The sequence below is a fragment of the Amblyomma maculatum genome, chromosome 4 (genome assembly GCF_055883805.1).
Source record: "Amblyomma maculatum isolate TAMU_Amacu chromosome 4, ASM5588380v1, whole genome shotgun sequence".
Taxonomy (NCBI): Eukaryota; Metazoa; Arthropoda; class Arachnida; order Ixodida; family Ixodidae; genus Amblyomma; species Amblyomma maculatum.
This window is the reverse complement of record NC_139347.1, coordinates 73222832-73366489: the sequence shown is the minus strand read 5'-3', so window position 1 is coordinate 73366489 and position 143658 is coordinate 73222832. Positions and strand designations below refer to the sequence as shown.

Sequence of the window (143658 nt, the reverse complement as noted above, 5' to 3'; positions counted from 1 at the left end):
AGCGATTTCGTTTTTTATTGCGAAAGCAATACTACTTTCACTTTCAAGCCTTTGCGGTGCGACGGCGGTGCACATGAAATGACCTTTCGCATGACCTCTGTATGACGTCACGCCTCAAAGCTGGGCGACCAACTCGCGCCGTCCGTGAGAGACGGCGGTGCGCATGAACGGCGGCCTAACTCCCGCTCTCTCCACCAGGAGCGCCACAGGTGTTATGACGTCACGCCTCAAAGCTGGGCGACCAACTTGCGCCGTCCGTGAGAGACGGCGATGCGCATGAACGGCGGCCTAACTCCCGCTCTCTCCGCCAGGAGCGCCACAGGTGTTATGACGTTCTGTATAAAGCGGCGACCGACACGCGCGAGACGGCGGTGCGCATGACTACGATGCCGCCTACTGCTAAGGATGCTTTCGCAACCTACCGGGCTTAACCAAGCTAAGCCTCTGCCAACTTTTTTTTCTTATCGACAGAATTCAGAAAAAGTTAACATACCTGATTAACACAACCCCTTCTTTCCAGCCATCGAATTTTTCGCAATTTGAAAATTGTTTCAGCTTCCCTTTAGACCTTGGCATGAGCTCAGTAAATGGTTTCCAAGCAAGTGAGATTTTGGAAACTTGCATCTTCATTTTTTTTTTGTAATACGCTGCACATAGACGTATTTCAGAGCCGCGAGCACGGGTAGTTTGTTCATGCTTTCCAGAACTTCACCTGCTTTGCAGTTGGTGGAATGCTGTAGCAGCTTAAGCTTATCGTAAATATTTCGCAAGCGCTTTCGTCTGCATTTCTACACAGACAGAGCGGGTTGGGCCACTTGACCTCGGACGAACTTTGCCGCGAGCAGCAATGGCTATCTCCCAGCCAGCTTAGTTCTACCAAACGATTCGCATTCAAGCATGTCGTGCTCTGTTCGCAAAAAGCTTCAATTAATCCCTGATCCTGTTGTTTATATTAAGTATTATACGGATGCCACGTGATAAGTACGCTCTGAATCACACCGAAAGAACGGCGTCGTATTGACCGATGTCCGCAACGTCTGCTAGCAGACGACAGTGGACAGGTACGATATCGAGAGGCTAGCCCACGAGAAGACTTGGAAGGGGGTGAGGTCATGTGGCCATCGAGCTGTTTCTTTCCAGAGCGGAAGCCTGGAACTATTAGCAAGTAATCCGCAGGACTAGAAAATCGAATAGGCTCACTGGGTAAGTTCAGAGTACCGCGAACCTCCTCTACTCGCAACCGGATTTCGAAGCTTCATGGCTGCCCTTGACTGACGTTTAGAGCACTAAAATCACATCCGTGGTTCCCTGTGTAGGCCTCCGCGCCGTCGTTATAATAAACGCTAAAGTGAACTTCTGCGTGGTTGAAATAGCTAGGTTCAAAAATAATATTCGAATGGGCCGTTGCATAAAAGGAAAACAATGCTTTTCGTACCGCGTTGTGCATGAATGTGGGTAATAAAAGGCCGGAGTATTTGGAAGCGCGTCACTCCATATAAAGTCCCTGCAAATTATGGCGTTTGCCGTTCTGGCAAAATTGAGTAGCGACACTAACGTTTCCTTCAAGCCGAGCGGCGCCGAAAAAGGAACGCGTGCGGTACACTGAAAATTAATCTAGTGACTCTACATTCACCGACCTTAGGCTCTTCTTGAAGATTATCGCGAAATTCCAGGTTTGTGACAAGCAAGCGAAAACAAATAGTCATAGACTTCCGATCCCTCCCGGGTATGGTCACGAGGGCTAAGATGTGTGTATGGCACTCCCGTTGCTAGTGGCAGGATCGCGTGCACTGAGAAGCACCACGAATATGGCTCCGAAAAACTCTCGCAGGCATTGACTATTATCTGATTCACTCTAAAGCGGGAAACGCATGTGAGCGAAAAAGTGAGCGAAGCGACAAGGCGGCGCGGCGAAAGCGATCATGGTTCGCTCCGTCGCCTACTGGGGAATACGCATGCACGCGACAGCGCGAACCGAGCGAAACGGCGACAACGCTCTGAGTAGGTTGTGTGGCTTGCATTTGGCTGGCATAGTGGCTTAGTACACCGCAAAACTATTGGCAAATCCAACAACAGTCATAACTATTGCAAGAATTATTGTTATTTTTCGACAACACGGCAAAGTGAAATGTATTTACTACAAACAGTATCGAATGTGTGTGAACTAGCACTGTAGTCGGCACGAATAGTCACGTGACCCCTTGTTTTTATTGCTGTTTCGGTTGCGATTAGACGTTCTTTGAATCCTTGGCTATCCACCATTGTTCGTACAAAGCGAAATCATTGCGCGGTAATGCACAATCACAATGCAACACAGCAAAATAAAGAAAACATGCGAAATGAGCGGCAGTGACGTACGGCTACTTCCGGGCGAACGAGCGAAATTTTCTATTTCGGCAGATCCGAGCGACGAGCCCAGCGACACAGGCATTTCTGTTCGCGCGAAGGCTTCGCGCGACGCGTGCCGCCGTCGCGTTCGCGTTCGCGTGAGTTTTCGCGTGCATGCGATTCAGCCTTAACTCACTGTCGCCAGTGATGACCTTGTTTTGAATTAAGGGAATCAACTAAAATAGTCCTAGATGAATGTAATTTTATGCCTGCCCTGTCAAGGCCTTCTCAAACATTAATGTCTAAGCGTCGATGTGCTGCTCGCAAGAATGCAATACTGTGCTTGCGCCATGGTACACATTGTATACAGCAGCACAGAGAAGAAACTGACGAATCACAATTAAGAATGGCCCATCGCTCATCTACGAAGTAGATCAAGACAAATAAATTTTGTGGAGAGGGTACGAGCTCGTCACTTTCTGCCTCTGCGCTCTGCACTACCATACCAACAGGCTTAGCCTTCGTATCGCCATGAGGGATCACTTTTCCCCTTCCCTTATCGCCGCAGCTACGGCACCGAAATGCTGGACCTGTGCTACACGACGCCACCGCCGGCGAGTATGACGCTAGCCACGTGCAGTTCGGGGACCAGCATGCGCAACTACCGCTTCCTGCTCATCATCGGCAGCATGTTGCAGGGTGCGGGCGCCACGCCGCTCCACACGCTCGGCATGTCTTTCCTGGACGAAAACCTGCCCGTCCGCTTCACGTCCTGCTTCCTCGGTGAGCGGTATAGTCCCACCCCTTGTCCTTCTCTGACGCGCTGCATATAAAATTTACAAATTGTAAATTGGTGAAAGAAGAGAGCTGTACCTGTGGCACTCCTCTGTGTAATATAATGTGGAGTGAGAAAATGAGGTACTGTAGTGGAGGCCTTCGGCATCGTTTCGACCTGGCAAAAAGCACTGACATCGCACAGCATGCGACTCTATTTTAACGCGAAATCATTTAACAGCTTATTAGTGGCCTCCGCAGAAACCGTGGACAGAGATAAAACTTCTGACTCCACATAGAATACAACCTCCATTCCTCGGATCTCCAGCCAAATGCTTGAAACAAATGCACCACGCCCGTGATCGTGAGAAGCATACCGTAATTTGCCATCTCTAGCGTGAGGATGATAGTAGCAATGACGATGACGCTGCATTTAGTGATAACAGTAATAACGGTAATAGCGATGATAATGAAGAGCATAATCTACACTGACTCACTAAGCTTAATCACAGCACTACACTCTAGAAATGCAACGCTACCCTTGAAAGGAAAAATAATACATAGCATAAAAACAGTAACAACACAAGGACGAGAAGTGAAGATCTGCTGGGTGCTCAGTCATGTAGGGATCAGTGGTAATAGCTGATGTATGCGCCTCAGCCCCTCGGAACGCTAACATAGAAAAAGTAAGCATACCGCATAAAGATGTTCTAAAATTCATACAATGAAAACTGAAAGAGAAATGGCAGGATTCATGGGACGAGGAAGTAAGCAACAAATTACACTTAGTGAAGCCAGTGATAGAGGAATGGAAATCATGTACTCACCAAGAGCGTTTCATCGAAGTAGTTTTATATCACCTCCGAATCGGTCACACTCATTTAACACACAACTTCATACTCACAAAACGACATGTACCTACATGCGAACTCAGCGGAGAAGTTTTCACAACAACCACATTTGAATTACGTGTACAAAACTTGAACTAAGTTGTTGTTGTTGTTGTGGCTGTTGGAAGAAGGAAAAGAAATGCACGGGCCTGCTACTGTCTCTGTAGCTGAGCCACCTCCACTGCCTCGTGCAGACTGAAAAGAATATAGAGAAGAAAGAAAAGGAAGAGGGAGAAAAAGACGCGCGCCGCAACAACAGCCGTCGTCCACCACCGAAACGGTGGCGGGTGCAATGACGGCCTACAACAGATAAATATTATGTGGCAGGCTAGCCCCCGCCGCAAGCTGCGGTGACCCACCTGTCCCAGCCCAATCAGGGGAGTGCTAATGGGGCTGGGACAGGTGGGTCACCGCCGCTTGCGGCGGGGGCTAAGGCAGAAACACTTCTTACTAATTTATAAAGAATACAACACACTCCACTGCACCCAAGCTTACTAACAGGAGAAAAGTCACTCATTGATATTTCCCACGTTTTTTTTTTCTTTCCTTAAAGAAGCAAAGCTTTTAAACCAACTGTAAAATCTCTTATCTGTTTGATTTCAAGCCTTGCTCTTGGCGCATGACGGCCTGAGTCGCCTATGTGCCATAAAACTCATCACTTCATATCACATCACATCGCATTTAGTTGATACTGAAATGATAGCAAGCGCAATGCGCTGTGCGCAGCAAGGCTCAGGTTTCCACATTTATGTAGCATATATGTTTTACAGTGCTGTCGGAATTTTCGCCATTCGCCTCCACAGAAACGCGAGCACCGTGGTTGGGCTCGGACCCGGGCCAGATTCGTCCGCGAAATTTCGCTACACCACCTTGTTCTCTTCCTTCTTTCATTCCCTAATAATAATTGGGGCATAGGAAAAGTAAGGTACATTATATCTGTCGCACTTGTTCCGTGAACACCTGACCGCGCAGCAAGAAAAGGGAGGAAGGTGGGATGGAAAGTGGAAAGAGAAAGAGGTGCCACTGTGGAGGGCTGCGGAGTATACTTTTGACCACCTGGGAACCTGGGGACCTTTAACGAGCGCTGTTGTTGCTGACATCGCACAGCACATGGACGAGCCGTTTCTCCTCCATCGAAATGCAACCACCGGCGGTCGATCGGGTTCGAAATCGCGGCGGCAACTCCGGTACAGTTGTCCGGCATCTTAACCCCTGCGCCACCGCCGGGGGGCTTATTTAATTCCCTCTTAACGGAGGGGGGAGCAAGGGCAGTGAGACAATTACAGCGCCTTCCCTGTCCTCAAAAAACTGTTTTAATAATAATAATAATAATAATTGGTTCACAGAAAAGGAAAGGCGCGGTATCTGTCATACTATTACACATGACCGCATGTGACGTCATGGTGACGTCACATCCGGTCATGTTGCTGTTGTTGTGCCTATAGGAAGGAAAAGAAAATGCACGGGCCTGCTACTGGCTCTGTATCTGAGCCACCTTCGCTGCCTGTTGCGGACGGAAGAGAAAATAGACAATAAAGAAAGAAAGAAAAGAAGAGGGAGAGAAAGACGTGCGCCGCAACAACAGCCGTCGTCCGTCCACCACCGAATCAGTGGCGGGTGCAATGACGGCCTACAACAGATAAAATCGGTGGCTGGCTAGCCCCAGCCGCAAGCGGCGTTAACCTACCATCCCAGCTCCGTAGGGCCAGGAACTGCCACCTTTCGCCACCTCCGTTTCACATCAAGAGGTTAGATGTTTGGAGAAATGAAGGCACAGTATATTAATAGCTACACTTAGTCCTGCTGCTACTTGAAGGTTGTTGTTGTTGTGGCTGTAGGAAGAAAAGAAAATGAACGGGCATGCTACTGGCTCTGTAGCTGAGCCACCTCCGCTGCCTCGTGAGGACAGAAGAGAAAATAGAGAAGAAAGGAAAAAGAAGAGAGAGAGAGAGAGAAAGACGCGCGCCGCAAAAACAGCCGTCATCCATCACCGAAGCAGTGGCGGGTACGATGAAGACCTACCACGGAAAAAATTCGGTGGCTGGCTAGCCCCCGCCGAAAGCAGCGTTGACCTTCCGTCCCAGCCTCGTAGGGCCAGGAACTGCCACCCTTCACCACCTCATGTGTAATAAAACATATCGTCACATCCGGTCATGACGTCATTCGTACCTATACAAAGCTGACGCCTGGTATCCGATTCAGGCATCCATGCTGAGTCTTTCATTTGGCGCTTCCTCGAAAGCCGTACCAAACAGAGTACAGAAGACGCAGTACAGCACGAATGAGCGGCGTTTCCTTTCCTGTGAATCAATTTTTAAAAAATGAAAAAAAAAAAAAACAGCGGCGTTTTAAAGGGAGGAAGGTGGGAGGGAATAGAAGAAAGGGAGATAGAAGTGCTTTACCCCGCAATGGTTTTCACCTCATCGCAGTTTAGTGGTCGAAAGTGTCCTCTAGAATTTTTTATATTTATTTAATAAATAACCACTTACTACAACTAACCGCCTCATTTCACGATAACCACCTTGCGGGTGCGTCACGTTGCATCCCCATTCGAGTTATGCATTCCTTGCTGAAAAACGTACATACAACCTGAGCATGGTGCTATGAAAAGAAGCCAAAGGGGAGTTCCGTGAAACCAGGAAGTTAGGACGAGCGCGCTGCACCCTACAAAAGGGCGATAAAGAATGGCGGTGTAGAGGAATGCGCCTGTGTGTTCAGTAGGGCAGCGCCGTAAGATGGCGAAGCGGAAATCAAGGTAGCAAGTGGAGGAGGTGGGTATGGCAATGGCGGTGCGCGCTCAGAGCGAAAAATCTCCAGCATGCCTGTCTCTGACATATGGGAGATGATAGGCCACGATGATTGCATACACGAAGCTGGTACAAACTGCTACCCGTGGTGGAATTTGCTAAATCGTCTGCTTGCAAACGGGAAAAAGTAATCGGGATCGAACCCAGGAATCTTGTATTCCCAGTCAATCTTGCAACCATTAGACCATGCAGGCACATTCAGACGGCTTTGTTAAAGTATGGCTTTAAACCTATGGCAGATGGTCTTTCATATAATGTGGTAGCTTACGACTGTATGACTGTATGCTAACAGAAGTAAAAAGTATGAATTAGCGAAGTCGACGTAACATAACTGCGCAGGAAGGTGTCATTCCGAAACCTGCTGTGTAAAAATCTAGCAATGTGAAAGTGTTTTGTGGTAGTTGAAGATTGATTAGAGACGAAAACATAGGTTAAGGTTTATCTTAGCACATATAGAAATAAGTCTGTCAAACTCTTCCCTTCATCTGATTGCAAAACTGATATTGCTGAAAAGTTGCTCTCGAATTTTGCATTACCGCGAGTATCGTAGCCATCAGTCCATGTTTTGTTCGTCGTATTGCTTTTTTTTTTCTAATCTCCCTCTCCCATCCCGAAGGAACGTACAGCGCCATGGCCGTCCTGGGACCTGCCTTCGGGTTCCTCGTGGCCGGATATTTCCTCTCGGTGTTCGTCGACTTGAAAGATGTCAGCTCGTAAGTGACGTCACTCCTCGCATTCGTGCACTTCACTTACATGAATAAACCATGCGTAGTTGGATTTATAATGCCACCTGGGCTTACCATCTGGCTGGTTGAAACGAGGAAGAAAGAAGACACAGATCTGTTTTTTGCTTAAAGCGACTGAATGTAGCCGTAATTATGTAACATGGCTTTCTCGGTTCTTTAAGCATCCTGCATCCAGTAGACTTTGAGAAAAGGGCCCTGAAGTGTAAGAAAAGTGCAATGGTAGGGAAACAAGTTTCCAGCTTTAATGCCTGTTTTATTCATTTAGAATATTGCTAGTATAGTTCATAGCCGTAGCTTTTATTCTACTGCCAACTTTTTAATTATTGATATCACCCCTCCTCACCTTACTCCACCTGTCGACAGCGTCCCAATCACTCTTACCTTGCAGCGGCCGCTTTTCGGTCGGTGCTCGTTAAAGTCCTCAACTGCGGCATAGCTCGAGTCGCTTTGGGGATTTAGACCACTATAAACAAAGCCACTGTTATAGCTAATTAGCGTGTAATGTGTGGTGTAAACGCCTGTTCTCTCACTTCCTGTTGCTTTCCATAGCATTGGCCTCACAAGTCAGAGCTCGATGTGGATCGGAGCATGGTGGGTCGGATTCTTGGTCGCTGCTGTGCTGGGCGCCATTGTCAGCCTACCGATGGCCGCTTTTCCCAAGCACCTACCGTGTAAGTTCGTCGTATATCGATTGCTTCCTAATAACGAAAACGTTTTCGAGATCAGAGCGCCGACTTCTCTCCTATATGGACAAGCGTTTCCACTGATTAGTGTCCATATTTTTTCTTTATAAAGCTATGTCATTATCTTTCTGGTGAGCATCTGCTTAATTACATTGGTATAGTAACGTGGTGCACATGCGCAACCACGTATTTTTGGCTGTAATTGAAAGCAGATCGTCGATGGCAATGCCTGTGTGAAGGTAGTGGCAAGAAATATTGATTGCTAGAGGGATACATGTGGCGGGACTGGAATTGGAACGTTAAGTTCCCGACCCCACCATCTCTTCGCGATTCCCCAGTCCGGCGAATAAGCAGATGCCGGTCTAGAGGCCGCTCACTGAGCACTATGTTCACTTCGGTCAGCATAGGTATGTGGGACCACTTAAATAGAATTGTATTTTCAGATTGTGTGACATGTATACGGTTGCTAGAGCTCTACTTTGTAATATCATGACATTATAACAGTGTCAAAAAGTTTGTAGTTCTGTCGCAATTTCAGATTTTTCTGCAGTACTTTCCTGTAGTCTGCACTTCTGCAGCACCTATCTGTTGCAACTGCACAAAATTATGTTATTGCAAAAATTTACTTTTGTCACAACAGGCTCAAGGCCGAAAACCGCGCAGAAAGTCTGTTGTGACAGAATAAACTTTATGTGCCTTTTTTCGACTGCGACATAATTACGTGATGTTATAACATACGGAGAATGAGCGATCACATCATCGCTCACGTGAAGGTTTAATGTGTCGGACGGAATCTAAAAACGTTGGTGTCGGACAGCATCGTGCATAAATATGAATCAGAAAAAATATTTGGATAAAAATAGTCGAACTGAGCCGGAGTACCCGATTTCGATTCCGGCCGCGGTTGCGCCGCGTCTCGATGGAAACGAAAAACAAGGCACCCGTGCACTGTGCAATGACAGCGCGCGTTAAAGAACCACAGGTGGTCGAAATTACCCGGAACCCTCCATAACGGCGTCCCTCATAGCCCGAGTCACATTGGGATGTTTAACGTTCAAACTAGAAACCAGGAAAGCGAGTTGGAATTAATTGCAATCAAACAAGAGCACACTGTCATGTTGTTGTTGTTGTGGCTGTACGAAGAAGGAAAAGAATATGCGCTGGCCTGCTACTGGCTCTGTAGCTGAGCCACCTCCGCTGCCTCGTGCGGACAGAAGAAAAAATAGAAAAGAAAGAAAAAGAAAAGGGAGAGAAAGACGCGCGTCGCAACAGCCGTCGTCCTCCCGCCACCGCTTAGGTGGCTTAGGTGGCGGGTGCAATGACGGCCTACAACAGATAAAAATTTGATGGCAGGCTAGCCCCTTTTAAGCGGCGTTGACATACCTGCCCCAGCCCCATCAGGGCAAGAAATAGCTACCCTTCACCACACTGTCATGAATTGCATCTCCTTATCCATTGCCTACGTCTCGTTGCTAGCCTTTCGTCTGCGTCACTCGGCAAAGTTTGTCAAACAGCGCTGTCTGGCTCCACAAGTTGTACCGACTAAACACAATCTTTGTTCTTCTGTCTGTCACGCGGAGCTCAACACAGTGTGTGTGCGCGTATACGTGCTAATCTCGTGCAGCATTCCACCAGTGCCAGATGGTGCGTCAGCTGCACGCATGCAACAAGCGTAGCGGGGAGGAAACCGTGTACGGGCAGTACATGAGCGACATCCCGCGCGCCATTCTGGCGCTCCTCAAGAACATCCCCTTCGTCATGCTCACCTTCGCCTGTGCCTCCGAATGTGAGTCGAAGTCGCGCGAAGAAGCGCCTCGGGCGAACGATGCTTGGGCAGGTTGTGCATCTGAGCGCTTGAACTACTCTCCTGAGACGCATCACTAATTCATTTCATATCTTGCCGTGGAGTGTATGCTACCGTGAGGTGGCAGCTCACAGAAATGTGCTCACGAGACGACCACGCAGTTTTGGAAGTCGCAGTATGTCTTGCTCTTCTAGCCTCTATTCAGACGCAAGAAATTGCGAAATGGTGTCATATATATTTGGCACAATTCGTACACATGTAGTTTTTGCGATGTTGCGAAAGCTTCTGTTTCTCCGAGGATACTATTTTTCTCACATGATTGAGAGCCCCGAGTTCCCGGGTTCCTACATTTGCTAACGACAGTATAAGGCATTAAATGATTTCGCCTTAAAACCGAAGCGTTTCTTGAGAAAGCCTTTCGGTGATTTCCTTACTTTTGGACTTCCGTCATGACTGCGTGACAACATGCGTTAAAGTATAAATTTAAATCATCTTGCCTTCTGGGTATGAACGATGCAAACAGTCATCGAAACAAGTAAAGCCTTAATGAATTATTGGTTTATAATGGTGGTGGTGTAACGTATGTTTCCCCGTTTTGACCATTATAGAGATCATTCACTATGCCTTACTGGATTGTTGGCGTTTTCGTTTGTATATTGTAACGAGCCTCTCACTTTCCTAATTTTATGTAATCAAGTCCGCAACATCATGATTTTAAGCAGCGCACGCATGAAGCCTTGATTGAAATCAGTGCTGCCGGTTCTTCAAAAGCAACGATAAAAGTATATTCGTATCTGCTTCTCTACTGTTTTTCAGGCATGGTCGGTACGGCCGTTGCTGCATTTTCAGTGAAGTTTTTCGAGGCCGAATTCTCAATGACCCCTTCAAGAACAGCTGCAGCTCTGGGTAAGGATTATCACCTTAGGCTCCACAGAAAAGTTGGCAGCAGCCAAGTATGAGCTGGCGGGGATAAGGTGATCGCAGCTGGTAGTGGTAAGGGTTAACTGGATGTATGTAGTTGATGTAGTTAGGTTGATGACTGTGTAGGAGTCCACTGCAGTGCTTCTGTCGATAGAATTTGTTAAAACGCAATTTTTCGTAGTAAATTTTTCGCTTGTGGGAGGGAGCGGATGGTCTTCATTTCGCTCCCTAAAGCCTGCCATGACTTAGTGTCTAAAATAATTTGGCAAGGCGAGAGGAAGCGCCTTCCACGAGCTCACTACAATAAGCGCGTTCCTGGGCCCGCCGAAGAGGCTCAAGGTGAAACGATACGTTCATGGCCCTTCAATGCATGGTGACTGGAATGTGCTCTAAGTATACGATGACCAGCAATGAGACCAGGGTGAATTCCGTCGCGTCAGATTCCGCCAGTGCATTTCTGAAAAGAAGCTATAGTTTCAGTCGGTGATAAGCGTTACATCTAGATGGATACAGATTATGATAATGTCAGATGATACGATACAGAACAGACGCCATGGTGAGAGGATGACATGACTCTGGCCTTCTCCATGTTGGGAGTGGCATTTATTGAGTAAAAACGAAGAGATTCGTAGAGGGCGCTACTGATTACATAACGATTACAGTATTCTAGAACAATGTAATAACAATATGTATGTCAGTCAAGTTGCACCCGGTGACGCCTACAGATATCAAGCGACGGAAAAAGGAGCATCTGTCGATTGTATTTGAGTATAAGTGTGTGATCGAAAGTGGGCTCTGCGTGTCTATTTATTTTGGGATCATAAAACTGCATTTGTGGTGCTTAAAGCTCAGTGTATATGTCAAAGTCAAAGGCAAGAACAGCAACGACATTAAGGCGTTTGAACTTCCGTTATCGAAAATATGCTTGTCACAAGCCAGCCTTGAGCATCTATACTATGCTTGCGTTCTGCATTTAAAAACAATAACCCCTTATTTTGTTGAACTAAACACTGTGTATGTGCGGTAGCACACTTAACGAGATTAAAGAAAATAGAGTTAAAGCCACTGTGCTAGCGGATCCCTACGTGACATTTAGTTTAACAAAGCATACCGTCCACCTTGATGAATGTAATGGCAACAGCACTGTAATCGCAGGCTGCATACTGATCCCGGCCGGCGTTGGGGGCACCTTGATGGGCGGCGCGCTGGTATCCAAGATGGAACTGCCTATCCGCACAATCTTGAAAATGTGCTGCGCGTTGAGCATCATCCCCTGGCTGTGCATGTGGATATTCGCACTGCACTGCCCAAACCCGACCTTCTTCCGTGGGGACGTCCGCAGCAGCAAGTGAGAGAGTTGCGCCTGGACGCTGTATCATCACTGTCGTCTTCATCATCATCATCATCATCGCCGTTGTTGCATTCATCAGCCGGACTAAACAAACTGCAGAACATACGCCTCTCCCGTATCTCTTTAATTAACCCGCTTATGTGCAAGCTACATCGACTCGAACCTTCACCATCCCGCCCACCCACCTAATTTTCTGCTGCCCTCTACCACGCTTTCCTTCCCTTGGAATCTAATTTGCTAACCTCTGCGACTATCGACTATCCTTTCTTCGCTTTACATGTTCTGCCCATGCCCATTTCTGTTCTTGATTTCAACTGTATAGTCGTGCGCGTTTTTTCCCTGTTCCACTCTGCACGCTTCCTGTCTCTTAACGTTACACCTGCCATTTTTCGTTCTACGTATAGCTCTCTGCGTTGTCCTTAGCTTAAGTAGAACCATTTCGTTAGCCTCCAAGTTTCAGCCTCATATAGTGGTAGGATACAGGTACTAATTTACTCTTGAAGGATTCGACCTGCTATTCGTGATCGAGAAAATAAGGGGGGGGGGGGGGGGGGGGTACAGCCATGCGAACATTATGCACTTAATATAACTTGATTATTACATGTTTAACCGCGCTCAGTGAACACTGTTTTTATTTTTATATTTTTAGGGTGAATTTAAAGTCTTCAACACCAGAGGTGCAAAGTTTTTCAATTTTCAAATTGGCAGTGTGGGTCGAAATATCGTATATAAAAAATATGCGGCTGAAAGCTCGCCGATTTGGCTTTCTCGAATCGTACATTAAGTGGTGTCGCTCGCACTTGTTATGCATCGAATACAGACAACCCCTTTTTGGTACTCCATGGTGAAGAAGTTAACAAAATGCAGCGGAGCTCCACCTTAAAAAATATAAATGCCTGACTCAACGAGCTTGACGTTATTTTTGACGTTTAGATACATTGGCCCAGATCGCCCATAAAGAAAATTTAAAAACATAGGCTCAGCAATGTTTACGGCTTCCGGTTTCGCAACATCTAATACGGTCTCCTGAAATAAGAAAAATAAAGAAAAAAACGGAAGAGTTACCATTTAATTAGCCTGCAAGTCGTTATGCTTTAACTAAAATTTGTCGCGGATGTAATATACACTTCAACCCACCGTGGTACCTCACTGTATGGTTAGGGCGCTTGATTGCTCGACTCGATCCCAGCCGCGGCGGCCGCTCTTGATGTAGCTGATATTGCACGTCAAGAGCCTTATAAACGAAGCCAACCAAGCCAATAATGTTCGCTTCGTTTTGAAATAAACCGCAAACGCTAAAAATAAAAACCACCCTGAATGGATCGAACGGATCTTGTAAGTGTTCTCAAATACAGTTCAGTTATTTTGGCAGTTTCTGAACAGTTCTCTTGCGAAAGACTAAGTACAAATTTCAATACTACGTCATGCTAATGCAGGTAATTGGATTTCGAAGAGGAAGGAAGAAGTGTTAGTCTCGATAGCTCAGCAACGACGTCCCTGAGTGACGATAAAATGGCTTGTAACTGCTTGCTGAGAGCAGGCGTTGAACCCCTTAGCCCCACGAAACCATGGCGGGGGTACTTTCTTAAGGCGTCGGCTCAGGGGGTACCTCATGCCGACTCGAATATGTGCTCGTGAGTGGAGCGCATTCTGAGCGATGCTCGGTGGTCGCGCAGCCGCACCGTGGACCTGACTAACGAATGCAACGAGAACTGCCGCTGCCGGGCGGAGCTGCTGGACCCCATATGCTCGGTGGAGAACGTGGTCTATGCGTCACCCTGCTTCGCCGGATGCACCGAGAGGGAGATCATCCCGAACCCCGAGGATGGCACCTGGGTACGAGCGCAAAGCGCTGCCACCGCGCGCTGATGCGCACTTTACCTAGCCTGCTGTCCGATACTAATAATTGGTTCAGAGAAAAGGAAAAGCGCAGTATCTGTCACACATGCGCTGACACCTGAACCGCGCCGTAAGAGAAGGGAGGAAGGTGGTAGTCAAAGTGGAAAGAGAGGAAGACGAGCCGTAGTGGAGGGCTACGCGTAGTAATTTCGACCACCTTAGGCTCTTTCCTAGTGCTCCCCGGTACTCCCCTGATATGGGGCTGGGGCAGATAGGTCACCGCCGCTTGCGGCGGGGGCTAGCCTGCCACAGAATTTTTATCTGTTGTAGGCCGTCATTGCACCCGCCACCGTTTCGGTGGTGGACGACGGTGTTGTTGTGGCGCGCGCGTCTTTCTCTCCTTCTTCCTTTTTTTCTTCTCTATTTTCTCTTCTGTCTGCACGAGGCAGCGCAGGTGGCTCAGCTACCGAGCCAGTAGTAGGCCCGTGCATTTTCTTTTCCTTCTTCCTACAGCCACAACAACAGCCTGCTACCTATCCCGAGTCGTTTTCAGATGGAGCGGCAAGAGGTTACCTATTCCAAAGCTGTACCACATAACAGGCGAGGAGGAGAAACCAGACTCCAAGCATGGAATTCAGGACAAAAAAAAAAGAATTGGGAGAGTTAAGCAATTTAGCACATAAATGCACTTAACAATTTGATTACCAAAAGTGCCACCGGTGGCGGCGCGGTGAACCCAGCTTTCTTCCTTTTGCTGGGAACCGGCTTTTCCTGCTAGTGATAGTAGTTTTGGCCATAGAAGTTAAAAGGCCCCATGCCACATATGTATCCCAGATGCGCTGCAAACATTAAGGGGCGCCTAATTATCACTGTCTGATAATAGTTAGTTAGCGTGAGGTCTTCTTATGGCTGTTTCTCTTATACTTCTTGTCTTTTTTTCTTCTTGCCATGCATTTCTTTGTTGAACTTTCCTGAGCAAACTGCTGAGCATCTTGCTTAGCTGCGTCATATTTATTCATTTGCGTTTGTCATTATTAGTCATTATCTATTTTACAAGGCCATATATTGGAATAAAATTCATTTTGGATTGTGTGTGTGTGCGTGTGTGTGTGTGTGTGTGTGTGTGTGTGTGTGTGTGTGTGTGTGTGTGTGTGTGTGTGTGTGTGTGTGTGTGTGTGTGTGTGTGTGTGTGTGTGTGTGTGTGTGTGTGTGTGTGTGTGTGTGTGTGTGTGTGTGTGTGTGTGTGTGTGTGTGTGTGTGTGTGTGAGAGAGAAAGAAAGAGAGGGGGGGGGGTCTTTCATGGCAGTCACTTTCCGTCCTCTCCCACCACTCCTCTATAAGTGGAGAGGAATACCTCCCTCACTCCATTCTTCGAGGTGCCATCTAACAGAACACCTCCAAAGCTAAAACCCTACCTCCCATTAACCCTGCTTAACCAGTTACCCTATTCGTACGATGAATGTACACCAACTAGCCCACCTTACTGCTTTATCCGGTTGGGCGGTCAATGCAATTGGGAAGTTCGAAGTCGTGGATAACGCAATGCCTTTTCATGCGAATAAAATGTCATTTTCTAAAGCCGTGGCGACAAATCCAGCGCTTTTTTCCGCACAAAACCGAGAAACCAAAGCACTTTTCACGTCCACAAGACGTGACAACGACCGTCTGCCTAAAACCTGATGAGCTATATAGAATTGCTGTCAGGCACCTTCATCCTGCATCAATCCTACACAAAAGCCGTTAGGTCACTCGGTAAAGCGCGTTTTCGAACTTTCAACGGTCAATGCAGGATATAGCTTTGCCATGGAGCTCAAAATAGAATATATGAGAGGTTTGTTAAGTACTAAATTAGCAGCTAGTGCTGTCAATTTTAATTTATATGGAAGCAGTTCCAATGCTCTGTAACCAGCATATGTTTTTCCCATATTTACTCTCGGTAATTCACTGGTCCCTTTATAAATCTGAGGAGATGCATTGCTTCTTATAAAAAAAATAGGCTGCATTTTCTGCGCTTTAGGTGAAATTTGCTTAGTTCACAGAGCCATATTCTATCGCTCTTTTTTGTTTTCTGCAAAAATTACTGTCACGCAAATAACTTACAATTTGTCCTTTAGAGTCTCACCTTTAAGGTTGCATTCGGGGGGGGGGGGGGGGGGGGGTCACAATACCGCCGTATAAGACGCATTCAGACGAGTCGGGACGTCCTCTATCCCACAAGCCACATACACGCGGCTTGTTGCTGTTGGTGTTGTTATTAGTTAGTACCTGCAATCATGCACATATAAGTACGTGTCTTGCCGTATATTCAGGTGGAGCGAGCTCACCCATGATCACGTAACCACCTCGCGCCTCGGGCAACCCTGTCTTCATCGGGTGGGATGCGCGCTAACAAGCCGCAAAACGTTTCTCGGACACTGCAACTAGCCGGCAGGGGGCGAGAGTCTGCAAGCTTACCTGAGGACTACACTAGGGGCACGCGGTAGAGACGCTATACGCGGGCATGCTCACAGAAAACATCTCTCACATTTCTTAGACAAAGATGGGCGATATTTCCACCATCCTACGTGGTTCAATAAACAAAGCGGCTTTGTTCTGCGAAAGTCACAGATGGTGAGCTTTTGCCGGCAGGCGTTACATCACAGTCCTTCAATACCACTAGTTATGTCAATTTACGTCAAACTCACAGGTCACTGACCACGGTCAAAAAAACGAAGCTTTTCTTTGGCTCTTTCGCGGGGAACTATCATGAATATATGATGCTAAGCGCTAAGTGTTAATAGCATTTGTGTGTGACACATTTGTCTGACACATCACGCGGACACTTCAACGCTCAGGCTTACACATTTCTCCAGTGAGGTCGCACAGCACACGGACGCCTCTTCGTTTCGATGGAGGCGAAAGAATGGGTGTCCGTGTGCTCTGCGACGTCAGTGCACGTTAAAGATTCCCAGGTGACCGAAATTACTCCGTAGCCTCACTATGACTCCTATTTCTCTCTTTCTATTTTCTCTTCCACCTTCCTCCTTTCCCTTACGGTGCGTTGTAGGTGTCCACAGAAACAAGTGTGACAAATACTGTGCCTTTTTCTTACTGTGAACCAATTGCTATTATTAAAATTCTGCAGTAATCTCGGATTTTTTTTTTCTTGACCATGGTCAGTGACGTTTTAATTTCATCAGCAAACCTTGTAATGCCCTTGTTCTAAGTAATAATTTGTGAGGAAAGGTGCAGTATGGGGACGTTTACGCTTGTTTTTTGTTTACTTTTCGCGGTTTACGCAACCAGCACATAAGTTCTGAATATATTTTCTTTTTATTTTTTATTCTGTACAGATTTTTGCGTGTTAATTTGCAGTTTTTTATTGAGGCCAACGTGTGAAACCTTGATAGTACTGCTGGTTGGGGCACGTCTAGATGAGCAACGCCTCTTCAGACTTCTAGAGGCAAGGGATAAGTTTCATCCTTGCAATTAATTCCTGATCATTCCGGGTGTTGAAGCTCCATTACACATCTCAACAGCAATCTAGTTAGCCTAAACCGTCTTAGGTAAGGCCGCACGCACAACCCGTGCGCATTTAGTGTATCGTGTGCGTGCGTGTGTGCGTGTGAAAGTCTTCCGTCCTGATTTGTCTCTGTTTTTTTGCAGGAGGTGCAAGTGTACAGGAACTGCTCGTGCGTTCCGTCCGCACAGGTCTCGTCTACCAGCAACGCTTCTGCATATGATTTTGAGGCGACACGATTGAAATGCCCGACCGACTGCAACTTGCTCGTCATCTACATGATCGCCATCTTCATCTGCGTCTTTTTCAGTTTCTTTAGCTCGGGCCCCATCATAACAGTGATGATGCGGTAAGCGTGAGTTTAGAGTGGTTCGGTGCTTGTAGAGTGTCCGCTGCAGAAAAACAGCTTTGCACCGTCGCTAACCTTGTCGAATAGTCTGACATATTAACGCATAATTTTCGACGAAACGTTAGGTCGATGCTGTTCAGTAGAATTGTCCTCCGTAATCCTGCAAGAGATAATTGATTCTATTCCCAATCGAAGGACGCCGAGTTAAATTTTACGCTTGCGCAGGTCGCTGTGGAGTGAGAAAAAGATTATTCGTACACTGTGAAGCACCTACCAAGTATAGTGTGATTTTTCACCACAACCTTCATCCTCAACCTTTTTCCCTTAACTGCAGTTGCGTGCAAGAGAAGGAGAGAGCGGTGGGCCTTGCAGTGAAGTGGGTCACCATTCGCTTAGTTGGTAGGTACCCGCAGTGTTGAGTTGTAATGCGTGTCGATTGTGTTAATACTTTAGTCTCGTTATGGGTGGAATATGCTTATGCCGTTTTTGTCGCTAGCTTTATCTTGCAGATTCAGGCGAGTGCTAGAACAGCAACTGCGTACCATTTTCCAGGATGCGGCGGAGAAAGAAGAAACGTTTTATTAAGACGCTTTGTTAGACGGAGGCGGAGACTACGAATACATACTCAGGATGCCAAGCCCCGTCTATCGAGTTGCGTTCATTCCTGACTTAAGCTAGTCCTTGGTTGGTCGACAAGACGGTCGTTCGGCCAGTCGTTCCGTTTTGTCGGTCCGGCTAGTAGGTCTTGACGTTTGCAGAGGTGTCAACCTCGTATCGCTATCCGGTCCGCATCGAGAAAGCTTCATCCCTCGCGGTCCATGATAGAGCTGAAAATACCAGTAAAATAATAAATAAATACCAATAAGAATAAGAAAATATCCACCAAGACGTCTCGTTCCTCGACTTCTTCATCTTCGAGGAAAGGCTGTGCAGTGAGTGCTCGCTTGTATATGTAAACGACGCGGGTGCATCGGAGAGTGTGCTGAAAAGGTGCGACAATTAAAGCCACAGTCACCTATCCTCAAGAGACAAAATGCATAGTTGATTTTAGTTAGATAGCTAGTCTAGTGGTATAAAGCTGATTCTTAAAGCTGGAACATGCTTTCGGAACAACTTGCCTGAATTTTGGGAGCCGGCGGACCGCATTACGCAGCTTCGTCGGTCGCGTGTGAGAAACGCATGGTTTATAGGATCCGACAAACATGTGGGTACGGGAAACTGTCAGATTGCCCCACCCTGTTCCCCTCCTCTTTATCTCGTGCAGGCAACATCCCGGCACCGTTGCTGCTGGGCTCCGTGATTGACGGCAGCTGCTTGCTGTGGCAGGAAGAGTGTAGCGAGAGGGGCGCCTGTCTCATTTACAACAACGAACTCCTGGCGCTCAGCATGCTACAGTTTTTGGTGCCAGCCAAGACGTTTTCCATCTTGCTCTACTACGCTGCCCTCACCGCGCTGGGCAAACACCAGGGCATCGAGTGACGTCGCTGTCACGTGACATCTTCGTGTTACTGTGCGTCGCCAGTTCTTGCGGACATCAAGATGTTTTGAACGCTGTTTTTATTGTAATTATAACGTGGATTTCTATTCGCAAAATTACTATTACAACCTGACCGCCCAAAGCAGTGCACAGTTATGCTATAGCGCTCAAGAAGCATTGCACTTAAGGCACCGGGTGGCTGCAGGGATAGTGCAATTGTGTAACGAGCTTGTATTTTGCAGTCTGTGTACAAAGTAATCCAACCGTGGTGCGCTGAGCGTCAGAACGTTGTGTGCATGCGTCAAAGTACCACACCCTCCCTACAGATGGCGACACCATCTTACCTCTTTCTAGCATTTCTAGGACAGCTTCTGTCGGCGTGCATCACCTTCGGCGCTGCGAGTCTGCTCGACAACCTATTATGTCTTAGGTATTTTTCCGGTGGTCAACTTTACCCAAACTAAAAGCCGTTGACACTGCTAATGCTGTCGTCTAACCATGCTTCTCCCCCCCCCCCTCCCCCTTGGAGATTAATCCGCGTCATCCGGTTGCAGTGCAACGCGGCTGTTGTGGCAGGATGGGCGCAGCCAGTGAAGGAGCTTTAACAGCTTTAACTGCTAGTGTCGTCTGCAGCGAACAGGCGCTAAATTAATTGTAGAAAGAAGCCAAGCCGACTCCTTGTGGCGACTCTTTCACGTATTTTGTTACGTACGAAACTAACTGCACTCGCGAGAGAAAACTGTCGGGACATTCCCTGGCAGACAGTATGAATTCGGGAGAATTAGATCAGAGAATCCGCGTCACTTAATCGCTCTTAATCGATGTTTGGAAAATGAAACAGCTGGAAGCAATGAAACACGTGCGGACGAAGAGATGCCTGTAAACGCCACTGAAGAACTGTGCGAAGTTGTACACCTAGCGAACGAAGCTGGTCGAAATTTCCAGAGCCCTTTACCACAATGTCCCTCATAGCCCGGGTGGTATCGGGACATTAAACGCTTTAAACTATTCCTACTCGGCTATGTCCGCACTGTCCTAGTCGTTTCCGCTTGTAGCCCACCAACCAGTGTTGTGCCTTTCAAAATTTTTATCCTTTAAGAGTTCAGAAACCTTACTTCAAATAATTTTTACCGGCATATTATGTTTTTGAAACATTTAGAAACTAGCAGCTTGAATGTGTGTCTGAGCAGCCGGTTTAAATGTTCGGTTTGCTAACAGGGGATATACAAGCGCCGAAAGAACTGGCAACAGTTCTTCTGACGGGCAAGGGTGTCCTGTCACTCACTACGCGGAACTCCATGTTTGTACACAGCGCCGACTCGTACTCGAATACGAGAGCACAAACCAGCAGTACTCTCCGTAGGCTCCCCTGCACGCAGCCACGGGCGGGAGCGCGCGCATGGCCGAACAAGTAGCAGCAGCAGCCGCGGCTCGCGCTCCTCAACGGGGACGGTATACCAAAGGTGGGCTGTGACGCGATCAATGCCAGACGAAGGGTGGAGAGGAGAGAAAGAGGGGTTCCTTGCCGTTGATGTGCTCGCTGTCCGTATATCCGCTGCTGCCTTTGGTGCAGTTTTCGAGCTTCGTATCCGAACGTTGCCCGCGCGCCTTTGCGCGGCCTTCCACTCATCGCAGTCCTGCCCTTCCCCATTCGCTCGTTGTTGCTCTGTGAACAGCAGGATGCGCGTTCGTTCAGTGTCTACAGTTCGCACTGCGGTGCGCATCAGTGGCAAGTGCGAGCATCCCGATAAAGCGCACACACTGCGAGGCAGTTTTCTTATCCTCCCAGAGCTTTCTTCTCAGCGTGCGAATACGCGGACTTGCCGAGGGAGCCCTCCATCTCTTTCCGGATAGTGTGCTTCGGGCACTTGCACGTCGGTCGCCGTTTGTACTTCACTCGATTGACCGTGGGCGAGGGGAGTTACGTTCGGCCCACGCGGCAAATGCGCTCGGGCCGTAATCCCGATCCGCCGCGAACGAATGCGCTTGCTGAAAGGGGCGTTACCTCCTTTCTATCCGTTGCGCGTAGTTCTGTGGGGGAAGAGCAGTGGCGGTGAGAGGCCTTAGCCAAAAGCCCGCTGCTGTGTTGGCCCGTGGGTCTTGCGTGTGCTGAGATGTTTGGGAGATGACGGGGCGGTCGTTTCACGGTCGTTCTCGAATTGCGAAATAAAAGCGCGAACGGGTCCACCGCTTGATTACTAACGACGAAATCAATGTTCTACAGTATGAAAGCTTGAAGTCATTGTATATATGTTGTTCGCTGTCTGAACGTCCTAGTGAGATATGCATGATTTTTCATCAGCAGCTGACACGACATAACTGCCTTGCTCAATTCGATTAAAGTATGTCCTATTTCTCTCTCACCACACTTGTATTCGTTAGCACCTTTCTTATCATTAGACCTATTTTTTAGATGTATGCAGGCTACTTCACGCTTCCCGTAAGCAGTTTCCAAAGCGTGACCATAGTAAATGGTACTGACAAAACAGCGCTTGCATAGATATCTGAACTGCTCTTATTCTTATGCATAACCTGTTGCGTATAGTGGGAGGGAGCGACTTGCGCGCTCGCTTTCTGTAAACATGAGGGAGACCGCGTTTTCGGCATGCAGGGATCTCAGTGGCTTTCAATAATCGGTTGAAAGTTCCTCTGACTGCATCTTGTAGTTATTTTTAACTTCGGCTCCTGCTTCGTAGATAGCCTTTGTGCAAACCATTTCAGAGCACAATCTCTTTCCCTGTCTGTCCAGAGGTGAAGCGAGCAGCTGCTACATAATCAAAGCAGGGATAACTCGTATAATGCCATCAGCAAGCAAACACTCGGGCGGCAAACAATTCGTTCGAGTCGGCAGAGAGCGATTGTGCAAGGGCAACTGAGCCAGACAGACGAAGCTGAGCTTTCCTATTGCGACCGCGTGCACTGGTCCCTTGCGTGTGTAGTGGTGGCTGCCACTTGGATGAATCATCGCGCACAGCGCATCCCCGGGAGGAAGAGGATGAGGGGCCGCCGCACAGTGCTTCCATGAGAACCAGACATCTATTCCTTTTATTTTACTCTTATCCGGTTCTTCAGCTCGCCCGGTTCGCACGCCGGGTTTGCGACCCGAGCTCTGGCACGGTCGTTGGCGGCGGAGTCGGCGTGAAGGGGGCGCGTCGAAGGTTGGGAAAAGCGCACTTTGTGGGGGTCGTGAGGCTGCATCACCGCCTCCTCCCCACTCCAGGTGACGGGGACCGTCTACAGTCTTGCCTTTCTTCCCGAGCGCCCTTTCTCTCGGTCAATGGGAAAAATCGATGGCTTTGCTTGGCAGCCGACACGCGATGCCGACCTTAACCTGATGCTGGCACTGGTGCCGATGTTGATGCCAGCACAATGCCGCGAGATAGCAACAGTGTGCTTGGCCATTAGCAATCGCTAAATTGCGGTCCCTGGCAAGCGTCTCTAAAGGCTAGCTAAGTCCATACTTATAGCAATTATACGTGCGGTTAACCGCTAAGATCTCGAAAGCGCATGTGTTGTGACGATACTCTGTTCATAATTTTTTTTCGAATATTTTGGGACATTACACTTCGTTTAATAGCATTCGTGGACCTTATCCTTTGTCTACAAAAGTGTGTTCTGCAGTCTCTTACTTCATTTTGCATGTGCGAGCTTCCTAAAAGGTTAAATTCTAATCTCGCGTTCACTTCGCCTCTGATCCGACTTCTCCGTGAAAGACTAATAACCGCAGCCCAGAGATCAGCAAAACTGATTCTAGCGTTAAAAAAAAAAAATAATAAACTACTGCAACATGATTTCAGAAATTGATAACGTGAAGCAAAGCACGTGCACGAAATGAGACCTTGGCAGCGCCCACTACACAAAAGAATTCTTCTCACTGAGCCCCACCGGGAACACCGCTTCATTCAGCGCGGCCGAAGGGAAATGTTCCGAGGGCGTAATGTGGGCTTCTCCGCAATATGACTCATCCTGCGGAGAAGCAAGCTTCTCTTTCAGGTCGGCGCCGGTGGAAAAGCATTTGCGCGGTTGCGCCGCTCCGAGCTTTTGTGTTCTTGCCACTGTTCTTCGTGCTTTTTCAAAAATAATAAAAAAGCCGTAAAACTAGAAGGCACAAAGACGGCGATCCGGAATAGAGTAGGAGAGAATGAAAGAGGAAAGAAACTGTGCTCCTTTTGTTAGGAACCTGCGAGGTCCGTGCCTCCCATGCAAATGGGCTATAAAACGCCGAGAAACCCCGTGAACATTGCCTTGAACATGAAAACAGCTTGTCTTGCAGACTTCGGCAATGAGTTTGATCATTTCAATGCGCGTGAGAGTGAGTGAGGAAGTGTCATTGACAGTTTTCCGTCAATGGCTCAACAAATATAAGCCCATATTAGACGCAGGCATATTTTGCTTTGAAAACGCACGTGTTGTAGAATAGTTCCAACTTTGGTACACTCATGCTCGCTACAATCCTACGTGCAAAACGACTGTGCATTCAATATGTACTAGATGAGATTACTTTGTGCCGACTAATTCGTGTTTGGACAAAACTGGGAGCGATATATGAGTTTATGCTTCGAGTATAGATGCGATAAAATACTAATATCATGCACATTCTTAAGGTTAAGCGTAGTTTTGTATCATCAGCTGTCCGTAAGCAGCACCTTTAGGCTAGTTATAGTCTCCTTACCGATATATTTTTTCTCAAAACTCGCAGCCCGCCTTGCTAAGCTTGCTCTTCGAACCACAGCACTGACTAACCGAAGGCGTTATCCGACGCGTTACGCCATGTTGAATGTGAGGAGACTGTGGCCAGATTGGAAGAAATAACAGCGTCCTCTGAAGCTGATAAGCCAGCAGACTTAAGTCGATACCGTATAGCGTACAATCTGGCGCGACGTGGAATTTTACTTTTCGCGGAATTGTATGCGCCGCCTTGATTAGTTAATGCGCAGATTCAGAGCCGCGGTAAGCGGCCAATCTACTAAGACTCGAAAGAGAAAGGAAATGAAAAAAATAACTGCGCCAGCAACGGCTGCAGGAGGACGTGGAGAATCACTTAAGAATCGCCACAGATTTTATTATTATTAATCGCCGCAGATAATGTCATTCGTTTTCGTTTGGCTCTTTTTTTATTATACTGTTTTCTTGTTTTAACTTCTAAAACCGCCAGACTGAGAATATTTAATGAACGGCTCATATTTACGTAATATCAATGCAAACAAATATAGAATGAAGGGGGGGAATCGCGCATGCCGGATAAAGCCAGGGCCGTATTTCGAATGAAATCAGGCGAGTAATTCGTCTCTTTCTTTATTATCTCTCGGAGACGCAAGTTCATTGTCGTGCGAACTGTTGACAACATGCATAGCTCCGGATTAAGATAGCAAGAAAAGTGCAGACAGGCGAGAAGCTCGACCGCACCAGTAAGAAGTTTCTCGGATTCTCCCCTCCAGAACAAACTCTGCGTTCCATAGTTGCGAGAGTAAAAACAGCTCAACAAACAAAAGCGAAGAAAAGCGAGTGAGACGCTTTTTCCTGTAGTTTTATTTTCTCTCTCGCCCGCCTTCCGCGCCCTTTCCTTTCGACGCTCAAGCTATGCCACCCCTTCAACCGCATTTCCTGTGTTTGCTTCGTGACGTCACAGCCGGTGTTGGCGGTCATTGGCCCCGTGGCGGAGGGAAATGCGACTGTTCCCTAAACACCCGTCGCGGAAAGGGACGGCGTCGGGAAAGGAAAAGGTAGTGGCGCAGGCGAACGGTGAGGAGGCGGCGGAGTAGAGAGGAGGAAGACTGCAGCGACCGGCGGTTACCAGAGCTCCAACGGAGCGGAGTAACACAGACACGCACCCTCGTCGGAGACGGAGTTGTAATGTGGAAACGCGTTTAGTTTCTGCGAATGTCCGTCGAACCCAGTCTTGTTTAAGCCTGCTGCTGACCCAAAAACTGATAGGCAACAAATCAATAAAGCAATTTGTAACACGACTTCTGTTACGTCATCCTCGCATATTCTTTGTGACACGGTGTCGACGATTGTCCATGCGCCTTTTTATTTTGTTTCATTATTTTGTTTTTGTTTAGCGTCTACCGATCATTTTAGTGCAAACCCGCCGCTTCACATGTTAAAACTCAAGAACGCTGTGGCTCGCTATCGCGCAGCCGAATGTTTAACCGTAACACATGCTCGCCCTGTGCAGTACACATCGTCCTCTCCAAGTTTCACCTGTGCGCATGTGCTTTCTAACATGCTACTCAGTACTCTATCTACGTTACTCTACCGTGCTCTACCATTATCTACCGTACTCTATCTACGTTAACTGCTCAATGCAACAACGTAAAAGCAGCTTTCTCCGCTCGTTAATCTTGGAGCTCCCTGGCATATTGAATGTCATGTTCTTTCAGCATCTACTTGTTCAGCCAACCGTAACCTGCAGCATGACTGTATCCTTGATCCGTATACACAGCTTCGAAAAAAGCTTTCTCTGGCGAGGCTGATCAGTTCACGACCATCTTATTGGGTGATCGAAGCAAAGAAGCTAAGAAAAATGAGAGTAGTAGCATAAACTTCGTGTTAATAGGCGCAGCACTAGAAAAATTTGCAAATTGCAGTAGCTTACCGTACTCTATCTTGGTTACTCCGTGGCTTTACAATACAGAAATCCGAAAAATTAATGACTCCCGTCTACAGCTTCAATTTCAGATCCTCGTTCGCTTACTTGGACTTTGCTGCTCACCCAGTTTCAAATCCCTTAATTTGGGCCTTTATCACCTGACACATACAATCAAAAAGACATGCGTAAGGTGCCCAATTATGCGAAGGACACCCAGACATAAATATACAGCTCCGCTTAACTATAGCTGCACGAACATGTCTGCCTGGCCTGGGGTGAACATCGACATTTTGTCAATCTATAAAACGTATCACGTTCTCCAGAGTCAGTATTTGAATCAAATACCGCCATGGTGGCTTCTTTGTTATAGTCGAACCGTTTACATAAAGGCTGAAGCATTCAGTTCCTTCTTCGTGTAGGGGTATTTAAGATATGGAATCCACAATCGATCGAGGCCGGGTTGCTAAGCTGGTGTTCTGTACACGCTGTTGTGATTATGAAAAACTTTCAGCGAAAGGTCATTCCAGGGAAGCTAACTAGAAGCAAAAGGCACGGATTCATTTGCCGAGCATTATTACAACACAAAAATATCTTCGTATTGAATCAAAACTGTTATGCGGTGAGTGGAACGGTACCTTTACGCAATTCTTTACGTTGTCATGCTGCTGTTGCGCATTCATCAACGATTAAAATGTGTAACAGGCCACCAGTCAGTTGATGTAGCGTGTCCGCCAGCGCTAATAGTGCGTTGTCGTAATGTTCCGTTACGTCACAAAGCGAACGCAGGTACTGCATTAATCTATTCGCTGAATTAAGATTGGTTGTTTTTGCTATTATCTGGGGCACAGATCGCGGCTGTGAAGGTGACAACATTTCTGAAATCAGTGAAACCCTTTACAAAAACAAAATCAGTAAAAGAAACCATTGAACTAATTAGAAATGCAGCGATGCACCTCGGAAAATCAGAGTCGAGCGTCATGTTGGTGAGTTCAAGGCCCCAGAAAGGGTGAAAATCCTAATGCAGCCTATCCATTTGACGACGCGGCGCCTTTGAGCCTTGAGCGAAAAAAGTAAAACGAGGAAGCGGACGGCCAGGGATCGATCCCGTTTGGGGCGTCGCGCAGATTTCCTGGAAGACCGTTTTCCCGCTGCAGGGACCCTTGGCTTTGGCAAGCGGACCGCGCAGGCAGGAGACCTAAAACAGACGCATTTATAGTGACCGAAAAGGGCATAAAGAAAAAGAAAACTCTCCAATTTTGGCAGATGCGCGAAATAGCAAGTCGATTTTTTTTTTCTATTGTGTTTTTCCAAGCGCCGACTAAATTCAGTCGCTATTAAAGCGACTCTCGGCTCCCAGTAATTGCTGCAGGGTTGCGTGTATGGCGTAGCACCATTAGGCGACAGCAATTTCTTTTCTTTTTTCGCGCTGACGTAACAACAAACGTCCTTTCTGTATCATTGTCCCCCCTTTTGTCTTGGAATGTTTTATCACAACAACACTGGACGGAGGAGAATTGAAAGTGGCGGCGCGTGTCGTATGTCACACCTGCTATTTGAACCTTTCCTTACAAATCTATGAAACATTTCGAAAGATTCTATGAATTATAAAACTTTTTTTTTTGCATCATTATTAGTACGGGTTATGTGCGTGTTTTGCTATTAACTGCGTCAATCTCGACTTTCTTAATTCCAGCCACTCTTTTCGCACTTACTTCTTCGCTGAGAAAACCTCTCTTTATTATTATTATTATTTTTTTTTTTGATGACGGCAGCCTTCAACTAAACACGATCAGTGCAAATGGGTAATCCTTGTGCTTTCGTTTTCTTTTTTTTCAATCCTCCAAGGCTTTTTGTGAGTAAAGGCAATGAGGAATCATCATATCACATGGAGAGAACAGAGATCCGTCAGAAGGCACTGAACATCAAGAGACGCGTTTTACGACCTCTCCGTACTGTTTCCTTATTTCATTGAATTTCGTCTTCCGACACGGAGCATCCGACTGACATTTCGTTTTGCCGAAGTAAACGCAGCAAGTACATTGATGACACAACGAGAGCAAAGGCGAAAGTGAATAAAGATAACCGCGTTACGCCACCCTTTTTATAGATAGCGGCAGGCACGCACTGAAATCGTATACAGTTCGCCCTTTCCTCGTCGTTCGCGGACCGTTTCCCGCTTCCTGTTCCCCTTTTCCCTTCGAAACCGTACTCCGTCCACCTTCCGCCTCCCGGTCAGAGTCATTTCGCGGTCATCTAGCCGATGCTCGGGCCCTTCACCTCGAAAGTTCAAAGTCCTCCCGGTCGGGGACAATGTGCGCCCTCGGCTAGGGAACAGGCGGCGGCCAGTATCGAGTTGAGCTTTTCCCTAGAACAACCACCGTTCTCCCTAGGGTTCCCGCCCTGGGTTCGATCCAAGCAGGTAGCTCGCGCCCGCGGCGTCGTCGCGGAACGCGACGTCCTCCCTTGTTTACGAAAAACTGTGCATGCCTCAAGGCGCGCACTAAGGTTCCGGCTTATGTACACGCGGCTTCTTTTTCACACGAAACATAGGCACTTTTCTTACATGTTTGTAAATTATTGCGTTGCCGCTGAAATATATCGATTGAATTACGCGCTTTTTGGGCATTTTTATATATTATATGGGTGCGTCTTTAAATTAATCCTTCGTAAATTGCCACAAATGTTTGCCTTTAAAATTTCACATACTAGTTTTCGCTCGTAGCCTAAGAACTCACGCCTTGACAAGTTTTGAAGCCGCGTGGCGCCTCCTAGATTTTGTCTGCTTTTATGTGCAGAGCTACATTGACGGCAACAAACCATCTCGTCAAATTTTAGGAGTGCAAGTACTATATACTCCGTCTCAAAATTTCCAGATCAAAAATTGAGAGCACACTGCAGCTGCTTCCCTACAGGCGCGATTTTATCGCTCAACCGCGCAAATCTGGAAGCCGTCTCCTGGCCCTCGCTGCAGCACGCCGCTCTGGAACAAGTTGTGAGATGTACAGCTTCATTGTATTTGCGATTGGAAAACGATTGGTGTTTCGCGAGCGAATGGCTCTGCAAGAAAAGCAACCAGTCTTGCAATAAGCGAAGAGCACAACTCCAAACAACAGCACCGCGGGACGAGTGAGTGATGCGCGGTAGGTGGTACGAATAATAATAATATTAATAATATTATTATTAATAAATGGTTCATATAGTAAAGCACAGCTTTCACTTATATGTCACACTTTTACCATTTTTCCGCGGACACCTGAAACACGTCGTAAGGGAAGGGAGAAAGGTGAGAGTGAAAGCGGAAAGAGAGAAACAGGTACCGGTAGTAGATGGCTGTGTAGTAATTTCGACCACCTGCGGATCTTTAACGCGCACACTGACATCGCACAGCGCACGGGCTCCTCTCCGTTTCGTCTCCATCGAAAAGTAGCCGCCGGCGTTCGGGTTCGAACATGAGTAGTAGTTGGGCGTCCTAACCACTGCGTCACCACGGCGGGGTGCACAAGGATGTGTTGCCACAGTGACCATCCGGAAGGTTGCCATGGTAGGAGGAGGAGTAGGAGGGTTACCGTGCAGTGACGAAGGTTAGGTTAATTAATAGGTGTTTAACACCCCAAAATGACTCAGGCTATGATGGACGTCGTAGTGAAGGGCTTCTGATAAGTTCGACCCAGAATAGGTTTCTTTAACTTGTCCTGACATCACACAGCTATAGCATACGAGCGTTTTTCGCCTCCGTCAAAGCGCAGCCGGTGCCCTTGGCTCAGTAGTTAAGCTTCCTAACCATATCAACCGTGACGGGGCAAAGGAAGGTTTCGTGAGAGTGGAAGAATGTGCATTTGATGTCAGCGCACGTTAAAGATCCCCCAAGTGGTCGAAATTACTCCGTAACCCTCCACTACGGCTCCTCTTTCTCTCTTTCCACTTTCACTCCCACCTTCCTCCCTTTCCTTACGGTGCGGTTCAGGTGTCCACAGAAACAAGTGTTACAAATACTGCGCCTTTCCCTTCCTATGAATAAATTAAAAAAAAAGATATGCATAGCAGAACTCGTTCTTCTCATTTTCAACGCTAGATTTTCAAGGCCCATTTCCTAGGTATCGCGTGGTAATAGTAATATTACAATATTATAATAGCGAATATTACAATGCTGCTCGCTTAGACCACAAGCTCTACCCCAACCCTCATCCTAATCTTTCCGCTCGGGAGGCTCATATTCCTCGGAAAATACAGTTGAATACACTCATAACCCCTGCACGGCTATATCTCTACAAATTCCGTCGTGATCCATCATGTCCCAACTGCCCTTCCCCTTATGCCAACCTTTCACACTGCCTATTTTCCTGCCCGGTTGCATTGCAATCGGGATTCTTTCCCACCTCCTCCCATACTATCTGAACCTAGGTGGACTGGCTTGGTGCTGAGGGTGAAGAAGAACAGCGCCTGCCCGTCCAGCAGGCTATCGATGTATTAGGCGCCTAAGTGTTACGCCTCAATAAAGTCTTTTACTACTACTATACTAATGCAAATCTACAAAGAGGGGTCTGTGTACATATATGCAAGTCACTTTCAAAATCCTAACGTCAATAAAACGCGTAAATGAAAACCTCCACAACCCTAGCTTATTTTGAGTTAACCGTCGTAACAACAGCGAACTTTTTTTTCTTTCTGTGTGCTACTATAGCTGGAGATGGTAAATGTAGCAAGGTGCATCAAGTGTATAAATAATTGTATGGATTTTTCGGGGGCATAAAAAAAATGGGGCAGTTGAGTGCAATCGGGAAATTTCAAGTCTGGAACAATTCTCCTTCTCTATGGAGGCGAAAAGCTAGGCGCCCGTGTGCTGTGCGATGTCAGTGCACGTTAAAGAACCCCAGGTGGTCGAAATTTCCGGAGTTCTCCACTACGGCGTCTCTCATAGCCTGAGTTGCTTTGGGACGTTAAACCCCAAAACCCAAACCAAACCAAACATTTAAAAATTGCCCCCCAATATGACCAATAGAGATCTAATACAACTGGGCAAAAAACAATGGAGTCTAAATTGAATACTTGGAGAAGCTCTGCCTTGGAATCGCATGCTTTGATGGTATTCAAGCCAAAAAATTATAAGGGTTCAACGCTGCTGAACCAAATATTGAGCGAAAGCATTAGCTGCGGAGCTGAGGGGGACCGAGCGTTCATCTTCTCTTTTTCTTCTTCCTCAGCCCACATATAAAGTCCCGCTTTAACCAACCCGTACGAACGTGCCTTAGTGGCCTACAGGGGTAAAATGAATGCCAGGGTTCTAGCAGGCTGATTCTAACTTAACCACCCCGTGTGAAACGAGAGACCCAAGTTGGCAGCTCCTGCCAGCCCAAATATAAAGCCCCGCTTTAACGAAGCTGTATGAATGTGCCTGACGTCACGTATCCCGTGAGCACCAGCTGCGCCTCTAGCGCGCTACGCCAACCGCTTTTGTGTCACGTAGGGTGTGACGTCACGCGTTGCGCGTGGCTGCGACCGCGCTACGCCGACCGCTTGAGTTGGTAGCCCAGCTCTCACCCTAGTGTCACGTGGGGTGTGACGTCACAGCGCCATGTGGGTGCGGCCGCGACACGCTGAAGGCTCGAAACCTAGAGTAGTATTGCTTTCGCAATAACAAATAAGCATATCGAACACCTGTAGCAACAGGGTACAAATTAAACGTAAATTCTCAATATGTTATATATCCCCTGACTACTATCTTGTTCGTGCTTTCATACGCTACTTGCAGGTACAAGTCTAGGTCGAGAGAAGTTATTTCACTATTTTCCCGCAGAGATGGTGGAAATGATGAAAACAATCAGCAGATTAACCTGCTAATATCTTTATCTAGAATAATCTAATTTTAGGTTCACTCCTCTGTGCTTGTAGAGAAAAATATGCAGATCCAATTGAAAGAAATTTTTTTCCAATTATACTTCCTAATTGAAAAAATTTCATTTGCATGCAAGGTTGATGGGAACCCGATATATATGTATATATATATATAGTCTTGAAGCCATAGGTAGCGTAAGAGGGTTCTAGCACAGCTTTCGCCCTCGCTCTTGATCACGTTCTACGTGACGCTGGCGGTAACAAAGGACGTCACACGTCCGCCGCTATGGCTGAGGGTGGCGCTGGTGAACACTCTCAAGGTTCGTATACAGACAACATAAATACCCAAGAAAGTAGCAGGGGGGACAGCGGCCGATGTAGCTCAGTTGGTAGAGCACCGGACGCGTTATTCGGAGGTCGTGGGTTCGGATCCCACCATCGGCACGTTGTTTTTTCTTCTACTTTGTGTCTAATTATCTTTCCCCTAAACAGATTACATTACTAATTTCTGTGGTTATCGAAGTGAACATTAAAAAAAAATGACATAAAAGATACCATCCCCAACGCTTTCCTTGGCCTCGCCGACTGTTGGCTTCTTTCCTTCACACACATATATATATATATATATATATATATATATATATATATATATATATATATATATATATATATATGCGCTCGTTATTATGATTTTGGACTTAATAGGGACACAGATTTCAAACGGAAAATATTTAAAATACAGTATATTGACCAGCTGGAATTAGGGCTCTAAACAAAAATAAAAACATTTCCGACGATTACATTACTTCCTAATGCGAAATTTGAGCGGAGCTCATCTGCCTTTTCAGCTCTTCGATAAATTGAGGCAAATAATTCGAGCAAGACATGTACGCAAAATTACAGACTTTTTATTTTTCACAAGTATTCCTTCTTCGAGAAGCACTCCAATAACAGCTCTTGATTTAAAACGCATATGTGGCCTGCGCTACAACAGGAGAGGCGGCAGCGACACTAGGCGGAGTCTGTGCACGCAGCGGCAGACGAAGGACTTCCACCGGTTGCCTCACTCATGGCTTAAAAAGAACTGTTCTTGTTTTGTTGCGACTGTAGGAAGAAGGAAAAGAAAATGCACGGTCCTGCTACTGGCTCTGTAGCTGAGCCACCTCCGCTGCCTCGTGCGGATAGACGAGGAAATAGAGAAGAAAGAAAAAGAAGAGGGAGAGAAAGACGCGCGTCGCAATAGCCGTCGTCCACCACCGAAGCGGTGGCGGGTGCAATGACGGCCTACAATTTATATAGGCAGTGGCGAACGGCGGTGGCTATGCGTTCCGGCTCGTGTAGTGCGGGCTACCGAGCGTTGCACTGAACACGTCCAACGTTCCCTTGAACACATCAAAGTTCACCGCCGTTTTAAACAGAATCCACTCTTATGCCGGGAGCATGCGATGGCGGCAAACGCTTTCCTGCTCTACTCGGTCAGCGCTCCACGGCGGCGCTCGCATGCGCAGTGTAGAACCTGGTTACGACGGACGACGCCAACGGCGACACCGCGATCACGGCTGGTTTTGTCGAATAAGAATTAAAAACATCACATGATGTAAGCTAAAGGGGAACACCCCTTCAGGAAAGATATTCGTAGCTTATTTTATTGTTGCATTTAAAAAATATTCAGAAAAAAATAGTGCATAAGGGATTTGAACATATGTTATATTCGCCAAGTTCTCAGTTAAGTAGAGCTAATCAATTGCGCCACTTTTTTTTCTTTATTGCCTGACTTTTGCAAGAGTCCCGGTACAGTCTTAGGACTATGGGACCCTCGTCTGTATTTTATGCATTTTGTAAATATGTTCAATCTAATAAACTTTCACTTTCACTTTCAAGAAAAAAAAGCACAAACACACACAATGAGTACGACAGGCTTTAAATGCGCTGTTATTCATTTTTACAATATTTTTGCCATCTGTCGCCAGGTGACGCTGCTCACAGAACCCTACTGTTGAGAGAACGGAATCACGCAGCTGCGCAGTGTTTAGGACGCTCGACTGCTGTACTCAAGGATGCGGGATGGAATCCTGGCCGTGGTGGCCACTTTTCGATGGAGGCGAAGAGCAAGGCGCTCACGTACTGTACTACTTCAGTGCATGTTAAAGAATCTAGGTGGTCGAAATTTTCGGAGCCCTCCACTACGGCGTCTCTCAGAGCCTGAGTCACCGGCCAAAAATTTAATTTCAAATGTATGAGTCTCTTGGCCCTACCGCGGTTGCGCAGTGGAAGATGCGCCCGACTTTTCTGGAGTACCCGGGTTAGAATTCGACAGCCGGCGGCTGCTTTTCGACGAAGGCGAAATGGTGAAGCCTCTTTGTGCTGAGCGATGTCAGTGCGCGTTAAAGATCCCCAGGTTGTCGAAATTACTCCGCAGCCCTCAACTAGGGCGCTAGCCACCGAACTTTTATCTGTTGTAGGCCGTCATTGCACCCACCAACGCTTAGGTGGTGGAAGAGGGCTGTTGTTGCGGCGCGCGGCTTTCTCTCCCTCTTCTTTCTTTCGTCTGTTTTCTCTTCTGTCTACACGAGGCAGCGAAGGTAGCTCAGCTACAGAGCCAGTAGCAGACTAATGCATTTTTTTTTCTTTCTTCCTACAGTCACAACAACTGACATCGCACAGCACACGGACGCCTCTCCGTTTCGCCTCCATCGATACGCAGCCGCCGGCGTGAGAACTCCAATTGGTAATGCAAGTTCAACTTTGTAGTCCAGTCCCGTTGGGATAGTGCCATATGTGGGTGTGGCCAACTTCAATTGAAATAACCAATTTCATATTGTTCGCTACCACTTAGTATAACTGTTCAACCAGCTATGAAAACTAAACTCATTCAATTTCAGTGCTTCTCGTCTGGGTTGTGTTGTATTGTCTATTGCAGGTTGTGAGGGTAGTTAACTAGTCAACTGAGACGTTCCTTAAATTTAAACTTTCGGCACCCTAAATATATCTAAACGACACTGATGTATATGCTTATAACATGTATTTTTTAATGAAGGTCACATAATGGGAAGTTCGTTTCCAGTAGTTTCTAGAGCAAGAAAGCGCTGCTCATCTCGAAATGGCCGAAATCCGCACTGCACCAGTGTTGGACGTTGTCGAAAGATGGCGCCAGCGCTCAAGGAAGTCCTTTAGCCCCGACCAGGCCCCGACCGCACGGCACCACAAATGTACCACGGGTCAAATACCCTGTATCTTCCGCAGCCTTACGTAAAGGCTGCACTGGCATGTGACACGAGCAAGTACAAAAAGCAGACAATAGATATGAGCAACCACACCAAGTGTGAAACGATAGCGATCAACATGCTTATAGTATATACATTCACATTCAGGACGTTTGGTTTTTCTCCTGCGTGGTTTGGGTTCGGATACATACACAGCTGATCAGACTACCACACATTTGTTCGTTCTGCACGGTTGCTTTTCATTGTTCGGCCGACCTAAATAAAAGATGCAAATGGTAGCCGTGTCTTGGGAGTTTTCACCACCAAAACAGAGTCACTGCGGGCGACCACCTCGCTAATTACGAATTATTTCTCGCAATAGAACAAAAAAAAAAAAAAATCAAAGCTTGGCTTGGAAGTGCCTTAAATTTATTGAACACAACTTCAAACCAACCATTTAGCCTACAAAAAAAAGAAAAGAAAGGAAGATAGGAAAGAACTGCAGAGGTTGATAAAAAGCTCGTGTGGCCTACAGATTTAGAACACTACAAGCGGTCAACGCAATGTGCAACAGGACCTGTTTCTAGAATGATAAAGGGCTCCTCGGGCGGTGAGCGGCAAAGTCAAGGTCAGAAGACGCCGGGTACCAGCTGCACATAGATATGGCCGGTTGGCAGGGGTGTTGACACTTCGGGAGTTCACCCCGGTAGCCACGGTCGTTGCTCTGGCTTCATTCGTTCCGTCGAGTGCCAAACAAAGATACTGCACAAGAAATTTCGCGCTAGCAATCTCGCATGAGGTGTCACTGAAAACCAATTCTCCAAGCGTCTTCGAAGGGACAAAGTTCTGCAGACTTTCCGCGCGCGCGCAGCATTTTTTTTTTTTTTTTCTCCCCTCGCCGGTAGCAACCGCCGTTTGGGTGCCCTGCCGCCGCCCGACGCGGGCTGTCATCTTCAAATATGGCGGTTCCGTGCAGACGCACATGTGCTTCAGCAGCGTGAAAACGTGCGGATTTCTTCGGTCCGGAAAAGTGAGTGCGTGTTTTCGACATTTTTGCGAAGAGCAGCACCGTCTGCGCGAACGGCGGGTCTGATTGTCACGCGCTAACGAACTAATGGTGGTTTTACGAACCGTCGGCGTCGCACGCCCGAGCTCCGGTGTGTGCCCGCCCTTTGTCAGTTTTGTGGGAGCGTCGTTCGCCAATATGGCGTTCGCCGGCTCTGTGCCGTAGGACTTAGACCGGCCGTGTTTTTGCCATGCTTTTCGCTCACGTTCATAGCGGTGGTGATGTAACTTTGGCAACACCCACCGTCATTTGCGGCGGCGTCGGGCAGCATCGCGAACCTCGCACCCGCGGGAATATATTTGACGGCGCGCGGCGTCTGACAACAGTCTCTCTCCACTGCATTTCCCTTGCCGCTTGCTGTTCGTATGGCGTCACTGACGAGCTTGTTTCATTTCCAGGACTGCGGTTGTTGACATTTGGCACGGTTCGCGAACTAATCCCGCGCGTCCGTAGCGCGGACGGAGAGACCGCGGCACCATTGTTTGCCGGCCACTGAGTCCGTACGTGCGTAGTTGTTTTCCAGATGTTGACCAAAGGCTTCCGAGACAACTTTTCGTTCGTCTAGACATTTCCGACGCTGCTGTTCCATTTTAGGTCGCGTGCTTTGTTTGCTGCTTCTCACGATCTTACAGACGCTACTTTACTTAGCCTAGGGTCAGTGGCCGGATAGGCTTGCAGTTAAGGTATTTGTTTCAGCGCCCGTCGCAAAGCTTCGGACATGATCGAACAATAATTTTCGCACTTTGGTCGCTATAGAGGCCGGTATTTCCTGCCTACTCAATGGACACAGTGTTCATTGCCACGGAATTGTGTGGGGGCAAACCGTCCACACTATTCATGCGCGACATCTCCACCGGGTACAGGCCTGAGCAAGCTTGTCAGAGCGCCTCGAGTGGTGCTCTGCTCAATAAACAAAGCTAAATATCAGCAGAGATGTTCTCGGTACTCATGATTTTATCGTTAGAAAATCTTAGCGGCTTCCATGGAGAGCAAGCATTGGTTCTGAAAATCTCTACTTGATGAAAAATGTCGATTTGCTTCCTTCGCAGTGGTCTGCCTGAGCGCTCTGTACGTATACATGTGCTTCGGGCGCATACTGCGATGCTCGCATTTCATTCCCGTAACTTTCGCTCACCAGGAGAATATTTTAACTGAACTCCATCGTGAATACCGGTTAATTTTTGTAACCGCTTGCATTTACACTCTCAGTTGCACGGCTTCTGTTGTAAGTTGCTGTTCAAAATGTTGAAGTCCAATATGCTCAGAGGGCGGAAATGCGGTTAATGGCGCAGGTTACGCTGTTTATATGATATGTTGAAGGTAATTGATTCTCTGAGCACAATTAGAGCCTTCGCTGTTTTCTCTGTTGAGTCACTACGAGCTCTGACTTGTATTTTTTGGAATGCTTAGCTTGTTCTTTGCTTTTAAGCAATCAGCCTTAGTGCACACTACAGTGGATTCACAGGCATGCAACAGCCACTCCTTAGCTCTCCCTATTTGTCTACATCACTGAGAGGTGCAATCTATTCTTGGCTGATTGCATAAACACAGCACTGATTGCACAAGCAATGAGCCTGGGCCATTCCTTGGCAATGCGTAAGTGTGTTGCATAACTGTCCCCACGTCATTTCCACCTCAATCTTGCATATATGTTTGCTCTTGAAGACTGTGTGGTTTTGTAACATACTGCGCAGCTGGTACCACTGGGATCTTTATCACATCATAGATGACACTTTCCATTTGTGGGCTTGCCTGCATAACCACTGATTGTCCCTTTTGAGCTCCATGTGCATTGAGAAAGAGGTTCTGTGTGTCGTCAGTGACTAAGATGCAGTTTGGGAATGGAGTGCTACTGCATGCAATTAAAAAAATGTTTTCTGTGTCAGCAACCATTTGTTCAGTCCTTTTTAGTTGTGCTTTAGTCAGTAGGAATGAGGTAATGCTCCTCCCTAACTATTTTCTAGTGCACCCGACTGTTACTTCTGATGACCCCTATGGCCTTTGAGGTGTAATCCAAAAGATAAAACCTGACAAAGGGCTACTTCACTTCGTGAATGAATTTACAAATTTATATCTGTAGCTTGGGCACCATGCAGCTGTGTCAGCACGAGATAGGCGTCATAACTGCCTTGCTTAAGGCTTTGAGATATTAATGGACAGTTTCCGAACAAAGTTCTACTTTTAGGCATATCTACACTGCTTAGTCAAAATGTTGCCTTTTCTATTGCTTTTTGCAGTATCATTGCTATAGTTGCGGAGTATATATTTTTGCTTCAAGGCTTTCAGTTATGCCAAGTGGGTGGAATTTAACGCCTACTGTTGCAGTGTGCTCACTAGGAATACAAGTTGTTGTTTGTTCCTTGTACTGTTTGTTTACCAGAAAGCAGGTTATGAGGGTGTTATATTAACTTTGGAGAGGTTAATGATGCTTTTCATATTACTACATTGAAATATGTTCTATGACTTCGTTTTAAGCTGGACTGTGCAGTTTTTTTCGAGAGCAGCATTGACTTTGACATCTAGCGTTTCTACTCCGATAGAGTGAATGCTTGAAGAAATATTGGTGTGACCTATGGTTTTAGAAGGGGGGGGGGGGGGGGGGGCTGTTTCCACAACACTAACACAAATTTCTTTATTGAATAAGTAAGAAGCAACTACGAAACGCATCTACAAGTGGACATGGCGAGGCTCGTGTGGCTTTATGTAAAGCTGTGGATTGGCTGTTAAGCCTCGACCACAACCACGACTGTAAACGAAATCAGCTCATGTATGCTTCACAATAACAAGCAGGCCAGAGGGGTCATAATTCTTGAGCTTTGAGCTTATTGTTTGGTCTGACAGACGAAGCAAGAGAAGCTTTAATTGACAACAGGCTATTTTTGTCACGGGGGAATTCAGTATGTCAGTCATTGCAGGATTTAAGTAAAACTGTACCCGACAGTAAGAAAGGTTCTGCTTTTAATGTTCTATAGCCATTTTCATGCAGCTTAATATATAGGAAATGTCGTTAGACAGCCAGAGTTTGCATCTGCAGTTAATCCTTTTCCCCTGTATTTCAGTAGTAGTAATGGCTGTTTCCCACTCAGGCAATGGATCATAGTTATCTGTGAAGCAAATTTGACATTCTGGCTATTTATATTTTATATTCCAGAGAAATGGCTGTGTATGGTTGTGTACACAAGGATGGCAGTATGTAAGAATGCAGTGTTAGTTTCACAGTATATGGTCCGGAGTTAATTTGTTCAACTATGTCTATGGTTCTTGGAGCATAAGAATTTCTATCTATATTTTCTTCGGTTAGGTCATAGTTTGTGACTTCTGGGACAAATGTTTCAATATTATCTCTTGTTTAGTGTATTCAACAATGTAAGCAAACATATTCTCGAAATTAATCTGTGTTTTTATGGCCTTCGGGCACTAATATTTTCTTCCAATCAACATGTCATGATGGGAACTAGCATTACTATATTTTAACAGTTTGGACTGCGCACAAATTCTTTTAAAAGTGCTAATGATGCTGTTAATTTTGTCTCAAACATTATGCTCAGTAGTTGCTGTTATACCCCGGTCACTCGGCACTTCTCCGAGGTCTTTACTGCAAAGGAGGCTTATTGCTCTAAAGGGGCAAAACCAAAAAGGATCAGCGGCGCAGCTAGATAGATACGATGATGATGATTGGCGCAACCCCCATTAGTGCCATCTGCCGACCGGTAAAATCACTTTAAATGTATAAAACTGTTGAACTATAGCATGGCAATATGAAATAAATAGTGCATTAGCCAGCAAATACTGCCCAACCAAAAATGAGCGCACAACAAAAATGGCAATGAAGTAAACACACTGCATAAGAAGGCAAGCAAAGCATGTGTATGTTGATGCGGCTGCTGAAAACAATTGAAGTGGTAACTCAGGAGTCCGGATTTTTGAAATTCACTGTAATGTGAAATTAACCCTTGAATAGAATTAGGCTTAAATATAACCAAAATTATATTTGCGTCAGCGTTTTTGTCTTCTCAACTCGCTCGCTGGCGCTCATGTTTGGGCTGCTCCCTTACGCAGCATAAAGGCTGCTGACGACTGCCTTTCCCGCCACTGGCCTTATTCGCAAAGGTCTCGAGACTTTGCCGTGTAGCTGTGACAGGGGTATAACATACTTGGTGCTGTGATGCAATTTAACCCGATAGCATTAAAGGCCCTGTTCTCCATAAAACCTGGTGTCGGTATTGTTGATGTCAGTGCTGCGAGCGAAAGATCGTGACCAAGACTCCTGTAGTTGGCAGGTGACATGGCCGTGCACCAACTGGTCGTCATTTTGTGTGGCTTCATGTGGCCATACAGCTCTATGTTGGCAGGTGCTCCCAACTTGGGCCTTGTCTTCAAGCTTGGAGAGTGAAACTGCAATCCAGTCATCCAGGATCCTTGAAACCGGAGTTGGACACCCTGCCCCTAGGCCACGGTGACATTTTGTACGTCTCGGTAAAAGTGGAGATCTATGTCAGGTCGTCTTTTATATAGTGTGATATCTTGTGACTGTATGCTAATTCGAATGGATGGGGTAATAAGGGCGCAAAGTTAAAGATTACTGATTGAGTGAGCAGCAAAAACATATATGCGAACGAGTGTCTGCAGGGGAGCCATTAATCCTGTGTCACTATACCCTTAAGGGCTGAGCTTAAGGACCACCAATTGTTTGGATTGTTATTCTCTTTTTGAAGAGGGCTTTATGATACGCCATCTCTGGATGCAAAGGACAGGAATATTGGGGCATGGCTAGTCATGCTGAAGGTAACATTGAGTTCTGTGTGACCTGTAGTCTTGGCCTCTTCAGCCATTTTTTCGTTCCAGTCGCAGTCTAATTTGTGCGTATTATGATTTGTAATGTTGTGTTCTTTAGCACCTCACGCTTGCGACCTGGTTGCCGATACTGCATACGCAGAAAGTTATAAACAAAAGAAACAACGACAAAAGTTCGAACCTGAATTCTAACATCTGATAAATAAGAATCTCGTTACAAGAGACATGGTTACAAGAGACACTCATCTATAAGAGACATTTGATAATGGCTTGGTTGGTTTTCCTATGTTTGCCATGTTAACAACATTGCATACAAGAGACACTCGGTTACTAAGGACAACTTTTGCAGGTCCCTAAAGTAACTTCTTCACTATTTATAAGAGACAATCCAGGTACGCTCATGCAACACAGCTGACTGGTACCAACTCGTATGTGCGGCAGTTTAGATTCCCTTAACTAAATTCTGTTCCATATCAGTGTCCTTTTTTTTGTTGCAATATGTCAGGAACTGAGAAGAAGGGCCTCCTCTTGACTGGGAAGTCAAAATGTCCTTATTGTTTCAGTCACACTTCAAAATGCCTCTGGTGTTTCACTCACACAGGAATATAATGACAGTGGCTGAATAAGGACATTCTGACTTTCCAGTCAAGAGGAGGCACTCCTTCTTGGTTCCTGGCATAGTGCAACAGGACACTTATATGGAACAGAATTTAGTTAAGGGAATCTAAACTGCCGCACATACGAGTTAGTAGGAATTCTTTGGCTACAAGAGACCTTGGTTACAAGAGACATCTTTTTCGGGTCCCTTGAGTGTCTCTTATAACGAGGTTTTACTTACATCCTTTGTCCAAGAATATTAGTAGGCTTCAAGGTATGGGCAACTTGTGCTTGCTTCAACTACGGTTCTTGGCCATTGGGAGTGTGGCGAACATTTTATTTACAACTCGTGTTGCCTCATTTTTCAGCTATGTGGCTAATGTGGTTGTCTTTTTTTCCTTTCACAATTTGGTCGCCGTTGTTTTGTAGCAACATGTATTGTTTATGGCTGTCCACAAGCAACCCAGGCCAATTCCTCCAAGACCTTTCCATGTTTGCGTGCTATCACTGCATTGAACCAGGCCAGCAGTCTTGTGTAACCACTGCATTGTGCTCCTTCATAACGTTTTGTGTGTTGCAACCTGTCAGTTGAAAAGATTATCATGACAGTGTGCATTTTATGCTTGTAATAGAAACTCCTGGCTAATCTGATGGTTAGGCTTTGAAATTTGGTTTGGTTTATAGGGTTTAGTATCTCAAAGCAACTCCACGCTATGAGGGGCACCCGTTGTTGAGGGCTCTGAAATTTCGACCACCTGGGGTTCTCTAATGCGCACTTGCATCACACAGTACACGGATGCCTTGCTTTTCACCTCCAATGAAAAGTGGCCGCCGCGGCCGGAGGTTAGTGCCCTAACCATTGAGCCACCGCGGCGGGGCAGTTTTGAGGGGGCTTGAAGTGAATTGGTAAAGGAGGAAGTCTGGGCTCTTTGGTTACTAGTAGTCACTTCTTGTAAACAAAAGTGTTAGGTGCTGACTTACTTGAGCAGCAAATGAAATTTCATAACACTACTGACTACCTTACCACTTTCCGAATAACTTGTATAATTTGCATACAATGAATCAGCCCGGAAACAAAACCTAGGAACCCCTAGTAACATCATTTTTTATTCTTGCAGATTTGCTTGGACATACTGTCATGTAGTCAGTACTAATGATGTGTGAAACTTAGATGGAACTTAGATGAGCATGTTAGCTTGCTGGCATGTCTTAATAGCATGTCCTGCATGTGCTCATTTCATGTTTAGTGCGATTCTTAAAGGGGCCCTGCATCGCTTGTATGCTGCGCTCTAGATAAATTCTTTGTCACGCAGTTACCGAATCAAAAAGAACTACAGGGATCGATGCACAAGAATGCGGGCTATTAAGGAATGAATTTTTAAAATGCAAGCAAACCGAAAATTGCCCTCGACTCAATTTTCCCGGTCTCTTGCGTTCCCATTTCACTTGCCCAATGACGACACGTGCGTGGCCAATCTAAGCAGCCTTCATGAGCATGTCACTGTAATGTCGTGAAAATGTCTTCTCGCGGTTTCTCGGTCGCTATAACACGTTTTTGCTAAATTTTATGACCTCTTTTCCATGGCTAAAACCGCGTGGGCGCCTCGCAGTAATAGAATGAGGAACAAAGATACCAGGAGCAGGCAGAGGAAGGGGACATTCCTTTGCCACCATGCATCCCCAACTACTATGCTTTTCTCGTGAGACCGCCAGGCATCCTACAATGGTGAGGTGGTTGAATTCTTTCCTGCCCGACTTTGGCTGCATAGCCACAGGTAGCTGTCCACGTGTATAGGTCGTGAAAGCAGTGAAGATCTGCACTGCAGAAAGCGGTGAAGAAGTGCAAAGTGGTAACCAGCGTCTCTGTTAGTGCTTATTGGTCAATTGTTCTGGAGTGCCTTTGTGTAAACCAAACATAGTTGAATTCATTGACTTAATACAAAATACAACAACGCGACATAACAAATTTTTCCTAATGACGCAATTTGCAGTGCATTTGCTATTTTTTCAATTGTTAAACGCGCACCTGTTGACGTCATATCCGCTGTAAAGAACCACCACTGTTTGCCGACACCGTCAGTACCATGACTTTGCTTGTCGAGCAGATTGAAATATTAAATACTGAAATATGCACGTTACAACCGGTGGCAGTAACGTCGCCATAACTCAACAATTGCAACAAGCAAGTAAAGCAATGCACTCGAGTTATGTTGCAGGACGACCCCTTCAAGCAGGATGTGTAAAATTAACTTTCTGCATTCTTTATTTGAGTAGTGCCTAGCAAACACACACACACCACGAGCTTGTCCAAAAGTAATGCATCGTAATGCTCCAAGGGTCCTTTGATACTTCCCTACTGGCTCCAGAACTTAACCTGAAGCTCTATCAGATGGCTTGGTATGGCACCTGTAGTGTTCGCACTGCATCAGTTGGAGTGCAGTCTTATTTGAAGTTTGGCTTAATTCTGTACACATGTAACGTCACTGGTCACTGAGAAATTGCAGTGATGGCCTGGTTTGCTATACGCCTCATGTAGAGGGTTCCTTAATTGTACTGCCATATCTGGGAATATGTGCCACTGACCTGACCGGGAGTGGACCAAATGTGCCACGCGTGCCGCCTTTCATTAAACATGCTATGTGGTCGTTAAAAATTACTTCCATCATCTTAAGCACCTGCAGGAAAGCAATTAGAGTGCATAGAACATGTGCTTACATTAGTCCTTATTTGAGGCTAAAACGTGGACAAGTTGGAATGTGTTCACATTGCTGAACAGCACATCAAAGGTGGGCGAAACACAGATGCAGACAAGCACTCTGTGTCTCTTTATTGTCCTATCTTTGATGCTGTTTTGAACAGTGTGAATACTCCTCATCCATGTAAAAAATAAGTGGGCAATATGTATTACCGCATTGCGTTGCACTCAATGTTCAACTTTATTATTTTATGTACGCGGGTAGTCAAAAGTTTCAGGGCCACAGGTTCTGCTTCTGGTTGGCATGTTGCCCCGCCGGGGTGGCACAGCGGTTAAGGCGCTCGACTACTGTACCCAAAGACGCGGGATCGAATCCTGGCCTCGGCGGCTGCGTTTCGATGGGGGCGAAACGGAGTGGCGTCCGTGTGCTGTGCGATGTCAGTGCACGTTAAAGAACCCCAGGTGGTCAAAATTTTGGAGTCCTCCACTACAGCGTCTCTCATAGCCTGAGTCGCTTTGGGACGTTAAACCCCGCAACCAACCAATCTGGTCGGCATGTTCTGGCACTTGAGATCCGATTAACGCTATCAATTATCTCAGAGGTTGGAATAATGCCTCTTCTACCCTCCACATATATTTTGAGATTTGGGGCGGTCATAGCTGCCTGACTACTATACTGCTCAGCATTAGACCCCGTGGCCTGGGAACTTTGGACTATCCTGGTACAACACTACAAGCGTTAGTCCCAGTGCCATATGCAAGGGTTCTCAAAAGCAAGGTGGTAGCTTGCTTCATGTCTACCTGTGGCCTACCTGTGCTGATTTTTGGGCGGTTCTGTCCCTGTGTCAAGTTTCAAGGTAAAGTTTATCACCTGTAGAAGCTGTCAAATGACCACGGTACTGTTTTAGCATTCATTCAGTTGGCTATATTTTAGTCTACCAGATGTGATGTTAGGGATCATTAAAACAGATGCAACTGCCATGCCTCACTCTAGGCTATGGCCTGGCTTTGTTGGTTCTTGGCCATGTGTACCTGGCGTTGAAATGTTTAGCGAACACTATGATAATTCTTGTGGTGATCCCGCAGTAGCCCCACAGTTGTTGCTGTCAAGCACAGGACCTGTCAACATTAGTGGCTTGTAGTCTCTTTTTTTTCTTTAGCGGGTATATACAGGGTGTGTCCTGCAAGTGAGGAGGCTGTGTGTAGAAATACGTTATTTGGCAATATCTTTAAATACTCCTAGTGGTCTGCACCCTAGTGGCTGGGGAAGCTCAGTTATGCATTGTCCGGTTAAAAATTTGCTAACAGTGGGCGACATGCATGCGACAGCCTACAGGTCGTTGTGGTATAGAATCCATGTCGTTGAGATTCAAAATTTTCTAAATGATTTTGCGAACCGCTTGTACATTTGCAAATGTTCAGTGACAATTTCGTGAACTCGCAGTTTTGCATTCTAGCTATTTTGCAATTGTGCAGCCACCTAGGTTAATTAGGTTTCACTAACGAATGCACACAGTCAACGTTAGCATCTGTAACCATTGTCGACGTGCACTTGAACCATTGTTTGTCGTGTACACCTTCACGGCCATCTGTAAATCCTTTGTGCCATTTGAACACTCGCCATCTGCACATTGCATCATTGATGTATGCTGCCTTGATCATGTCGAGCGTCTCAGTAGGTGACTTACTGAGCTTGTTGCATTGTGAAACTGCAGGTTACCCCCACCTTCCCAATTAAGTGCATATGTTGTTAGCGCAACGCCGCGACTTGTCTCCTTGCATTAAGGACAGACTCTGTGGCTGGTGCTGCACTCTACCACTACCATGTGCATATTAACATTCATTGTGCTGATTGTGTGGTCGCTGATTAGTATTGAAGGAGCATCCTTCTGATTTGCAGTATTAGCATTTAAAAATTTTGTCTGTGTGCAATCCTTGTCAATGACATCAGATCGAATCATATTGCTTTTCAGGGAGATTCCTGCAACCATAACATTGTTGACAATAGATGACACACATTGTACTGACGCCTATAGAAAGAGTCGCATTAATATTCAATCACTAAATTTGGCCTCACGGTGCGTTAAGAAAGCTTTCAAACTATGCTCCCCCTATCCCTTACCCCTCTTGTTCCATAACACCTTCTGGAACATCCAGCCTCAGTGAAACATTGTAGTAATGCAGTTCAGTTGTTTGAGTCAAATACTGATGCAATGTTCCTAACACCTTCAGGACTGCAGCAAAAACAGGCTATTCTGGTTTGTATTAAAAATAATTTTTGTTAATAAATGTAGTTTTTTTTTGCGCTATCTGGGTTCAACATGCAGCTGAATAAATGTGTTTTTACATACAAAAAATATAATAAAAGAAATATATAAATATAAAGAAATATAAAAATTGTGTAAAAGCCCTAAATCTTAATTTTTTTTTCTGAAATGTAAATAATTCAAGAAGTTGGAAGCGCTGTAGTATAGAAGTAAGAATTCACAGTAAAACGATTCCAGAATAAATAATGAACATAATGTGTTAAATGGCCTCATTTCCTAGTTGCGCAAGCTTGGAAAGGCCATCTCTAGGTTTCTGTGGTGTTTCTTTGATTGGGGCGCTTAACCGATGAGGATATAAGCGGTCATTTACGCGTGCTACGTAAATGTACACATGGGAGCAGTAAAAGGAATTCGCCGCGTAAATGCCCGCCCGTCTTGCCATTGGGCGCGAAAGCGTGTGCGTAAAGTGCCACTATTTGGTACACTACTATCGCACCACGTCTGTCATTGCTTTGCGGGTGACGCAGCCGTTCTCTGCTATTGTCTCAAATTTCCGTTGAATAGCTTCGTAGCACGAGCACTTTCACACACACGACATGAATGGGCGAAACGGCATTCAACACCTTTGCGCCATCCAGCGCTCGGCAGTGGGTAAAGAGACATACAGCCTTTATCAAAAGTTTAGAGCCCTGAGGGTTTGCTTTTAAGCCATATATTATGACTTCTTTAACATTCGTGGAAGTCCTAGCCATTAGAGAGGGGTAGGACGAAAAATATCCTTGCCTTCAGCAAGTTTGAAAACCTGAGTATGCATTACGAGCCACATAGTATGGTACAGAATTACACCACCTGGGCTCTAAACTTTTGACGAAGGGTGTACGTTGTCGGTGTAACGCAGCCGTTCAAAATAAAAAAAAAAAGGGGGGGGGGGGAGGGTTGCTATCCTCGTCTCTCCGCTGTTTTATGGAGGAACCCGAGGTACTTCCGCCTCCGTTCGCCGTAGTGGAAATACTCGCACTTTAGTATCTTATGATCAACGAAGCTCGTCCCGTGGCTGCTGTTAGACCCTGCTCTTATCTCATTTTTATTTACTTTCATAATATTCGAAGTGCTTTACATTGGTGCGTCTTGAAGATGTACTATTCGTCGAACGTTTCGGCACAACTCGCAGTGACGTGCTCAAGAAGCAGCGTACGCCACGACCCTACGCAGGCGCCGTTCAAGCGGCGCGCATTTTCGAAAAGAAAAAAAAAAAACATCTTTTTGTGTCCGCATTTTGAGTCCTCGTGATAAATGGAAAATATGCACGCGGAGAGAGAGAGAGAGAGAGAGAGAGAGAGAGAGGGTCGCGCAGCTGGTATCTTATCACTAGTTGTAAAAGTGCGACTGTAAGTTGCTGATTACCTTTGGATAACTTTAATCGATCAATAACAACTGAAACGAAAATGCGTTACTGTCCTCATTAGGCACTGACTCATCCATCGCAGTCGTCGTTGCTATTGGCCGCTTGTCTGAACGCAATGCGTTCTGCAACGCGCGCGCAGTCGGCGGGAGCGAATCGGACTGTCGAGTACACATTGAGATCTGCGACGCGCTGAGATTCACGGTGGACCGCGCAGCCCTAACATACGCGAGATGGATGGACGGGGAGGACAAGGCAGACGCACTGTCTTGGGCCTTTTCCGCGGTCCCGCCGCTGCCGACGGCCGCCGCTTTTCGAGGCCACGACCGCGTCTCGAGGAAGGGGCGTGCCCGTCTGGGTAGTTAGGTTTCGGTACGCATATACGACGGGGCCGCGGCGATGGTCTCGTCTGTCTGCGCGTAGCCGATTGTCGGCGAGGTGCTGCTGCTCGCTGTATTGGCTGCGCGCGCCGAGCTGAGGTCAGGGTCCACACCTTTTTGCGTCCGTCGACGACCCATTGACTCGTCGTCCCCGCGGCATGGGAGAGAAGAGAGCATCGCTCCTTTTTCCTCTCCCGCCGACTGGTGAATGACTCCCGGAAGTTGCGGAGTTCCTTGGCCTCTCGCCGCGAGCAACGCAGCGGCAGCTGGCCGTCCGCCGCCAAGCTCGTCACGTCGTCGGCGCGGACGCCGTGGCCAAAAGGGTTGCCGCGCGCACGCCGTCTTTCGGGCTGCGTGGGCAGTGCGCCTGCGGTCCGGCTGTGCAGTCAGAAAGCGGAAGCCGTCACGCAGTGAAGGGAACCGATGGTGGAACGCAAATAGGATTTTTGATGGGACCCTGCTGACTGGCCTTTGCGAGTTTATGCACACGTCGAAACTGCTCCCGCTTTCTGTGCCATCGTCATACGAGCCAGCGCGCGTCTAAGGCGGTGCATAGACAATAGAGAGATTTAGCACACCGTGATCCGCGATCCGCTACCGTGGACCGCCACCGCGCGTTCCATTGCGCATGCCCAGATCACTTTGATGCCGATAGATGGCGCCACATACTTGATGTCGGCACATTAACCTGGCGCATCGGAACCAATCAGCTTGAACGAGCGGTAGAGTGTCACGGTGGCGGATCGCGGATCACGGTATGCTAAATCTCTCTAATGTGCTGGCGTCCCTGCTTAGACACGTAAAATATGAATTGGTTGAATTGGTTTAGTTTGGTTTATGGTGTTTAACGTCCGAAAGCGGCTCAGGCTATGAGAGACGCAGTTGTAGAGGGCTCCAGAAATTTCGACCACCTGAGGTTAACGTGGTGCACTGACATCGCACAGCACGTGGGCGCCTTGCTATTCGCCGCCAACGAAAAGCGGCTGCTGAGGCCGAGATTCGATTCCGCATCGTTGGGCGCAGTAGTCGAGCGCCCTAACCACTGCGCCACCACGGCAGGGCTTTCGGTTCTCACATTCGCCTTCATCGCGGTTGGCTCCCACATTATCACCAGTCCATCCTCTCAACCCGGGGAATTATTATAGAAAATTGTGCGGAACGAAATGAAATAAATGAGCGCAAAACGCACGTTATGCCTGGAACACGCATTTACGACAGTGACAGCGTTCCGCAGTGCGCTTTTTGACTTTGGGCGTATCTTCACCTACTTCATTTAGAACTTTGGGAGGGAAAAACAAATCTAAAAAACAAAATAAAAAATAGTCACTGCAGGAACTGCGGTTACGCTGCTGCGACCTTTCGGTATTTTTAACTTTTTAATGCGTTTTTTTACTTTATGTTTTTATTTACCACTACAGTTAATTAGTTATTAGACATTAATTACCTCCATCAGTTATCTTTGTTTTTATTGTTATTATCATCATTTAATCACTAACAACTGTATTCCAAGTTGTGAGTGACATCAAAATTCCGGTTATGAATGCTGACGTTACCAGGTGATGTCACATCCGGCAACACATTTTGATTAGACTTTACGGACAACAACATAGCCTACTAATGCGCTCTCGCATTAGTAATTGGTTTAGACGAAAGAAAAGCGCAGTATCTGTCACACTTTCTTTTTCTCTCTGGACACCCGAACAGCACCGTTACGAGAAAGGAGTCCGAGCTAAAAGTAGTGTTACCGTGGACACCTGCACTTAAACTGTAAATTGGTTTCAGGGAAGTAAAGGCGCAACATCTGGCGACACATTTGATAGTTCTGGGAAAACAACATAGCCTTCTAGTGCTGTCGCATTAATAATTAAGAGGGCGCTCAAGCTCCTCCTCAAGGATATGTCTGGCCCTGATGGGGCAGGGACAGGTGGTTTCACCGCCGCTTGCGGCGAGGGCTAACCCGCCACTGAATTTTTATGTTGTAGGCCGTCATTGCACCCGCCACCGCTTCGGTGGTGGTGGACGACGGCTGTTGTTGCGGCGCGCGTCTTTCTCTCCCTCTTTTTTTCTTCTTTCTTGTCTATTTTCTCTTCTGTCCGCACGAGGCAGCGGAGGTGGCTCAGCTACAGAGCGAGTAGCAGGCCCGTGCATTTTCTTTTCTTTCTTCCTACAGCCACAATAACAACAACGCCAGTGTGGTCCCCTCATTTTACACTCAATAGCATACAGTCGTAAGATGCCACCTTACATGGAAGACCACTCGACATATAACACAAAGCTTGCTCCCAGGCTGTGTGCATCGCGTGTCTAGCTCGGTAGTTGTGCGGCTCGCAACCCAAGGTTCACGGGTTCTAATCGCCTAAAATTTTGAGATTTTTAAGCAGTAGCGTACACAGCTCGTCACGCCGAAACGCCTCCACCGCTGCCGGGCAGAAAACGGTGTGTGTGCGTTGCCGGCAAGAACGTGTGGGCGCGTGTATGGAGGTGGGGGGGGGGGGGGGGGGGGTCGTGTGGACGTGTACGGGTGGATCGTTTTGTTTATGAAATTCCTGTTTTGTGTCTTTATAGCGTTATTTTCTGGCTGGAACACCAACGCTGGTGTCCACCGGCGGCAAAAAAGGGACTGGCAAACAATATGATCATCATTACGCCAGCCCACCTGGCGGGGCGGAGGGTAGCGCTAAACGCCAGCGCTATGGTAAAACGGTCTGGTAAGGGCATTTTCACCGCCATCCATCTAGGCGACCTCTCCGACAGAGGGTGAATACGAGTCGTCACAACGGAGCCGGTTTGAGGATTAGAGCCCGAAGAGAGGACATCCTGCGTTCCGCCTCCATCGAAACGCAGTCGCTGCGGTTCGAACCCGGGTACTCTGGTTCATTCGCCGAGCGCCGTAACCACTCGAACACCGCGGCGGGTTCTAATCTGGAAATTCAAGTTCATCGAATCCAAGTTATGTCAGCGCACGTTAAAGATCCCCAGGTGGTCGAAATTACTCCGTAGCCCTCCACTACAGCCCCCCCCCCCCCTATCCACTCTCTCTATCCACTTTCGCTCCCGCCTTCATCCCTTCCCTTACGGCGCGGTTCAGGTGTCCACAGAGCAAGTGTGACAGATACTGCGCCTTTCCCTTCCTATGAACCAACCAACCAACCAACCAACCAAAAGCAAGGCGCCCGTGTGCTGTGCGATGTCAGTGCACGTTAAAGAACCCCAGGTGGTCGAAATTTCCGGAGTCCTCCACTACGGCGTCTCTCATAGCCCGAGTTGCTTTGGGACGTTAAACCCCACAAACCAAACCATTATTATTATTATTATTATTATTATTATTATTATTATTATTATTATTATTATTATTATTATTATTATTTTTGTTTTTTTTTGCCATGCAGAGACCTCTACCCTCTTATCGCTCCGTATACTTATTGTTCGACTGCTCGACAATTTTCTTTAGTAATAGCCCAAACCGCATATACGTCGCATGCCAAAATCATAGGCATGACTGTAGCTGGTGGTAGCTGACGTGACCGGGCTCTTATTGGTCGTAGGTTTGTGCGACGTCACGTGACTGACGATTTGGCAGGAGCTGCTAGCCTGGGCGGGGCGCTTTCGGGTGAGAGGCTTAGGAGAGTCGAACCGCCCAGGACCCTTGTTTGCATTCCGAATCGGACATGCCACGCATAGGCCACAAAGGCACATTGACGACCCCTTGCCACTGCGCGTGCGCGGCGGGCATCCGGTTAACCGGTGTACGTCTACCTCTAAAGAAAATCGCACCCTTTCTGTGTCATAACTCACACTCTCCGGAAAGGGTGTATTGAGGCACTGATGCACCCTTTTGGTGGGTGCAGCTAGCAGCACCGCACCCAATAAAATGGTGCATCGGTAACAGTATACACCCTTCTTTTTGAGCCTGCTAGAGGGTGCGAATTACAATCGCGCAATTCACATTTAAGATGGCTTTTTGTTACAGTGCGCGCTCGTACGTCACCGGTATGCTTACTCTCTTATACCTATGTCGGGTGGTCTTTTTCACATAACGTGGTAGCTTACGACTGAATACCAGTGAGTATGTGTGAGGGAACAGATTCACAAATTAAGGGATTAGTGAACACGCGAGTTGCAAAGTGCATTATGCGAACGAGGGTGTCCGCAGGGGAAGCCGCTGACGGGAGCCGTTAACGCTGTTGCATCATACGCTTAAAGGGTGAGGTTGTGTCTACCCTTCCCCACTTTTTTTTTTTTTTTCATTCATTCGAAAGGCGCCCGTGCGATGTCAGCGCACGTTGAAGAAGCCCGGGTTGTCTATTTGGCATTAATCCGGCATCCACCATTGCGCCTAGTCCAGAGGGTGCTGCACTACTGTGCCGCCTTCATAATCCATGTGGCTCTTCAGAATGTTAGACCCCACCATTTACTTTTTCCTTGTTTGCTTTCGGCCAGGTCGTCGACGCCTTTCCGCGCATCTCGCGTTTTTGTACAGCTGTCACCTCCGGTTTCTTTGTGTGGCCGCGCGGTGTGATCAGCAGCGGTGAACTCGCTACCGGTTTGCGCGAAGATGACCGACCGGTTGTTACGTCTCGAGGGAAAGAAAAAAAGGGGGATCGACGACGTTGGTGGGAACGACAAGGAAAGGATCCGCACACTTCTTGGCTCTCCGGCTCCGAGGTGAACGAACCTTGGCGGCAGGCCGGAACAATGCTCCGTCCGATTTCTCTCTCTCTCTCTTTACGCGCGTGCCCTGAGTGTGCGTCTTTGCTTGCGTTTGAAAGTTTTCTTTGAAAGAGGGAGCGAGGGCTTTTAACCCTGCAGGGGACACACATGTCAGCCGCAATCAAAACACCCGTGACTGATGAAGTGCTGGGCAAGCATGCGCGTAGCTTGCACGTCCGACTCTTGTCTTGGGCAGAATTTACAGAGCATTAGTTTCGCACAAGTGGCAACAGACGGAGCGGTTTTTCGCCGATGCGTTGAGGCGATGGCTAGTGGAGGATGGGTAGTGTAGCTTGTCGGCGCTAGAAGGCACCTTTGACTGCTCTTGAAAAGCTGCTCCCAAGTGTGACTTGGCCGATCACATCAGTGCGCCAGCCATGTGCTGCATTCTGCGGCGAAGCTTGCGTCACTGCGTTCGGTGGTTGTGTACGGGTGCAAACATGAGTAAACGGAGCACGACATTCCTTTCCATGAGCCAACACGCTTTCCTATATACCGGAAATGAAGAAACATCTTTTGTACATGAGGAGGCGCGCATTATAGGGTCGAGCACATAGCATGACTGCTTCAATTAGGCAACGTATGGAAGATGCTGGAAGCCGCTACCATGCTTCTCAGCTTGCTTTTGCCAGCTCCTGTACGTGCGAACTGGTGGCCGCGTTGACAGTGTGCGTCTGCAACGCATACAGTCTGCTTGCGTTGTCAAGGCAAGCTCACGGGTTGGACTCTTCGTGACGTATATGTAGTAATAACGGCGTCATCTCAGCAGTTAGGGGCACTTTTTGTGTTGCTTGACGGGATGGTGTTTTGAGCCTAAGTCAAGTGCGATTTGCTGGCCTTGGTTCAATCAAGCCACACCCTTCACCATTTCAGCTCAGCATTCTGGGTATGCGCACTCGCACAACGCTATTCCATGTAATGAGGCCACCCCTTTCTAAAGTTTGCTAACAAGCCTGCTGTTCACCTTGCTACAGTTGCATCGTCTACACAGAGGTGTCGAAATGGGGAAACAGCGTGTGCACGTGGCGGCCAATTCTTTAATGCGAACCCCGCCGGGGTGGCGCAGTGGTTACGGCGCTCGACCACTGCTCCCAAGGACGCGGGATCGAGTCCCGGCCTCGGCGGCCGCTTTTCGCTGGAGGCGAAAAGCAAGGCGCCCGTGTGCTGTGCGATGTCAGTGCACGTTAAAGAAACCCAAGTGGTCAAAATTTCCGGAGTCCTCTACTACGGCGTCTCTCATAGCCTGAGTCGCTTTTTAGACGTTAAACCCCATAAACCAAACCAAACCAAACCAAACCAAACCAATCTTCAATACGAGGACCGCGCGACCGTCGACTGCCCAGTGCAGTGTCGTCTGCGTGGCTGTTCTGCTCCGTCGGAAGCAACCCCTCGAATCAAATTTGATGCTTGAGTTCTGAGAGCGCTGCATGCTTGACTTCGATTTGTACTAAATTGTAACGTCCTAAGGATTGCACTTGCCCCGGATCCATTTGCGGGTAATGTCTCGAGGAGGTTTCTTTTCTTTTTTTTTTTGAAGTTAATCAAGTGTGCCCGTAAATAACGTAATCGACAATAATTTGTTCCGAAAATAGCGATTGCAATTGATTTTTAGGTACTTAATTTTTTTTTTATTGCAGATGTGTGTTATTTATAGATATCCGCACAAATGTACAGCCTTAGGGGCAGAAGCTGCTTCGCACTAGCAGACGCTAACCAGAACAGCCTAGCAGACGGGCTCACTGCAGGAGCAGGTATTCTTCTTCTTAAACCTTGATAAATGTAGCCATGCCATTTCTCCCGATTTCCTTGTCGTATACTGCGTCTTCCGCGGAACAGCAGCGTCGGGCTGTCCATGGTCGCGCGGTATTGTTAAATATTTGGCCGGTTGTTCACGCAAGTGGACAGAGCTGCCTCAAAAAACATCATACCAATATGGCAAGGTACTGGGCGCCCCCCTGTGTAATAGTCAAATACTATGTTTAAGTGCTTTTTTTTTTTATATTTACAGTGTTAGGTTGCGAGCCTCCGGCCGTCCCGGTTCCGAGGGGTGCGACTTGGACGCAAACAAGCTAGCCGTCCTCGCGAGCCCTTCTGTTTCTGAGAAGTGTGTTTTATGGCCCTCGAAGATGCGGCGGCTTTGATGCGGCACGCGGATGCCCCAGAAATGGAGACGGGATGGGGACCGCTACTGTGGCTACTGCTCCTTGGACCGCACGGGTAGCCCCTGCTGCGCGATGCTTTTGTTCGTTAAGTGCTTTTCCGTGTCGGTCCGCGAGGCTGTAGCCATGTATTTAAGCATCCCACAGTTTCGAGGAAACGTGCGGGGCTGAAAAATAAAAACAACTTCGTTTGCCCCGACACGCCATTAGCCTATTTCAGTTTGACTAAATTCCCGGATTGGCTACCAGAGGTAGGACTGCGATTGATGCGTAGGAGGTGCCCCAGAAGCCTGGGAAAACTGATTTAAGGGGAGGTTTTGGCGCGAAATAGGGAGAGCGCGCCGGGTCTCGGCCGCCTCTGGATTGCCATCGTTTTAACTGCCTCGATACATCTGCCCTTTACGTCTGTCTTTGGCTGTCTTAAATAAACGGCTTATATATATTCAAGAAGTCTCCAACTCGCAACGTGTCGCCGGACGAGCGGACGAAGGAGCTTGGCGCTCTTCGTTCCACTGACGCCCTATACGATCATCAACGTCATTGTGATCACTTCGACAGTCATCACCCCGGCGTAACCCAACTTAACTTACGGGGAATCACAATTCCTCACAGCCAAAATGAAAAAAAAAAAAAAAAATGCTGGATTTCATCGACTCGGCGTGAGTATTTCCGACAGATTCCCTTGCTAATTGTATTTCAAATTTACAAACTTGCAAATTTTTGCTTCGTATTTTTTTCCTTTCAATCATTTTTGTGATCTTAAATCTTATGTTTTTGTTTATTTGACACTTACTTTAATGCACTAATTCAGTTTGTGTAAGACATTTGGCAGTCGACACTGAACCCTGGCCAATCCCCCTTCGTGGGTATGTGCCATATATCAAGGCAGAAGAAGAAGAGTATTTCCAGTGACTATATCTGGACTCATTTGAGCGCTACCTACCCCTATTCGTCGTCATCCGATCTGTTTACGGTGAGCGTGTACTGTATAGTGAAAAAGGAAAAAAAAAGGAAACGGCAGGCCGTGGCGGGCGAGCCCAAGCGACGGCTACGTTGACATTGTTCACGTGAGGCTGTCAACCGAGTCGTTCGAGGCTTACGACAGCGCGGTCATGACGCGCGTGTAAATGTAGTCATAAACTGACCGGCTATGCTAAGGTTATAAGGCTTGTATGTGTAAATTTAGCGAGAGCAACCACCCAGCCGGGCAATTGCATGTGAGACGCCTCGCCGGCCAGTTTTCTTTGTGAAACAAAGTTCTCTCAAATGTTTGGAGGCCAGGGGGGTCTGCCCCTGAGCCGCGCAGTGCCGTTCTTTAAGCATTCAAATAGGCCCTTCCCGCAAGTTAGGTAGGCGGATGTGGTTAAGAAGGTCGCAGGGGTCAAGTGGATTCGGTTAGCACAGGACCGGGTTTGTGAGTAATATGGGAGAGACCTTCACCCTGCAGTGGGTATAATCCGGCTGATGATGATGATGGTGGTAATAGTAAAGTGTCCCCAGAGTTTGTGCCTTTTTAACTATCCAGCTGTGGCGGGAGCGCTGCGTTCCGATTTCCCACCTGTGTCGCGGCGAACGTATTCGCCCACCGCGTATTTCCAAGCGCTCTGCGGGCTACGCGAAACGTTGCCCTAGCTGACCCCTCATACTGCTCAGGTAGAACCTATACGGTAAACAACTCTCGCTGTAATAACAATAGTATTAATACTTTTTAATGGAAATCATTATATGTCTCATCGCCGGAGAAATATAAGGTCGTCATCCAGAAATGTCATTCAATCAGAGCGGTGTCGTCATGAGCCCGATGACTATTGGGATCCTCCGCTAAATTTGAAAGGGCCCCACCCGAAGAATTTGGAGGTGCTTACTAGTCGGCGGTTTGACCCGCAAATTGAGGGTCCGCCCTCGAAAGTTTGGGATTGGCCCGACTGAATCACTGTGACCCTGGCTAAGTATTTTTAAGCATAATCGTGTCGTTAGTCGGGCAGACTGGTACATGCCGCATATATTTGTCCGTGAAGTCGGAACGACTTGATTGTACTGCGTGGCCCGGCCGTCTCGGACGGCAGTACGAGAGAGAGAGATGGTAGAATAGAAAGGTAGGGGGGTCAACTGGGCGATGTCCAGTGGCCCAGTAGGCTACCCTACACACGGGGAGGGGAACAAAGGGAGGGAAAGGAAAGAAAGAGCGCCAAGAAAAGGAGTCTGTCATATGTCCGGAGATCTGTATGTCACATGTCTGGAGATCTGTAGTAAAAAGGCAGTGAGGATTGTTAATAATCCCATTATCCACGAATAGCCGGACCGCCCACCTCTTGGGTTGCAGTTGAGAGGGGTCACCGTGCACAGTGCTTTCACAACTGGAGCATTCGATTTCAAAGCGTTATTGGGTGCGTGTTCATGAACTCGTCGCGCTCTTCCCCCCTGCCAACACGCAGCAGCGGTGTAATAGTGTCGCCATGTATCGATGCCCGTGTGGCAATCTCTTCTGCAGTGCCGACTCGCCCTTCTTCTAACCACGGAGAAGTACACTCGATGCAGAGGGAGGATGAGGAGCGTCGCGCGGTGTCGGGTGTGAGCCCGAAATTCGAGTTGCGTGGCCTCCGCCGCAATCGCGGCGGCCGTGCGTCATGTTGTCACCGGCCGTCCGCGCGAGGCCACGGCGGCTGCTCCGGGTCGTTTACTCTGCGGGGCCGGCACTGCTACGCCGCTACCTTGACATTGGCACTGCTGTTGCCTCCGTCCTGCGCAGTCCCGCTGTGCCTTTGCCGGTGCAAGGCGACCGGCATTCGCAATCGGCTCGGGGCTTAACAAACAGGGCGGTGTAGGCTTACCTCGTTTCCTTCTTTCTCCCTCCCTGTTTCTCTTTTTTTTTTTTTTTTTTGTCTTACGGTTTATATCCATGCAAGGCGTTGCAGTCTTCTTTCCTGTGGCCTGCGTCTGTGCGAGCGCGCGTGGGTAACTGCGCTGAGGGCACGGTGTAGGTGCTGCGACCGTTGCGTAATGGATGTTTCTCGGGATTTGTTGGTTTATTTTTGTGCGCGGTGATAGGCGCGCGCGTCGGCAGTCTTGATGCGGGGGGGGGGGGGGGGGGGTGATGCAGTGTACAGACGCAAAAGGAAGCGATCCGCGTCCGTTCGCGCTGTGTGGAAAACATAGGTTGTGATTCGACCTTGGCGAAAGAAAAGAACGAATTAAGTTATTGACGGACACTCACTTTTGTGCGGACTCCGCGCGCTCGTCGTCTCCGCGTCGTTAACGAGGCCGAGTATGTGTTTACCCCTTGGATCTCCGCGCAGTTCGAATTGCAGGAACCCTGCTTTGCTGATAGGAAGTTGAAGCTTTCCTTTTGTGGATGAGATGCATTGTCAGTCCCGTTCTGTGTCTGCTTTCAATGAATATTGCGTGCTATTTATTTGGCTGCGGTTCGGACGGTACAGCGAGTTACGCGGATGAACCGCTGCTCATGAAAAAAGTCTAGGAGTCACAATTGAGATGGTGCAGTAAGGCGAAACACTTTTTTTTTTTTTTTATCTCGCGAAATCTTGCGAACAAATCTGGCTTCTGGCTATTGATTACCCAATGTTTAGATCCTACTTTAGCCATTTTGGCCAGTCTCGGCTTTTTATGTGTCTACTGGATTGGATTCTGTACTTTCGGACAGATTTGACCCTTCTGGATTGGCTTATGGCTTTTGATTGCCCAATGTTTAGATACCTTAGTCAATGTTGGCTCGTTATGTGCTTGCTGTTGTATTGGGTATGCTCTGTCTCGTTTGACACATTCCTCATTAAGGCTTTGTAGCCAAGTAATCATGACTGGATTCGATATTTTTTTTTCTTTTTGGCTTGCTATTTGGATTGGCTTTGGATCTCTCTTGGTCACGCATTCCGCGGACAATGAATTTCTGCGCACGCCGCTGATGAGACAAGAAATGTTATCACATTAATAAATGCAAACAGTCGCGTCATGAGGTTGCCTCCGCGTGCTGCGAGTTTTAAATATTACATTTTGTTTGTTCACTCGGATCACTGCAATGTCAGCCAAGTCTCCACGATACTGCGTCAGCGTTTTTTAACCACCGAGTTATTATCGTGGTGTCCAAATGGAAGGGCAGACGAACAACAACAAAAAGCAGTTCTGTGAACTTCGCGCATGGAGGTTCCAATTTCTATTTTAAAACATGTTTATTAGTTGCCAGTTTCGTACCAACGAGTGCTTATGCGAGTGCACTCCGCTTTCCCGTTTAGCACTGCGTAGCGCAGTCTTTTTTGAGCTGCGAAGTGCACTCCGCGTAAGTGCACTTTAACTTGCACGTTTGACTGGGGTATTGGATGTCTCTTAAGAAGTGATTGATTGAATGTCTTTAATTGAATGGAAGGCTCATGGCCATGGATGAGGATAAAGGGGAGTAAACAGAATCTTCATTGTTTAGGTCGTCACTCAAATCACATTGCTCTAACCAGGCCACTAAGCGAGCCATACTTGGAAAATATCATCTGTGTGTTAGCATCAGTTTCTAGAAGGGAACGGTAGTTCAGGCTGTAGGGTATGATCTCAGAGCGTCCACTAGAAAAAGCAGGGCAATCCCAGAGTAGATGAGATATGCCGCTGCGAGTTAGGGTCGTACAGTGGGGGCACGTAATCATTTTCTCTGTATACTGACGCCAGCGGGCCATAATACGTAGAATGGCGAGAGCCTACCCTTCCTATCCCATAATTTGCCTCCCATCGTTAGCCTCTTGTCGGCATTCGTTGCAGTGCTACGTTAAAGAACTCCAGGTGGTCTAAATTTCCGGAGTCCTTCACTACGGCGCCTCTCATAACCTGAATCGCTTTGAGACGTTAGACCCCATAAACCAAGCCAGACATATAATGCCGGGTGTCCCAGCTAACTTGAACCAAGGGGTACAAAATAATATATTTGAGGTAGGTCAGTGAAACCAATTGCATACAACTGCCAGCCTCCTTGCGCACTACAGGCAATTTTTTGTTTTGCAATTACTTAATTAGCTAATTATGTTAATTTTTCTAGTTTATTAAATATCGACTTTAGACCAAAAATGTGAATTGGAAAGTTGTAGAGCACCTTCAGAAACCCCCATTTCATTAATTGCGACAAAGTAAGTCTCACGTGTACCTTTTTTCCGGACTCAGAAGAAAGCCCGCGAAATACAAATAATACCACGTGACTAGTGCATTTGTGCGCCGCGATTGTGGTGCTCTCAGTCGTGGTTTGAGCGAACGAAATTAGCTGCGGCCGCGTCTTCTTGGCCCCGTTAAAGCGGCAGGCCGATATGCCTGCGATGGCATCTTCGCCCGCGTCAGACAGCCGGCCCACGTGACGGTGCAGTAGCAGCGAGAGCGGCGAGCCGACACCACCGAGATTCTAACAAGGCCTCCTTCTCTCCCATCAGCGAACGTCAGGACAAACGGATGAGCGATAAAGTATCAGCCACTGAATCTGGGCATACAGGCTTGGGTAAAGGGGCGAGGTGACATCATGTGACTCGACTAAAATTAGCGCTGCACCTTCATTTGCCGGTTCTTTATCGCCATCCGCCTGTCGTAATGTAGGCTGCTGCGGTGCGCAGGCCTGGCCAAAATCGCGGTGGCGACGGGCGAGCTCGAGCTCGCTCGAACCATCGCCAACATTTCTGCCTGCCGCTGCAACGGGACTATCGGGTCACGGCCGCAGCTGATTTCGTTCGCTCAAACCACGACTGAGAGCACCACAATCGCGGCGCACAAATGCGCTAGTCACGTGGTATTATTTGCATTTCGCGGGCTTCTGAGCTCGGAAAAAAAGATACACGTGAGACTTCCTTTATCGCAATTAATGAAATGGGGGTTTCTGAAGGTGCTCTACAACTTTGCAATTCACATTTTTGGTCTAAAGTCGATATTTAATAAATTAGAAAAATTAACGTAATTAGCTAATTAAGTAATTGCAAAACAAAAAATTGCCTGTAGTGCGCAAACAGGCTGGCAGTTGTATGCAATTGGTTTCACTGACCTACCTCAAATATATTATTTTGTAACCCTTGGTTCAAGTTAGCTGGGACACCCGGTATAATTGGTTTACAGGAAAGGAAAGGCGCAGTATCTATCACACTTTCTCCGGCAAGTGCGAGTTTGGACGGTACACCATCGCTCCTGTCGCGTGGCGTTCCTTGGCGCGCGTTCAAGTGTGGCGTTGCAGATGGCAGGGACGCATCCCGCCTCGGCCAATCAGAACGCCGCAAAAGCGGGACACACTTTGTCCACGACAGTATGAGCCACTAAAGGCTTTCGCCTTAAAATACGCCTCTGACTGGGCTGAAATATTTGGGAAAAACAGCGGGAAATGGCACTTAATTACGTATCACATCCTGTGTGATCGGGGCCATCGTCATCCGCTTCGAACTCGAAGCACCCCCCTTCGATGCGGATCCCGTTCTTTTACCAACTGTAACTCCTTGGCTCGACCGGAACCGACCAGCGGACGATTTCCTTTCGTCTGCCACCTGTGGAGCAGCTGATAGACGGCGTTATTGGAAGAGACAACTGTAGAGCGTGGCTGGAAGTGTACTGTCTGCCTGCATAACGTGCCTTTCTTTAGCCGGTACTACACGAGAAAACGTCACATATGCAAAGCTTTCGCGAAGCTATGAAAAGGGCCAGTAACTTAATTGTTCGCTAATGATAGACCGCGGGGCAGAGAACGGAAATAGTGAGAGGCAGCGGCAAACACGAAAAGGGCGCAGTATGGATTGCTGCTCCGATTTTTATTTCCACCAGCTAGGGTTCCCTCCGAAATTTCGTCGCTGCTGCTTTTGGTCTCCATCGAAGCGCGACCGGGGTCCCTAACCGGGGTGATCGGGCTCAGCAGCCATGACATCTTCCCGAGCAAGCTTCAAGGAAACTGCGCGCATTCTCTCTCTCTCTCTCTCTCTCTCTCTCTCTCTCTTTTTTTTAACACAATACCGCAAATCCTTATTTGGGTCCAGGCAGAGAGGGCAGAAAACTAGTCACGCAATTCAAGGGCGAACATCAGTAAAACAAAGAGAATGATGAAATTGCATAATGCAGTACATACGTAGTCTAAATTAGGTCACGAAGTGCTTTGATAAAATCAGCAGCCGATATCACCACTATTAGAGGCATAGCTTTCCAGTCGTCAATCGTTTTCGGGGAAAAAACAAAAACAAAATTTAAAAGCGATAGTATACGCAAAGTATTGTGCTAAGGTGGGATCATGATGACGAGTTCTACGCGTTTCTGAATACTATACATAGTGGCTGGAGAAATGCCTAGTTTTCCATGAATTAGTTGAAGGAAGGATGGGCCCAGGAAACAGACGGTCTTTTAGGAGCGATGGTAAAAAAAAAAGAAAAAGAAAGGAAGCTAGACAGACTTACCGGACTCTTTTTAAACCATAGGTCAAGTTAAAGTTAAAATTGGCTGTTGATTAGTAGCGTCAGGAGCTCGGTGGAGATGAACGAAGGTCGTTGGGTGCGACACGTCGCAGAATAAGCGGATGGATTTACTTTTTGCAACAAATGTACGACTTAATTTATTTGCACTATATATGTACACACGTTTTACACGACGACCAAAAGGCCGGTAGCTACCATACCGAACGATCTGGAACGCCAGGTCGGGGTTCGTCCGCAACGAGACCCTCTTCTATGCCGTCGCACTGCTCATAATGGTTCCTCGGAGCGCGGTCAGCGCAAAGCTTGATCTGGTCCGAACACTCAATCCTCTGACTCTCCACAGAGACTCCCTGTCCAAGTCTTCTTCTTCTTCTTCTTCTTTTTTTTTTTTTTTTTTTTTTTTTTTTTTTTTTTTGCGCCGGAGCACTGACCTCACCCAGCATTCTGGGGACGCCCAAGGGACCAATAAGAAATGCATTTATTGCAGCCAATTGTGGAGTTTCCTTGAAATTTGAAATGGCCAATGGCACGCTGCTGCTCTTGAGCTAAGTACAGCATGCATTCCAGGAGATACCCAATCTCTCAAACATGATAAAAATAATAAAAACATACACTCAAACGCCGCATCCACCAGCCGTGCTTGTAGTACACATACGCACAGCATCTCAGTTCATCTGGTCATCGGCGAGGTGTGAGAGAAAAAAAAAAAAGCAGTTAAGCGCCCCATTTAAGCGCGCTGGCTCGTACGTGTTGTCAGCTGGTGATTTCCGCCCGTAGCCTACCCCGCGGTACACTTTTCAGCTTGTCCAAGAGCACGGCTTCTTATAAGAGGGCCATAAACTGCTGCATGCGAACAATGCGCGGGGAGCGCGACACGCAGGCCTCGTGCCGAGCGCACCTCTCCTTCCAGAGTCCTTGCTGCTGGCACTGTTTACTTTACCGTCCGACTGTCCTCTGCAAGCAGTATTTCTCTCTTGGAGCGGTCGGACAGCTGGGGTGGGGCGACGCGAAGAGCCTTGTAGAAAAAAAAAAAAATAAAAAAAAAAAAGGATCACAAGACGCTGGCCAAAACGACCTCCGCGTGTGCTGATGTACATGACCCACTGTCCAGTGGCCTGCAAACCTAATGGCTCAGATATTAAAAAAAAAAAAAAAATGCAAGAAAGGACATGTTTCATTGGCGCGCATTGCTCTTCATCGCCATCTCAGTTTTGTGTGTAGTTTTACACGCGGCCAAGACACTGAAGTGCTTTTTAAAAACATTTACAAGATATTTTTTGCAAGGTACTTGTAAGTTTGGCTTAGCTGTCGAGTTTTTCACCAACGTGTCTGAACACGACACGGTTCCGGTCGCCGCAATGTTCAGTCGTGTGCAGTGTAAGATCTATTTCTGGCCGAGTGTGCTAGAACGAATTTCTGCCAAAACTTCGTTTTGGCCGAGATACTGTTTGAAGCTTCGCAGCTTAAAGGCCAGTTTCGTGACTTAGAACGTCGCTGTATCACACTCGTCCCATTTAGGCGCGAATGTGGCAGTTTTGCGTGTAGCTTTGTTTCTTCTGTGGCCACATCGTCTAAACGTGGAGCCAGAGAAGCTAGGGTACACTCTACAGGAAAGCAAGACTCGCCAAGTGAACCTTTGACCTCTTCAGAAGCCTCCCTTCCGTTTGTCACAAGTGACAATCGTGAACATAAACGATGACCCTTCCGATCCAAGTCCGCTGACCTTGTCGAGCCAACAGTTGTCCGTCTCCTCTGCAGCTACTGCTGGCGCTGCTGCCGACGACGAACTCTCCGCGCGGTAGGCGAACAAACAGGGTCGAGCGGGTTTCGCGTTCTGGCAGGCCGGTGCTACGCCTTCTTTTATCGGGGGCGAACCCGGTCCATTAGGGTGCGGGACGCGCTTCGCTGGGTCTCCTTCCCTCCTTCTTACCGTATCGGGGCATCTCTCTCAGTTACCCCGGCCTGCCTGTGGCCCGTCCGGTCTGCCTCCGCCGTGCGGCTGGGTCACGGGACGCGCCGCTGTCCGGTCGTCTCGCGCGTGGAGCGGCCGCCGGCCCTGTCAGCCACCGCGGCCAGGTTCTTTTCTCTTTGCCCTGGCGTCTCGTTGTTCTTGCGACCATCTCGTCCACGGCCTCCCTCCGCCCGTGATCTGGATGGAGCTCGCCTGGGGAAACGGGTTAGCCTTTTCGGAGCGGTGTGTCGCGGTCATTCGGCTCCAAGTTCCGGCCGCGCAGACGCACCCGTGACGTCAGGCCGACTGACTAAACATGCATAACCTCCCTCCCCCCTCCTCACCCCCTTTACCGCTGTGTTGATGTTGATTGCAGAGTAGTTGTCGTCGGCCCTGCCGGAATAGTTTATGTCGCCCGGCTTGAATAAGTGAGGGTGGCGCCGCTGACAGAGCCGGCATTTTCTTGTTTATGTGGACGGCGGTCAGGGTTGCCCTCGCGGAATCGACGGCTGACCGCTAAAAGGGAGCCTACGAAATGCGGCCTTTTGTTTCTATGGTTCGTTCTCAAACGTCTACGGTAGAAAATAATACTGTAGTAGTCGCTTGTTATGACAGCGGTTCGAAGGGTGTACAGCGTCGCGTCGTCGTAAAGGGGGCGCATTGCTTTGGAAAATATTCTGTTTCTTTGCGTTCCTGTTCTGTATGCCGGGTTCCGTTGTGTAATAAAAAAAAAAAAAAAACTTTGAGGCTATGGGGGCCCAGTGCAGATGTGGCTGGCAAGCGCCGCAAAGAACGCATGCTGCAAATGCACTAATCAAAAACTGACTGGAGTTGGCTAGAATTTCTTTCTTGCGCGCCCCTTGGGAAACTAATAGTACGGTGGCTACTGTACTAATGGTGCGGTGACATTCGTGGGACAGCTTGGCCGTTACTCGCGAGGTGAGAGGTGAGCGAGAAAGATGCCCATGTGGTCGAAATTACTCTGGAGCCCTCCACTACGGTACCCCTTTCTCTCTTTCCGCTTTCACTCCTATCTTCCTCCCTTCCCTTAGGCGCGGTTGAGGTGTCCACAGAAAACAAGTGAGACAGTTACCGCGCCTTTCCTTTCCTGATAACCAAATATTATTATTGACAGTCGAATCTCAATTACTCGATCTCGAGCGAAAAGTTTCTTCGAAGTATGCCGAGTTTGTCTTGGAGCCAATCGGTCTGCCTTCATGTATGTATGTGATGTTGACCAGATCACAAACAAGAAGGAAGGGGGGGGGGGGGGGGGGGGGGCATTCTATTGTTTTCGAGATGCTGGATCACCGCTATTTAAGATGGCGGATACTATGAAGCCCTTAACAGTGGTCTTGACCGAAGGCGAGCGCTTCTGTGTAGTGTGTTTAGAGTTAAACCGAAATTTAAAGAGGAGTGAACGGCGGGGAGCACGCCGCGGTACATTCAATGTCCTCCACTGGGGCTTCACGCTCATGTTCCCCGAGTTTGCCATGCAGGTAGCCTCTCACGCTGCTTTTCTTGCCTAACCCGTTATCACCGGATTACAAGCACCATAGTCGCTGTTCTGCTCGTGCGATGCTCGAGCAGTGATGCCCTCGCAATGGTCGGTGGTCTTGGCTTTCGTCCGCTGCGCCCATGGTTGTGGCAAAGGTGAAATGTAAATGCTCCTGCTTGCAGTGCGCCGCCGGTACTGTGGAAAAAAAAAAAAAAAAAAAGTTTCCAAACTGAGACGAAACCTAAATAAGCGCGCGTGCAGGTTCAAGGTCTTGCTGCGACAATGAAGACCGCTTTTTTAAAAGACTGTTATGATAGATTTCCGCGTTGTAACCATGCTGAGAGTTTATTTCACCGAAAAGCGTTTATGAGTTAGAAAAAATAAATAAAGAGTTCAACGCTGCTGAACCGAATATGGAGCGAAAGAATTAGCTGCGGGTGACCGAGCGTTCTTCTCCTTTTCCTTCTTCTTTTCTTCTTCTTCTTAATTCGGACACGGACACGGCACGCAGCGGCTAGCGGTTTGACCTGGTGTGGTATTGCTTTCGTATAAATAAAAAACAGTACAGGTGTTCATAATTTGCCGCTTTAGGATACAAACGGAAAGGGGGGGGGGGGGGGGAGGGGGAGGGTGATGGGCAGAGTTATGAGCCCGTATCCATGCCTACAGCTTTATACGTAGTGATCAAGGCATCCTTTCGCTTTTAACGTCAATACTTTGCATCAAGAGATCCAGTGGCATTAAGCGATTATTTTAAATCCAATTTCCTCAGCAATCAATGCGCCTTTTGGAACCGAGCGAACATCTATACGCCCTCAAAATCCCTATCGTGCTTCTAATCCTCACACACTGACGCGTTTAGGTCAACCACGTAACGGTTCGTCCCGAGCGCTACGATTTGTGCGGAACGTTTGTAGTGCCTTAATTGTGACCTGGGTGAATTGTGATCTCGGTACGGTCCAGTACAGTTTTATCGGTTCGCTTGCACCTGCTTTGCTGAAATGAAAGCAGGACTTGCTGATAGACCTGGTTTTTGGTTGGTGCACTGTAAGCAACGAAAACGCCACGACAAACGAAGCCAGTGACGTGGCAGGAGGATTTGTTTCTGTTCAAGTAAATTAAAAGCAAGTCGAATAAACGAAAAAAGGGAGAAAGGCGCGTAATATCTGACCGGCGTAAAAAAAAAATAAGGCGAAGCGTGAAAGGACATCAAAATGGTTCGCACGTGCAAAGCTGCCACACGCACATTTCTTTCGTTATTTCCACCCGCCATATTCCGGTTGTTCTACCATTATTTTTTTTTTTCTTTTAAAGTGGCGCGGCACAGCACTGTGGCTATTAAATGCAGCAGGCGCAGAAGGTAAGGGACCGATGTAAATAATATGGGAGAGCGCGGAGCAGTCGGTTGCACCCGATAAAGCACACGCGCCTGACCTACGCGCGTAATGCGCCGCAGGACAGCACCTTTCCGGGAACGGGCCCCTTGCCCTCCAAAGAAACGGCGGGTTCAAGCCCAGCGAGGCAGTGAAGCACTGCAATCGCTACACCGCCCCTTCATTTTTTTTTTATTTTTTTGGTCGCTGGCTCAAATTTCGTTTCGATAAAAGTGCTTCCCATTACCCAGCCGTCGTCGTCCTCGCCGGCATGCGCCACGCAAGGTCGCCGCGACACCCAACGCAACGGCCGATCCTGTTGACCCCTTTTCCAAGGAGGAGAGGGGGCGAAACAGCGGTCTCTGCTGTCGCGCCTGCCGCGTGTGACGCCCCTTTCGCGACGCATACATATGCTCGCGCTTGGCCTTTTTACCCGAGCAATTGGCTTTTTTATCTTTGACTAAAGGTCGTCTCACGGCGCAGCAAACGAGCCTGGGAAATTGGTGGATGCACCCGTCTGGAGTCCGGGCCACGTTTGAAGGACGCACGCAGAACGGGCAGTCGCGAGGAGAGGAGCGCTGCAAGATGAGCGCCTCTGCATATAAGTAGCGACTCGCGTGATTACTCAGAACCGAGAAAATGCCTCTCTTTTTGACCAAATCGCATATTGCGTCGTTGTTTTGTACAGTATGCAAGTGCGTGCGTAGTGAACAGCTGCCTGAACGCAGAGCTATTGCGGAGGCCCGCCCGATGTGCCGAGTGCCCAGTGACCTAAGACATTTGCGGGTGGGCCTCAAGCAAACTACTGTATACTGTACCATAGTGTATATATTTCTTTTATTTTTACCCACCCTTTTCTTTTTCCCTATCGCTCACCTCTTTGATATCCTCTACCTCTTCCTCGCTATCCCTTTATTTCCGCCACCCCAGTTCAGGTGCTTCAGATAGCAGATACCGGGGCTGGCAAACATCTTTTCTTTCCTTTTGTATATACAATAAATAACCACTACTACCACCACCATTCTGTCGCAGTGGTTCGTGTTGTGAATTTGGTGGTTGCCCCTGAAATGTAGTCGGTGATGGCGTTTTCGCGTAGTCTCCTTGTGTTTGTGTGCAAATTTGCCCAACAGCAAGCTTTTTCTTTTTTTTTTTTTTTTTTACCTACGATTTAATGATTGCAGATTCCGATGCAGAAAAAAAAATACTGTTCTGCAAACTCATATGACTGCAACAAGAGCTAATTTGCTCTTGGGTTGACTGCAGCGCCTTGATGAATCCCAAGGATTTTTCGGTTGAGTGGACGTGGTCGGAACCGTTGACTTTCTCGTGTGCAGCGTACTAGGCCTCGATATCTCGTGCACGCTCGGAGCACTGGTATAGTTTTGCCTCCAACGGTGAACGCCGGGGTTTTGTGATGGGCATGTCTATGGAGAGGGGGGGGGGGGGGGGGGGGGTCTCAACCCCCACCCCTCGCTTCTCCCTGTCCGCGCCAGGCAGCCGCTCGCCGCATCAGCTGCGGCAGATGTGGGATGGCGGCGGTTTCGGTCTCGGTGTCCCGCGTACGGAGTGAGAAAAAAAAAAGACAAACAAATGCTATAAACGCTGAGCATGGGGATCACTCTGCGCGCCGAGGACGAAAACGAAAAAAGAAAGTAAAATGGATTGCAGCTTGTCCAGACAAAAGAAAGGAGGACGACGCTTGGTGCTCTGGTAGCAAGCAGTGTTCATCTGCCCTTTGGTCTGCAGCCTCGCGTTATTCTCTTTACACGAGGTTTATGCTGTGGCGCTATTGTCGCCCCCACCCCTCGCTATTCTCCCTTTCTTTCCACGCGCGAGCACGTGTCTGATTTCGGAGGCTCGTTTTATGCTTTTACTTGCCCCCTTTGACCGGCCCGAGTCGTCGGTAAGGGGACCTAACCCCCCCCCCCCCCCCCCTCGACTACACACACACACGTACAGTTCTAGTTTTCTTTGAGCTAGTTATTACATTTCTGGACTGCATTGTCGCTACTCGTTTTCTTCCCGCGCACAGCAGCAGGGTCGAAAAGGGAAAGGAGGGAAGTGCGTGCTGCTATGGAAGCTGTACTTCTTCCCCGATCGCTGAGTTTTGGGGAAGCATGGAGCTCGTGCTTGGCACGTGCCCAATTTCTAAGGTTGGACATGGCCGGGTTGGGTGGGAAACCCAGGAAGCAGTGTAAAATTGTGCTGATGGAGGGGGTGGGACGGCGGAAGATGCAGGGTTTTTCCCAGCCTCGTGCGAATCCCTCCCCCCCCTCCTACGGATTGTGCGCGCTTTCGTGCGTGCGTGTACTTTCGTCCCTACCGCGTTCCCGGAACGGGGACCAATCCGCAGTGTGCCGCTTGGGTTCCCGGGGCGCGGCTGCTGTGCAACCGGTCTCTCCTGCTGCTTGCCGCCGCTCGTGGCTTCGATCTTTTGCCTCTCGCGAGGCCAGCTTCCTTTTTTTCCCCCCAGCCGGCTTCCTTATTTCCCACCGCTCTCGACGACCACCCATACTCGCCGCCATCCCTCTTTCCCATTTTCCTTCCGTAAGCTCTTGTTTACTCTGATGCAGGGAGGGACGTACTTCGTAGGGCCCACTCTTCCTCTCCCTCCGCTACTGCAGGCGCTCGCGTGCGCCCTTTCATTCTCGATTCCTGGCGAGCGCAATTCCATGCGGCCCCACTAAAACTTTTCTTTCCTTTATGCTTCCTCACTGTCTTCTTTTTCCTTTCTTTGAGGGCTTTTTATTTCGCGGTTCTTTTTCGTTTCGTTTTCTGCATCATTTTGTTGGCGACCAGCTTTTGGAAAGTGGTCATACCGTAGTGATCACGGCTGAGATGAAATGTTGGCGATAGGAGTGAATTTTGATATGCTAGGTGTGCTGCCACGCGTCTTTGGCTTGTCGAGATCGGCGCCAGGTAGCTCTGTGTGGACGTCACCCGTTCTACTGGGCGTGGACGACGTATAATTAAACGATCAGCCCGATGTTTCGTAAATCAGACGCGCGATTTTTTTCTTTACAGCCAGCAAAGATTGCCAGCGCGCAAGTGCTGAATCGAGAGGTCGGCTTACGAAGTTCCTGTTTTGGACCCGTGCCTTGGCGTCTCCGAGCTAATTTTCAGACAGCTGCGCGTTGAGTCGTTAACCAAGTGCACACAGAATAGAGATCTCCATTCCGTGCACCCTTGGTTCCCTTGCATCACCTTGCCTCAAGGTTGATGCACACATCATTCTGCAGGTTGCTGCCCACATATGGCTGCTTCCAGGCAGCGACCTGTAGGCAGCATTAACGGTGGCGCTGTCGATGTAGTTTCATTGGTATAGTTTGTCTTGCGAACTATAGCAGTGTGCTTTGAGTGCGGCGATCTATAGTTCCGTGGGAGCTATAATTCTCTCTTGACTGCAACCTCCTTCCACTCGCTCCTGTTCCTCAACGGTACACCTCTTTTTCTTTCCGCACCGCGCTACGGAGTCCGAAAATTTTCTACTTTTCATCCTCCTATCCAGTACGCTCGAAATGCGTTAGCGTTTCGAGAGCACATTTCACGTAGCTGCGTCCGTATTAGTTTCCCGAAACACGTGTATCCGCCGGTCGCGTGTCTGAAAGAGCGCCAGCCAAGCTGCTGCGCTGAGTTCGGAGGCGACGGCGATGAGAGAGGGCCGCGCCGATGAGGAAGCGCGTAGGCGGAGCGTTCTCTCTCTGGCTCAGGGACTCGCCTGCGAGGAAGGTCATTAAACTCGCCAGACGTGATCCCCGCCGCCGCGCGTCTGGCCCGCCGACCGGCCGAGTCCGCGAGAGAAAAGAACTACCGCGACGCACTGGGCGTTCGTGCGTGCATTAATCGTGACTTCTTGCCGTTGACGTGCATATATGCGGCTCACGTGAGTGCGTAAGAAATTAAAATAAAAACAAGCAAAAAGAAACAAGACGTCTGATCGCGGAAGCGTTTTCGAGTTGTCACTTTGATGCGACGCGTTTAGCTGGTGCGCGTGCTCGCACGGTCAGCCCGAAAGTTATCTGTGTGGTCGTTGTCTTTCGCTTGCCTCTTACTCTTTATTTTATTATTTTAGGGAACAATCATCTCTGATGCATCTTACAATAGGTGTTGTGTTGGGTTTAATGGCGCATAAGCAGCTAAGGCTATCATGCGCCAAACACGAGATGTATTGTGTTTATTTTAGGAATACGAACTACAGATATCAAGATACAATAGGAACTTCAACGAAGAAAGAACAGGCAAACGTTAACGCCACAGCATGTATAGTGGCTGTCAAATGCAAATGGAAGGCAATATTGCCGGAAAAAAATTGGTCACCCTCATTCCTAACTGGTGTGGGGGGGGGGGGGGATTAGCGGGTGAATAGGTAAGTATCGATCACTGCACGTGGGATTCAGAGCAGTTGACTGTTTTCGGCAGAGTCACCTTTTCTTTACCTTTGGCGAAACCTGTGCGTTTTTCTTTATCTCTCTCTCTCTCTCTCTCTCTCTCTGTTAGCGCACTAGGCTGCAAATTTTTGCTTTCGGGCGTAGGGAAGTGGTGGCCGCAACGTGATTTCTCTGTGGCTGTTATGTGTTCACCGAGTTTTCGCAGGAGGCAAAGGATTTATTTTTCTTCTCCAAAAATTCGGAACAGTGTTGAACTGTTTACACGGCAAGTGAACAGTTCAACACATTATTGCATTATTTTCGCTTTAACAAAACGGCTGTAGTGGGTAAACAGGACCGCTTATAAATGGGATAATCTGAATAGCTTGATGTCTCGTTGGATATTATCTGTAATGATTGTCTTGCAGTGTTTCGGTTAACAGTTTTTCTTCTTCTAATGGTTGAATGAACTGGCAAGCGTGCTCGAAAAACAAATATTCAGAAGTACATTTAAGTTTAGCAGCACCAACCAGACCTTGCTCCTCGTCATGCGTACTGTGTACGTACCACCGATGTGGGTGGCCTCGTGTGACGGTGTCTGGCTGCTGTTATATTTATTTCCCGTTATTTCCTCTTTTTTTTCTCTCATGCTCTCTCGTGCGAGTGGCGGATTTTTAAAAAACCACGGGTTATTCGCTGCCGTTGTCTGTGCCTGCCGTCACTGCATTGTTACCGTTCCTTTTGGAACAAAAAAAAAAAAAATAAAACGTTGACGGGTTTGGAAGCGGTACCGCGTAACGGTCCCTCATTCTTCCCCTCCTCGTCCGAATTGCGCGTCGTTGGGCCCGTCTCTCGTCGTGTCGGCCATCTGGCGTCGTCGACGACGAACGGGAGCTGGCTGTCGGTAATTGGCGTCGGCCCGCGCGAGTGCATTGAGGGGGTGAGCAGCTGCACCGCGGTTCGACCAGCGGCGCTCGGTGAGCCGCCACCCCCCGCCGCCTCCACCTACCCCGCGCGCGAAGCGTGAGTTATGCGAGATTTTTAGCGGCCCTATCTGTGACGCGGCAGCAAACAACGCCGAGCACACGTGTTCCTCTCCTAGAGTCCGTGGGCATATGCGGACTGGACGGCCATCTTTCAGCTGTGGGCGCGCGCGGCTCGGACCGGCTGGACTTTTGATTGCTAGGTTCTGAGAAATCGATAGAACCTCCCCCCCCCCCCCCCCCCCCCGTCTTCTTATCTTTTTTTTTTTATTCTTTACTGTGCCGGAGGCTTTGTTCACCCGTTGAGATCGACGGTGATTCCTCGTGTCGGCGTCGTAACGTTTGCGGCAGCCAACAGCGTTCGCATTTTGTTTCCAAAAATGCGTGGGGAGTCTCATATGGGTCGTGAAACGTGCACGCGAGGTATAGTTACAGGACGCTGTTATGAGTGCCGCTTCTTGGAGTACTTATAGCCACAGTTTTGCTTCCTTCGTTCATTCGCGTATTGGTGTAATAGCGTTAAAGCCCCCGTTCTTCAGGGTGTCCAGTGTCGGGAGCAAAAAAAATCACGAAATGTGGTTCTGCCGTGTGGTAATCGGCTGGCGACGTGAGAGATTGGTTCGGCGGAGTTGTGCGACGTCACGAGGCTACGTGACATGAGGCGGGAGTTCGGAGCGACTCCTTTGGAAATGGGAGGGCGAGTGGGAATCGAACACGGGGCCCCTAGTCACGCTCCCTTATGCCACTCGGGCACGTTCGTCCGGCGTCACTGAGGCGGGGCTGTGACCGACGACGGTGCGCTGATGAGTCTGTACGAGAGAATAGAGGAACAAATTAAGCGATTAGGCATGATTAAGGAAGCGAGTCGCGAAATTGCATGGCTTTGGCAGGTAGTAGTCGCCAGTTGGCATGGTCGGACACGGTTTAGTCGTGGGGTTTTGTGACCTCGCGAGACCGCGCATAACAGGGAAATAGCTGCCAATCCGAGGGGTTCCTCCTTTGAGATAGAAATCGAACCAATCGATCTCGAGTCAGACACCGTGTTCCTGTGGGTACAGATGTCAGAGACGAAAACAAGCAAGCACTTTTTTTTTCAGCGGAGGAACAAGTAAAAAAAAAAAAACGATCATTTTCTAATGCGAATTTAAAACGTTTTGACTGTTTGCTTTGTCTAGTTTTTATTTTATTTTTTTTTTTCGCTTTGCAAACCACTGCAGCTTGCGTCGATGGAAAACTAGACAGCAATTGCCATCGCTTGTTGTTAGGTTTTCATGGGATTTAATGTCTCAAAGCTAAAAATCATCTACCAGGGTCGCTGTAGAGGAGAGCTTTTATTATACACATATTTCGATAAGTAGATTGCTAGGTGCAATGGGAGCGGTCAGCAGACAGGCGCCTTGCGTCTCGCCTGCATTGAAAAGTGTCCTACGGGCCGAGATTGAAGGTCGAAGGTCTGCTTTCTGGCCGCAAAATTTGCATTCAGCTAAGAAAGAACCCGGACTAATGGCGTGCAGTCTGGCTGGGCTGTTGTAGGACGAAGTTTGTAACCGCCTGAGGTGGCACTCCTCTGATTTATCGAGCCTATTAGCAGATGCTGGGAATGTTTGTCTCGCTAAACGGACGTGTTGCAGTATCTCGCGATATGTAATGAGGGGCATGGGGTGAGCTTGTGAGGGGAGTGATGAGGGATCCCAGGAGGGGAATGCTTGGGATGCGGCGTGTGTACACTCGTTTCCCTCTACCCTCCTATGACCAGGTACCCATATTACTTATTTGTCTGAGACCTGTGTCTGGCTTGGAATAAGATTGGGAGATTTAGCAATGATATATCAAGTATATTTTTGGGATATGTCATTTTTCTCGTGGAAAAATATAAAAAAAATCTTTCCTTGAAGTCATTCAAAATTTTCTTAAATTTAGCGTCTGTGTACTCCTAGGCCGCGAATGCCCACTCGTACGCTTGGTTGAAGCGGGGCTTTATAACTATGGCTTCTGGTCTTTTACTGAATGCGGTAGCTTTTGACTATATGCTAATGAGATGCCACAAGTTATAAACGAGAAATGAATATACTCTCCAAGGCGAAGCTTATTGCCGCAATTTTCAAAGCGCATCTCTTAGGCTCCCCTTTCCGGCTCTAGCGGCGTCGTTGTCGGCGTAACTGGCGGGCAGCTGTAGGGTGGTCCGGGTGGCCACCCTATTACAGTTGACACTGGCCACCCGGGGCGCATGATTGTGCTCGTTTTCCCGCGGTCCGCCATATTAACCCGGAACACAGGGGCCTCGGGCCGTCCAGTCCGGTGAATGGCAGGGTTTGGATCTTGAAGTACCCCTTAACACAACGCCTCTGACACTTAAAGGCGAAAGGGAGCTTTAGAATTGGGGTTACGGGAATACGGTAATAGCGGGGCTCGAGTGCGCATGCTCAGTGTAATTACCGCAATCCTCGCTCATTAATCGCGGCATTAAGCGCATGCGCATGGCCGCGTTGCTATTACCCTATCCTCTAACCTGTTCGGTGCCCCTAATCTAAAACTCCCTATAAGTGCACCCTATAGATAGGGTGCCCCGTGGGGGCCACCGAAGGCCACTGTGTGAGAGGCATAATTTAAGTTGGCTTAAGCGGCGTTTACATGGGCCCAACAGGAGCGGGTTGAGTTGAGTTATCGGGTAGAAAACCGGTTACAGGGTTTTTTATGTAATTACTGTGGCGTCGGCTCGACGCGACCCGCTGCAGGAAGCATGTAACGCGGTCGAGTTCAGTCGGGTCACAGTGAGAGGGAAGAGTACGGAAAACGCTTGAGATGCGCAGGGAAAAAGCCGGAATTGGGTGCCGTCTGCTAGTTCTCCGCCTTGACGCGAGGCATCGTCGTAATTGTAAATTGTCGTATTGGGTTCATGTAACCCCTGTCGAGTCCACTCAGCTCAACTCATTTCGACCCCCGCAGTCGGGCCCATGTAAACAGAGCTTTAGTGCCTTGTGGGTATGTATCGAAAGGAGGCGCGCACCGTGCGCGGCAAGTGGCTGACACGCAGGAAGAACCATGATGGTGGCTATCGTGGAGAGGAGGCTGTGACGACTGACGAATGTCGAATAGTGCGAAATCACGGGGCGGTGCTACGAGAATTAGCCGAAGAGGGACTACCGCAAAATCGCAAGCTAATGGCGAGAACTGAGGAATGGCACAACACAGGGGCGAGATTGAAATGCAGAGGAGGGGGTGCGGCTGGAGAGCGAGAGGAGAGCAGTGGCGGAAGAGGGAAAGACGGATGTGCAAGGTGGAGAGTGGACAAGAGTGAGATGGAGTTGTGCGAAACTTACTGACTGACTGAAATACTTTATTGATATGTTGTATAAGGGGAATGTGTGGGTGGGGTCCCTAGTCCAAGGCAACAGTGGCTGCCGCTGCTGTCGTGCTCGTGTCACGCGGGCCCTTCGGGCCTCGAGTCCAGAGATGGATAGGGCAGCTTCTCACCCCCTCAAATTAGATAGATAGATAGATGGATTTATTGATAGGAAAAGGCAGAGAGGTTGGCCCGAATAATTCAAATCTGGCCTGCTACTCTGCACTGGGGAAGGGGAAGGAGAGAAGAAAGAAGGTCATGATGGGTGACGATGTGGGAGAAGGCATATGAAATATATATACAGACACAGCAGCTTGCTTTACAAACGTGAATCAAGTCCACTGGCGCTCAAATAACGGCAAAGAGCGCGCACTGCCTGGATGCCCTTCCCCTTGTCCTGCCAAGCGCCCAGCAGCAGTTCCTCCGACAGAGGCCTCTTGTCTAAATGCTTCAAGGAAGCAGCTAGCACATTTCTTTCGTTCGCATACTCTGGGCACACCAATAATACATGGTCCACAGTCTCTGGGATGCCACAAGTTAAACATTCCGGTGAGTCCATCTGTCCAATTAAATGTAAGTACTTGCGCGTGAAAGCCACGTTTAAACGAAGTCGATGTATCAAGCATGCCTGATGACGCGGAATATCACGCGGAACAGTAAATTTAAATTTTCGATCAAGCTTTCTTAGACGCATGTGTCGGGCGTCTGGTTGAGCCCAGTAAGTCGCTGTAGCAATATTCATACAACTCTTTAGAAGACACGTCGTATCCGCTCTTGAAAAAGGCACAGCTGTTTGGAAGCCATTGATGAGAGCGCTTTTCGCTTCAACATCGGCCTGCTCATTCCCATGGAGGCCGCAGTGGGCAGGAATCCATTGAAACATTATCATGTGGCCTTGCAGCTGGGCAGATGTGATGAGCTCCGTAATGTTTAGTGCCAGGGACTGATAGGCAGTGTGGCGTAAGAAGTTTTCCAAAATTTGTAATGCAGTCTTCGAGTTTGCGTTTGGGGTCGTCAGGTGTGTTCTTTGGGCAGGCCGTACCGTGATAATTAAGCGGTCTGTAACCTATTTAATCTATTTTATATGTAGCTTTCTGAAGGTTGTAGGAGCAAGCCTGCTTTCTCACCGCTGCATTTGCATCTGGGGTCGCAGGACCCGAGGTGTGTCATGTTTAAACGGCCTGGTTAGTGTACGTAGCTTGGTGTTTATCTGGGGGCGGATATTTTCTGCGAGAGAGTCTGCAGTGAATGCCTCTCCGCGTACGTCTCCAGAGGGCCGAGATAGGGCATGCACGAGGGGTAGCGGTTACTTTGCGTCCTCTGAGGCTCTGATGCGTAATAAGTCGTGGTGAAAATGTAATGAACGCGCAGAAGATAAGCCTGCCCACGTCGCCGACGCGTGCCGCCCGAGGTCAACGAGGCGCGGCGGCTCCTGTTACTGCTGAGACGAAAGTAACTCACGGATAGATCGACTTTGCCTCTCAGAACCAGGTGTTGGTCTGGCACCTGAGAGACAACTGACCACTTCTCAGATTAGAGGCCTCTTTTATAATAATCAAGTTATGGGAAAGGAGCGTCAGCTGAAAGATAGTTACGTGCGGAAACTGAATAGTAAGGTTTCTTTTATTTCATTTAAACTCAGCATTTGGCAAAACCAGAATACTTGAATAGTTTGCCCCCCCCCTCCCCCCTCCCCTCCCCCTTTTTTTTTGGTGAATGAAAGCAGTCATTTCTTTCCTTCTAGTCGTTAGTCTGTCTGCGCGAAGTTTACCTCAGCATTCCTGTCGCATCGGACACCTCGGAGCGGAAATTATCCATACCTATTGCCACAAATGGCTGACGAAGCCTTTTAGTTAGAGCAACAAAGAACTCCTAGGCTTTCGGCCACTCTCGTTAGGCAGACTTATTGCGAACTCAAATCGGCGATCCGGATCGAGCCGGCAGAAGATAGTGTTCCAGTGGGCGATTTGGAAACAGGTCCTGAGTTCTGATTGTTCTCTGACAGCCCACCCTTTCACGGATCCGGAGAGGTGCTCCGGATCGCCGATTGGGATTCGGCGTTCTCTGTTACGACATATATCACGATAGCAATGTTCGTGCTTTCGACAGTCGGGCGTGTCTTGCATTATTAATGCGTAAGCATTGTATGGCTGTGTTTGCGGTTTCATGTCATCACGAGCTTGTCCGCCCAAATACGTTCGAACGAATGAGTTTATAAGAACAGTAATGGTCGCACCAGATAGAGCATAAAAAAAATCTCTTATGGGAAATAGGGAGGTGCATGTGGGTTAATTAGTTAATTAGAGCCAATTAAGTCAGTCAGACGTCGAAATAGCCGGAAGGCGTGATGACATCCAGAGAGGGGTCACGTGGTACTCGAGTTCCAGTGACGTAGGCCTAACTTCTGGTGGCGGGAAATGTGAAATGTTTGAACTATAGCGAGAGGGAAAGGGGGTGATTTGCGTCCACAAATGTGTGAGAATGGTTAGAAAGTGTGTAAAGCCAGGTAATAAGTCAACTGCAGTCTGAAAAATTTCCAGAGCACTGTGGAATCCACGCTGCAGAAATGCGAAAGCCTGATCGTTGCTGCTTCACACGGTACATCACGCGCCCCTTGTCGAACACGACCAGCGTATACCGTTGCGCGCATCAGAGTTCACTGACGTTCTATAATTGGTTTACAGGAAATTGAAGGCGCAGTATCTGTCACTCGCGGAATTCCGCTGACACATCTCGCGGATAACACAGCAACGCTCAGGCTTACACATTTCTCCAGTGCAGATTCTGCAGGGATCTCGGAAAATTTTTTTGTTTGATTCGTTTTCATTAGTCCTACTGTAGTGATATATACATACAGTCATTTATATCGCCGTAAAAGAAGCCAGTTTTGCCGCTTTTCTACGTCCATTGCCGGCGCTTAGCGAAGACCTTTATCGGCAAGGAACGAAGAAAGGGCTGCCGGGGCAGGCGGCCGGTCGGAGACGCACGTGCTGTCAAGAACATTTTATGTGCAACCTGAAAGGAAAGGCGAGCTGGCAGGCGGCTCTCCAGGTGGTTACGGCGCGGGTCGTGATTCGAGCAGCCAAGTGCTCGATCGCTCGCCACCTGCACGAGGCACGAACGCTCACACGCCGCCGCGCAGGTGTGGGACCTGTGGCGCGGGCCCACCAGTCTCGTCCGTGCAAACGAACGACGCCCGGATTCCCAGAATGCGCTTTCGGGCGCGGTTGCAACCACGGGCACACCGACGTTTCGTCGGCGCTGAGCCGCCGTGTGGAAGAAGGTCTTGTCAGCTGCTCTCGTTTTCTCGGCGTCCGTGTTCAGGAAGAAAGCGTTCGCGAGTCACGTGCGTTCGTGCTGCTTTTCAGCGTTTAATGACACTCGCAGCTGCTTCCCGTTATATATTACAGGCGATGTGGCGTTCTTTTAGAACTCGCCTTGTCCTCCGCTGTCTGCGGTTTGGTGGAGGCCTCGTGCGAAGAATAGAGCTGGCCAAGTTGCTAACTGTGGTAGAGCGCAAGGGGCGCAGCTCTTCGTACACGCCAATGGTTGCCAGAGCGAGCGTTGATTGCATCACGTGTTGTGGTCACGTGTCTGAGACGTAACTGACAGCGGGCCCGGGAGCGTCATGGAACTGCTATTGAAAATTAGGCAACTGAAAGTCCTTTATTTTTTAACATAAAGGTGCTGTATAGGAAATGGGATAAGGAGTGGAGGGGGCTAGTGCGCGACTGCTGATTAGACGTCCGAGTCTGCGTCGGGCGAGGAGGTTGTCGAAACGCCTCCTCTCTGGACTGTTGCAAACCGGTTCTGCAGCCGCCTCCACCGTGTTGACGTCAGGCGCACACGGCAGCCCAACAAGCAATATGGTGACGCCTAGGAGGCCCTCGTTGCAAAGGTCTATACGTGTAGCCGTTTCGTGAGTATATGCCAGCTAATTGCAATCTGAATCGAATGCGATTGTCTCCCTGTACTTATAGGCATTTGGAAAAGAGAAAAAAAAAAGGGGGGGGGGGGGGAGGAGGGAGGTGGTGAAGGGCGGCTGTTCCTGGCCCTACGGGGCTGGGAGGTAGGTCAACGCCGCTTGCGGCGGGGACTAGCCAGCCACCGTATTTTTATCTGTTGTAAGCCGCCTTTGCACCCGCTACAGCTTAGATGGTCGACGACGGCTGTTGCGGCGCGCGTCTTTCTCTCCATCTTCTTTTTCTTTCTTCTCTACTTTCTCTTCTGTTCGCACGAGGCAGCGGAGGTTCGCCCCACCGGAGTGGTGCAGTGGTAAGACGCCCGACTAGTACTGTGCCGGAGTACCCGGGTTCGAACCCGACCTCGGCGGCTGCGTTTCGATGGAGGCGAAACGAAGAGGCGTCCGTGTGCTGTGCTATGTCAGCGCACGTTAAAGATCCCCAGGTGGTCGAAATTACTCCGTAGCCCTCCACTACGGCTCCTCCTTCTTTCTTTCGACTTTCACTCCCATCTTCCTCCCTTCCCATACGGCGCGGTTGCAGTGTCCACAGAAAAACAAGTGAGACAGTTACCGCGCCTTAAATAAATCAGGCAGCGGAGGTGGCTCAGCTACACAGCCAGTAGCAGGCCCTTGCATTTTCTTTTCCTTCTTCCTACAGCCACAGCAACAACAACGAGAAAAAAAAATCATACTGTGCTCAACACATCCGTACTTAGAACGAACTCATCCAGGCAACGTTTCTCACTACTGCTTGTTATTCTTGGGGAGATACAAATAGAGCAGTGCGCTTGTTATCATAGCCGCATAAATCGCGTTATTCCAGCTGTTTTTGCATGACCCCATGAATTGGTGGCGCTTTAGAATCGGGTGCTGGTTAGGAGTGGGTGGCTTATATTATTGTCGTTCACAGCCGCGTGAACCGCCGCTGTCGCCATGATTGCTGCTGTTTGCGTTCTGTTTATCACTGCTTGCACCCGACTGCCCTTATGGAGGAGGAATGCGTGTTAGCATGCTTGAAGCAAACAAGGACGGGAGAGAATTTCAGGCACTCACTGCGTCCGTGTACATTTCTTATAAGTAGGCTTGTGCGAATTGGGTAATGCGTTCTGCTGCCAAAGAGTGCTTTTACTGGTAACGCGGCATGACTTTTACCAACTGGACAGTGACGTACATTCGAAGGGCACAAACGCTTTCATGGGTATATGGTATACGACGCGACAACTGTGTTAGCTCCCGTCGGCTTCTCTCATTGCGGATCCCCGTACACGTTGTGCTAATCGCGTTGTCTCTAATCCCTTTCTAAGTTAATGCCTGTATATTGTCTCATACACACTCGTTAACGTGCCTGAGTGGCATGGATAATCGTGTCTGATCCGGGATCCAAGCACCCCGGAGGATCCAATTCCTTTCTTTTAAGGACATGGCAACACCAGCCATGTCGTGTGTCCTCGTGACGTCACACTACGGACCGACCAATCAGTGCCCGGCCATGCCACCTGCCGCCTGCAACCTGTCAGTGCTGTGATTGCAGTGCCATGATGCTGGTGTTCTCTTTCGCAACGCTGACAACGCTGGATCCTCTGTAGAACGGGGCCCTCCCTCAAAAGAAACACATTGTTTGCAACGTTATTGGGACGTGCAGATGGCCCCGCACATTCCCGAGTCGGCCGAAGTGTTCATGGACATGCTGGACGAGTACGCGGACACCGGCAAGGAGGTAATCCTGCGCCTACAGTTCCAGGCGCTCTCCATGGACTACACTGGGGCCCTTTAAACGCTTCGTTTAGCATGAAATAATGGCGCCACACTTGCCGGTCTCGCACGCAAACTTGTGGAGCGCCGTAGTTGCTGCGCGGCCCGTGGCACGCAAGAGGCCCGATCCCACGAAGCACCGAAGCATGCGCGTAGCACCTGTTCATGCAGCAGAAGGCTGCTTCCCTCGACGTCGCCTACCAACATCGTGGATTCTTCCTGTAATAAAAACAAACAAAACAAAACACGCAGTTACATAATAGGGCCTCATTCCTGCAACGACAAAACGCAGGAACGTCATTTGGCCTTGGTTGTTATGTCGTGCAGATGCCAAATTATGCAGACCAAATTGCCTTGCGCCCACGGCCAAATAAAAAACAGTGCCCTGTCCACACCTGCTCGACAGTCTTTCTATCGATGCCCTAGTTTGACACGGCGCACAGAGTAATAGTAGCCTATATAGAGTAGGCACACGCACACGCACACACACACACACACACACACACACACACACACGCACACGCACACGCGTGCACGCACACACACGCACACACACGTACACGCGCGCACGCACACACACACACACACGCGCGCACGCACTCTCTCACTCTGTCTGTCTCTCTCTCTCTCTCTCTCTCTCTCTATATATATATATATATATATATATATATATATATATATATATATATATATATATATATTTGGCTTAGAAGTGCAGGGCAAACACCATCCTCTTTGTCGTGCAGTAATTTGAAATGAACAGATGTGTATTCGCATTCATGCGGTGAAAGGATGATAGCACAATGCAAAGCGCAGAATTCAATCGTTTTATCGAGGCGTTGCGGTGCGCTGTAATGAATAGGCCGTAGAATAAAAAGGAGGCCCACTCTTTTGTCTGAAAACAGGAAGAAGGAACGGGTGAAAAAAGCAAAGAATGGCTGAAAAGAACGTTTTTACTTATAGTTCAACATGTCGACTTATCTTGCAGGCCGGAAAGGTCCGCGCTTCACTCCAGACAAGCGTCGGAGATTACGCTTAGCGACGTTATTGGCCTCGAAGAATATCTAATCTACATTTTTTAAAACATATTTCTTTAAATATTCGTTGTGGCCGTTACACTACACTGTACTCTGCCTTCAAAAAAAAAAATAATAATAATGGGGAACATCTCGACTCTGCTCATAAGGGTATGCCGTAGTAGCCGTAGGCTACCATCCCGCTTATAAACCCCAGCTTTAACCAATCTGTTATGAACATACCTGCGTGGCTAAGGGTAACGCGAATGCGAGGGTCCTTGCAGGCTGACTCTGATATCACCACCGATATAAAAGGAGCGACTCGATATGGCAACTCTTGCCAAACCTAATGAGTTAGTGCTCGGCCATGTAAGCTGCCAGCTACCGCCTGCCAAAGTCATTCTCGTGATTGTTCGCTCACGACACCAGTGGCCGCCGGCCGCCGACACCGGATTTTCAGTGAACGGTGCCTTTTGCCGCTGTCGCCGTTGAAATGACAACACCGACTCGCTTTGTATCTGAAGATTTCCAGTTTGTCTTGCCACCTCTGCAGTATCGCAGCCGCTGTTGTAACGTGTGCCCTCTAACTCATCGCTCCTCTTTTAAGAAGCCTCTTGGCTTATGAAGTACTGAAAAAAACGACCGATACACCACATTGCGTTTGCAGCCTTTTACGACAGAATTATGCATGGTTATGCAGTAGTCACCGCCCTTTGGGCTTCCAGGGAGTAACATTGGCCAGGACGGCCCTCTGCTTCGGCTTTTCGCGCCTTCACTTCCACATTCTCAGTTAGGACGCGGGTAATCTATCATGAGCCAATTACCTTTCATGAACTGAGTATAGTAAGTGCGCAATCGCTTAGTTTGATGTTATTTGAGCGTTTGACATTATGGTGAAATATGTAGCTAACGCACTAATACCTTGAAACCCGCCCCGCCGCGGCGGTGCAGTGGTTAGGGCACTCCACCACTGTGCCCAAAGAAGTGAGGTCGAATCTCGGCCGCCAGGCGAAAAGCAAGACGGCCATGTGCTGCGCGATGTCAGTGCACGTTAAAGAAACGCAGGTGGTTAAAATTTCCGGGGCCCTCCACTAAGGCGTCTCCCATAGCCCGAGCCACTTTGGGACGTTAAACCCCGCAAACCTAACCAAACCAAGCCAATATCTTGGGACTCAGGATACTAGATGATATCTGGAACAATGGCGCTGCCTTATCTCAATCAGTGAGTTTATGAAACGTATAAAACACTTTGCGGCATTGAAGGATTGGAAGAAAAAAAAACTAGCCTTGACAGATAGGAGCGGAAGTTGGCACAGATGTCAAGGCTTGCATCGTAATAATTGCTTAGCTCGAACAATAAATGACAGCAGGAGACCATCCAGACTACAGGTGCGCTAGGCTTTGAACTGAACGTTTACTAGAAGCCCCCTTAAAGGGGCCCGACTATCCTTCGTTCGCACTATCTTCTTTGCGGCAAGAAACCCGGGGGAATAGCACCGCGAAACACAAGAAACAGTGGGCAATTGGGCAATATGGAATGCATGACTGTGACTGCGGTGTGAACGGTATAAAGCAAAAATAAAAGTGAATTCACAACTTGAAATTTATCGCCAATTCCTGCGTAGTCAAATTCTCACCGTCCCTTCAACATCCGTACCACCGTTTGACCTTAGGGTGTTCGCATTTCCTCGTGATACCGAGGCGTTTTTTAAGGTGGGCAGGGTGAATCGAGTCGTGGTGATTGGCGCGAAGGCGAGTTGAGCGCAATATCATTGTATCCAGGATTCGAATGCCACCAAGATATTGATGACGTCAACGGTGACTAACGACACCGTCGAACGTGTCGAAGGACGAGGTGCGCGCCGCCGTATAGCAGTCGTCCGGATGCGAAACATTATACACTGCGATTGCTTGCCATTCTGGTTCTCATGTGCGCCTGTCGGCGGTGGAATTCTTTGTTCTTTCCCGTCTTGGTGGCGTGAGAAATTGCGATGCGATATTCATCCTGGCTGTGTGTGGGAATATGTGCGCCTTTTCGGCACGGTTCACGTGAAACTTCTGTGCCGGCGACGTTTGATGGTCGGTGCTTGCGTCAGCGCGTCGGCAGACATCTCGCATGACGCGCGGAAACAAAGGAAGCGAAAATGCATGCAACTGGGGACATTGCTAGGAGCTGTGGAAAGGAAACGGCAGGTTTAAGCATTAATATACGGACAGTGAGGAGAGTGGATTAGGAAACGTGAAGGAGCTAATGATATCCTAATTCAAATCGGGAACAGGAAGTTAGCCCTGAGCAGGACATGCAAAACGAAGTGAAGATGGCCGATGACACTTTAGAGTGAAGGAAATGATTCCAAAAGAATAAGGAAAGCTTTTAGCCGGGGTAGGCAGAAAGTTAGGTTTGCGGGTGAGTTTAGGAAGTTTGGCGGCGATTAAGTGGGAGTATCTGGAACAGGATTGTGTTAACCAGAGGCATAATGGTAGAAGCCCTCGCCGAGTGTGCCGCGATTCGAGAGCGCTGCAAAGCAGAGGAAAACTGGAATGTGAACAGTATTCCGTAAACGCAGTCTACAGAAAATGCACGAACGCATTGCCTCGGGGGAGAGGTGAGACAGCGCCCATCCTTTCTCTTATACCCTTACAATGTAGGGGCACTGAGAGCACATTTTTTTTTTTTTTTTTGCCCCCGTAAAATTTTATTGTTCGGCCTCTTGTAGTTTAGTCGTTTTACATTCTGCTTCGAAAGGCGTTATTTATTGCCGAGAAATTTGGTGTTGCAGATGAAAAAAAAAAAAAAAAAAAAATCCCCCCCTTGTCACTCGTTAACCTTGATGACGACGTCGAATGCCGTGATTCTAACCTGGAAGTGGCTGTTGGTTTGGTCTAGTATTGGAGATTATTCGCTAAACAAATAAAAATTACTTGACGTCATCAAAGCTTTCTTGCGAAAACAGCCAGAGGCGGCGATACCTGTATTTTGCTTCCCTCTCCCCGCGCCTGTGTTTTATGAGTGAAAAAAAAAAAAAAGTTGGAAGAAATAGAATTTTTATTTGCAAGGAAACTGGCCGTTTAGTAGTTCGCCCAGTGACATGTGACTACGAAGCTTCTCATCTGTGCGCCTGTCGCAGTAAAGAAAAAAACAAAATCACCAAAAAGAAACAAGAAGGTACACCTAGAGCTATGAAGAGCCCGTAATATTTAAGCAAACGGATTCTTAAGCTAAATTGTTGTCAGTTACGAAAGACTCGCCGCGAAGGATGGGAGCGAAATTTCGTCGTTCTTGTCTTCGTACCATTTTTTTTCTCGATGCTTTTTTGCTCATCACGTAAGGGAATGCTGTCGGTGAAGCTAACCTGCAGAAAACGGCTCGAAAGAATCTCGGCGACCATTGTTAACCGGCGCATTACGCGTCTGTTGCATTTAGTGTAATGCCGCATCGCTTACGCGGCATTCGTGGCTTGTATGTGTGTGACGCCTGAAGCCTTTGTGCGTCGGGTTTCCTGCGGTAAACTGCAGTCCAGCCGGGATTGCAGTTAACGTTATGAAAGCGTGAGCAGGGAGAGATGTGTTCGGCGGTTATATATGGGGGTGCACAGGCTGCGGAGACTTGTGGAACTGCGCAGGTACCAAAACGTAGGTCAAAAAAGGAAGATAGGTTTTAGCCAATCCACGGCTAGACTGTTGGAAAACAAGCATGTAGTTCGTCATATCTGTGAAAACTGGCGTACGCAATTTCAATTTGCAACTTGATGGTATATTTATTATTTTATTTTATTTATTTAATCATACTGCAGGCCAATATGTTGGCCCAAGCACGAGGGGCAATACAACAAAAATATTGTAATATAGAGCAATACAGTAAAGTATGGTAAAGTAATAATAATAATAATTGGTTCATAGGAAGGGAAATGCGCAGTATCTGTCACACTTGCTATGTGGACACCTGAACCGCGCCGAAATGCTGGCGTGCTTTTTTAAGGGAGGGGGGGATCTATTTGAAAACGAGAGAGGGTGGTGCCAAAGCTTCCTAGGAGGTTTTGGGGATACCCGTGGGCACACCTAAACAAGGTGTCATCCCTATTCCGGAACGTCATGGGGACACTACTCTTGATTTGAAGGTGTCGCCCTTATTCCGGAACGTCATGGGGACACTACTCTGATTTGAACCGCTTTCATTGAAACTCGCTGGACTACTTTATATCGCTGCTTGAACCATCGCTGCCAAGAATAATTATATGTAAATCTAATTATCATGGCACAAGTGTGAAGAACACTTCGCAAGTTATATTCAACCCACATGACGAGGATGGTTATGTTTGCTGAGCAAAGATATATCGCATGAAAAATGCACATTTTTTTTTTCTTCTTCTATTTGTTCTGTGGCCGTAGGATTGCCAATAGCGCACACCGCGGAATTATTTTTTTAAGCGTGCTACTTTTTTTTCGCAATGTCGCCGTCTAAAGAACAGCACTGCTTTTTCATTCCAACGTTTTGAAGCCCATCTTTGAATATAAAAAGCAAAAATAGACAAACTAAGCACCCAGTTTTAATCCTCGATTTGTCGCAACAAACATGAAGCATAATATTGAAGCGATAGGTTTGCTAAACTGGCCGCTTGCTGTAAGACGACGTGTAAATTGGCAGTTAGGCCGGCAAACGACAGCGTGCCAATATACACACCAACCAGACTTGTAGAATCGCAAAGAATTAGGGAAATTGTGGAACCAGTGTGTGTGTGTGTGTGTGTGTGTGTGTGTGTGTGTGTGTGTGTGTGTGTGTGTGTGTGTGTGTGTGTGCGTGCGTGCGTGCGCGCGCGCGTGTGTGTGTGTGTGTGTGTGTGTGTGTGTGTGTGTGTGTGTGTGTGTGTGTGTGTGTGTGTGTGTGTGTGTGTGTGTGTGTGTGTGTGTGTGTGTGTGTGTGTGTGTGTGTGTGTGTGTGTGTGTGTGTGTGTGTGTGTGTGTGTGTGTGTGTGTGTGTGTGATATCACGGTATCGTTCGTGTAAATGATAGCGAGAGTGAGCAAAACAATTCTACAGTTGGGAGCGCTGGTTATTCTAAGGCCACACAACGTAGAAAAGGCTGGGATGATCGTCTCCTTGCTCCGAACAGTACTCTTCGTAAGCAAGCTTTTAGTTGTCATGTAGGCTGCATGAGGTTCTTCACACTTTGTTTGGAATAATGAAATCCTAAAATGGTCCTAAAATGATCCGAAAATGGTCCTAAAATGTGATATGAACAAGCCTCGATCCTCCCGCTCCAGGCGCGCGCGTGTACTCAAGCGCGCACCTCTTAATTTTACATCAATTGGAGCAAGCGGTTTAACAGTTGATTTCAGAGCCCTTGAAGCCTGGCCCGTATGGAGCACTTTTTGCGCGCGAATACGCTGCGCGTAAGAAAAGCATCACGGGTGTGCTCGCTCGGCGGCCCGGCTGCATGCGTCTCGCACGCGGCGTGATTTTGCAGGCAAAGAGCACTCCACGGCGGGCGAGGCCGTGGTGGCGGGATCGTTTGTATGGCCGCGCAGTGTCTTTTTCTTTTTTTCCTTTTCAGGAGTTTTGTCCGGTACGTTTCCTGAGCATGACCTTCAGTGAAAATCAGTAGTTCTCCCTTCGCATCTCCGCGATGTGCTCGTAGCTTTTGTCGTTTCATTTTGGTTCGCGCATCTTCCAATGGATGGAGCGGTATACCACAGTGCACTCACATGCTTCCGCCGACTATAGGCGTGCCTAACTGTACCGCAACGACTTCAGCGGGGTCTGGAAACTGAAACGGATGCTGTTCTACGCTAAAAATGGCTGATTACTGTCGCTGGTGGGTTAGATGTCGGGGCATCGCTTTTGCCGTAACATGAAAAGTGAAATCGACGCTTTTCTAAAGATGGCTAATAATTACCTGCGGTGGGTGAGATGTGACATATCACTTTCGCCATTTGTGGCGGATATTGATGACGTTGCCTCTGATACATTTCTGTCTCGGGAGCGTGGGTTGTCGCTGATCATAATTTCCAGCGTCGGGATACCTGGAAACCGCTGCATGCACTGATAACAAATTCTCGGTAAACATGTTCTACAGCGTTTTTTACAAGACCTTTACGGTATCAAGAAACGAGCATTCAGTAGCGGCTCAAAAAAAATAACAAATAAAAAATAGTAGCTTGAATTACAGTGACCGTTAAAGCAGGAGTTAAACGTGCGTTTTTGCGTGTCATTACATACAATGACATTGACATTGATGTGCCTATAGAGGTGAGGTTTGCGAACGGCGACGATTATTGCGTGGCGGCCATTACGTCACAGTGGCGATGCAGCTTGTGGGTCCCGAAATTATTGCGTGCGTCACCGCTGATTAAGAGGAAGAATCCGGCAGGACTTCCGCCTACTCTGTGCGTCTGGCCAGCCTTTCCACAGCTCGCTCTTCGCAAAACCGGCGCACAGTTGGAGCTCTTGACCTCTTTAGGTGCCCGCTTGAGGCGCGTCACGACCGGTGTGTCGCGCCAAGAGAAAGATGGCGGCTCGCTTATTCTTTCAGTGTCTTTAATAATGGAACGTCCAGTTTTTACCGCCGAATATCTACAGCGATTACTGCAAAGAAATCCCGAGAGAATTTCGGTGTCTAGTGGTAATGACATAAAAACCTGTGGCATTACCGCTTGTGTGGTCCAGAACATTGACAGCGTTCATTGTCGATAGTGTGTAATGTTTTGTCAAACCATCTTTCTGCTTGTGCCAAATGCATAGTGACTGAAGGGGTGCGTTATTTCGCTGGGCAAGGTGCTATCGCACATTAATGGATGGTGAAGTGATAGATGTCAAAATTCAACAGATGAGTGGGCAGCATGAAGTCAACTGATGCGCAAAAGCAGTTATTGCACGATTCGTCGCACAAAGCGAAAAAATGTAGAATAATACATGAGAATTCACGCATAGCTGAATGAAAAATTGCGAGAATACGACTGCAAGTTGAATGCGAAAACATTAGTCTTACGGATGAAGCGTTTTCGTGTAAGGTTTTCGACACATGTTAAAGCTCTCTCTTGCTAGTATTGTTGAGTGTGCATGCCTGCAGTACTTTCGTGCGCGCGCGTATCCAAAGTAGACAGGCATGCTTCACAGGCATGCTTCACGAGGCGTCTTGGAGTTTTAATCGCCGATATCGGTTTGAATTGGATGCACATATGTATGTTGTCGGGTGTTCGAATCGCTGTTTTCTACGAGTCTCTTGCTTGAGTAGCGGATGTAGTATGCCTTATGCGACTAGAAATCGCATGACACCGTTCGGAGCACGTTACGGCGAGTGGTTCCGTCATAAATTTAATACGAAACACTGGAAAGGTCTGCAAAGGTCTGCTCGGCTTGACGTGTGGATTATACCGCCGCTTGATGACGTCACCCTATTTTTCTTGCCACCGCTGTAATTTTTAGGACCACATTGCGCGCACGCACGCACGCGCACACACACACACACACACACACACACACACACACACACACACACACACACACACACACACACACACACACACACACACACACACACACACACACACACGTACACGTACACACACACACACACACACACACACACACACACACACACACACACACACACACACACACACACACACACACACACACACGTACACGTACACACACACACACACACACACACACACACACACACACACACACACACACACACACACACACGTACACGTACACACACACACACACACACACACACACACACACACACACACACACACACCGCTGACCCCGCGACATACTCGCCGGCCTGCAGCCTATGTGATAGCTCCCGCGCCGACGGTGCTCATATTCTATACTCGTGCCCGGCACACTTGCCCCCTGCCTCTTGGCACCTTACAAGTCCGCAGCAGTGGGAGACAGCTTTATTCAGCACCAAGCCGGATGTCCAATTTCGGCTGGTGACCTGGGTGGAGGAAGTCGCGACTAGGCACGGCCTGGACGCCACAGCCGGCAGCCCGAAGTCCGCCCGCAATGCTGCTATATAATTTTTAGTCTTAAGAATAAATGTTTGTTGCCACCACCACCGATTTTTCTCGTAATGGGCAAATAATGCTTTCGCGTTGAAAAGGAGTGCCCGATGAATATGATCGATGTTTATGTTTCCCAGGGAAGGCCGGATTCAAATGACATGCCAGTGAAAATCTGTGCGACATCACATCGTCTTCCGTGTCTCTCCCTACAGGTTTCAATGTGAGCAGCAGGACCGCGCAGAAGGAGGAAGAACCTGGAGGGAGGAGCGGCACTCGTCGAGTTTGGAGGAGGAGGAGGAGGTGGCGTCACGTGTTCTCGTCCCAGCGACGCGCTTATGGAGGCGCTTCTCGAGCCCTCCCGAGAGGTGGGTATATAGTGCTCTAGAAGATTTAAGGTGGGTCTCCTACCAGCGTGCTGCTGACTGCATGCGTTTGAACGCCACTCCACGTGAGAGTCAAGAGCGGTTATTGTCACAACAATGATTTCAGCCATGTCCCATTTCCATTTCCGTCTCTGTGTAGAGAGTTTTAGCATAGCACAATCGGCGATTCGTTACCATGATCTTATGCTGCGCGTTCCACTGCGCATGCCCATATCGCCTTGACGGCGCCAGAGGGCACCACATGCGGGACAGTCTGCCGCGTCAGGGCCAATCAGCGCTTGAGCACTGACGGCGCGCGGTAGCTGGTCACGGTGGCGTCGACTGTACCTTGACTCTAAAACACTTTTCGCCGCCGACGCCAGCCACATAGCAGGCGTCGAAAAGGGGAATCCATGTTCCTGGTACTGGCTCGCTTATCCTCTCGCGCGGTGAAGAGCATGGGAGAGCTGAAAAGGCACCCAAGTTGTGAAGAAAAAGGGCAGGGGGAGAAGGGCACAGCTGCACGGTTCCCTACTGTTGTTATAAACCAGTCGCTAGTTTCGGACTCGTGCAGCGCGCAGATCTGACTGACGTGCGCGGCAGCGCTTGATGCGTGTGTGTGTGGAGTTGGGCCGGCGGCGGGATGCCTTCTGCTTTTGCGAGAATTTCCTGTCGGGCACAAGTCGAAATCGAAGCGGCAAATGCCGTTCAGAGGAAGCTCTCCAGCCAGCGGGGCCGACCGATCCTCATTGCATCGCGTGGGTGATCCTTCGTTCTTGACATCTATCCGACAAAACTGCGCCCCAATGAACGAGAGTGGTTGACCAGGAATGCAAGGGCAAGTCGTTGTGCTGGCCCAGGACATTGAACGTTGTGTGGACGCGGTGACAATACAACGAAGGGTATCTACTAATCGCCCTTGTTGACGTTTGCCGCTTCAAGCAGCGTGCGTCAGAACGATACTGTGTTGTTTCCGCGGGTCCTTCGTATAGTCACGCGGAGACGATGGAGTTATCGGAAGGCGTTTCGATACAAGTGTGCTCGTGCCTCTCCTCTCTCTGCGAGCTTTTTTGCCGTTGGCTGGATTGATCCGACGCACACCTTGTTTCTGGTTCTTCCTGATGTCAGCGTACTGCATACGCTCAACGTGCATCTAGAATCCGTTCTGGCCTTTGTAGAACGTCATTGGCACTTGTTCATTGAAGTCAGTTCGACAAACAAGGATCAAGAGAGACGATTGTCTTCGAAAGGGGCCGAAGTTAAGCTATAGCTAGATCTGATTCGCAGTTTTCGAAACAACCGAAAGGCCTAGCGCGCTCGTTTTCTTTTTCATCGTGCAATCACGCCCGTTCGGATGTTAGAAAAACTGCCTCTTGGTGTCTTGATCCTCAACCTCCCTATTTTTGTAGGTTCTGTGGGCTGGGGTATACCCATTGGTGATAGTGTCACTGTTAAAATTTTATGTAGTGTCGGCTGACGTCTTTATTGAATTTTCACGAAGGGACTTGCTAGTGTGATTTCTCTATCTCCGTGTGCGTACAATCGGTCGCGCCGTCACAACTCCCGTTGTCCTGCACGTCATTATTGCGAACCTCAGGTCAGGTCATTATTGTGAGAAGAAAATAAAAGAAAAAAATTTCGAGGAGCTGTACTAGCGTGCTGGGATTCGTCCGGCTTGCTCCTTGTGTTCCGTGACAACACTGCTGGCGATGCTCAGAGAGCGTTGAGAGCTAGACGCGATGTCCTTCGTTTCTTCGTAAAAGCCCTTTCTTGGGAGCGGGTAAATTTAATCCCAGGGGCGGCCAGTGCAAGCTCCAGGGTGGGGGGGCTTCTCCACCGTGGCTTGGCGACAACACTGCGCTAGCCATTGAGCCCGTCGTGCTTTTTGGCCCATGACGCACCAGGAATTTGGCAGCACGTGCTGTCTTGTGTTAGAGCAGTGCTCGAGTCCGCGTGTGAGAACATTAACACACGGCTTCTAGCGATTTTTTCTTTTTTTTTTTTTTGTGGAGTCCCACTGATTGATTTATAGGAAGGGAAAGGCGCGGTAACTGTCTCACTTGTTTTTCTGTGGACACCTGAACCGCGCCGTAAGGGAAGGGATGAAGGGGAGAGTGAAAGTGGAAAGAGGGAAAGAGAAGCCGTAGTGGAGGCCTACGGAGTAATTTCGACCACCTGGGGATCTTTAACGTGCGCTAACATCGCACAGCACGCGGACGCCTCTTCGTTTCGCCGCCATCGAAACGCAGCCGCCGAGGTCGGGTTTGAACCCGGGTACTCCGGCACAGTAGTCGGGCGTCTTACCACTGCACCACCCCGGCCCCACATCCACTTACATTCATTACATTTGAGACGGAGAGTGAAAAAGACATTCAATGAAGCCGTCGTTTCAGATCAGCTGACTTGCTACTCTGCGCCTGGAAGGAAATCGAGGGGAGAAAGAAGGGAAGAGAGAGGGTGTCGGAAATGGATAAAAAAGAATAAGAAGTAGAAAACATGAGGCCATAAAAAATGGACAGAGATGCATCAAAGTGGTGGTATAGGCTAGAAAATGATTAGAGATGATGTGCAGTGTCCTACAGATGTCTTGACAATATCCATCACATAGTGAATGTACAGTGCTGAGAAACGGGGGGAGGGGGGTAAAATACCTTAAAATTCGTATTCGTATGTATACGATATAGCTATTTGGCGATACTTGGTCGGGCGACATGGCGTTCCTTTCCAAGGGCGGAGACCGCTTTGATGAGTGTCTAACCTTTCATTTTCTTAATTTAATCCCATGTCGGCCGGTGACGCTGGGGTTCGCGTTTCTCTTGAGTCCTATGTTCTAGACTCATGTAGTGGATGGAGCTGTTTGTTGAGCAACGCCAGCCGTCGGCACAGCAGCATCATGCCTCCGTTTGCTATCGCCGCTCGCTCGTCGCACGTATATATTTTTTCTTTTTGACGCCATGTTTCGTACGCAGGTGTCGGGAAAACGAGGGACTGGCAATGAGATTAATAGGAAGGGCTTACACCAAGCAAAACACAGATGATTTTTTTTTCGGTGTTGATGAAGGTGAAAAGTAATGCGATCGTGGAGATAATTGATTAGAAACTAGAAGAAACAACCTCGTGCCGTCGGTGGAATCCTGAACCCGGGACTTCCGAATTTCACATCCGGTGATTTACCAGTTGGGCTACGGTGACGGCTGTTGAGTATTTTACTTTTTAAGGTATCTGTGTTTCCCGTAACCTGCACTTGAAAGTGTTCGCCAGCGCCACCCTGGCGTGGGAGCTGTGCGATGACCCTCTTACGTTACCTAACGCCAAGGCTGCCGGATTTGAAACCCTCGATCGTTAGGTAACCTGCAAATGTGTGCAGGAGATATGAGGGGCTCGATATCGAGATATAAGTTGTTTTTCGTTTTGTATTTGTTGCCACTGGCAGCGAGGAAGACGGGGATTTTTTTTGAATGTGTGTCTGTTGATTGAACGCACGAAATATATCGTATGATTTTCTTGGTGTCAGTGGCTCTGTTGGCTCTCTTCGTATACGGTGGGTCCCAGCTCCGGTTAGAATGACGACGGCCGCATTTCGTTGGATTGCAATGCCATGTTGTTGAAACTCGTAAGTACCGTCCCCCCCCCCCCCCCCCCCCCCCCCCCCCCCCCCCCATCCGCTCCTCGCAACACCTCTTCAGCCTTCTTTCTTGCTCTTTCGTGGTGGAAGGTACAGCGAGGGTACGTTGTGTCAGCGTGCAGGTTAAAGGGTTGGACATTTCAGGCCCGAAGTGCACACAACAGCCGCATTCCACGCTGGTTATCTATGACGCCGCGTAATACCCGTAGTTCCTGTTGACAGATTTCCGCATATTTGCCCCCGCACTTACCACGGCGCCCGCTATGATCACGAAAGGAGAGCGGGAACAGCGGTCGGCGGCGACTGCCGGGCCGGCGCCTTCGATCGGACCACGCGTGACGCGGGGAAAAAACTCCGCGCGCGCGTGCGGTCTGCTTGCTGCGGCGGTGATTCAGGGCCTGGGTCCCCCGGACGGGCCGAGCGCTCGTCATCGGACTCTTCGCGCGCGCCCCTCGCCAGGGGTTCAAAACACCGCCGCCTTCGCGCCCGCGCGTGATCTCAAACACATGCGGTTCGGCTCTGTCGGCAGCGCACCCGCCGTACACCGACCGCGCGAGGCAGGACGGACGTTGTTGCGAACACCGCGTGTCAAGACCCACGCGTGGTTTTTTCTTTCGGCTGGGACGCTGTCGAGCGCATTTCTCTCTTTGCTCGTACGTCTCGCGATCATTGCGTCTTACTTGTTGCACGCCTCGCTGGGACGTCGTCGCCCGACGACGCTGAGCGGTGAGGTAAGTCGAGGGCTGGCACTTGAGTGCATGTTTTACTGTCTGTCTCTCTTTTTTTTTGGCGAGTGGCCTCACAAGTCTGTTGGTTACGAACTCGTGATTTGGCTTGGGTCTCGCAGTACTGTTGTAAATGTTCTGCAGTTGTTAGCTGGCCTGCGTTTAATGAGACTTGGGCGCGCAGATGGGCGTGTAGGAGTGCGGCGTGCTTTCAAGTTACGCTCAGCTGCGGTCTTGTGAGGGCATGCTCTAACTCGGGTTGGCGAGTATGTATAGGCGGCTGTCAATTCCCTCATCGGCAAGTCGGTTCCTAGCGCAGGTAACTATTACATATACTCGATGTCATGCTGCCTTGCTCTGAATCTTAGTATACGCGCCGATATTTTGGCATGCTAGCTTCCGCGTCGATTGTCGATTTGTGGTTAGGCATGCCCCTAGTTGCCTGAATGCAGTTTTTGTTGCAGCTGCAGTCACGTACTGTTCCTGCCGTGATTGCTTCAGGGTTTCATAACAGTAATGTGTCTTTTGTTTGCCTTAAGCAGTAATTTTGCTTCCTGTTTACCAAGTCGGTCTTCGCGCTCTTTTTTCGTGCTACTAAAATATCAACAAAAGCTGTTCGCGGGTCAAGAAGTCTGCGTATTAACAGCCAGTACTCACGCCCCTTACATAGCACTAGTCCAGAGGGAGTGCCACTAGAATCGGGGAGGCAGAGATTTTGTTTTTGTTTGTGAAAGGCGCCATTAAAAAAAACAAAAATGCTTTGCAAGGTCTGCATTGTGACAACCTGCTTTGCAACCTCCGTTCGGCGGAAGTTGACGTTGCTTGGCTTGGCCGCGGTGTTGACTAGGAATAGGAAGCGATATTTTGTTGCTTATGTCCAAAGCGAGCAGCCGAAATAGACTGAGATGGAGTTTTTTTTTTTTTTTTTTTTTTTTCATTCCTCATTTCGCTTACAGATCATCTTTACTACGCTTACGTACTCATCATAGCCGCTGCTCAAAATTATTTGCTTAGTCAGTTATGTTCGCTTATTAGAACCTGCATCGGGATCGCCTCTACGACTTGTCAAACGTTTATTTTTTCGTTCTGCATCTATTGTAGGTGACACGAAGAGTGTCTGTCCCCTTCGGACACCTGCATGGGTGGTGCTCAGAAAGCGCTTTTCTCGAATCATTCCTGCGCTCGGCGTCGCACAGCAGCGCTGCTCCTACCTTCACAGCCGCACGTCCACCATTTTGCCCCGACTCCTGAAGCACCTGCGACTGGTGTGTCGTGGCGGCAGCGATGACCCGTTTCTTTACCGGCCACCATCATCCCCAGTGGGACCGTGACACGGCGATTCGGCTGCAGCAGTTATTGGTGGGTCCTCTTCACCGCGCACGTTTGCAGCTGGCACTGGACGCGTTAGCGCTGTCACAATGGGATCAATTGTCTATCGGGTGTCAGATAAACCGAGTGGAATCGACGAATTGGGACGTGGATGGCCGGTGACTGGAAGTATATGGTATCACCGGCGGCTCGCAAGTTGTGGTACTGCGCATCTTAGTCCGGCCGTTGTGGCACTAGTAACAGTGTAGGGGTACCCACCTGCCCTGACAACGTACTGATTAACTAGATGTCAACGATCTGAGCAACGTGGACGAAAAAAAAAAAAAGTATCTTTATAGCGAGAAAGAGCTGCCCGTGCCTTGAACTCTGAAACTGCTGCGTGGTAAGTGCACATTTTGGCTTTTACTATTCGTCCTTTTCTTTTTTTTTCCGGGGTTTCTAAAGGTATTGGTAAAGTTTTGTCAAGCAATAATACATGTTGGCAAACTGATGGCGCTGCTTCCAGCTCACTGAAGAAAGAAGAAAAAAAAAAGATAGCCGGGGTTGAATTGCGCTTAAACCGATTCAGACGTTCGAAAACTTGGCGGTTCCTTCAAGTGAAAAATTGATTGGGTTTGAGGAAACGCGCATTGTCTGTATCTTCCCGTTGCACACCTCTTCGCGGCATACAATTAGATGCATATATGTCGCGAGTTCGAATCCCTGTCGCAAACTAGCCTCAAAGTTGACTAGCAGATGGATGCTGAATTGAAAGCGAAATTATGAACAGCCCAGAAAGAAACGGCTGCTTCTCTATTTTGGTACGAAATCACGTTGTACTTTCGGCAACTCTTCATGCTCTCGCCATCATATATAGATAAGAGTAATAATTTATTTATGAGTATTTGTTTTGTTTTTTTTATATCAGTCCCGATAGCAGGAAGCGATACAAGGCTTTCTTTCCCCACAGCTCGAGCAGGTGGTCCTATCAGACTCCTAATGCGGCTAAAGTACACGCCGCATTGTTTACCGCGTTCGTGCCATAAATGGACGGGGCGACACCCAATCAATCAATCAAAATTTATGCTGAGACCAGGGGACACAAGAAAGAATGGCTGGCGATCTTGTTCGGAATCGCGGACCGAACGATGATTGTGCGCGCTGCTGCTGCTGCTTCTGGTGGGGTCGGTTGAAACAGGGGAGAGCGAAAAGAGAGGGAAAAGGCGAGCAGATACGTCACTTCCCATCACGTGGCTCGCCGGCGTTTGCCGAGGGACGCTTTCGGCAGAGGGCGCCACCGCAGCGGTCCTGTGAGAAGAGGGCGAGGGGGAACGACCCCTGCCTGCGCGCTGCCCGAGAGGAAAGCACCAGGCTTTGTGGGTGCGTGCGCCGTCCACCCCCCACGCGCTTGCGCGGCCACCTCCTCTCCGCTCGGCGGGAGTTGAAACCGGCCGAGTGGCAGTTGGAAGGTGCACGTCCGCGCGGAAGAAGGGCTTCGGTGTCGCTGTTTGTCCCCGCGCGCGCATACGTGGTGTCGCGCCCCGAGATCTCGAACCGGGAGTCTTGGTCTGATTGTTCGTTCGTTCCGACGAGGATGTGTCGCTGCCACCGCTAGCCGAGGATGACGCGGATGCGGTGATTGCTGGCGACGACACAGGCCCCTACCGCGACTCGCGCACAAGACAGTGTGTGCTTCCTCTATCGTGCCCCCTGTATGTGCGTTCTGTGCGACCAGGCCGGAGACGTGGAGGACATGCTCTCCGAGGTCGACCTCATGGTGAGTTCGCAGCCGGTGCCGAAACAACCCTCGCGCTGTGTTGTGTACTACGCGTTTTGGGGCGGCGTGCGCCTTTGGAGCTCGCGGCCGACGCTCCCGTCGTCGGGCGGTCACGGCCCTTTGTCCGCCGCGCGGTTCGTAACGGACGGAGCGCATCGGTACACCCGGCCGCCGGGACGTGGCTTCCACTACGTGGGCGGTCGTACCGGGAAGCCAGCCGGCCAGCCTGAGCGTTGCCGCTTGACCTCGAGCGGGCTCGGGTCAAGGATATCGTGACCTTGTGCGAAACAGTGACCTTGGCCGGCAGCGGACTTCGTCGACCCTGGTGCGAGGTCGACGCACGCCGCTACGCGCGGCTGTTCCCAGATTGTCCAGCCCCGTGGCCCGGCAGCGCGTGCTTTGTGCAGCCTCGCGTTCGCCGTTGTCGAGGGTGTGCAATGAGAAAGAGGGAGCGCTCATGATGTTTAGATTTCTAAACTTGCCCGTCACAGGCATGCGCGGGGTTTCTTTGTCCGGCGATTGCAGGGCGCTCCCGTAAGCTTTGTTTACATCCGTCGCCTGGAGGGGATACGCCCGGTCTTGGTGTGTGTGTGTGTGTGGGGCCTTGCAAAGCCGTCTTGCTTCGAGCCTCTGGTTGCGCATGCGCTGTAGCAGACCCTGTCTTGTCACTGTCTCGCAGGGCGAACTTGGCGCGAGTTCTGTTGATTACGACTTCGGAGTTTGAGCTTGCATATGGTTTTTGCCAGGGCAGTCGACTGCTTGATATGTAACAGTGACGTGTCCGCATTGCATTGCTATATGGGCTTGTTGAACTGAAGCATCATGCACATAAGACCGCAGATAAGGAATCGTAGAAGCTTCCGAAGAACGTTAACCGGGAATTGGGCCACAGCCTGTGTTCCCGTCGTTTTGACCGACACCTCGACGAGTACTGTGCTTGTTTGGCAAACACGGTAGTGATTCTGTGCCCAGGGTAAGGTGGCCGATCCGATAACTTGGCCGCGAACCGTTCTGTAAGCCCTTGTGTTTCAAGGCGCACATGGAAGTTTAGTGGGTGTGGGAGTAGCGCCTTGCCCTGCCAGCGGTGGAACTTTTTAGATTCAAAAATCCTGCTAGTTAGTGTTTAATATTTACGTATCTGTGAACGCTCCCACCGCCACGAGGTGGGATGCTGTGGCTTTCGGGCGTCGAACTTATTTGCAAGCAGAAGTTGGCGTGCCGGCCCCTCCCCTCGAATGGCCCAGTTACGAACACACTCGCCTGATCTCCAGAACATTCTGCGCGGCAGGTCGACTGCGAAGCCGTGTCTGGTCGGATATGTTCGCTAGTTAGGGCTGTAACGTTAAGAAGGGGGGTAGCAGTTCTATTGTGGGTGCCTAAGACGGTTACCATGGTGAGTGCTTTTTTGGCTGTGTCGTACGTTAGGCCTCTCACTCGTGCAGCATTGGCCGGCCATAAAAACACGCTACTTAACTGCGGTGTCTGGCTTGGTAGTAGTGCCTTAGAACAGGATGGATTTTATTGAAATAGATTTCCTGTACTCACCACTGCGACCTCGTCTTCATTCAGTACTTCGGCGATTGCAGCTTTGCTTTAGACAAAAAATAATTCACCGTAGCATTGCCTTCGCAAGTTTGCCAGTTGCGACAGCAAACATCCTCTGATTTGCTTGCTTCAGCCGTGATGTTAATTTGTTAATCCTTGATGTTAATTTTTTAGTGGCTATCTGTACCGCGCATTGAGAGGAGAAAAATCTATTTGAAACAAAGGGAGTTTGGGACACACCGCCCAAGTCCACTTTGGCGCTGCTGCTGTTGTATCAGCGTCCAACTGTTTTCCAGTCCGCTCTGTTCCCGTCTTCCAACTTGATGTTTTTTTTTTTTTTCTCGAAACATTGCACGTTTCCCTGCCTTAGTCTGTTCGCTAACTTTGTTAATTGTCTTGTTTGGACCTGATAAGTGACAGCACGTAGCTGGCTGGCAGACGTTGTTGTGGCAGGGGCCATCCTTGGATGAGCGATCGCCCCAGCCGAACTGGTCGCTCGAACTAGAAGCTAAAACATGGCGCGTGATTTGTCGCACAAACAGAACACTTGGTGCGCGGAAAACGGTCGACACGGCGATTGGGACCTTTCTGCTGTCATGACTGCAGCGGTCAAAGCGGGAGGGTTGCGTGGAGCATTGACACGCGGAGGGGCTTTTCCTCCTGCAGCAACGGCCCGTTATCGTGGCGAGTGCGGAAAGCGAGGCCGCGCCTCCTCCTCGCCGCTGCCTTGCCCCTTTGGTGTAGTGGGGCCTCCTCCGCTGTCGCTCCACTGTGGTCCCCCCTTGTCGAGTGTGTGCGCTTGTACTCGCCGGCTCCTCCGTCGGAGGGACGGCCGGCGATCGCTGGAACTCGAGCATGCAGGCTTGTTGCTGTAAGCGAGGGAGAGCAGCAGCACGGCTTTGCCCCAGCGCGCGCTGGTCGGCCGGAGTTGCTGCCCCCGAGGCCTGGGAACGTCTTCTCGGTTGACCTTGACACTTCTCTCTCCTGGTCGTGCACCTTTTTTGGGAACTGGCGCTGCTCCCTCCGGGCGCGCGCAGCTCCAAAACCTATGGCCCCTTCTTCGCCTCTCGTTCCCCCCCTCCGGACGACGGCCGCCGCTTTCACTTCTTCAGGTTTTTCTGCTAGGTTCTTGCCCCCGGCGGTGCCGCAGCTGCCAAAATGTTGCACCTCCCACCCCTCCGGCGGACGCTTGCCTTCCGTTTTCTTCTTTGTTTAGTTGGTTTCCCCGTCACTGCTTCTCAGAATTTCTGCGTGCCGGTTTTGTTTTGTGGCTTTTTTTCTTTGTGCGGGTTTACTTGCTTTCTCGTTTCGAGCCTTTTTTCGCCGTGCTCCGTTTCGAGTCACTCGCGCCTTGTGCTCGGCAACCGAGTTCAAAGCTGCCGGAGTCTCGCATTGGGCTGCTAAAGGCCGCGCATCACGTGTTCACTCGTCAGTGGAAAACTGGTCATTGATCCGACCGGCATCAAGCGCACTCGGCGAACCAAAAAATGAAAGGAGATTATGTCCGCGCGCACCTCAAGCATCTGACCACCTGTTCAACTTGCCGCCTCCGCACCCCTATCCCGAACAACCAACCGGCGAAAGGCAGGGGTGCAGGCCGGGCGGCAGTAGGAGCACAATTATCTATTATAGTGTGCATCATCCTTAATGCAGCAGTGCTGGGCGCACAGTGTACCTCACATACTAGTTACGTGTGAACACGTAATGCGCGGACCGACGATCCGTCGTGTGACTCGGGCTTACACGATGCCTGATGTTCATTTCAATCCATAGTGAAGTTTCCGTCGTCGGCGTAAACTTTTATTCGCGCAATTTGCGCGAATAAAAGTGGAGCGAGGGTACGCGAATGCCGAAAGCGTGGTCATTTAGGAGCACTTCTTATGTCCAGTTACGTGAGCGTTTTATTTAATTATGAAGTAATTTTAGGTCGATATTAGCTGTTATCCATCGTCGTGTGCGCGAGACTGAGAGTTCATCTCGTTCATTACGCATTCGTGGACCACCTTTTGTTTATTTACGCAACGTCGTGAGTGCCTCTCCTTTGCCTGGTTAAAAGAGGAAGCGCGCGTCAACGCGATGTCGCAAGCCCGAGGCGTGGCCCTGGTGGTTACGCGCTTCCGCCTGCGTCGTTGTGTAATGGCCCCCGCTGAAGCAGCTTTGTTTGACGACGTGCGTCCCGCCGGCGCTAGCGCAACAATGCCCTCGAGGCGCGCGGGGTGAGGGACCGGCCTGCGTCGTGCAGTGACCGCTGCCGGTGATACCATGGCCAGGTTTGGCTGGCTTGCTCGCTTCCTGGGACAACGTCGGCTTCCGTGCTCTGAGCGAGCCTCGCCAGCGCTGCTCCTGGGGCGACTTTCTTGCGCTGCCGAGGGTTCTCTTTCTTCCTTCAGTCGGGGAGCGTCTCATCGGCCGAGAAGTAGCCTTCCCCGCAGCGCGCTCTTCCTGTGCGGTGCTGCCGCGCTGCGCTCTCCTCCTTGTCCTTCTCGCGTCCCTCCCTCTTGCCTTCCTCGGGGTCGACGGCACCGGCGAGTATCGATCGGCGTCTGGCGCTGCCGCTCTGCCGATCCAGCGCGCGCGCGCGCGCTCTCCGCGTTTCGTCGCCAGTCTGGGGAACGCACTCCCCCGCCTCGTCCTCCGCTCCGTCTTCGCCGTTTGTCCCTGCCTCGCTAGTCTCCTGCAGTCGCCTTTGGGGTTCTGCTGGCAGAGTGTTTTATTTATTTTCCCTGGATACGCTCTCGCGCTCTCTTCCGCTAGGCAGTGGCATTGGCCGCCGCTGGTCCTCCTGCGCTCCTCGACGCCCCTCTCTCATGGCTCCTCCGTCTCCTCTTTTGTGGCTCTTTAACTGGTCTCTCCTCCTCCGAAAGAGTGGCTGCGCCTCCTCGCTTTCGAGAGCGTCTTTCGCGCTCTCTTTTTTCCCGGCTTGCCCTTGAACTTGGGGAGCTTGCGAGTGGGGCTCTTTCTCTCTTCCTCCTCGCCAAGTTGGACTGCTCCAGCGGCAAACTGCGTGGTCGCGGGCCTTTTGCTCACTCACTCTCCTTCATTCTATCCTCTCTCGTGTTTTCCTCACTACTCCGCGTTCCTCGGAGGCTCAGGTGCACTCTTTCGATCTACTGGCAGAAGAAACTCTTTGTTGTTGTCTGCCGCATTTTTTATCATGTACTATTAATTGCACATTGCTTCGATTTTAGTTCACCTTGCTGTATGGGCTCGCGGAACAGATAGGCGAAATGCGTGCGATACTCTAAAGCGATACCCTCCTCTTTTTCCCTAGGCAGTGCGGAGTTAGCGACCTAGGGAATCGCAGGGAAATCTCGGCGTGTCTCCTGCGCTCGTGGTGCTCGTGTTAACACTATTAACACCGCAATGTTTCATGTGTGGTGTAACCGTCCTCACGCACGCTCGCACTCTAGAAGCGGTGCTGTCAGAGGCGCCTGGTGGTTCGCATGCATTAGGGGTCTCGCATGAGTGTGCGTCACTTTTGGGGGGATTTGCAGTAGAATTGTTGACGAGATCCGTAAAAGAGAATAGCTTTTCGAGGCACGTGTGTCATTGTTATGAAATGTTGTTCAAGTGTCAACATATATTTTTTCAGTTAGGTCTGTGTGTTGCCACCGTGGTAGACTTTATGGGCAACTGCATCGCTTTGAGAATTACGCGACATTCAGAGATTGAAGTCTATAGACTTCAGGTAAACCATGCAGTTTTTTACGCTAGCATTCAAACTGAGGACGTAATTTCAAGCTTCACGCAGCATCAAAGAGCAGTGAAATTCGATGATGTCACAGGCAGTGGTAGTTACGAGTTTTGCTGCGGTGCATTATGGGATGCGCCAAATAACGCCTCTATGGCATAACTTGCTGTCGCATTCTTTTTATTTCTTCGATTCAACTCTTTCTATGCGAGAAATGTACCGGCGCCGTTCATGACATCATCATGAACTTTCCACCCGGAACTGTGCTGTGTGAAAAACCGTTGCGGTTGTAATTGCCGATCGTGCCCTGGTTTCAAATGCCAGCGCCAAATTATTTTTTTTTTTACCCAGGGAGGGCTGTTTGTTACTACAGAGGCAGTGCGGCTTTCCTTAGCTTTACTTTGCCGAGTTGTTCAGGCATATCTTCTTTGATTACTGTTTCAGATTCTGATGTTACATAAGCTTTGTGCAGCCAAATACATGCATGCTCTTTTGCGCAACTGAAGATCTGTGCAACATAAATTCGCGACTAATCAAAGCACACACGGCATGTGTTGTCAAAACAATAACAAATGATTTTAATTCCTTAATAAAATAGCAATAGACAGTAAGATCCGCAAAATTTTTGGAGGAACTATATTCTGCTGTGGATTTAGCTGATACGTTCTGGCTCTGTAGCTTTTGCTGCATAGCCATTTAAAGTTGTCCTTAGGTATAGAATCTTAGAGGGACACTGAAGACAACTTCATCTATCTACTGTTCTGGGTAAATATTCGATTTCTGGCTATGTGGATGTTGCCCAGCAGTGTAAGGCAATTTTGTTGGGAGAGAACTGAATTTAGAAAATTTTCCCATTGCCTGATTCTAACTCATTATTTGTTGTTATACAAGAAGAATGACTTTTGGCACATGGTAAACCACTAGAGTTCGTGCCTTGGTGTGGCTTTTTGCCCCAGGTTGGATTGTGGCGTCGAGCATAACGTCACAACCCTGTCTTCAGAGCAGGGTAAACTACTATGATTCACCCCTTTCAGTTTCTTTTTTTGCACAGACTCAATTGTGACATGAAGTATTACATAACAACCCAGTATCATTATTCATAGCCAGATTGACCTAGAGGTGACACCACAGTCTCTGTACTAGTGTGAGTCGGCATCTGGCACTGCAGAAACAAATGTGGTGTCTGTTCACTTCCATGCTTGGAGCAGGTTTTCTGATGAGGGAAAAAAAAAAAGACATGCTGTCTGCAGTGGACAAGGGATTTACTACTTAGTTTTCAAATTTTGGAGTATAAATCATAGAATGGAGCAACACATACTGTAGAAAGCAAGAGTAATATACACAACTGATCTCATATAACCCTTCTCCTGTGATTTTCTGACATCATTCTGCGAGCCTTTGCATTGTACCGCAATCACAAACCAAATATTTTGACTGGGAGACACTTTCCCAATGGCAACTTCACTCTTTGTTGCGAAAGCAACACTACACCAGCCAACTTGGCTCGTCGCGTATGCTCGTATGCCGTAGCCACAAATGGCAGGTGCAACGAAACCGTGGCAGGAGCTGCCAACTTGGGTCTCTCGTCTCACATGGGACGGTTATGTCAGAATCAGCCTGCCAGGACCCTGGTATTCATGTTATCCCTATAGGCCACTAAGGCATGTTCATATAGCTTGGTTGAAGCGGGGCTTTATATGTGGGCTGGTAGCCTAAGCTATTGCGTCATATCCTTAAGGCAGGAGCTTAAGTGTCCCCTATATTTAGATGCAATAAACTCTTTACCACTACCAACTAAAACGCCGGTAAACTTTGATGCGTTCAATGGAACACGCTCCAACAGATGACACTGCTGTGTAAAACTGTGCGAGACAGGGGTCGTCGTAACTGGTGTGTATATATCTCCCCAGGCCAGCGCTAAACTGCATTGGACGTTCTGGCTACCGGAATGCAGAGCCGAACTGAAAAGGAGTTAAGGGAACAAAATGTAGCGCACCAAGACAAGGGCAGAGAAAGAAGACACACACAGCGCTAACTTCCAACTAATGTTTATTCAAGGAAGAAAGCATGGTTATATACCACCGTGTATCACATGCGCCAAAAGAACATGCGCTAGCAAGTCGTATCAGCCAGATACGCAATCTCCTTTGGCAACACCAGGGTTATATACCACCGCATGTGTTAGGCGGTGGTATATAACCATGCTTTCTTCCTTGAATAAACATTAGTTGGAAGTTAGCGCTGTGTGTGTCTTCCTTCTCTGTCCTTGTCTTGGTGCGCTACATTTTGTTCCCTTCGATCATGTACCAACAAGCCCAAGTATCTACCCTTCTGAAAAGGAGTTGGCTGTCGTGATGGGGGACTTTAATAAAGACAAAAACTCCGCCTTTGTTCAAGCTGCAGAGGAGCTGTTTCTACTCGAGTTGAGCCAGCACCAACTTCAAACCACCATACATTGGGGAAGCAGTTTAGACTTGGTTTTACACAGAGCCTCGGCAGATACAGAGCACGTCATCAGCAGAGTGGAAACCAAGTCCCACTACTACACTAATTATCGCGGCGTCATCATTGGTATAAAAATAAAAGCCTGGTTGTTACCTGAACAGTTTATATTGTCTCTGCAATAGAGCTAAACCAAACGCTTAACCACAGGCATAGCCATGCAGCCGTTGCTTTCGCAATTCAACTAGGGTTAACGAGAGCTAAACCATAACCAACTTTTGTTTGTCTTTTGCGGGCAGCATTGGCTTTGTTTTTGGTAGTTACAATGAGGGTATCAGACAGGCAAAGTTAGTCACTTCTAATCAGGGCTTTTTTCCTTGTAAATTGTTAACTGTGGGGACACCATGCGGCATAAGGAACAAAATTGCTATTTGGAATGTACCTTTGCAAGCCACCTACTGCACATCCTTGTTCCCCTCGGTTCTAGTGAGGCGAGGCCACTGCACCTGCATTCCACATCAGGCGCTTTGTTGGGCATAGTGAAGTGTGGATCGATGCTAGTTAATATGCTGTGCCTTGCTCGCTTTGCACTCTAACCTGCCTTGGGAAAGGAGGCACAGCCTGGTTCGCTGTCATGCTTGGGAAGTGACCTCGTTTATAAAATGGTAACCGCTGCTGTTCCTTCATGATGCGTCACATGACGGCACCGCATTTGGCTATTGTTGCTGCTGGCACATTCATACAAATATTCTGAACTTTATGACAAAGCTGGGCATTTCCAGTGTAGCTCTTATTTGTGGTGCCTCGTCGTTCGGTCAGCATGGACTGTCAGTGAAGTGGTTATGCCAGTACACCCCGCTTTTATGAGTAAACAGTTTCAAGTACGATGAAATCACCGATGAAAATTCTTTTGGTGTGCACTGCATTTTTAAGGGAGCAGTGCAGCGGGCAAACTACACTGCAGTGCTGAGGTTTGCAGGAATTGGCTTCTCTGTTTTTTCTTTCAATGCCGGCTAACAATGCAATGGCCACAACAGCCTATATCCTTATATATCCTTAAGAGGAGAGCAAGACTGAGTTTGGTTTATTTAACTTATAGGCCCCGCCGCGATGACACAGAGGTTAGGGAGCTTGACAATGCGTTCCCAACTGTGCCGGATCGAATCCTGGCCGTGGCAGCCACTTTTTGATGGAGGCGAAAATCAAGGCCCCGGTGTACTGTGCGATGTCAGTGCACCTTAAAGAACCCCAGGCGGTTGAAATTTCCGGAGCCCTCCACTACGGTGTCTCTCATAGTGTGAGTTGCTTTAGGATGCTAAACCTGACGAACCCCCTTTTTTTATATATATATATATATATATATAGCTTCGGTTATGTGTTGATGAAATTTCTTTATTTGATAATTCGGAGGTGTATTTGTTAAAGGCATAGAACATTGTGCTTTAAGTATATAATCTTTTCCAGCACGATGGAAAGTTTGTTGTCTAAAGTAGACTATTCCAGTGCACACATTTTTTATGTAGTCTGATGTTGGAAACCACGGCCAGGGGAGATTTCATGTTGACAGAAGTGTTGTATGGAAAACTAATAGAAATCTCGTCCTTCAGATGGTAATTAAACATATTTGTCATAGAGTAGCTACCATTTCAATATATTTGCACGTTCAAGGCTGCTAAGGCAGAGACATGCGTTGTCAAAGGAAGATTTAGTGCATTGTGATTACCGCTTTGTGAAAAAAAAATCAGAACTGTGTGGTGTCATTTCAACAAAACCTGACAATGTCATGTGATGCAAAGGGGTATTTCATTTTTCTGAAGAGTGTACTGAACGAAGTGTAATATATACAAATCAAAATATAATAGACTACGGTGTGCACTTAAAGAAGGTGGAACACTGTGCACATAGAGTTGTGATATTTTTGAGAGAAGTCAAATGGAGTACTACATTAATAATGGCAACATTTCGTCTCAACAGGGTAATATGGTTTTTATGCGATTTTCACTGTCAAGTTAAGATGCCAGATCATCATTTCGTGGATATTGGAGTGCTTGATCTTTACTGTGCGAGGCAAGATCTTTTCATTTGCACCATAATCTGATAACATAATTTGGTCAGTGTTTGTTCCTTTAACACCTGTAAAACCTAGATTTAAATGGGTAGCTTTATAAAGTAGTAATAGTGGTAGTTGTACATAAAAATGCACACATGAGCAGTGATTAACTACATGAAAGGCCTTTGTGCATTGCTTTAATCGTGTGTGAACATAGGTCTGTCAACAGCTTCTGCTTGTACATGATTCGTCCAGCGCACTGACATGAAAATCTGTAAGAATGGCAATAATGCGAACTAGCTCGGCCCCTCTATGCTATGCATTAATAACACCCTGAAATTGAAGTGTTTGTTGGAAATATGTGTGCAGGAACTTGCAGGCTGAGGTGATGCTTCCCCATTTAGGGAAATGTAGGGGGTGGGGGAGCTACTACCCCTCCCCGCCCCTCTTTTGGTGTCCTCGTGTGCTCAGACATACGCGCATGCAAGTCTTCAATCTTTGGAGCACGATATGATCGCTTAGTCTTTAATATTTTGTGCAATGTGGAAAGGCAGGTATGGTCTGGCAAATGTTAAAATAGAAAGACACTTCGGGTGTTGCAGGAGCTGCACAAATAAAATAAAGCCACGCAGTGCTGTAATAAAAAGTTGTTTTATTGTGGCTCACTGCTTAAGGCGCTCGACTACAGAGCCGGGGTACCCAGGTTTGATCCTGGCGACGGTGGCCATGTTTCGGTAGAGGCAGAGGCTGATAAAACTGTATTAAGAACACCAGGTGGTCGAAATCATCCGAAGCCCTCCAATGCGGCGCACCTCATAGGTTGAGTTGCCTTGGGACGCAAATCATTTTGCTTTTCTTTTCTAATGAAAGGCGGCCAGTTGAGCCGCGAATTGAACCCGTGAAATTTTGTTTAGTAAGAATGTTATCCAATTTGCTGTGAGGAAGCTCTGATATTTAGGCCGCTCGAGCTGCAGAATGACTGGTTAAAAAATCTCGAGGGAATGCAAAATAGTTTATTATGTATCTATACAAACCTTTTCATTTGGCTCTTGGAACTTCCGCTTTCCTCTTTATCATTCTGCACCTACGAGATCTTACTTCAAGAAGCTGACCGAGCGAACAGACTTTATTTCACTTCTTGCGTTAAAATAAATGTGATTTCCGCTTCTTGGTTGGCCATTTTGTATTTGTGTAGTAGGAGTATATGTACTAACAATGAGAAATTTACATCATGTGTCACTGTGAGCATGGGGCCAGGCCGCACAGCGAGCTTCGTGGGCCGGGCTCGGGCTTTGGTTTCTGGGCTCGAACCGAGCTTTGGCCTCGAAATGCGGCATGTGCAGTACTCTACTTCCTTCCCTAAGTTGTAGATATGATTGCGGAAATTCTTCCACCTTGTCGCGAGAGCGGCACGGCAGATAATGCACGACGGCGGAGACGCATAAAGTTGTAAGATCGAACCGTGCACTGCAGATCCCGTTGCGACCTCGCATAAATTAATGCACCGTAGCAATGATGCCGAAGCCGCTGCCATGACGGCCACATTTTTGTGGAAACGAAATAGCAGGGCTCCCGCATGGTACGACCCGTCCTCCCTTCCCTTGTGGCATGGTTGACGTGTCCGTCAGGAAAGTCACTGCTCTTTTGCTATCCTCAACACGAAAGGAGCCTTTGTGTGTATGATGTAGTGGCCAAAGAGGGGCAACATTGGATGTCTACATTCATATTCCATAGGCAGCTTCAGCTCGCATCATTGGAGCTTTTGCCGAGATTTTCCATGCCTTGCACTTCTCTGTAACTGCCTCATTAGTGGCGGCTTTTTAATCGTATTGACTTATTTGTAACCTTGTACTTTTCCGGCCTCCCGCGTTGTGGTTCTCATATAGGCAGGAGACATTAACCGCTGATGACGAATTTCCACCGAAAATCGTTCTTTCAACTTCGTGATGCCAACTACTGTGTGGAGTACCTGGATTCAATCCCGACTGCCGGAGGCTGCATTTCAGGGGAGGCTAAACGCAGAGGCGTCCATGCCCTGTCCGATGTCAGTGCAAGTTAAAGACCCTCTGGTGGTCGAAATTACTCAGTGCCTCCTCCACTACGACTCCTCTATTTCCACGCTCACTCCCACCTTCATCACTTCCCTTGCGACACGGTTGGTGTCTACAGAAAAAAAGGGACAGATGCTGCTCCTTTCCTTCCCTGTATACCAATCTATTTATTTAACTTTGTGAGACGGTGGCGATGGGCAACGGGCTCTTGACTAAGACTCCTATCAAAGATTTGGTTGGACTGAAGTTAGGTGTAGATGCCATAATGATGTCTCTGGGGTTGCCGGAAGAGGCAAAGAAAACCGTTGCATTAACTGGGAACCACGCCATGGTGCATACCCTTTCGACAACTGGAAACCACGGCATAGTGCATCCCCCTTGTGTGTGCTTACTCTCCACTTCGTCAAAGCAACATTGTTCGCTTGCCTTCCGTGCCCGGCACATCTCAATTTCCTGCGGCGGGAGAATATTTTTGCTGGTTGTGCCAACAGCCGCCGAGCTGTGCTGTGTCTCGCACCGGGGTGCAGCTCGTGCTGCCAACAGTTGACAGTGTGCCCGTTGGGCTGGCGCGGCGTCGGCAGCACCGTTCAAATGGACCACTCCTACAACACCGGCAGGGCCTGAGCTTCCATGTCTTCCGAGGGGCTCCCGTGTTTCACCTGTCGTCTGCCGAGGCCCGCAGGGCGCCTGACGGCCACCGCCGCGCACGCTTGTAGAGTTTGGCACGGTCTGACTCCCGGTATCGTCCTTCGGTCCGCTCCAGGTTTATAGCCCCTGGAAAAACCAGAAGTGAATCTGGAGGGCTGCCCATGTCCGGTTGCCTCCGATCCGCTGCGGAAATCTGCGCTCATTGCTTGAGGGCTGCCGCAGTCGGTGCGCTTTCTGGCCTGCACAGTACTTGGTCAAGGTTTTGGCACGAGACCAATCCTTTGCTGGTGTTGAAAAAGTATGACAGCATATAACCATCCGAACTGTAGACTGTAGGGCCCAGTTTGGGAGCCAAATGGAACTAGTCTCACCCACTTCATGGCCGCACTGTGTAGCATTGATTATGGGTGCTTCAGAATGAACATTTCGGGTGCTACTAGGTGAACGTCGTGGTGCAATACAATGTGCGCATATAATATAGCCGCCAAGCAGCTCACAAAATAGGCGCATAGTGTCGCATTTGCAGTAAAACCCATTTATGGAGGGTTACTTCAGCAAAACTGGTATTTTTTGGCAATGTATTAGATATGTCAGGTTTGCGATGTGTGCTGTCTCTGCTTGTCATCTGGAAGTGCCTACAGAATTAACATGTGCATTGTCTGCCCGTTGTATGCCAGCTGCAGTGAAATTCGTGCAAAACTTGCTTTGATTTAAAAGCATTAAACAGACTACACTCACCTTATGGTTTCGTGCATTTTCTTTAAGTGAATACCATTCCAACATTAGAATCAATCGTTTTGTGCAAGCTGTCCCTCCCTCGTGTCACTTCAGTGCATGCCTCCTGGTTGAGTCAACATTTCAAACTTCTCACATTGCTTTTAGAGTTTGCTATTAGTGCATTGCAGAAAATCTGCACAGCCTTTGGCTAGACAAACAGCAGTGTGCTTTAGAAAACCAGTTTTGTCAAACTCTGGGATTTGCTAGTATTTGCAGGCAGAATGCTGGGAAAAGTGACAATAGCACTGAACTTTGATTTGTTTTTGAGTAGAGTCACGTTCTGGTGAGACGTAGAACAAAAAAAATGGTTCTGCTGTGAAAACAAGCAGGTACTTCAACATCGAGCCTCTTTGTCGGTGGTAAGCTTGCCAGGCCTACCGCAGACAAAACCATACTTTGACGTACCAACCGTTATGGGTTGGTACGTCAAAGGTGTCAATCACTAGGAAGCTTCTCAAGATTGTTGGAAAGGCATATGGAATTTATTGCCAAAATATTAAAAAGGAGCCCAAACATTGCTCAAGCAAAAGAATGATAAACTGTTGGCAAAGTAGTAGACTCGACATTTGAATCTATCAAGTCAAACTAGGTAAATGCATTAGGCAGTATGCTTTAGCTGCTGTCGGGCTAGTTGGTGAATGTCTGCAGAAACCATGGCAAAATTGCGCTAAAAAACTCGACACAAAAGAACTCGTAGCACAGGACGAGCGCTCGTCCTGTACAACGCGTCCTTCTTTTGTGTAGTGTCTTTTAGTGCAATTTTGCCATGGCTTCTGCAGCGCTAGGTGAGACTAGATGTTCAGTTATGAAGTGCACCAGCAAGCGTTACGTTTGCTGCTAGTTTTTTCCAAGTTTTTGCTAAGGTCGGCCTGTGTTATATACCTTTACATGGTTTGGCCGTCTCTGGTAAGTGATGAGTGCGAAGTTGAAAGGCATTTAACTTGCATAAAAAGGAATAAGGTTGGAGATTTTGTATTTCAGAAAAAGAAAACATCAATTATCAAAGCTGGTTGACCTTAGAAACGTGCTCCAAAACTCTTCTTTCGTTGCTCCAAAGCTGCTCCAAAACGCCCGAGCCTGCTTCCACCCCTGCGAACGAAGGTTCCGTAGTCATAAATAATAAATTTATTTAATGTAGAAAGCCTGCAATTATTTTATTGAGTTAAGCTGCAGTGCTTCATTAGTCGGAATGACGGCAACTGGACAAAGAGCTATTATATTGCATTTTTTGTTCATGTCACATGATCTCAGATTGCTATGTCAGAGCCATCGTTCGACAATCTGAAACCGAAACTGTGACATAATAAATTCAGCTATAAAAAAGAAATATCTACTGAGTGTAGGCAAATTTCACCTCACCCATGTTTACTAATGTGTCACGTGCTATTCCAAAGGGGCAAATGCTCTTAAAAATATGGTGTCGCTTTTGAGATCTGGTTATGTCTGACGAGAAATCATTACAGCAGCATAGCGCAGGAAGCTCATTATCCCAGATTTAAGATGCTATCGCCAAATCCTTTCATAGTGGCTGTGAAAGCCTACTGAAGCATTGTAAAAAAACCTCGTCTTCGAGCGTGATTTGCACCACCACTGGCGAAAAAGCAGTGCTTCTCGATATCGGCGGTTTAGATAACTCGGCCACCGCTGCATCTTATCGCTCTACATGCATGAGCAGGGAGTCATTTCTTGATAAATTTTATTCTCCCTCAGTTGCTAGGTGCGCTGAAATAGTTGAAACCGAAACTAGCCGAAATTTGTACCCCTGTCGTGGCCACCCCCCGCTACTCGCGATGCATGCGTAGAGCGCAACTGGCAATGACGTCGGGGATATGCGCGGGGTCGGCGATGTGCGGGCCGTTCCTGGCTGATTTTCAAATTCTTCTCTCATGTGCACAAGATGGTTCGCGCAGCAAATTCAGCACCAGGCGTGGTAATGAATGGTCCCCTTTGTCTAATATAGTGTTCGTATGGAATTCTTGCCAGAGTTGAAAATTTGCATCCAGAACAGCGACGAACAGCCAAATCAAGCAGCATATGCAGCAGTGCTTCGAATGACCGCTTTATAGAAGTGGCAGTCAAATTCACTTAAGGTAGCTCCTTTTTGGTGCAGGGGCGGCGCAAGAATAATTTTGACATATGCTGCCTGTTTGGATTTCTGTTGCAGAAGGCGATGTGGATTTTATGCATTTCTGACTGAATACCATGTTATGCGTTAATTACAGGAAAAATAAGCAAGTGGTGTATCCAAGGGTAGTAGTCTGCGCGTTGCATATATAGCGATGCAACACTTGGTGTTGACAAAAATTAAACAAAAATCGAGGGCTGTACAGCGATGCGTTGGCCGCGCGCTGCCGCCGCTACAGACAGATTCGCAATCGCGGCTTGGGCGAGCGTGGACCACACGCCACCGCTCACTACCCTTTATACGTACAGCATGACTGGTGATCGCAGCGAGGGCCACGTGCCACCACTCGCTGCCCATTGTACATACAGCACGGCTAGCGATGACGCTTGGGTGACATGTGGGCCGCTCGCTGTGCGTTGTGCACTTAGTGCGACCAGCAATTGCGGATTGGGTGATGTGTGAGCCACGCCAGCCAGTCGCTGTTCCTGTGTGTACAGCATGGCTATAAAAAAAACAAGGGGTTCAACGCTGCTGAACCAAATGTTGGAACGATAACTCTGTTGATATAAGACACAAGGCTTGTTTCAGTGTTATTTTATTTATTTTTCACGCCATAACGATTACAAACAGAGCATTGAGATCACTGTAGTAAACTGACATAGTTTGTTTTAAGTAAAATTGTAAATTGGTCTAGAAGAAAGGAGAGGCGTAGTATCTGTCACACTTCTGTATGGACACCTGAACAATGCAGTAAAAGAAAGGACAAAGGAGGGATTCAAAGAGAAAGCAAGCAAGCATGTCATAGTGGAAGGCTCCGGAAAATGGCAGCGGCCAAGGTCCACACACTGTGTCAGGCCCACCAAATCTGGAGTTCTCATGACCCTAAGAACGATGTTTGTATGGAGGGCTCCTTAGTTCGATCGCAGGTGCTTATGTGATGTCAGTGCAAGTTAAACATCCCCAGATGGTTAAAATTATTCGGTAGCCCTCCACTATAGCAGTTCTTTCTCTCTTCTCATTCCCACCTTCATCCCTTCCCTTGTGGCATGGTTTAGGTGTCCATCCAGAAGTGTGACGAATACTTCTTGCCTTCACTTTGCACCACTAAAAGAATGGGGTTCGTATGGAGGCTCCCTAGACTACTCTCTTCACTCCTCTCCATGGCAGTGGCATGCGGCGTATGTGGCACGAGCTGTTGCTCTGCAATCTATTGCTCAAGGTCAAATTTCAGAATAATGCGACCTTGATGAATTCTAGCTGTATAGCTAATGTGCTAAAGCTCCCATACAACTAGCCAAGCGTATCCAGGAACGGGGACAAGGTCAGTCTCCCTTCTTTCCTGCCTAGCCTCTATTACAGAGCCATAAGAAAGCTGTCTTCCAGCATAGTGATATCGGCTTCGGCAATGTGCAAGCCGTGTGTCGCCGCTCACTGCATCTTTCTTGTACATACTATATGTTGCAAGCTCTGCTTCTTGTTTACACAGCAGCAATTTTCAGCATTTTTAGTGTCCGGGCATAGCTTTTATATTAATGAAGCAAAAAAGCATTCGGAGGGCTCAATCTGCAGAAAAACTTTTTATAATCGCACTTGTCCATTTTAGTAGAGAATGACTGTAGTGAAAAACCGATGCACAAGTTCTTAGTCCTGAAGTGGACGCAATTGTGACGCTGTGCTTTTAAAACCGCGTGGGATTTGTAATTTGCGTGCCTCTTATGGAGCTCGGTCATCTACGTACAGCCATTCTCTCTGCAGAGTGAACCCTTGGCGAATATCATAAACATCTTGCATTCGCTTTTTGCTGCTCTCATCAACTTCTTTCCTTGCTGCATGGGGCATTGCCTACTTTGTACGCATGTGCTCTTACGTGCTGTCAAGATTATCATTGGCAGGTGACCCGCGGTAATAAAGATTTTGATGCTACAAAGTCTTTGTTATGAGAGCAGTTGGCAGCCGTAGCTCCTGTGCTTCACTTTTTTACATTTCCTCCATCCCGTGACAGCTCTTTTCAGTGAAAGTAGTAGCATTGTCATCCATGGGATGGAGGTGAATTCGCAGATGCAGGCTACAGTCACTTTGCCCCCAGTGTCTCTTCTTTCTGGGTGTGGTTGAACATGCCTAGTACAGCCCTGGTGTGTATTCTGAGATTGTGTTTCTTGCGTGTCTGCGTAGGTTCAGCTGTCCCTGGGCAGCAGCCCACCAACAACGCTCAGTGGGTCTGGCACGACAGCAGGCTCTCAGCTGGGTTCACCCACTTCACTGCCCGAGGCATTCACGGCGCCCAGCTCTGGTGGGGAAGGCAGCAGCGCAGGCAGCCCCTCAGATGGTGGCTCTGCCGGCAGTGCAGCTCTGCCCCAGCTAAGCACCAAGTGCAGCCTCTGCCATGACACCTTCACCATTCCCAAGGTGCGTCTTGTGTACGATCGCGAGCAATTTGCCCTCTGCGGGCACTATGCGTATCTCAACTCCAAAATAACCTGCATACCACTGGACACCTTTAGTTGGGCGTATGTGGTAAGTGTGCATACGTGTCAGCTTCTGCATTGCGTGTGCTGCAAAGAGTGGGAGCATGACAATTTTAGTAGGTCATGCCATAGCTGTGCCGCAGCATCCGCCACATGCAGTGTGCACAGTGGTGCCATCTATTGACTGTAAGTCAAAGCACATGCTCACTGGCATGGTCTCCGAGATTACCCCCGCGCGCGTTTCTCTCCGGCCGTTCGAATCGGCGCGCGCCCCAGCCAAATGTCGTAAGTTTGTCAGCTCTTCCAGGCGCCACCAGGCGGCAGTGCGCACCTAGGCATCGATGCATCGTCCAGCCCGCTCGCGGCGTATCTCCGCTGGCGGTTCTCTCGTTTTTTGCGCGTGTACATTGACGAAAAATTTGTTAAGAGTGTGTCACGTAGCCTTTCATTTTTAGCTGGTTTTCCAGCAAAGGCTGACCGCAAGGTGCGTCCGAAATGTTTCATAATTTAAGTGTTGTCTTTACTACCGAAGCGGAGTGTTGATTTTCTTGCTGCGTTCACATAATGCGTTCCGTTCTACTTAGAATTTCCGCATTGTGCTCGTGTAGATAGTTTTCTTTGCTTGTGAAACAGTTACTCGTCAAGACTAGCTCGTGTAGTTGGTAGTCTTTGAGTGCCTAACGGTCACTCGTGAAGTTGGCAGTCAATCAACGTTACGAGCGTATGGTCGAGTGGTCAAATGCATGCATGTTTCTCAGCTGCAAGGTTTTGTTGCAGTTTGGTGAACTGATGAGACATTCGTTTTCTTCCCCATTTTTAATCCTAAGGCTTCTGCGCTTGCCTTAGGATTAGGATTCCAGTGGAGCGTACATCGCTACATTCCATGTGTAGCCTTCATGTCGCTAGCTTATGTTGCTTACTTCGAGAGGTGCTCTTTTCTAGCTTTGTGCAGTAAGGAAGGACCACGCCACTGAAACAACGAAGATAATCATAGAAAAGTTGCTTAGGCCATAGCTTATCAACAGAGGAAAAATAGTAATTGATCAAGCAGCTTACCGGAAAAAAACAAAAAACTGCTTAGCAATATAGGAGCTGCCTCTTTAGTCTTGCGAGTTTTTTCTTTGCAAATGGAAAACTACACAAGTAGTCATCATGTGGTGATTGAACTTTGTAAATAACGAAATGTTTGTGTACTTCTTGATTGTGCCTGCCCATATTGTTTTTCTTTGTCCACCTCATGAGTTTTGTAAATAAAGAAACATGCCTTTTTTAAATTGCTCCCAGTGTTTGCCTCGTAATTTTGTTCAGAAAATGGCTAGTATCATTACAACCGGCGGAGGTTTAATGCCAAAAATGTTGTGATGTTTCGTGTATCATTAAAAGTTAATGAAAAATTGCTAGCTAGTGTGGCAGGCCTGTATGATAGTGCCATTATTCTATAGTCTAATCATAATTCGTTTGAATTAACCCACTTGTTCGGCTTGGCTGGGTTCGGTGTATAGGCATAGGAATAAAAATTAAAAATAAAAACACTGCACCCAGGCTAGCATATGCAAACAAGTGAAAACAAGAAATAAGCTGCAACTCGCGTGATAATTGCGCACATTTATGCTATGGCGGGCCGCATAGTTTACAAACGAGGTAATAGCTTCTCCTCACTTTCGACCGTATAAGCTGATCCGTTTTTAACGGGATCACTTCCGAAAACCTCGCATATACTCATATGACAGCAGGTGCCTGAACGTGCAACGATTACCCTTCACCTGTATCGAACTTGCGTGCTTACGATCTTCCAAGGCTGCTTTAAAACCATGCAAGAAAAATAGCTATCGTGACATGCATCCAAGTCAGCAATAATCTTGTAGCTAGTGGCGGAACCATTTATAGAATTGCATTCATGCGATGGATGTTTATGTAAGTCGCCACACTCGTAAATACTGTGTTTAGCGAGTGAATGAACTGGGAAATGCACGGCATGTATATACACATTGGCACACAAGAAAAAAAAAACGCGAAACCGCAGCAGACAGCGCTAGAGCAGGAATTCATGCTTCGGCCATGCACGCAACTTCGGGTAGTCGCTGCCTAACTTTGCGCATGTGGGCCTCATATTATTAGTACTTTAACGATCGTGAAATTGTTGGCTGCCGTCTTGCCCGTGGCATTTTAAAGCTTGCAGCTCGACTGTGGTGCGAGCGCAAGCTGAGGAAACTCGTGTTTTATAGTTTGCGCCAAGCTGCGGCGGAACACTTGATGCATAGGTGGCGAGCGCCGCGGTGCGGCGAAAGACGCTGTCACGCCCCTTTTCCAACTTACGCTCTCTCCGGTCGATTGGAACGGCCGGAGAGAAATGTGCGCGGAGGTGATCTCGAAGGCCATGTCACTGGTTTGAAAAAGTTTTGCCTGTAAATACAGATTTGTAGAATAGTCTCATTGTGAGCCTTTTTATTTTTTTATTATTACAAGAACTACACAAACTGAAGAAAATGAAAGCGCTGACAAGAAAGAAGCTTGAGAATGCCTGTCGTAGATATGGCGACCCACAGCTTACAGGTAGGCCTACAAGCTTGAAAAAGTTATTATGAAACAAGGGGACAGTTATAGCTTATACCTTGGCGTGTGGATGAGAGTGAATTTTAATAAAAATGAATGCCACCATTTAAAGCAAGCTGCTGCGTCCGAGAAAGCATCGGCGAGATGTATTCATTCTCGAAGCCGGCGGCCAGTGCGCTGCCATGTTGTCAACGCATTCCGCAACGTGCGCAGCAACAGGCGTACACCTGGATTTGATGTGTGTGTGCTTCCGCAGGACAGGCCAATGTGCGTACTGATCTTCACATGCATATTCGTTACCTGCATCGTCACCCAACTGTGGTTGTGTGCACGTTCAGAGTGAGATGGTGACACGGACTTGCCGGAGCAGCAGTACGCTGAGCAGCATTCTGCTTAATGCTGGAGAAGTCAATTTAGGCACTAGTGAACTCCCGTGTGCAAGAACCCCCCAAAATTGTTTTTTATTGGCTGAAATAGCATTTAATGGAATTCCTTCGGAACCAAGTTTTACAGCTTTGGGACAAGACATTGGAAGCACAAACTATTAGTATGTTGGTTCACTGCTACAGTTGAGGTACGCTTGCTGTGACAGAAGCCCTTTATTTTCTTGCTTTAAGGTACACACTCGCACAAATTTTTGAAAATGACGAGAAAAGGCAGGTGCTCTTTTAATTGGTCTGAAGTGCAGAAGGCTGGCACTGTGCTCGGGGATCAAGGTAAAGGTCAAACCACCCCTGTGATCTTTGCAGTATGCAGATGGGCCGTCTGCATACTAGGCAGAAGCGAGCCCACGCTGCTTTCATTTGCGTTTCTGTTTAGAATATCTGAGACATTAATTTTCTGTTAGAATATTACTGTTTCTTTACTTTCTTTGCGTACTCGCGGTGACCCGATACATAAAGACATTAAATGCTTTTGAACTCAACTATGTTAGTTCTTTTTCTTAGTTTAATAAGCGATTCAAGCTATTGCTTGAAATAATGAATTTGCTCATGGCTTTGAATTTTTTTCGAACCAAAAAACCCCTACCATTTTTCTTGTTGGCAGTTGTAATCATTTGCCTCAAACAGTTGCCCTTGTGATTTCTGTTTTATGGCTCTGAGATATCCGACAGTTTACGTGCCACAATGTTATCATTACAGAGGAAGTACTTGCTCATGAACAGGCGCTCTTTACTATGACTGTTTCTTTATTAAAATTCAAATTATTTTTTGTGGGGTTTAACGTTCAGCGAGACTCTGGACTTTTAGAGGCCGTAGTGAAGGGCTCTGAATGATGTCGATCACGTAGGGTTCTTTAACATGCACTCACGTCACACAGGTGTCTCGCATTTAGTCTCCATCAAAGCTTGGATGCTGCGGCCAAATTTGAAGGAATACACCCCCGCTCATTGGTTGGGGGCTCTAACCACGGTCCCACCACAGTTAGGTTATATTAGACATAACAGGGCGAAGGAATGTGCTGTCACCTCTTGAAGGTGAAATGGGTGTACCGGATCAATTGATTATAGCAGGGTTGCACTGTTAGGTGTGAAAGTTCCCTTTCTTTGGATGCTAGTAGGGAATTGTTTTGTGGTCATTGTATAGCCTGTTCCTATATAACTTCTGTGCCCTGTGTCTTGGTGTGTGTGTGCAGAGGTTTTTGTTACAGCTGCTGCTGCTGCTTTGGTGCTTTTGCAGGTGCTGAACTGCTTGCACACATTCTGTCAACCGTGCCTCGAAAAAGAGTGCACCGGAGAAAAGATTCGTTGCCCCCAGTGCAGCCAGGACACACCCTTGCCACCAGGAGGCACGGCTGGCCTTCCATCAGACTATGCAGTCTCCAACATCCTAGAAACTGCAGCTCTCGAAGGTGCCAGTCTTGGGTGCACAGGTTGCAAGGTAAGCGAGCTCGCCAGTGATCTCACCAGTAACGAGTTGTCTGTTGAACGATCCTTTCAGATGCTGTGAATGCAGTTGGCGTAAAGAGTGAACTTGCAGCTTTTCCTGGTGTCCTACACCTGACAGTAACTTCCTTGTTTTGGGTGAATCTGGTGCAAATAATTTGACTAGTGAGTTTTTGTTAGCTAGCGAGTATAGCAACGAGTTTGTCGCTTTCCTCTCCTTGCCTGCACAATGTCTCTGTGAAGGGCGAGTTGGTTGAGTACATATATTTATGCAGAAGCACAGAGAGGTAGTGTCTGCCTGTTCTGGTTGTACCAAGGTGCAGTACGGAAAGAGAGCGCTGTAAGATCTTGTTAATCTGACTCCTGTTAATTCTGAAGTTTGTTTAATTAATACCGCTGTCACACGGGCATTTCGAAGGCCCTCGAACAGATTGTCTATCGACTCGAAGGCCTTCGAACGCTGCCACACGGGCGTTTTCAGTGGCCATTGAGTCGATAGTCTAGCAAGTCAACGGAACAGCTCAAAACTTTATCGAGATCTTGGAGGCCTTCAAACGTCGCGCAAGGTTGGTAGCGTTGACCCGAGGAGAGCCACGCATACTGTCGTGCACAGCGCATTTACAATAACAAAAACATAAACAAGCGTTATTGTTTTTTATATCTTTATTTTATACGATAAAATATTAGCATAGGTATTAATTTAAAAATAGCATCGCTCTTTATTAAGGCCGTGTGCTTAGGGTAAATGTTTCTCTGCTGCTTTTTCAAAGCCCATTAGAAGCAAACTTCCTTGGCTGTTTTTTTGTTTTTCTACTTAGTACCGCTTTCCATGTTTCGCGCAATTTGTGTTCACTCCTTCCTTTTCTTTTTAATAATGCTTTCTTATGTGATGACACTACCCCTCTTTGTCGACTTGCGTAGGGAAAAGAATCAAGTGCAGTTGCCCGCTGCTTCGACTGTGCCAACTTCCTGTGTCCAAACTGTGTGATGGCACACCAGTTCATGCACTGCTTCGAGGGCCATCGGGTGTTGACGTTGGGAGAGCTGCAGAGCACGCGTGACGGGTTGCGGGCGCCCCAGGACAAGCCGGTCGCCTGCCTGCGGCACCGGTCGGAGGCGCTGCGCTACTTCTGCCGATCGTGCGACCTGCCTGTCTGCAAGGAGTGTGCCTTGCTTGACCACCCCAAGGTAAGGTGGGCTTGTCCCAGTTGAGTTCTGTTTGTTGTTTGGTGGACGTCACTGCTAAAGCCCGGTTCACACTGCGGAAACAGTTGGTCGACTCTATCCGGTGACAGCATTTTCGTGTAGGGCTGGCTGGTGACCCTGTCATACCGCTTCAGCATGAGCTGTCTGGAAATATATCTCTGTTGTCCTGCTACACAGAACAGAAGCTTCTGCGGGAACACTTGGCGAACTCCTTGTTACACTGAAGCAAAAAAGTTCAGCAACGCTACTCCGCTGCCTCCAAGCGAAGCCGCTCATATGGTCCCCGCTTGCGTACTGTCTTCCGTGGCCGACCCCTGCACGCGGAAGAGGAGGGGAACCAGTGTGACTGCTATGAAGGGGACCTTTTTTTTTTTTTTTTCTTTTTATCCCGAGTGCTGTTTGCAAGGACGAAAATCATTAGAAAACGATCAATCACCGCTAAGTGCTTGCTATGGTGGTGTATTTGCCGGGATTTTTACTCAGCCGGCGAACAAGCCAAACACTGCCGATGACCGCTGTTTGCGTTTAGTTTTCGTTGCCCAAGTCTGTCATACTGAGGTAACACCCCGGCAACCTGTCTTGTTTCTCAGCTGTTTATGCAGTGTGATAAGCTGTTCGGAAACAAGTTTCTTGGGGAATAAGTTTCTGGCTTGACGGGTGCACGTGTTTTGTGCATGTTGCTGTTGTGTTCCCACAGTGTGAACTGGGATAAAAGAACTCCAGGCAGTTACAATTATTGTAGAGCCCTCCACTATGGTTTTGATAGTCGGTGTGCAGCATTTGGACGGTAAATTATGCAGAACAATTACTCGTCTAAGCGCAGTTTTCTTCTCCTCTCTCTTTTACTCAATGAGTCACATTTGACACTCTAGGATTCTGTGTGATCCTGCTTTGCTCATTGCAGATTACTTGTTATTTATGTGGTATCATTGAGACCATGCAGCAGGGTTTTTCTGGGTGGATTGAGATAGACAGCATATTTTTTGCAGCTTGGGATTTTTTTTAAAGGTTTACCTTTCGTGCACATCGTTGGAGGGACTAGATTGCTTAAGACTGAATACATTGGCTTAATGGATAGCCTTGGCCGTGCTTTGAACTTTATCATGGTTTCAACCCTTGTTGTTGTGGTAAAAATAGGCTATATTTTTCAACCTTTTCATCTTCGTGATAATAGCACCTTTCTGCAACTACAGTACACTCTCGATGCGATTTTGGTTGATCAGAATCTGTAAAATTCTCTTGCTGGAACGCCATTGTGTACAACATGCAGAATTTTTTTATATGTTACGATAACTCCTTCATGCCGTTCTCCAGAAGCAGGATAAGACGATTGACACAACTGTTGTTTAAGGCTGACTTGGTTCCGCAATGGCTGGTGCAGCACCACCAGGGACAAATAGCGGTATGAGATATTGTCACAAGGCCACTTTAACAAATGGGGCCGGCAACAACCCCTTAGTCTACCGCTTACCACACAATAATGCGAAAAAGCACGGCATAATTTAATCTGTGCAGTTTTTTCCTTTTCTTGGGTACGCGACAGCGGCCAGAACTTGGCAAGAGGAGGAGAGCAACAACGGAGTGCACACGTAAACAAGTGCTCGAATGCAGCGTGGTACAGACGTGGCCCCGCTGTGCGATCGTTCTTCCGGCACCTCCATGGAGGGCACTCCTTGGCCGAGGTTGTCTCCTCTATGCAGCCAGAGCTACAGAGCAGACACGCACCAGCTCACTGTGCAGCAGAATATAGCCTTAAAAAAATGCTCATACGCCGGGATATTCTCATTATGGAAGTGTTCACTGTAAGCAGTGAAATCTTTCAATTTGACCCTCTGTTAATTCAGAAGTTAGGATAATTTGAACTAGGAGCACGGTTCTGGCCGATGCCGGTGTAAGTATTTGCATTGGATGCTCGTTAATTCGAGCAATGAGTGAGCCCACTTCGGTTAATTTGAATGGAGGATCGGGTCAAGTTATGACCCGCATAGCCACCTATCAGCAAAATATGCCTCCCCGATCGTCACTTGCATGGAATAGTGGTGCCAGCACGCTTCGTGCGTGCTATAATGGTCGCGGTGACAATTGCAACTCCCTCATATCTGAAATAAAACTGTCGCATAGTTGCGGTTTCACTTTCCTTGATTTTGGGCCACTTCTTCAGAGTGTCATATTCTGTGCGCCAAGCAAAGCGCTTGAAGAAACCGGGAAAAATCTTTCTTAAGTTTCAAGACAAATGCAAACAATCTTTATGCTGGCATATCAGGTGAAATACTTGTGCAATAGGTTTTTGGCAGTTTATTTTTTTCTTTCCCGTTCAGTAGCGTAAAAAAAACCACATATGAGCTTTTTTTTCTCGGTTTTATCTTGTCTTATTTCCGCCTCATGTTATATGCAGATCTGAATGAATTTAATCATAAATTTGCAATCCCGCCCTCGTTATTAATTAGCGCAGTGAGCACCAGGCTTCTGGAGAGGGGAGGTGCTGTCTAGCGGTGACGTCTGCTGGCTGTTTCAGTGGTTTTGGTTTCACCTCACTGATCCCGCGATCCTCAAGACCATGGTGCCCGCGATGCACACTCAAACGGAAAGAGGTTAAAGCATTAACCGCATGAGGCGACAATTCGCGGCGTCGCGCGACGGGCTGAGGGCCGCCAAATCATTGCCGCTCATCGCTGTCGCTCAGTTTCTGGGTTTTTAGAAAACTTCGCATGTCGCTTGGAAGTGACTCGCGAGGCAGCCAATCGCAGAAGGCTTTGGGGTGCTCAACTTCCGCCCTGGCTTTTTTTTTGCTTTTGCGTGTGAAGTTTGTTTTTCTAGTCCGGCTTGGGACAAGAACCTGGTGCCTGCACACGCTCACTTCGTGTGATCCGTGTATATATGAATGCATCGAGACAATTCAGTAAAAGCTTGGAAAGATAGTAAAAAAAAAAGGCTAGTGTGGCTAGATATCATTAATTTTCTAAAGGAGCAGGAGAAAGTCGCTGCTTGCAATGCAAGTCGGCATTGCAGTTAGTAGCGCACCGCTTCGCTGTGACCCTTTAAAATGCGATGCGTTACAGGAAATTTCATCAGTGTTTTATCATACTTCATGCTGTTTAGTGTTAGAAACGAGATATAGCTTAATTGCACTCTCCTTGACCGAATGACGAGGTGGTGGTAACAGAGCAACATTGAAAACGCGCCTCTCTGTCGCTGAGCACCATCGCTCCTTGTGGTATGCACCAGCGACGACAGGCGTTGGCGGCGGCGCGCGACGGATCACTACGGGCTGTCGCCTCATGCGGTTACCGCTTAATCGCACCTCACACGGTGTAGAAGTGGAAGGATCACTCGGCACGTTGCAAGGCTCTCTCATGGGCCGCCTCAGCCATGTTGGCCATGCCCACGGAGCAAGAAACCATTAAGGAGGTGAAACTGCCGTCAGCGTGAGCGACCAAATAAGGTCACAATTCTAGCGCCCACAGCACGGAGCATGACACGGCCGTATGCAGTGGAGGCGGCATGCGACGCGTCGTAAAAGCCGCAGCGTCCGGGCGGGCGGCTCTGGCGCTATCTTTGGCGGCGCACGCTCAGAGCAGACGACACGGGTGTTTGCTGCAGCGAGCACGCCGTAACGTTGTATTTGTGCGCCAAACAGTGACAGTTCTTGTTGGTGTCTGCTCGAGGGCCGTAATACTAACAGCGCAGTGTGGCCTCCTTCGGAATTTGCTAGACTAAGATGGGATGCAGGTGTTTTGTTCAGAATTGCAAAAGCAGTTGCAAGTGTTGCAGAGAGGTGAGCATTTTCAAGGCACCAAATGATTCTGGGCGTCTGCAAGCATCGGCTGCAGCAATTGCTGGGGGTGGCCATCAGCTCACATCGAGAGATTACGTCTGCTAGAAGCATTTCACGAGCAAGATGATGAGATGTGATAAGTACTACAGTGAACTTGGAGGCGAGGTAATCCTTGACCACCAGAAGAAACATGGACTGGTTGCCTTGGCAACAGAAACGGGGGTAATTTCTTTCCACGCTGACAGGTGCCGCCAGCATGATAGTGGCGCCGCGGGCTTGTGACCACTTCTGGTCGCCGCAGACTGCGGAGTTTCTTGCTCCGTGGCCACGTCCTACAGTCGAATCACAGATGCTTCGCCTATATTTCCAAGGGGCATGTTGGTCACGCTTCCGAGCAAATGCTGAATACCGAGCACATTTAGAGGTACCGAAGAAGACTTTCTAATCAAAGATCTCGTCTAGCAAATGACTCGGCAGACGATGATCGCGAAAACCCCGAATCTGAGAATACATCCTGGCATGCCGGCGCAAGAAGGGAAATGAATCAGCACCAGCGCATGATTGTTCCTGGCACTATTCGATGCCTGGTGTGGGGTGGCATTAGACTCGAAAGCACGAAGCACGTATGCTTCGCGGGGCAGCAGCAAAACCTACAGCAAATATTTTTGCTTATCTTCTCACCCTCGCATTACACGTGGATGAAAACTTGTTTTTCCATCTTTGTTACCCCAAAACTCGTATTATACACAGGTTTTTACGGTAATTCGGCCTTTTGCTTAATTGGAACATTTTCTCTGGTCGCTTGAAGGCTGAATTAACGATAGTTTACTGTAACTACATAAAGATTATAATGCAATACTAGCAAGAGCAGTTTACCACTAATACAACATGATATGATTGGGCCACCTCCTGGTGACGTATTGGGCTCTTGTTTTGACAAGAGACCATGTGTGGGAAGGTAACGGAGAATTCATTTATTCCTCCCGGCCTTGGCCGGGCAACCACGGATTGTGAGTGAACGTGCGCACCTTGTATGCTTGCTCAAGACCAAGCCCGAAAGGACTCCGGTGCCAGTCTGTGTGGCGCCGACGCTTTTGAGTCTGGAAGGCCTGGTTTGGCACGGTTCTTTGTCACCACTGGCCGGTGTCGGGGGTGTCGCGCCTTGAGACAGTGATGTGCAACCTGTGTCGTCGAAATTTCCTCCGCGCATCAATCATCCTCCCTTGCCGTGTGTTACATAGACTTTGACCCTTTGGTAGTTGTGTGACTCGCGAGCACCCTTAGCTCCACTGCTAACGCGTGAGTAGCTTTGGTCTTGCGCGCTCGACTGGGCTATGAGTTGTAAGTGTAAGGTCTGGGGTTAGTGCAATGTTTGTAATGCGGCTATCCGTATAATAAACTTTTGGGCTTATGCTCTTGCTTTTGCTTCCTTCGGAGCGGAAGTGCAGGCACACAGTGCATGTTGACTGTGCCCTCGGTGTGCTCCTGGCCCTAATTCAAAAGTTAATCTCACAAACCGAAACCATAACTGAAATCGGACATGCCTGGAATACTTAATATGGTAAGTGTCAGGAAAGCCACACGCTTCTGTACCTTGGCTGCATAGCGACAGAAAGGATTTTGAAAGTAAACGTTCATAAACTATCCCATCCAATCTGACAGTGTTGTGGACCTGTTTCACAGAGTTTGCATTTTAGGGAAATTTTTTGCAGGTTCTGTGAATTTTTTAGTACATTACAGCGTTGTAGGTTTGTGTAACCCATGTGCGGGTTACACTGCATACTGACACAAATCTTTTTTGAGGCGGAATGAGGTACAGTTGAACCCCTCTATAACGAAAGCCCTCAAGAACGAAATTCTCGCGACAACGAAAAATTCTGGCGCCCCCGGCGAACTCCCATAGGGTTCAATGCATTTGTCCCCTCTCAACAGCGAAGGGTTTTTAAAAAGCAGTCCCGCATTAACGAAAGTTTGAGGTAGTGATCTGCAACATTTCTTCGGCACATCAGCCAGTCGGAAACATAGAATGGGCGAAACTGCAGCAGCACACTCATCCGACAAGTCGAGCCCGTTCATTTCACCTGCCAACAAGCACCGGCGCAGCCATTTTTGTTTACTTTCGGTTGGTTCGGTAATGATGATGATAGCAAAGCATATTTTTTTTTTTTGCCCGCTGAAAGCGGCTTTTTGCTAGCCTGTCTGTTGGCCACTACGCATGTATGTGACGTTTCACGCCACGTGACGACACCGCCGGCCAACCGGGGAAGAGCAAGGAACGTCCTTTTTTTTTTCTTTTCGCTAGTGCGCCGACCACGCTATCTCGCCGATCTCGCCATCCGCCTTGTGCCGCTCACGACTTGCCTGTGTACAGTGTTTTTTGTTGTTGTTTTTTTACTGTCGGAAACATGCCGCCTCCTGTAAAGAAGCGCAAGTTTTTGACGCTGCAGGAAAAGGCTGCAATTATCGCCGAAGCTGAAAAAGGCAGGAAGAAGACTGATATTGCGGAGGAGTTCGGTATCCCGTGCAGCTCGCTTTCTACGATTCTGAAATCAAGGAATGGCATCATGGCGGCACTCCAGAACGGCGCGCGTGCTCAGAACAAGACTTTGGCAACGCCGGTCTACGAAGACGTGGACAAAGCCGTATTTCAGTGGTTCCTGGACAAGAGAGCGAACAAGGTGCCTTTGTCCGGAAGCCTCCTGCAGCAAAAGGCGATTGACTACGCGTGCATTCTGGGGCACGACAACTTTAAGGCGAGTGCCGGATGGCTAAGTCGATTTAAAGCGCGGCACTGCATCGTCGCCAAAGTGTTGTCGGGGGAGTGTGCGAGCGTAGACGCTGTAGACACTGGATGGAGAAAAGTTACGAAGGCATAATGGACGAGTACGAGCCCTCCGAAATTTATAATGCGGACGAAACGGGCTTCTTCTATGAAATGTTGCCTTCAAAAACGCTAGACCTGAAAGGAAAAAAATGCCATGGCGGCAAGCTGAGCAAAAAGCGGGTCACCATTCTTTTATGCTCAAACATGGATGGATCTGATGAGCGTCCCCTCCTCGTGATCGGCCAGAGCAAGACTCCACGGTGTTTTAAACGTAACCGAAAGCTTCCGGTCCAGTACACTGCAAACCAAAAAGCGTGGATGACGCGCGCAATATTCACAAGCTGGCTGGAAGCCTTTGATACGGACATGCGAAAGCAGGGCAGACCTGTCTGCCTTTTTTTGGACAACTGCAGTGCGCACCACATTGAAGACGTTGCCCTGACGAGCATCCGCTTGATTTTTTTCCCCGCGAACTGCACATCCGTTATCCAGCCTCTTGATCAGGGGGTTATCAAAAGTGTGAAGTCTGCGTACCGAAGAAGGCTCATACAGCGGATGTTGCTAAACATCGAAATGAAGCGACCGACGGAAATTGACCTCTTCATGGCGCTGGAGATGCTTGCCGGCGCGTGGATTGCTACTTCGGCCACGCTTGTCCAGAACTGCTTCAGGCACGCCGGTTTCGCAGCTGGTCAGCACGCCTTGGCAGAACCGGAAGCTGCAAGCGGTGACGATCTGCAGCCACTAACCGAAGCATGGAACGCGCTTCGCAGTGTAGATACAATGGTGCCAGAGGCTGTTGAACTGGAGGACTTTTTGTGTGCGGATGCCGACTTGATCGTGCACGAGGAATTAGCGACGACGCTATTATCGACAGTGTGCGCAAAGGAAATGAGGCGAGTGACGACGAAGATAGCGAAAACCAAGCACAAGGTAAGCAAGTAAGCTCGCGTGATGTGCTTGATGCATTCGATGTGATCCGGACTTTTCTCGGCGACCACGACGACGACGACGAAGCTATGCATAGCTTATCAAGCTGCGAAGCCAGAGTCGTCAAGCTCCTGCACAGCAATGTCAAGCAGAGCAAAATAAGCGACTTTTTTAATTAAATCTTGGTTCTGGAAGGTAATGGGTGTGCTTATTTGTCCATTTTCGCGACAACGAAAAGGTTTTCCTTCCCCGGCGGTTTCGTTATTGCGGGGTTCGACTGTAGTTACTTACCTTCATGTTTACATGGCATATGGAGTTTTCTCCCATGGCAGAAAAATTTTGAAGGCAGTGTTGCTTGATGTGGGCAAGGTTTTGTGTTTGCCAGTGCAAAGGCACTTGGCCAGGATGATGTAGTTGGGCCATTCGATTTGCAGGCAATGCACGAATTGGAGCCGTTGAGTGAAGCAGCGCCTCGACACGTGGAGGGCTTGTCCCACATGGTGGAGGACGGAAGGGTGAGGTCACACGACCTCCGGGCAGCACTCAAGACACTGGAGCAGGTGTCCAGCCGCCTGCAAGCTCAGTACCAGCGAGCCCAGGGGGAGGTGGCCGACACATTTCACTTCTACCGCTCCATGCTGGAGGAGCGGCGACAGGAGACTCTGCGCGAGCTCGAGAACGTCTACAATGCCAAGATGGTGTCCCTTGGCTTGCTCGGGCAAAAGGTGGGTAGGCTTTCTTGTGTCCCATGCGGGCATGCTCACTGTAGTGACTTTGTGACTTCGGCGTTCAGCTGTCATTACACTGCCACTGCTGGTATGGCTGCTGGCACACGGTGGGGGGTGTACATTGCTAACACAAAACGGGATGAGATAGCATCCTTGCAGACTCTGCCCATGTGCTCGTGTGTTGGCAATGCATACACAACTATTCATCTGGTTTCACATAGGTTCCAGTTATTATAAGTGGGAATTTTAAAGTTTCCCTTATAAGTGGAACTTTTTTAAATGTTACTCATAACCTGAACATACGTGGAGCCAGATTAAGAGTGTAGGAACCATGATGATGAAATCTTGAAACATTGAGAGTAGTTTTTGATCACTTCAGTAATTCAGTAATGAAATTAGGAGACGCCTGCTTCTGGGAAAGAGAGCAATGGTTAGCCTTGACCGCCTAGTAAAGAGCAGAGACATTAGTCTGCCAACCAAGATCCGTATAACCCGTGCTATGGTGTTTCCAGTTGTGATGTATGGATGCGAGAGTTGGACTGTGAAAAAGGCTGACCGCCGAAGAATTGACGCGTTTGAATTGTGGTGCTGGCGAAGACTCTTGAGAGTTCCTTGGACTGCCAGAAGGTCAAATCAGTCAATATTGTCGACCATAAACCCTGACTGCTCACTGGAGGGTCAAATTCTAAAGTTAAAGCTCAGCTACTTTGGTCATCTGATGAGAAGAGAGGAGTCGCTGGAGAAAGATTTGATGTTGGGAAAGGTTGAGGGTCGCCGGAGAAGGGGTAGGCAGCGAACGCGATGGTTAGATGGCATTCTCGAGGCATTGCAGATGAAGCTATGTGATGTTAAGAAGATAGTGAGAGACCGGAAAGCGTGGCGTGACATGGTCCATAGGGTCACGAAGAGTCGGACACGACTGAACGCCTGAACTGAACTGAATTCAGCTACTGGACACGCTGCCCCATTTTCACTGCCCTGCCACTTTGGCTCAGTGGTTAGAGCGCTTGACTGCTGGACCCAAGGATACTGGATAAAATTTTAGCCATGGTGGGGGGCCGCTTTTTGATGGAGGCAAAAAGCAAGGGGCGCTCCGGTATTGTGCAGTGTCAGTGCATGTTTAAGGACCCTAGGTTGTCGAAATTTGTGAAGTCCAGTACAGTGTTCCTTAACACTTTCCTGCCCGCGGGAAAAGGGGTGGTTTTTGGGTGGTGTCATTGATAATTTTTTTGTTCAACAAAACTTAGCTTGGTACAGAAGTGTCTAGTACCAAATTGTAGAGGAGGAATTTTCCTTCACATTGGTATTAGTGACAATCAACGTATTTATTGAATAAGGGATGAAAAAAAGAACTATCAGCGAAAAATTGCAGTTAAACAAAAACAGACAAAGCCATAAAAGTTTCTTGATACAAATAAAACAAAAAAATTTCAACATATACATTTTTTACAAAAGGGATCAATGCAACATTGCAGCCAATTCGAGCTTTCTTTGTGCAGTATTCGCAGAGTTAGGAAAGAGAACAGTGGTTGAGGTCGACTATGCTGAGGTCGAACCCTGCCTGTCCTCAAGCAGAAAACAAGACTCCCTTCACTGCTGGCGGCAAGTAATACTACCCAAAAGATGTTGCCACCCTACAGATAACAGTTGTGACCTTCAGAACAGTGATCTCTTCCGATCAGTGCACAGCGCAAGCAGAAATTTTTGGGGAGCGAACGCAAAAGTTATAGAGGCATGACTGTCAATGTTCTGGGCCGGTTTGACGAGGCGAAAACCAAGGTGCCCATGTGCTGTGCGGTGTCACTGCACATTAAAGAACCCCAGTAGGTCTAAATTTCCGGAGTCTTCCAATACTGCGTTAAATACTCATAAACAAAACGAAACCAAGGGTCGCAAACTCTTATTGCTGTGTGGGCTACATTGCGACAATTTTTCTACCTCGTGGGTTGGGAGCAAGAAAATAACAAATCTCTAGAAACTAATGAATGTAAAAAATAAAGACTGATAAATTCTATACATTATTACGGTGCTTCTTAATGCTCAATTTGAGCGCAGTGTTTTTGCAATGTGGGGAGGCTAAGCAACGCTGGGATATATGTGCAGTTACCAAATTTCTTTGAAGAGCCAAGCGGCACAAAGCTCGGAGCTCTTCTTTCTCTTCTTCCGAGATATTCTTTCTGGTTGTGACTTGCGCAGTTCTTTTGATTGGTTACACCGGCCATGGCACTGGGTCAGCCACTAAACGGACACACACATGAATAAAAGCTGTGCTCTGAAATTAACTAATACACCTCATTCCCAGTCTGCGCTCTCCCATTCTTAGTGCAAAATAAAAGTAGCCTATGCTCCCTTCTATTGAAATGCTGGCTGCTCCAGGATGCCTTTCAGGGAGTCATTATCATTAAGTCATTTATCATCAGAACAGAAAATGTATGCTTGGAGATGAAAGTGAGTGCGAGTTGTCTGGTCCTTGTTCATTGCATTTGCAAAGGCTCTCGTTCTGCTCGCTTTTTTCCCTTAAGTTTCATCTCATGGTCTTTGTAACAGTCATTACCCATGGAAATTTAATGTTATTGATTTGAGCGGCACCTACACTTGTTTGCAGCGTGATGAGCTTGACCTGCAGCTGTGTTGCAAAGTTGTGAAGTGAAGGGATGCCCACATCGCTTCACTTGGCGCTTTTTGGGGACGACACTGCGTTTGTGCAGGTCTCTTTAAAAAAGTTGCGGGCTTCTTGATGGCATGCACGCCTGCCGCGTTGGGTCCAATCAGCGTGTGCACAGTGGCAGATGTGGCCGCCATATTATCGGATCATGCTAGTGCGTGCTCACAGGCAGCGCGTGGAACCAAATCTCAGTAGTGCATCGCTCTGTGCTATAGCTCCCTATTATCGACTTGTAAACGAAGCTGGGGAAGCGGTGGAGCTTGCGATTCTTAAAGCATGTGTTTCACAGCAAAGTGGGTTTCTTTTCAATTCCAGGACCATTTCTCTTCTTCCACAGAGTCCGAAAAACTGGTTGGCGACTGTTGTACTCCACAATACCACAATTACCGGGGACGAGAAAACATTTCCATCTCGTCGGAATTTCGTTATCGCGGAAATTGACTCTGCAGATCTTTTTAGAAAGAGCAGTGAGCCTGCGGAAATGAAGCTTTATTTCAGAAAGTCTGTAATTGATGTTTGCCTCTTATTTGCTTTGCAGCACCGTCAAAATCGTGCTCTCACAACTGAGCAATCTTTCCATTGCAACATTGATCATTGTTTTAATGATCATTGATCATTACATTATTGCGAGACATTTAGCATGGCAGAACTGCATTCTGCGCCACCTGACGGCACCCACCTGTTCTGTCGACTGTTGCACACATCTATGTATTATCTTTCTTGCTCTTTGCTAGTCATACTTGGTCGAAACCGTGCCAGGTGCTGTGTGCTAGGCCCTGCTTTGATACAATAAAACCCGGTTATAACGAACAGCGTGATGTAATGCGATTTGTTCGATATACGAAGTAGTTCGCTTCAACCAAACCCGCTTATAACGAACTTCAGCATCAAATTCGTTATAATTGGCTATAAAACAGCAGATCGAAACCACATTAACAAATAAAAAATCATGCTCCTCACCATGAGTAATCTACTCCGAAAGAAATTTATTGCAGAGGAATCTACATCTATTTCCAGTAGGCAGGAATTTTTGCCTGAATACTGCGTTTGGCGCCATCAAGAAGAATCCTTTCTCGACACAGTATCGCCGCAGAACTTCGGTAGCAGAAAGGGTGTTGGGCGACACGTTAGTATTCCGGTGGCGGCTCGTCAGTGGCACCGGCACCAGATGCCAACACATTTTCACGGATTTCAGAGTCCAGTGGGCTCGCTGTAATAGCAAAGTCGACGACTGTCAAAAAGTCCTCGAAGGCAACTTTCTCTGCCAGAGCGTCCAGAGTATCAGCGAGCTTTTCCCAAAGCAGGGCAATATCGCTGTCACCTTGCACTGCACTCGCAACTTTCGTACGCTGGTGACATAACCCAGCATGATAGAAACAGTTGCATATTGTGTCTCTAGTCTTATCTTGCCAGCCACAGTTGATCATTTTGATTGGGGCCTAGCAAATTTATCTTCAGCTTGTCATTCACCTTCAATTTCACCAGCAGGTCCAGTTTCACCAACAAGACCATGTCTGTCTCTAAAGCGTGCACACCACCCTTCTGACGCTTTGAATCCATCGATATGCATCATCAGTGCAAACCTCTTGGCCTGCGCCATGGTGAGGGGTCCACTCAATGGGAGGTTTGCATCACGCGAGTTGACCACCCACTGAAGCAAGGCTTCTTCCAACTCCGGATGAGCTGCTGTTCGCAGATTCTTTCTTGACGCTTGGAACTCTCGCTTTCAAACGCCTGAAGAATCTGTTCTTCATTTTTTACATATGTGCTTAAAGTACTCCTTTTAACATCATATTTTTTCATTGCTTCTTGTCGGGAGAGCCCGTTCTTAAGGGCCCGCAAAATTTCCACTTTGGTAGCCAAGTCCTTGGCCTCGTAGCTCTTCAGCCGTTTTGCCGGTGTTGCCATCGGGGGCGAGTGCGGTGGTACCAGCACACAATAGAGAAGCAATGAGCCGCACTAAAGCGAGCAGTCTTCAATACAACAGCGTAGCGCACCGACAGCAGCAAAACGACAAAATGGCACCGCCAGTAACGTCGACTCGTGAAAAAACAAGAAAAAGCTTCCATCCAGCCACAAGTCGAGCCAAGTTGATTAATTGATGTCCATGGCGATGCTGCTTTTGGGTATCGCTATTGCGCCGCGTTCGTCTTATTTTCGTTTTCGAGCCTCGGTAGCTGCCCGAAGTTGTCCGATTTATCCGTTGTGCGGTCAAATCCGTCCGAATTAACGAGAGTTTCGTCCCATAGACTCCTATACATAATTCTGGGGACCAGGCGCGAAGGTCGAATTATCCGATTTTCCAAATTAACGGGAGTCTAATTAACAAGCTTTTACTGTACATGCATAATGTCAGAAGAACTTTGAGTGTTTGCTATATGGCATAACTTGCTTTATCCGGGTTCGTTATATTTGGGTTTGACGGTACAGTCGACGACAGATTTTTTGGACACCCAATTTTTCGGACATGCTTGATTATTCGGACATTTTCCTGGCCCCAGTGCATACCCTATAAAGTCAATGTATTACGCTGCTAAAAATTTCGGACACTCTAAGGAGGGCTATTCGATTTTTCACATTCCAAGCGTCAGCCGGGCCAACTGCCACACATTTTGAGCGGTGTCACCGCCATCTTGTTTGTTTACTTTTTCCTTCGATAGCCTCGAAACTGGTGCCGGTCTTGCTTGCCGCTCCTCAGCTAAACTGACGCTGGATCGAGGCTATATTATTTGCCTAGCACCTTCCGTTTCCAGCACGTCACTGCTCTCCACCGGAGTGCTTTTTTTTTTTCTTCTTTTTTGCTCTTTTAGCATGATCGCTTCGACTGCTTGTTTCTCTGTGTGTTTGCCGAGCGTAGCGAATAGGCCTAGCCTCGGTCGTGCCGACGCGAGAACTACGTTCTGTCGCTACTGTGGATCGCATTTAATTGAATCGGCTTCAATTCTAGAAGCTGTTTCCGGATTTTATAAGGAGGTTTTTTTTTTCCGTGCAACGCAGCAGTGAGAAGACACTGAACGGAGTTGGTGTTGTGATCCAGTGGTTGGTAGCGGTGGTGGTGTGCCTCGACAGTGGAGCACTTAGTATGCTCGCTGATACGTGGAAGTCGATAGCACCCTCAACGCTGTGCAACTGCTTCCGCCACACGGGATTTGTGCTGAATGACGAGTCGGCTGCCTTGAACGAGGAGAGCGTCGTCGAGCGTCGTCGAGCAGCTGTCAGGCAGTGAGCAGCTCATTCACGACTTCGCACTGCTGGTGTCGAAATTCCATCGGCCGTCTCGTTTTCGGAGTTCACAGGTGTGGACTACGACTTGGAACTGTGCACTGGGCTCACAGATGCAGAAATTATTCGCTCAGTGCTTGTGGAGTCTGAGAGCGATGATGACGATGACTCACCTGCAGCAACGCAGCAGACGCAAGCTGAGCTGATGCAAGCGTAATTCAGGCGGACCTGTTAGCACGGAAGCGGAGTGTGGTGCAGAAAAGCATTCACAACTTATTCCGGCCTCAAAGTGAAGAATAGGCAATAAATGGAGCTTTTTTGGTGCACATTCGTTTTTTCGGACTGCCCGATTTTTCGGACATTTCATGGTCCGGTTAGAGTCCGAAAAATCGTTCGTCGACTGTATACCGTCCACTACATATGCTACTGTCCCCTTCCACCTACCACTCCATCCACCAGTCGTCACCTTTGAGAAACACCACCCTTAACACCCCCCCATTTAGTTAGGCTGCTGTTTCCTTATACTCCCCTCTCTAACACAGTTTAATTTTTTCTAATTAGAGTGCTGTCCTGGGCCCGTATGCCAAGTTTGAGTCATTTTCGAAGTGTCGCTATCTCACGTGACCTCGAGTCATCCGCTTGGTCGAAATGCCGAACTCTGGTGTTGCCACTGCGGAACCGGAAGAGCTAGCAACATCATGTTGCGACATTTCCGCATGGCAACACCGGTACTGGCGTTTCGACCAGTCAGATGACTTGAGGTCAGGGAGACATTGACACTTTCGATAATGGCGCAAACTTGGAATGCGCCCCTGTTGTATTCATCTCCTCAACCATTGTCACCTTCCAGAAGGGCCATGCTTCCCAGTGATTTATAGGGAGCTGGGTCTTTGAGCCTTTTCCCTCTTTTTGGACAGTCTCAGTGCCAGCGAATTAAATGAAATGTTCAAAACAAGTTTCATTGCAACTGCTCACCTAGCCATTCCCCAGACCTCTGGAATGGTACGAAAGAATCAAAAAGTCTGGTGTACACTGGAAAGTAGAAAAGAAAAATGGAGGCAAAACAAAGCTTGTGGAAGTTTTCTCTGATATTCTGCACAGGAATACCTAATCAGTTTTAGAAAGGCAAGGGCTGTGGCTCAAACTATCTGCCGTAATGCCGAGAAAACTTGGCGAGGTTATGCTCTTTTCTAAACGGTTCCACCACATAAAAAACAACCTGAGAACAAGTTTGCAAACGTGATTGCAACATCCCTTTTGTAGTTCCTTTCTTGACATCCCCTAATGCATAGGCAATTATTCATGCACCGGCAGACGTTCTAGTTCTCTACACCTGATTGGCCATTGGCCGGAGGCATGAAGCGTACTCATGTTCAGCTGCTACGTAATTTACTGACACACACACACACACACACACACAAACAAGGGAAAGTTACAAAGCACAATAGCAATATAACAACGGCACAATGTAAGTATCAAACAGAAAGATGACACAGGCAAACTGTTAACATGAAGGGGGAAACAGCAGGGAGGCGACTACAGCTTTACAAGTGGAAATGTCTACAGTACCAATGAGCAGGACGAGAAACAAGAGATTGGTGAGATAAAGAATAAAGTTCGAGAGAGTGGCGGGAAATGAAATGGTGACTTAGCTGGGGCGGTCTAGCAAGGTTCGGTCACAGGGAGCATCGAGCTGCGGTACGTTCACGCTGCCGCTGGGGCACATGAAAGTGACCATTTCTGAACTTTTAGTGCACGAGAAGTTCGTAACAGGCGGTACATTTATAAAACCGTACTCCTTTTTGTATTTATGTCCTCGTGAAGGTATTATGGGTGGGTGAGGCTGACATTTAGTACAAGCACACTCTTGATGATACTGAACATTTCTTTTTTGTTTCATCTTCCAGATTCAAGATACGATCGAAAGGATCCACCAAGTGTGTGCGTTTGTGGAAAGGTTGACCCGCTTTTCTACGAGCACCGAGGCCTTAGTCTTCAAGCCTCTGCTAGAGAACAAGTTCCAGGGGTTTCTCTCATTTCGGCCGGAGTCTGGGCTCCATGGTATGGACCTGGAGTTTGTGTCCAACTATCAAGCAATTCAGGTGGGAGTGCGCAACACATTTGGTTACATCAAGCAAGGCGGAGCGTCTGAAGGTGCTCCGCGGCAACCGCCAATCGCTCGACCCAATGGTGTTGTTCTGGGCCCCGCTGACCGCGGGTCCACATTGCACCAGAATGGCCACCATCCGCCTCCACCACCGACGTCCCCTTTTGAGTCAAACCTTCTGTCAAAGCGCTTCAGCTCTGCAAACAGCCTAGGTCCGTTCTCGACCAGCCTTGCAGATGTCAGCCCGTATGAGAAGTGGTCAAGTGGAGGTGCTGACATCTTCCACAATGGCTCAGACTTTGGTGCTCCTCAGGACTCTCCGGCGCCTCCGCCACCGAGTGCTCTGGCTGAACTCTCATCCAAGTACCTAGCTGGCACTGGCGTAGGGTTGTACCCTCTCAAGTCTCAGATCAAGCGCCAAAAGATGATTTACCACTGCAAGTTCGGAGAGTTCGGTGTCATGGAGGGACAGTTCACAGAGCCTTCTGGTGTGGCTGTGAATGCCCAGAATGACATTGTGGTCGCAGATACCAACAACCACCGCATACAGATCTTTGACCGGGAGGGGCGGTTTAAGTTCCAGTTTGGCGAGTGCGGCAAGCGTGATGGACAGCTACTGTACCCCAACCGGGTAGCTGTGGTGCGCCAATCAGGCGACATTGTAGTGACTGAGCGTTCGCCTACGCACCAGATTCAGATATACAATCAGTACGGGCAGTTCGTGCGCAAGTTCGGTGCTGTGATCCTGCAGCACCCTCGCGGCGTTGCCGTGGACCCCAAGGGCCGCGTGGTGGTCGTCGAGTGCAAGGTGATGCGGGTCATCATCTTCGACCAGAGCGGCAATGTACTGCAGAAGTTTGGCTGCTCCAAGCACCTCGAATTTCCCAATGGCGTGGTGGTGAATGACCGGCAGGAGATTTTCATCTCTGACAACCGGGCACACTGCGTCAAGGTGTTCAACTATGATGGGGTGTTCCTTAGGCAGATTGGTGGCGAGGGCCTGACCAACTACCCAATTGGGGTCTGCATGAACCAAGGGGGCGAGATCCTTGTGGCGGACAACCACAACAACTTCAACGTGACTGTGTTCACCCAGGATGGACAGCTGGTGAACGCACTGGAATCCAAGGTCAAGCACGCCCAGTGCTTTGACGTGGCCCTCATGGATGATGGCTCTGTGGTGCTGGCTAGCAAAGACTACCGCCTGTACGTCTACCGCTACGTGCAGCTGCCTGCGTCTTCAGCACCCCCTGGCCCAGGGGGCCTCTGATGTGGGAAAGGGGTCGTCCTTGTTGCTGTGCCCTGTTTGCACAGGCCCTCGTTCTCCCACCTTCCCTTCTCGTTACATTTTTGTCACCATCATCTGACCTCATTTTTTACATGTCTCTTGTTCTTTATTTTAAAAGTTTGGCAGATATGTGACATGGGAAGAGCTTGTATAGCTTTTTATTATTACGATTATTATTATTAGAGAAGTGCAGTATTCTCACATCTTCTCGCCATTGTCCATAAAGCAACTTTACAATGTTTAGCAAGTGACTGTTCCTTTTAAACGCCTTTTTTTTCTTGTGCAACAGGCTGGTTGTCACTCGTGTTGTCGCTGCCTATGGTTTTTTTCTTCGATCTGATCTACTTAAGTTATTTGGGGGATTTTAGTGCGTATGGTTTCATTGTTTATTTAAATCATGTAAACTACACACAGAGGCTCTTGTTATGTTAAGTAGCATAGTTGTTGTACTGTTTTCTTTACATTTCTGAAACATTTTTTTATACTGTTTGGTTTATGGGATTTCGTCAATCGTGCGATTATTCCTTTCGTTTGCAAGCTCCCCTTTATTTAGTTTTGTGTCCGGTTAAATCTGTTTGCTGTTTATTGCATTCTTTGTTTGGTTGTCTTCTTTCTCCCCCACCCCCCTTTTTAGTATTTTGTTTTTGATGTTTATTATGCTCTCTGTTAGATCTTGTTTGTTTGGGTTGCCTAGGAGAGCTTTTGAGGTTACAAGCTTTTTGTGTACGGTCCTAGTCATAAACAGTGAATGGTGCAGCAAGCATAAAAAGAAAATATAAATTCAACATCTGTTGTCTGGGTGTAGTGTTGAGGCACATACGCACACAAACATAAAGCAAGACTTGTTTGTGGGAGGGGGGGGGGGGGGGGGATGCTGCAGAATAAGAGATTTGACAGCAGTGTCATGCCAAAGAGGAGTCTGGGCAGGTGTCTCGAAGGGAAGGGGTTGGGAGCTCACTGCACTGCCGTATATGGGCGAAGTCCATCAGCATAGCCAGCGTTTTTTTTTTTTCAAGGCAGCTGTGATTGGTGTAATGCCATCGTATGTGCGCATATAGAGGGGCCAGTCATACAGGTTTACCTTTTTTTTTATTGCACCTTTTATTCTTTTTTCCTCATTTGTCCTGTTCATTTTGTTTTTTATTCCCCAAGTAAAGAGCCATACCCTGGTGTTAGCATCATGCTCAGTTTATGGATGCGTTTGACTGCTAAGGTATAACGATATTCTATTACCTTGTGTGTGCTCATGTGTGAAAGGCAATCGTGCCAATCGTGTTGTCGTGATTTGCCCCCCACCCCCACCCCTTCTCCCCTTCTCATGAACCTTCCTTGTTAATGCTTTTGTTTTTCTGTGACTCCTAGCTATTTATTCTGTTACATTTCAATATGCGAAGCTTTTTTTTTGTCACAACTGGGGAAGCTTGACTTCAGCTGCCCAGTATGGGATCTCCTATTAACAATCCATTGTGTGGGGTTAAGGGCTTTCTTGTTCCCTTCCACCCTGTTTGTAAGCAATTTATACTGCCATCTTCCCTTAGCTGCCTGCTGCTGTCACTGGCAGTTGTAGCCAAAGGTCACCTCCTCTCCACCGGTTTCTCTCTCACAGTTCTCACACCAGGCCCGCATGTAGTTGACACATTTCTTGCGATTCATGTGTGGGGTCGCTTGTTGAATGTGGGTAAGAAATGCTGTATCAGCTAGACATCTCCCAGGTTATCCTCTCTGTGGCTCAGCTTAATTTTTTATTTTTTTTTTTCATCCTTCTGCAGCTAGTCATCAAGGGCTGCATGCCATCCGAGGGGTTGTTTCCCCACATTCTGACTTTCGCTTTTGAAGGTTTCTCACTAAAGAAGAGGTGTAGCATGCAACTGAGCTATGTGGGGAGGGGTTGAGCTAAACCAAACAATGAGAATCGTGCAGAGGCTATGAGAGCTCTCTCCTCGTTGTGTGGTCTGGAGCTTTTATGAGAGTTAAGTTTTTGTTAATTGAGTTGCGTTGTTTAAAACGAAAGTTTTAGTTTTCGCCATTCTGTTTTTAATGGGAAAAAGAAGTGATGTTCTTGCCGTTGCTGCTCCTACTGCTTCTTTTCATATGTTCTGGAAGCCTTTTTTTTTTCCCACTCTTGAGACTCCTTTGCATTTATGTGTTACTGCCGTTCACATAGCTCACATTATTGCCAAGTCTTGCAGAGCTGTGGATGAGGCGTTCTCAACTGTTTTAATTTGGTTTTTCGGCTTGGTTTTTGTAGATATAAAAAAGAAAGGCCCATGTATTGGTCTTCTGCAGCTGGCAGCATAATGTAGCTTAGCATGCAAAAGAGCTGGTGGCGTGTTATGCTCAAGGTTTCGACCACCTTACAGCAGTGGATATTTGCTCTTCGCAGCAGGTTCATGAATGCTATGTTGTTTACTCCTGTAACTTATTTCTGCACATGGCAGGATTGCGGTTCAGGCCGCAAGAGGTATTCTGTTGAATAAACTATTTTTGTTGTTTCAGCAATAAGTGAGTGGATGCCAGCATGGGCAAGCATGCAAACGTGTTTTGCAGCACGTGTTTCGGGAATCTCTCTTGCTTCTGTTAATGCGACGAAGGCTGTTGGTTCTTGGCTTTCAAGCAGGGTCTGGTGCAGCGCATGCACGGAATGAACGCTGCAGTCTTTAGCCGCCTATCCCACCGTTTGGACTTTCTCTATTCTGTGCTACTTGGCTTGGGCAGTGTGGAAGGTGACGCTTGTGTGCGAGTTGTCGTTTCTCTGTGCTCTGTCTCGTCTCCATTGTGTGTGTGTGTGTGTGTGTGTGTGTCTGGTCTATGTGCCGTCTGACGTGTGGTGATTTGCCTAAATGAGAGGGAGGGCCCCTCTTCCTCCACCCTCACCCGGCCCCTTGCTGCCCCCATCTATACATATCCGCAACAAAGCCCGTTTGTTGCTAACAGTAAAGGTGCGAAGAAAAGCCTGGGGTGTTCCCTAGCTCCCGACGTGTCCCAATCCATTTACTTCCTTCCAGACTATGCAAGTACGCATGGGGAAAAAGAAGCTGAATGACCACTGGTATTCCATTCTTGTAGTTGCTGCTATTTGTTGTCTTGGTTGTCTGTCACTATTCACCTGGCTGTGCTTCACACAGGCTTTTGCATGTGCCTTGATGCAAAGCTCAATTGGCCATTTTTCATTCTTTGTGTCTTGCCATCTTTCCTTTCACTGTTTCGTGGGTCTTGCTTCTGAGGCCAGCAGTCTCTGGTGCCATCACATTCCGGAAGATGTTTCCACTGACTCCAGCACCCTCTCTCGTTTTTATTCCTCTTGTGTCTCTGAGTACTCACAGTTGCTGTGCACCTAGGGCTTCCAAGGCTTTTTGAGAGAGCTCAGTTGCGAGCACATCGCAATGGCTTACTCTGATCAGACTTGGGAAATCGTCTGGAGCAATATGGCCATCAGGAGGACATGATCAGACTTTCTTCTGTGCACCTTCTAATGCTATTCACGTGCTGCAGATCTTTTTCTGGGAGTGAATCTTCGCTCTAGACCAAGCCACAAGGTTCGTTAACATTTTACCCAGTTAGGTTCATCAAGGAACACAGTTGATTGCATATTCCAGTTTACGATGCCAACTTGTCGGAAGAGTTTAAGGTTTTTCATATAGTACAAAACTACATGTCTTTACAGCAGTTACATGGGTTCATTTGCATTTTTTGTTTTTTATGCGCGTGTTTTGTTTTGCGTTGACATTTTTGGAAGGTTTATTATTTAAGGAAAAAAAAAAAACCATGAGATGAAGTTTCTCGTTCTTAATATATTATCTCCATGTTCACGGCGTATACATATATATAACTATATACGTGTGTGCATGCGTGCGTATATTTATACCGTGTATGTGGGAGAAAAAAAAAACGTTGAAACTTGTGTGAACGTGCATTTATCATTGCAGTGGAGGAGGGCTGTTTGGGATGAGGGTGGTTGCTTCAAGTGTTTGTTTCTCAACACTCAACCTTTGAGGGATGCTTCAGAGGCCCCTTTCAAAGATGTTCTTACTTGCTCACCTCA

The 143658-nt window shown here is 48.2% G+C and overlaps 2 protein-coding genes across 4 annotated transcripts in view; both read left to right on the top strand.

Annotated features, from left to right (window-relative positions):
* Positions 1-19942, top strand: part of LOC146191399 (solute carrier organic anion transporter family member 4C1-like) — a 23577-nt gene extending 3635 nt beyond the window's left edge. Inside the window, exons 2-11 of the mRNA XM_084600317.1 lie at positions 2897-3111; positions 7416-7512; positions 8095-8216; positions 9853-10014; positions 10849-10938; positions 12109-12301; positions 13981-14140; positions 17789-17991; positions 18326-18390; positions 19256-19942. Of these exons, the coding sequence (XP_084456443.1) occupies positions 2897-3111; positions 7416-7512; positions 8095-8216; positions 9853-10014; positions 10849-10938; positions 12109-12301; positions 13981-14140; positions 17789-17991; positions 18326-18390; positions 19256-19470 (1522 nt within the window). The 3' untranslated portion in view covers positions 19471-19942. The remainder of the gene's footprint in view (positions 1-2896; positions 3112-7415; positions 7513-8094; positions 8217-9852; positions 10015-10848; positions 10939-12108; positions 12302-13980; positions 14141-17788; positions 17992-18325; positions 18391-19255) is intronic.
* Positions 19943-35969: 16027 nt separating this feature from the next.
* On the top strand, positions 35970-141772 carry LOC146191398 (protein brain tumor-like). 3 transcript variants are annotated; one of them, XM_084601950.1, is made up of 9 exons: positions 36019-36125; positions 40500-40627; positions 91055-91207; positions 96656-96913; positions 116141-116374; positions 120666-120866; positions 121793-122059; positions 130041-130331; positions 138129-141772. In XM_084601950.1, exons 4-9 carry the CDS (start codon positions 96839-96841, stop codon positions 139596-139598), a joined length of 2538 nt encoding a protein of 845 aa, XP_084458076.1. In that variant the 5' UTR covers positions 36019-36125; positions 40500-40627; positions 91055-91207; positions 96656-96838; the 3' UTR covers positions 139599-141772. The 3 variants fall into 3 exon arrangements, with proteins under 3 accessions (XP_084458078.1, XP_084458076.1, XP_084458077.1); XM_084601952.1 differs by lacking the exons at positions 40500-40627; positions 96656-96913 and having other exon boundaries at positions 35970-36125; XM_084601951.1 differs by lacking the exons at positions 36019-36125; positions 40500-40627; positions 91055-91207; positions 96656-96913 and adding an exon at positions 98226-98639.
* The last annotated feature ends 1886 nt before the right edge of the window (positions 141773-143658 follow it).

Coding starts and splice junctions, on each gene's coding strand:
- LOC146191398 (XM_084601950.1), top strand. CDS start 96,839: ATGACCCGTTTCTTTACCGGCCACCATCATCCCCAGTGGGACCGTGAC. Junction 120,867..121,792: donor TTGGGTGCACAGGTTGCAAG/GTAAGCGAGCTC, acceptor CGACTTGCGTAG/GGAAAAGAATCAAGTGCAGT. Junction 130,332..138,128: donor TTGGCTTGCTCGGGCAAAAG/GTGGGTAGGCTT, acceptor TTCATCTTCCAG/ATTCAAGATACGATCGAAAG.